This window comes from Saimiri boliviensis, chromosome 1, assembly GCF_048565385.1.
Source record: "Saimiri boliviensis isolate mSaiBol1 chromosome 1, mSaiBol1.pri, whole genome shotgun sequence".
NCBI classification, from domain to species: Eukaryota; Metazoa; Chordata; class Mammalia; order Primates; family Cebidae; genus Saimiri; species Saimiri boliviensis.
The window spans coordinates 102,367,358-102,485,445 of NC_133449.1; the positions used below are offsets into that span (position 1 = coordinate 102,367,358).

At 61.3% G+C, this 118,088-nt stretch overlaps 1 protein-coding gene across 2 annotated transcripts; it reads left to right on the top strand.

Moving 5' to 3' along the window:
- Positions 1 to 9,812: 9,812 nt before the first annotated feature.
- On the top strand, positions 9,813 to 85,833 carry ZFPM1 (zinc finger protein, FOG family member 1). Of its 2 annotated transcripts, none has more exons than XM_039463374.2 (10): positions 9,813 to 10,190; positions 41,452 to 41,556; positions 44,486 to 44,611; positions 66,359 to 66,492; positions 77,238 to 77,340; positions 79,144 to 79,350; positions 82,678 to 82,911; positions 83,328 to 83,423; positions 83,512 to 83,658; positions 83,855 to 85,833. In XM_039463374.2, exons 1-10 carry the CDS (start codon positions 10,151 to 10,153, stop codon positions 85,651 to 85,653), a joined length of 2,991 nt encoding a protein of 996 aa, XP_039319308.1. In that variant the 5' UTR covers positions 9,813 to 10,150; the 3' UTR covers positions 85,654 to 85,833. The 2 variants fall into 2 exon arrangements, with proteins under 2 accessions (XP_039319308.1, XP_074257361.1); XM_074401260.1 differs by having other exon boundaries at positions 83,512 to 83,607.
- Positions 85,834 to 118,088: the final 32,255 nt, after the last annotated feature.

Consider the following 118,088-nt stretch of genomic DNA (forward strand, 5'->3'; position numbering starts at 1 on the left):
CCCCCAGGCACCCGTCTGGTGTGAATTTCCGGGCTTCACGCACCAAGACGTGGCCCTCCCAGGCTGGGGAGCCAGGCCCCTCACCTGCACAGAGACACGGCCTTGTCCCCTCCTCCCCCACGCTCTGGTCCGTGCAGGCGTCCACGTGCCCCTGCCTCAGCCTGCTCCCTCCTGTGCCCTTCCAAGCTTCTCCTGAGACTGCCTTCTGGCACGGCCTCGTGCCTGCCGCTGACCATCACGGCATCCTCTTGCCCTCTTGGCCGCTGGACTTCCTCAGCTCTCATCCCTTCCCCAGGCGGGCACTGGGCCTCCCCTGCCTTCTGCTTCTTGCTGGTGGAACTCACACCACAGGGGCATCTGCAAAGGGGCTCAGTGTGGGGAGGGCAGTGCCTGATGTCGAAGCCAGTGTCTCAGGGTGGATGTCAGACACCGTCACGCCAGCTGCAGAGCTGGGGGCATGGGGAGCTCCAGACCCCAGTAGGACCCGGGTGGGATCTTACAACCATTCCCAGCAGGGCAGCAACACCTTCTCGCTTGTTAACACGTGAAGATCATGAGACCATCAGCAGTGCTGCCTCAGTCTCCCCCTCTGTTTCCAAAGCTTCTTGGTTCTGGGGTGAGGTCCTCAGGGAGCAGAGCAGCTCCACTGAGGACAACACAGGGAAGGGAAGGGGCAGCAGGAGGGGTGGAACCAGGAGACGCTCTCCACCCAGTCTCAGGCACCAGGGGCCTCCTGTTTCCTAGAGAGCCCCTCAAAGACCTCAGTGTCTGGGGGACAAGTGACCCTCTCCAGTGAGGGTGGGCCAGAGTAGACTCTTGACTGGGCAGATGAGGGAGCTGCTCAGAGGAGGCCCCCAGCCTCCCTGCCTCACCAGCCTCCTGGTCTCACCAACTTCGCTTTCCTCCCCTCTTCCTTGGACAGATGACAAATTCACCTGTGGCCTGTGACTGTGGCCCCTGCAACCCCATAGTCTCCCCACCTGCCAGGCCCCTAAACAGTTCCCTTTGCCGGGAACACTGTTCCCAAGCCCACACACAGCCCCTTCTCTCCTTCCGACCCCTCCCCTCACGCCAGCCATCCTCTGCCCCGTGGCTCTGTGCTGGGACCCTGGTTTTTGGGTCTTCCCGGACCTGATGGTGGCAGATGCCACAAGGCAGCCCTGGCCAGGCCTGCCTTTGGGAGGGGCTGGTGAGGGGGTGTGGCCATCTGCCCACTGCTTTGCTCACATTGCCCGCCCACTGTGCAAGGATCTTGGCCCTGGGAAGCCAGTGGACGCAGCCCCCAGGCAGGGCCTTCCGAACAAGTGGCGATTGGCGTAAGGACTGCGCCTCGTGGGTGAGCAGGGGGCTCCGTCTCTAATGAGGAGGCGTAGATGCGGGCTGGAGGGAAGGGCATGGGAAGGGCCTTGTGCACTGGGCTCTGAGATGGTGTTCGGACCGCGGTGGGTTGCAAGGCAGCCTGTCTGGCTTTGGTGTGTGAAAGGATCCCATGTACTTCATGGGTGGGGACCTCCAGGTCCCACCAGGTCCTTGGTCCAGGACACTCGCTCCCCTCAACACAGTGTGTCTCAGGCAGAGCCCCAGCCGGCAGCATCCAGAGCACCCTACTAAGGTCAGTGGCTCTGGGACAGGCTAGGCACTCACTCCCACCAGCATCAGGTGCTGATGTTGGAGAGCTGCGGCTCCCAGCCATCTAAGGCCCTGCTAGGGGACTGTCAGGAGGGAGCTGTCCCTGTTCACATATCCCTCCTCCCATGAGGCCTGAGACCACCCTGTGGCCAGAGACCCACAACGTGGACGCCCCCTGCCTGGCCACCAGGTGGCAGCATTCGCCCGGCCAGGGGACCCAGCCTCCACCTGGGCAGGGTAGCTGCCCGCAGCCTCCGGAGGCACTGCACGTGCCGGCCCCACACCCACCTGCTGGCCCCACACCCACCCGACCTGCAAGTTACCCGCGTGCACACCGGGGACCTCCACACACTAAAGGGGACAGTCAGGCAGGGAGCCCCGGATGGCACATGTGCACCCAGCACAGCCTCACCTATGCAGGCATTGGGGCACTCAGACTCGTGCCCACATGCACACACGCCTGCTCAGCCCCGGGTGCACTCAGGCCCCTGCCGGTGCACTCACACGGCCACAGGAGGGAGTGCCGTGGGGGTCCCTGCAGGCTTCCCTGAAGGACAGGTGTTTGAGCTGGGAGCGGAGGGACCCTAGGCGCGAGCTGTGCAGGTCTCAAGGGGACCCCTGCAGACAGAGTGGACATTGAGGCCTAGCCCCAGGCACAGTCAGGGTCACCATCCACACCAACCTTCCCAACCCGGGGACAGTCAGGTCACCGTCCACACCAACCCTCCTGACCCAGGGACCCTGTCTCTCCCACCCTGGATTCTGAGACCCAGTTTGTCCCAAGGTTCCAGAGACCCTCTGTGGCCAGCACCCATGATGAGCTGCGTGGAGCAGCAGGGTGGACAGGAGGCCATGGGTGTGCAGAGCTCCCACGGAGACTGCGGCGTTCCCCAGCAGCCACGCTAGATCCCGAGGCCTGCCCCCACAGCTGCTGGGTAAGTGGCATCAGGAGAGAAGGGGGTGCCCTGGACCAAGCCGAGGAGACAGAGTGGGTGGCAGGTGTGGAGGAGACGCAGGCAGGGGAGCACGTGCCAGGTACCCCTGGGTCTCAGCCTGTGGGGGAGGAAGCGGAGGATGGGGGGGTCCCAGTGGTGAGCGGCAGGCCCGGCTCCATCCCCCGCACCCCGCCACACAGAGAGGAGGTGTGCAGGGCAGGGTCGGAGGTGCACCCTCCTCAGGGAACAGACACAGGAACGGTTCACTGGGAAACTCATCATTTAAAGCAGGCTCGCCTACACCTTGGAGCACCTGGTTTCCTGGGAAAATGTATGGATGGGGCAGTGGGAAGATGGGGATGGAGAGGACTGGCCTGAGGACGCAGCTGTGTCCTGGTGACTCAGGGGCAGCTGATGCCAGGATTTCCTGAAGCACCCCATGAGGTGATGGGACTTGGAGGCCCTGGAGCCCATGGGGAGCTCAGTCATGCCGTGTTCTTTGTCCCGTGAGCAGCTCAGTCCTGCCGTGTCCTCTGTCCCGTGGGCAGCTCAGTCCTGCCGTGTCCTCTGTCCCGTGGGCAGCTCAGTCCTGCCATGTCCTCTGTCCTGTGGGCAGCTCAGCCCTGCCGTGTCCTCTGTCCTGTGGGAGCTCAGTCCTGCATGTCCTCTGTCCCGTGGGCAGCTCAGTCCTGCGTGTCCTCTGTCCCATGGGCAGCTCAGTCCTGCGTGTCCTCTGTCCCGTGGGGGCTCAGTCCTGCGTGTCCTTTGTCCCATGGGCAGCTCAGTCCTGCCATGTCCTCTGTCCTGTGGGCAGCTCAGTCCTGCATGTCCTTTGTCCCGTGGGCAGCTCAGTCCTGCCATGTCCTCTGTCCCCTGCCACATATGGGCCACAGGGATGCAGCTGAAGTTGGAGACTCCAGCCTGTGTCTCCCCTTCCCAGTGCATAGGCAGCAAGCAGGTCACCTCAGCTTCCAGCCAGGAAGCAGCGGGCAGCAGTCCCCAGTCCCGGGCGGATCACAGCACTGGGATGGCCACACTGAGGCCCAGGGGTGTCTGTCTTTCCAGTCCTGGGCCCCAAGGCTGCGGCCCCTTTCCCCAGTGCAGTGTCTGTCTCCCTGACGAGTCGGCACGGCCTTGGGTAGAGAAGGCAGAGCTGGCCCTCCCCGAGGCCCTGGGACTCAGCAGGGGGTCAACACACACTGCCTGGGCGCACACTGCCCAAGACAACCCCAGGGCTGCTTCCGAGCCCAAGGAGGGCATGGATGTGTTCTGCCAGCACAAGGAGGTGCCCAGGAGCAGCTGAGCCCTGAGCTGGGGGCCGAGGCCTCAGGCTGGTCATGGGCCTCCGCAGTTCAGTTCTTCCAGCCGTTAAACGGGCGACGTGGCCACCGAGAGCCTTTCCAGCCCCAGCTCCCAGCAGCTCCCTGTCAGGGCTCCACCCCAGGCGAGGAGCTGCGGTTCCCTGCACTGGCTGGATTGCACACCACGGCCTCAGTTTCCCCTGTCTGCAAAATGGGCTCCCTAAGACTTTCCGGGACTGTGGAGAGAAGGAGTGAGACGGCATTTGTGAACTGCTGGCCTCCAGGTGCGCATGGGCGCTGTCACTGTGAGGAGAAGCACACGCCACAGCTGGCGCCTTTCACACTGACCTGGACCCCTGCGGCGAGGCTGGCAGAGTGAAAGTCTCACACAGTGCTTCCTCCCCGCCAGGGCTGGCGCGGCTGGGGCCCTGTCCCTCTCTGACTCCTTCTCCCACCCTTCTGTCTTGGTCATCTCTGGCTTCATGAAAAGCCACCCCAGCACTCAGTGGCTCAGAACAGCCATCCTGTCTTTTGCCCACAAATCTACAATTCGGGTGGGGCTGGGCATCCCTGGGAGCCGGCGTCTCCGAGAGAGCTTCCACCCAACGTGGTGACTGAGTCCCCACATCGAGGGTCCTGAGAGACAAGACACAGACACTGCCGGCCTCAAGAGGGCTGGGCTGGGAGCTGCCGTGGCGTGGCTTCCTGCACAGCCTGCAGGTCGAGCAGTGTCGGAGCCAGAATCCAGGAAGGGGCCTGGGTATCCTACCTGCACGGAGGTGTGTCCCAGATCCTGGGGCCACGTTTTAAAACCATCACAGTTGCTCTCTGGCCGCAGATTATATTCTGCCCAGACGCAGCGCACTCACCCCGCCAGAAGCCCCCTCGAAAGTCTCACTGCATTTCAGCGTCCGCCTCAGGCCCAGGGCCCTGCCATTTAGATTGGGCCAGGCGTGGCTGAGGCCCTGGAGGAATTCCTCCAGTGAAGCATGCCCATACCTCAGGGGGCAGGGCATGTGGCAAAGGACAAACGCCACCGATGCCCCTGTTGAGAACCAGGAAGAGGGTGGCGCGTCAGTCCCCAGCTGACGATGGGACTGCCTGATCCCCATCTCCAAAGCCAGAGCCAGCTCCAGTGACCACAGGGCCACAGCAGCAGCCCCCACTCGGGGTGGCCCAGGCAGCATCCCAGAGCGGGAGGGACTGTCCCCCACCGAGGGCAGCCTCCCAATTCCTGACTCAATTTATTTTGACATCTTTGCTGCTGTCTGACCTCCTTATGGAATCACGTGGTATTTAAAACTCATTATCCCCCCGTTGAAACAGGAAGTTAATTAAACCCTTCACACAGCCAGCCTTGACAAACATAGAATGGGCCCCTGGCATGGCTGCCCGGCAGCACCAAGGCCTGGCGATGATTGGCAGTTGGGGGAGTGAGGCCAGGTCCTGGGCGCCCCCTTCCCCTACATCGGCCACCCCAGTGCATTTTAGAGCATGCATGTCTCCGAGAGACTACTGCCCTGCGCTTCCCTGCTGTGTGGCTTCTGGCAAGTGACTTCCCCTCTCTGAACCTGGCAAATGGGAATTCTGACAGCTCCTTCTGCAGAGAGCTGCTGTCAGCAGAGTGTGCTGAGATATGCAGATACGCAGCTTGGCTGGGAAGGGCCTTGGGCAGCGTCTCCTGCGGCTGCTGCTGGAGGAGGGCAGCACTGGGCCTGCCCTGCACGCTGGGGGGGCGGAGAGGCCTAAGCTTGCCTGGGACAGTCAGGGGACTCCCTCAGGAGGGGTGGGCAGCCAGGCCAGGCAACGGACGGAAGGGTGCATCTGGCAGCCCAACAGCCTGTGCCTAGGGGGATCCCTGGAGCCACGTACAGGGAAGGCTTCAGGATGAAGGAAGGGCAGAGCCTGAGGTTATCACATGTGGCCCTCAGGAGGCCTCACTGGCTTCAGCCTTCGGTCGGAGACCCGGCAGGGTAAGGGAAGAGAGGGCGAGACAGGTCTGAAGCAGGGTGGGGGTGCCTCTCAGAGCCATAAGGAAGTGAAGTCACAGATGCTGGTGACAGGCCGGCCATGGGGGATGCTGGGAGCAGTCCAAGGAGTTGGGTGCAGCTGTTCCGGGGCCCCACACAGCCTGACCTCCAGGTGCAGCCCTCAGCCGCAGCGGTCCACCCCCAGGTCCACCCTCCCTGGCCTCCGGCTTCTGCCCCTGCACCCTCTCCACCAAGAATGATGATGGGGGCATCATTCTTTTTTGAGCATCCTTTTTGCCCTCATCCTTCAAGGTCCAGCTTAAGTTTCTAGAACATTCTATGGCTCCTTGAGTCACAGCCCAGCACCCAATGAGGGCCTGGCACATGGGTGGAGCTATGATTAGCCCCTCGCCCACCCACAGCTGCCAACCAGCCCCCCGGCAGCCCTCCTGGGCCAGAATAGCTCGACACAGGCCTGCCACAGGAGCCAGGCCAATGTCACCAGCCCACAGATCACACTGGGACTCAAGCCCAGGACCACAGGGCCCTCATCTCACCCTTCTCACAGAAGAGAAAACACAGGAATGGCCTGGGGCTGTCCCCAAAATGGCAGAGCCAGGACTCCAACCCAGATTTCCCAGCATCAGGGTGAAGAACACAGGCTCTGGAGTGAGACATCCCAGCTCCCTCCCGGCTCCAGCACTTCCAAGCCACAGGACCCCTGAAAAGCAACTGGCCCACTCTGAGCCTTGGTTTCTGCATCTATAATTTGGGGATAGCCTGAGCCCCCACCCCAGCTAGTTGTGCAAATGTGGCATGGCCCTGGCACACTTCAGCTTGGAGGCGTGAAGTCAGTAGTGTGATGCTGACGCTGACAGGCCCCGGAAAGGGGAGCAGAGGCTGGGGAGCTGGGGAGGCCTTACGCCATCTCAGAGCGCCTCCTCCCTTAACCCCAAATGTACAGGGCTCACCAACTCACAGGAGGACCTCCCCTAAAACAGACCCAGCATCGGGGCAGGGCTGAGGCACAGGGAGGCATTTGCCCCTCACACCCCCCCACCGCCAGTAGAAGACTGGACTACGGTGTGCACTGACCCAGCACCCCCTGCATACCCCCACTGCTCGAACCCCAGAAATGTCTTCTTCTGGCTGAGGTCGTTTTCAGAAGAAGGCAGTCCCTGAGCCACTGCCAGACAGCACTTCCTATGTGCCCCAGGGCCTGCTCTCCCTGGAAGCCAGCAGGGGAGAACCTGATTCGGGCTGAGTGCAATTCCAGTTTCCCCGCCAGGGACTTTGGTTGGGAATCTCCGCACATCTCGAGAACATGCAGGGGCAGGTGGAAGTGGGGTCACAATGGACAGCAGGTGGGTAATGCAGGTACCAGGTGGGTTCCGCCCAGACACGCTGCTCCTCTCCCACCTGATCAGGGAGTCCTGCAAAGCCCCACTTGGTTGTCACCTCCTAATTTCCCCAGGCAGAGGCAGCCACTCCTGCTCCACAGTCCCCCCCAGGCCATCCTCTAGACAGCATGCTTTGTTTCTCTGCCTCGTGTGTGGTTATCATCGTGACCTTCCTGAGGGTTTAGCGGTGAGTGCAAGGTCCTGTGGCTTTACCACTCGGCATCAGCAGACCTCTCCCGGCTGTGGTTTTCTCATCTGTAATAATGCCACCCCCTGGGGCACGTAGTGGGGCACAGTGTAGAAGGAATCTGCTCCAAAAACAGCCCTGGCTGGGGCCAGCGGAAGGGTTAGGGGACCTGTGAACCGTGCAGGGGCACAGGGCCTGAGCTGGGAAGGGCACCACGCTGGGCTCAACATTCTGCCCTTGATGTCCTGGCGTTTTTGGGTTTTGATCGAGGGGGCTCCACATTTTCATATTTTAATTTTGCACGGGGCCCCGCAAGGGACAGAGCCGGGGCAGCAGGCTGTGGTCTGCACCCACTGCCCGCCTCGGTCGCTGGCTGCCCCGGGCATGTCCCTCCTTCTCTCAAGTACTCCATGTTTTCTTCTACATATGGGATCACAGAAATAAATCAGATTGGACAAAAAAGCAGCCAAAATGTTCCCCCTTGTCTCCTCCTGCAGCCTAGAGAGACATCAGCCAGAGATGATCATGGCTGTCTCCTCTGACCCTCAGAAACCACCTCAACACAGATCTCCAGCCGTTCCAGCAGTGCCAGCCTGCGTGCCACTTGCTGTGTGTGGAGCCTCAGACCCAGCCCAGTGCCAGCCCATGGCCAGTAACTCCTCTAACTCCCAGGACCCCATCCCCTAAAGTGGCCTCCTTTAGGGAAGAAGGCAAGGCCCAGTAGGAAAGCTAGACAGGTGGGGCCTCTATCCAGTTGACAAACACTGGGGTTGGGGGGGTTCCTGGATTGAATGAACCAATCAGACATGGGCCCCACCCCCTCCAGAGGGCAGCTGTGGGAAGGCCGCACCCACTGGACACCAGGCAGAGAGCAGGGAAAGCTGGAGGTGTGACCCTGGACAGCTCTCTCGGCCTTCTGGCCTCAGTGTTCCTGTCTGTCCATGGCAGCAGGCACGGCGGGAGGGCATGTATCCATGTGATGTACGCTTGCCTCTCCTTGCCCACCTGCCACTCTCCTATGCTAGGGAGAGAGCCCGGGCTCTGGGGATAAGCCCCCACTTCTCTTTGTTGGAGCCGGGGCATAGGTCACAGAAGTTGGCATGAGATGGGGTCAGGAGCTCCCAGCAGGCCAGTGGGTGTTTCACCAGTCTCACTATGCTATGACATCGTCGTCAGGTGAGAGGGATCCTTCCTGAAAGCCCCTGGACCCACTCTTTCCCCTTTTCTTATGCATATGGGGGATGGGGAGCAGGTAGCAAGTGCAGGCTGAGAACATTAAAAGGAAATGATACAACTCATTAGGGAGTGGGCACAACCCCTCAACAAGTGACCTTGAGCAAGTCCCTGAGGCGTTTCCTCACTGGAAAGTGGAGGTGGGGCTCTCGGATGCCATGAACACACCCCAAAGAGCAACAGCCTCAGTACTCCACTCCCAGGCCTGAGTTGACAGCATCCCGCCCAGAAACCTCGCTGACCTCTGCTCCAAGAGGGTGCTGTGGCCCGGGCGCTATGGCACTCCTCCTTCGTGGGTCTCCTGTGGGTCACCCTGTAGAGGTTCGGTGAGGAAAGAGGCCCCAAGGTGCAAAGCCCAGGGCTGCCAGCTCCCGCGCCCCCTCCCCGATTTCCAGCCTGGTCTGAGCTCACAGGGGAAGACCCGAGGTCCCGCTCTCCTTGCGGTCCTGAAGGCGGGGACCGACACCATCTGGGGTGGCAAACCCCGAGTGCTTTCACCGCAGTCTGGGACGGAAGCCCCCTCCTTGGCCCGAATCCGCTCCACACTCCAAGTCTGTCCCAAGACAAACGTGGGCGTTAAGACCTCGGGCATCCCGACCCGGTCGTCACTGCGCCCACCGCGCACGTGGAGCGGGCTGCGGAGCCCAGGGGTCCGGGGCGGGACCAAGGGCTGGGGGCGGAGTTACAGGGCGGGGGCGGAGCCTCGGCGTCCCAGGACCCAACCAGGTCGGGTCAGGTTTGGGGACGGAGCTGGCACCAAGAGGTGGGCCAGAGGGGCCTGGAGCCCGGGTGGATGAAGCGCCGCGGGGCAGCAGAACCGAATAGGCCTCAGAGTCCCCAGCCAGGCCTGGGGACATGGCCTCCGGGCAAAGCAGGAGTGGGGGAGGCTGGAGGTCTCCCGGGGCGGGGACGGGGAGGAACCAGGAAGGGGCGGGTCCTCCGGGTGGGGCGGGGCCAGTGCTTCGAAGGCCCAGCCGGACAGGAGCGGGGCCGCGGCGCTGGAGGCGGAGCCAGCGCCGGGAAGAGCCAGGCGGGCGGGGGCGTGGCCGCGACGCTGGGGGCGGAGCCGGAGTGGGGCCGGGGCGGGGCGGGAGGTGCGGCGGCCGACGTCGCTCAGGCCCCGCCCCGCCCCGCCCGCGCCTCCCGCCCGCCCGGAGCGCCCGAGCGGTGGCCGCCTGCTCCGCCGCTCGCCGCCCGCGGATTCCATTGAGAAAAGCCGAGCGGCGGCGGCAGCGAGTGCGCGGGAGCAGAGGAGCCGGCACCCGCCCCCGGGGCAGTCCGCGCGCCCGCAGCGCAGGGCCGTAGCCTCGGGCCTCCGCGGCGGCGCCAGCGGTTCCCGGGCCGGGCGCGCGGGCAGGGGGCGCGGGCCGGGGCGGCCGCGGAGACCGGGGGCCGGGGGCATGAGCGGCCCCGCGGTCCCGCCGCGCCCCCGCCGCCCGCCGCCGCCCGCCCGGGGCTAGAGGCGGCCGCCGGGAGGGCGCGCGGCGCCGGAGACATGTCCAGGAGGAAACAGAGCAACCCCCGGCAGATCAAGCGTGAGTCAAACTTTGCCCGCCGTCCCCGCCGCGCGCCCGACCCCCGCCGGGGCCCCGCCGCCACCACCTCGCCTCCCCCGCGCCCCCCCGTCGCCGCTCTGCCCCGGGCGCCGGCGACCTTCACCCCGCGCCGCGCCCCCCGCGCTGTGCCAAGCGCGCCGTAATCTAATCTCTGCCGGCGGCCTGGGCCCCCGCGTCTCGGCTTGGGCACCGGGGGTCCAGCCCAGGAGGGGGCCGCCCAGAGGCTGGGAGGAGGGTGGTTGGGGGCGCGGCCCGGGCGGTGCCCGGCCCCTCGCGGCCTGCCCCTCCCCCGCATCTGTGAGATGGTGCGGTGATAGGGCGGCCCCGATCTGGGCTCAGATAAAGTTTAAAATATTCCATTCTGCAAGTCCCGTCCTGATAAGATCGTTCTGTCGGGACGGGCTGAAATTGTGATCTTATCTGGCGCAGTTGACTCTCCCAGGCTTTCTATGTAGAAGCAGAGAGACCTGGGAGGGAGAGGGGACACCCGGGGCCGCGTGGAGATACCTGGTCAAGTGGCAGGGACCCGCCCGCGCCCACCCCCACCGGTGCCGCTGCACAGCCGCAGGACAGGGGAGGGGGCAGCGCGCAGCTGCGGCAGCCTAGGCACTTGGCTCCAGCCCCCCAGCTTCCCCCTCCCCCGCCCCCGTGCCCTAGCGCTAGGGTCCTCAAGCCAAGCCCTGCTTGCCTGGCGACACCTCCTGGACCCTGCGAGTGTCCCAGCCAAGGCGACATCGGCCACAAATGGTGCCCTCGGCATCCCAGGGGGCTGCTCCGATTCAGAGAAGCGCCTCCCAGGACGCAGCCCCGGGCCGGGGTCGCCCCTGCAGGCGACCAAGTTTCTCGCTGGTCCGACTCCCTGCGGGGTCAGAGGCTGCTGCCCCGCCGCCACACTGCCGGTGCCCCAGCGATGAGAACTGCGCTCTCGGGACCACTGTCTGGCCTGGGCCTCTGGGTTGTACCAGGAGAGAGCGAGCGCACAGGAAGCGCCCCTCCCCACCCTACGCCAATAATAACTTTGCGCCTCCACGATAGGGCCCAGGCGCAGGTCTTCCTCCCCGTGGCGCCTCCTCGGAGCCTGACCTGCAGGTTGTTTGAGCCCTGCCGGGAGGCCACGACGCAAACCCGCCCACTGCCCAGCCGCAGGCGCCCGGACACTGCCTCCTTTGTCCACATGCCCGCTGCCACCAGGACCCCTTCTGCGGAACGGGGATCACAGGCATGAACCGGGTTCCCGTAACCCAACTCCCCCGAGCAAACGGGACCTGTTTTCCGAAAGTCGCCTTCTATCATGTCAACTCAAGTATTAAAAACCACCCACAGGTCCCGATCTGCGCTCGTTCTCTGGTTTCTTTTTCCTTCCTCCCCTGAGCGCCTCTGTTGGGTTCTGGGGCGCGCGCGCGCGCGCCTGTGTGTGTGTGTGTGTGTGTGTGTGTGTGTGTGTGTGTGTGTGTTTGTTTCTCTGTGATGAGAAATGCAGATAGCTCGGGCAGGGAGATCGCAGGTTGGGAACCGATCACCAGAGCTGATAAGGCCGCCAGCGCCAGCGAGAGCACGGAACTCAGCCCATCAGGGCGGGCAAAGCGCGCGCACTTTGGGAACTGGGACCGCGGCGGATGCACCGTGCGCCCTCGCGGCGCATCCTGGTTGCGGCCCGGGACCGGGCAGGGGAAGGGCCCGAACGAGGGAGGCGAGGCCGCTCGCGGCCCGGGGCGCCTCCTCCCCCTGGCAGATATCAGCATGTTAAGATGCGGAGGCTGACTGTCACCAAGCGGCGGCCCCCGCCCGCCCTCCAACAGCGCCCGTGCGTGCCCCCTGCCCTGGGCTCACCTGCGGCCCGGCCGCCAGTGCGGAGGGGCGGGGGCCGAGCGCCTCGGGCCGCCCACCCCCACCCGCGCCCCCATCAAAGCCCTGGCGCAGCTGCCCGCGCCTCTGTGCGCCTTTTGTTCCGTGCGGAGATAGATGTGCCGCGCTGATAAGGCGCACAACCGATGGTGGCTGCGATAGGCGCTTCCATTTATTAACTTCAAACGTGGGAGCGGGGGCAGGGTGAGGCGGGAGCGCGGCCTTGGCCGGCCAGATGGCGGAGGCGATAGGCCGGGCCGCCACGGGGAGCGCGGGGCCGGGGCAGCTCGGGACCCCCAGCGCCCCCAGCCCGCCGAGCTTTCCTCCCTCCCGAGTCGATGTGAGCTCCGATAAGCGCTGGGCCGGTCTGCTCGATGGCGATCGCCAAGAGCGATAAGAGGCCTTATCTTTGGCCACCAGGCCCGGCCGGGTTGGAGAACAGCGCGGGGGCGTCGAGGCTGGGGCGAGTGGGAGCTTGGAACTGCCCGGGTGGGGGCCGGGGGGCCGGCGTCCCTGCGCTGGTCTGTCTGGGGGAGTTTTCTCCCCAAACACACTTAATTACCAAGAAGTTGATCCTCCCCTGTGGCCGGTGGTACAGTCCATCAAAATGAAAGAAAACTGACTTTGCCGAGGCCGGGAAGGGGAGCGGGGCGGACACCCCGCCCCGATTCCTCTTAGATGGTGCGAGACCGCTGGAGGTGGGTTTGTCACCTCCAGAGAGAGGAGATGGTGTTTTCCCCTTGAATCATGCTGGTGTTGTTGGCAGTTGCTGGCAAGAACAAGTGTATGCTGCTTGGAGTTTTCTTGGAAAAAAAAAAAAAAAAAATCAAGGTGGTTTCCATGGCCTGGGCTGCTCTGGCGGAGGCCAGTGCGCACTGTTGAGGAGGCACTTGCAGACCTGCCTGGGCTGAGCACTGTTTGCTGAGCACTGCTGCATGCAGGCTCTGGGTCCCGGTAGCAAATGAGAGGGGCTGAGGGCATCAGAGGGGCAGCGAAGGGGAGCAGGGGACACATCTGGTGGTCAGGGACACTTTTTGGAAGGAAGTGATCTTTGGCACTGCAGGGCTGGCCTCAGTTTCTCCACTGCTGTCAGGGGAGTAGGGCCCAAGAGGCACCTGCAGGGGGACAGTTCGTGCCAGCAGGCACGGGTGAGGTCAGGGGAGTGGTGGAGGCCAGGCAGGTCCTCAGTCTCCCACTCTGAATAATGGAGTCAAGACTAGGACCTGGGACTGGGTGTCCCCCAGGTCAGGCTGGAGATATTGAGGGTCCTCAGAGGCCCTTTGCAGTGGAGGGTTCCATGGATCCCCCATGCCAGATGGGTAGGGCCTTCTGGAAGGAGCCCGGGGACGGGGGTGGGGGGGGTCCCTGAGCCCCTCCGGTCCCAGCCCAGGCAGCTGCTGCAGCTCAGAGGAAGGCGTTTTTCACACACTCTCAGAGTTTGATTAAACAAATCATTGGTAGCCACAGGATGACTAATTCACTCCAAACTTCAAAGTCACCCACCTGCTCTCCCCAGCAGCCCAGCACCCACCCGTGGGGCTGGCGGTGCCATCTGGCAAGGGCCAGTTCCAGTTCCAGAGAGGGCTCAGGGGCCCAGAGGGAGATGGGTGGTTTCTGTGCTGTGTTATGACCATGAGCGGGATGTCTGCACACAGCCATCCACACTGGGCTCCTGTGCAAGGTAGGCACTTGGGTGTCCAGGCTCTCAGGGGCCACCTTACCACACCCACGACCCCGGGGGTTGGCAGAGCATCCAGGAAAGAGGAGACTTTGGGGGCCTGGCTGACCCTGGTGCCCAACCACTGGGGACAAGTTACTGTGCCTTCCAGGGCTCCGTTTCCCCCTGTCCGAAAAACAAGTATGACTGTCTGCCATCCAGGGGCTCAGGTCCTGCCCTCAGCTTACCTGGTCCTTGGCCCAGTCGCCCCGTCCCTGGTTACCACCCCAAGGGGAGCAATGCCTGCACCTGCCTGGCTCTTAGGCTGCAAAGCCATCGCTGTCACCTCAGTCCTGGTCCCAGACACGTTTTTCTCTTTCTCTCTTTTTTTTGAAATTAAATTTTTAAAAAACAGACATGGGGTCTCACTATGTTGCCTAGGCTGGTCTCAAACTCCTGGGCTCACGCTCTCCTCCCAGCTCAGCCTCCTAAACACTGGGGTTCCAGACATGAGCCACTGCACCTCCCATTAAGCCATGTTTAGCAGAGAGAATTAGAGATCAGGAGGGCCGCTCCAGGCTCCTCCACCCCTAAGCCTGGACTCCAGCAGGGTCAGGCGGACCCCGGAGCCCACACTGTCACCCAGCTCCGGGCCGGTTGTGATTTGCCCACTTTCCTGGGCCTCAGGGAAGGGAGGCGGCCCTTCTGTTCATGTGATGGGAAGAATAATACTCATATCATCTAATGCTTACAAGCCATCTCTGTACCAGGCTGTGTATTAACTTAAGGCAGTCCTCTTCTGATCACTCTGACATCTGGGGAAATGGAAGCCTAGAGACGTTTCTTGCCCAAGCAAGTGATGGAAGCAGCAACGGGACCCAGGTGGCCAGGCCTGCGCTGTTTAAGGGTCTGTCCGTGGACACCAAGCTGCCTTCTCACCATCCTCTAGCTTCTGCCTGCTGAAGGGCTCTTAGAAGCCTAGAAGGCTTCTGCCTGCCTTCTAGGCCACCCTGGGCCTCGCTCAGCCTCAGTCTGCACATCTGTGAAATGGGCCTTTGAGACTAGAGGCCCTCTGAGGTCTTTCCCCAGCCCCTCCCTGGCTGACCCCCAGATGGCCTCCTTCCGAAGACATTACTGTGTCTGAGGGTCCCCTGGGAGGCTTCGCCAGGCCCTCCCTGGACCCGGGACTCCCGTCAGCATAGCCAGTCCCTCCCCGGAGGTCACCAGGAACCCAGCGTGGCATCCAGCACCACTGGGGATTTAAATGGGTCAGTTGGGGAAGAAAGGAGGAGGGAATGTGATGCCATTAATTGTGCCCCTTATCTCCTGTTTCTATGCCAACCAGACGTTCCTGGGCTTGACGGGCTTGTGAATAATACTCCCGCTGGCCTATCTGCCATCAACAGCCTCCTCCTGGAGGCAGCTGCTGCCTGGCTGATTGGTATCGCCAACCCCATGGACCCGGCCCGGCCATGCTTGGGCCTCTGCCGGTGCTCCTGCCCACCCAGCCACCATACTCCTGGGCATTCCTGGAGGTGCCCAGTACTCCTGACCCCATTTCACAGAGGGGGAGACTGAGGCTGCAGCGCAGTTCTGCTCTCCAGACCTCATCTGCTACTCTGCACTCAAGCAGGAGTGGCCCAGACTGAAGGGAAGGGGTCCAGAACCTGCAGAGGGCGTCACCTGCCCCTCGTCTGGCTGCACAGCCTTGGTGAGTCCCGCCACTCTGGCCGCAGATGACCCCATGGTGAGGGCACAGCCACCTGCACACCGCAGGCAGGGCGTGCAGCCTCATGAGCCCGGGGGGGCCAGCAGCCAGCAAGGCTGAACTCGTTAGGGCCTGTGAGAGTTGAGACTCGGGGGTCAGTCCCGGCCCCACAGAGAGGGCCTGCCGGAACTCACTGTCAAGTGAAGGCTCAAAACGGACATGGCCTTCTCACACCCCAGCTTTGCCCTTACACATGGACCGCGGGGCAAGGCCTGCCCAGGTGAGCCTGTTCTCCCATCTGCAAAGTGAGCTTAATGATAGTACCTGCCCCCAGCACTGCTGTGAGAATGGAAGGAAAATGTGTTATCCCGGACAGCTGCCGCAACCCACGCCCCCTTCTTCCCCTCCTCCTCTTCCTTCCCCTCCCCCTCTTCCTCCTTCCCCTCCCCCCTTCCTCCTTCCCCTCCCCCTCTTCCTCCTTCCCCTCCCCCTTCCTCCTTCCCCTCCCCCCTTCCTCCTGCCCCTCCCCCTCTTCCTCCTGCCCCTCCCCCTCTTCCTCCTTCCCCTCCCCCTCTTCCTCCTTCCCCTGCCCCTCTTCCTCCTTCCCCTCCCCCTTCCTCCTTCCCCTCCCCCTCTTCCTCCTTCCCCTCCCCCTCTTCCTCCTTCCCCTCCCCCTCTTCCTCCTTCCCCTCCCCCTCTTCCTCCCTCTTCCCCCTCTTTTCCTTCTCCTCTCCCTCCTCTCCATCCTCCCCTTTCTCCTCCTCTTCCTCCCCTTCTTGTCCCTCCTTCCCTTCCTCCTTCCCCTCCTCCCCCTCTTCTCCTTCTTTCTCCCCTTCCTCCTTCCTCTCTTCACCCTCCTTTTCCTCCCCTTCCTCCTCCTCCCCCCTCCTCCCCTCCTCCCCTTCCTCCTCTCCCTCCTCTCTTTCCTCCTTCCCCTCCTCTCCTTCTTCTTCCTCCTCCTCCTCCCCTTCATGATCAATCACTTGGGTTAGATCTGCGGTTTTCAGCTTATCTGAAATGAAGAAATCTCTCTTTCCAAGCCATCTCCCAGGACAGCCCAGCATATGAAACATACAGGGACCCTGCCTTGGAAGGGCCCCTCAACCCCGCAGCTCACAGAACTCACTGCGCCGGCCCCAGGTCGGGCAGCCCCCAACGCCCGCCCTCTAACTGACTGGCCCTCCCTCCAGCGCGGCCCGACTCCGAAGGCTGTGTGGCCTTGGCATGTTCTTGCCCTCTCTGGGCTGGGGCTTTCCTTTGGCAAGGGCAGCAGTGAGGAGCTCGGATGATGCTACTGCACATGCCTCTCCACCTCCCCACCCAGCTCTGGGAGAGTCTGGACCAAGCCAAGCCAGAAGCGCTATGGGGTCAGGCACAAGCGAGAGGCCCCGGGCTTAGCGAGGACAGTCCCCAGTCCTCTGTGAGCAGAGCCAGGAGAGGAGGGGGCTGCTCTCAGCCTGGGAAACTGGGTCCTCGCAGGAAGGCACACTGTCAATTCCTGGGGAGCTGCCGCCTTCCCGGGCCAGGCCATGTCGTGGTGGCACCCCTCCCTGCCTCGGTTGATTCAATGGGCACACCCATTTTTCAGTTGAGGATGGGAAGGTCCTAAGAGGCCAGAGCTCCAGTTGTGCCAGGTGAGGAGGAGGAAGTACTGGAGGGGGAGGTCTGGACTCCAGTTCTGTCTGGGTGAGGAGGAAGTAGGGTAGGTGGAGGCCGGGGCTCCAGTCCTGTCTGGGTGAGGAGGAGGAAGCAGGGGAGGTGGAGGCCGGGACTCCAGTCCTGTCTGGTGAGGAGGAGGAAGCAGGGGAGGTGGAGGCCGGGACTCCAGTTGTGCCAGGTGAGGAGGAAGTAGGGGTGGTGGCCTGGTCCTACCCTCTGCCTGACGCCAGCTTTCATGTTTAGCACTTAAGCACCCCAGAGTGAGGGTGGTGGGTGTGGCTCTCAGCGGGGTGGCCTCAGCCAGTGTCCTCCATATGCCTGCCTTGGGGAGCTCCTCTTTAGAGTGGAAATAACAGGGTCCCTCCTAACAGAGCTGTTGAGTATTCTAACAGGGCGGGTATGCAGTAGGTGCTTAAATAGCATCTGTTTGGAGCAGACCCAGAGTCCCGGGTCAAGAAGGGACCTGAGCTGCTCATGCCAGGTGACATGGTGTTCCACCCCCGTGGGCCTCGGCCTCGCAGCTGTCCATGGGGCCGGTAAGGACAGAGATGGTGGGTGGCCTGGTGAGGACCAGGATGCTTTCTGGGGGGCCCGGGTTCCCCCCCCAACCCCGGGTCTTTGCCCTGCCACCCGCGATACACCGTCCAGGACTGCAGGCCGATGCTGGCCTTCAACTCTGGAGAGGGAGGTGAGGAGGGTGAGGACTGCTTGGGACAACAGCTGGACCTCACGTCCTGGCCTGGCCTTGCTGTGAGCCTGCGGACTGTCCCTCTGTTTCTGCTCTTGAAGGAGGAGCCTGATGAGAACAGCTCCCTCCCGGCCACTGTCGGGGGTGCAGGCTGGGAAGGGCTGTCTAGGGGCATGGCCTCAGGGCACTCTGTGGCCTCTGAGCTGCTGGTTGCATTATTGATATTTTGCCAAAAGCCCAGAGGTCTGGAAGTTCAGCAGAGTCCCGCTGGCCCTCCCCGTCAGCCAGGTGTCAGGTTTGGAAGAGAGGAGGGCCTCTCCCGAGAGCTCCACGCCCTGGGCTGGGCGGGCCTCACACCCAAGCCCCAGCCGTCGGCTTCCTTCCGGAGATCTGCCTTGGCACTGGCCAACCCATTTTACAGGCAAGAAACGGAGGCCCTGGAGGCGGTGACGTGCTCGAGGTTATGTGATGTGGGAGCTGGGTCCGTGGACCCCGGGGGTGGGCCGAGGTTTCTCTGGGCAGTGCCCACGAAGCCTCCCAGGCTGGCAGCGCCACCGCATCAGGGGCCCGAGAGGCCCCGGTTCCTCCCGTCTCTTCCTCCCTTCCCAGCTGCCCCGAGTTTGGGGGAAGGCAGTGGCCTGCTGGGGCAGGAATGCAGAGGCTGACCTTGGTCCCCGGCCGGGTGTGCCGATAAGCAGGCCCCTCCCCTGGGCCGCCCGGGCCTCTGTCTGCTTCCCCAGGTCCCCTGGGCGGCTGGCAGCGGCCTTGGGAGCCTCGGCTTCCCCCGCTGTGGAATGGGCGTTGGGGGCTGGAGCGCAGGCCCTGGTCTCCTGGTTCCCCTCAGTTCCCCACCCCGGCTGGCGTGCCACCGGCTTGAGGAGGGCTCCTGTCTGTTCAGCGCCCCACGGGCACCCGCCTCCTGCCCTTCTCCAGGCCGCTTAGCTTTGGGTTCTCTGCCCATTTCTCACAGGAGAAAACGGAGGGTGAGAGAGGGTGGCAGCTGCACTGGGGTCTCGCGTTGCGTGGAGCTCCGGCTGTGGAAGCGGCAGGGGACAGGGTGGCCTGCGTGAACCCGGGCCCTCCAGGACTGTCGGGGGTGCGGCTTCCTGAGAAGGAGGGGCAGCCACCGCGGGCGTCCGGGTTCCTCTGGGAGCTTCCCTGCGGGCAGCCACGGCCGGAGACCGGCTGGAGTCGGGAGTGGAGGGTTCTAGGCGCTCTGTCGCTGTAGGGAGGTTACTTTGCTTCTCCAAGCCTGTCTCCATGTCTGCAAAATGAGGATATCGCGGGGCACCAGGCTGGACTCCGGGGGTGCCCAGTCCTGGTGCAAGTCACTCAGCCGCCCCGAGTCTCAGCTTCCCCGCCATAAAACGGAGCAGTGATGCTGACCGCACGGGGCTGCGAGGATGGGCGCCACCCGGCACAGGAGATGCAGCCTGGGCCAGGGCCCCGTGGGGTCTGTGCTGTGTAACGGAACCACACACACAGGCAGGCTCCCCCTCCCCTCCCCAGGTCGCTGACCTGCCCAGGTGCCTCTGCCACGGCCGGCTTCACGTGGACCCGCTCCTTGCCAGTTCTTCCTGGCCACCTGCACCTGCCGCCGCCTCCTGCCCCAACTAACCTTTCTTCCATCAAGCCCCCACTCCCAAAGTCAGCCCCCGGGAGCAGGATTGGAGGATGCCCCAGGGTCACGGCTCCTTCCTGCAGTGGCGCGCACGGGGAAGGACCTGCTGGGGAGTCCTCCGGGAACTGTACAGGGCCTCATGATTGATGGTGTGTCCACCCTGGACATTCTCAGCCCCCAGTAAGGGACCAGGTGCCTGCGGCTGCCCCCTCAGCCTCTCCTGGAGTTCCTCTGGCATGAGTGGCCACAGGGCCTCCCCCCGATGCAACCCCAGGCCTGAGCCCCTCTCCATGCTGGGCCTCCAGGCTCACCAGTGCCAGCAAGCATTCCTGGGCATTCACTAGGCCCTGCCTCACGCTCGGCCACCATGCCCAGGATTTGATAGGTGTGACCTCATGTCCACCCGGCAGCCTTTGAGGGAGGCCCAGTGTGCAGATGGGAAACTGAGGCTTAGAGAGTTTCCAGGTCCACCCCAGCCCTGGGATTGAGCTCCTACACCTGGGCAGGGGAACCACCAGCAGATACTTTGTGGAGGGAGTGGGAGGAGGACAGCAGTGGTGGTTTTTACAGGAGACCTTTCCCTGGTCCCACTGGGCCAGAGGATGCTCGTCTTCAGGCTGAGGAAATGGAGGCCTTCCCCTCTCTCCAGGCAGATCCTCCTCTGGGCTCAACACTGTGCCCTCCGGTGGTGTGACCCTGATCAAGTCCCTTCCCTGCTGTGGCCAAAGTGGCCACTGCAGGGCCTTAGAGATGTAGAAAAGAGATGAGAGCCACGGCCAGACCTGGCACACAGGGCACGGCCAGCCCCGGGCACACTCAGGGCACGACCAGACCTGGCACACATGGCACGGCCAGACCTGGCACACAGCGCATGGCCAGACCTGGCACACAGGGCACAGCCAGCCCCAGGCACACTCAGGGCATGACCAGACCTGGCACACAGGGCACGGCCAGTCCCAGGCACTTCTCAGAAGCCCCAGATGGTGGGTCCGGGCTTCAGCCAGCTAGGAGTCCTTGAGAGACCATTGTTCCGCAGCCTGTGGTCCATCTGTCAATCCTTGGGGATGGAAGGAGTGGACTGGAGGCTCCTTCTTCCCGTTGGACAGAGGCGCTCTGTTTCGGGCCTGGGTGCCCCTTCTTGAGGAAGGTCCTGAGGACAGGTGAGCAGCCCCCCAACATTTGGGGGTGCCCTGAGCACACCTGAGCCCGAGGGGCTGAGGCATGTGAGCCTTGCCTCCGGTCGGGACCCCCAGGTGCCCCCGAGCTGCCTACTTATGACCGATGGTTCCCGACCCCAGGCCTGGGGCCTGGATGTGCTCCAGGGGTCGGGGACAGGATGCCCTGTGAGTCCCAAGGTGGGGGGATGGGGTGTTTGCACCTCAGTCCTGCTGCTGTCCCCAACACCGTCTACCCTCTTTCCACTTCATGGCACAGCTCAGGAAGGCTTGGGAGTGCCCCAGCCTACCGGGGACCCTGAGGCGGTCAGCTTCCGTTTTACCCATTGCTCAGAGGCCCACACCCACCGCCACCAAAACCAAATGCTTTCCCAGAGAGCAGAGAGGCCCCCTACGCCCCCCGTGGTGGTGGCTGGTGGGCACCCAGGCCATCCCCATATCCTCCCAGCTCTGCAGGCTGCAGCCTGGCCGCCCTGTACTGTCTCCCCGGTCGGGCCTCTGGCGGGCACGGGTTTCAGCTCCTGTGATAACTGGGAAAGTTGAACTGGCCCCATTACTGCACCGAGATGGTGGGGGAGATACAGCCTGATAATGGAGGAGATAGCAGCTTCTCGGTGGCCAATAGCCCAGCCTCTCCACCCATTAACATTCCCCACCAGCGATCCGCCTATCTCCTCCATTTCCACTCCTCCCGAAGATAAGAATGGAAATTCTGACTTCATAGCTCACTGATTAAAGTGTCTGGATTTCTTGATAATACACAGATAAATTATGTTTTTCAAAAAGAAAGTAGGGAGGAGGGTGAGGAGGATGGGGGCCTGGGGTGAGTGGGAGCCCTTGGCCATCTCTCCCAGCCTCTTTTGGCCCCTGGGCCAGGCCGTGAACCCTCAACCTGCCCCACCTCGGCCTCTACAGTCCCCGTGTCCGGAGGCACAGAGTGAGCTCACGGCAGGGCCCAGGCTGGGGAGGCACAGGCAGGGCACAGCGTCCGCTCAGAAGAGAAACAGCAAGCACGTGGTAATGCTGGAGACTGAGGCACAGGCCTGTGGGGAAGCCCTCTGTCGGGGAAGTGCCCCTCCCAGCACCTCCCAGCAGCCTGGTGGTGGGCAAAGGGTGGAGGAACAAGCCAGAAGTGGGAGCCTGGCTGGCTACTCGTGCCTTGGGACATGACTCCATACCTCGGTTTACCCACCTGTGAGATCAGTGGGAGCACAGGCCCCTCCTCATAGCCTTGCCAGCCATGCAGTGCCCCAGGGCAGTCTTTTAACCTGTTCGGGTCCCTGCTGTTCCCCCTGGTGTCTATAACAGTGTCCTGTTATACAGTAGGTGCTTAATAAATGCGGAGGGCCCGGGCAGAGGCCCATTGGCCAGCTGGGGAGGGGGAGGGGTTTGCCTGCCTGGAGAAGCCCTGTGTGCTCCCTGCTGCTGCGCCTGACAGCTGCACCCAGATGGGACTCAGGTGCCATCGCGGCGTCTGTCTGGATAAAGCCGCCTCCTTCAGCTGATCCGAGATCCCGTGCTGATGGAGCGATTAGCAGCGATTAGGGCCCGGCGTGCGGCTAATCCTCCTGCTGAGGGACAGGTGAGGCAGCCATAGAGGCGGAGGGGGAAACCGAGGCCTGGCAGCTGCGATGTCTCCTAGAGGCAGTGGCCCGGCCACTCCGTCGCTGATGGAAAGCCTTGGTGGAGCCGCCCGGGCTCCCGGTAGGTGCAGGGCAGCTTGCCATGTCCCCGTTCCTGGATTTTATTTTTTACGTGACTCTTGAGAAATGAGATCCTCTGGGATCCCAAAGGCAGGATCGCTGGGGCCGTGCGGACGGTGATGTTTCTGGTGGTTCTGGGGCCCCACAGTTGTAATGATCCTGATGGTGGCCCGTGGTCAGGCCACAGCTCTGTGCGGAGCCCCGGCAGTGCTGGCGTGGAGTGCTCCATAGCCCAGAGAGGGGCGCCTATGACCTCATTCTCCTCGGAGAACTGAAGGTTCATCCAAGTTGAGTAACTCACCCACGGTCACACAGCATGGAGAGAACAGAAGGGACTCTGGCCTCTGGTTTAGGCTTCATCCTGGCTGCAGGTGCTGGGGTGTTTGCAGTTGGGGGGCAGCTGATGAGCCTCCCAAGGGGCTCACCCCTCCCATTCAGGGAAAAGGCCAAGCACAGAGAAGGCAGGGGGCAGGTGAGGACCACGCAGCCCGTCCTGGCAGTGCAAGGGGACGGTCTGCCTCTATTCTTGTTTCTTGGGTTCATTTCACCTGCCCCCAGAAAATAGGCTCCTTTGGTGAGAAAGTTGGTTTCTTGCTATCTTTTGAGTTTGGTTTTGTTTCAGTATTCTAAAAGGAAGTCAGCTATTTCCAGTACACTGGGGTGTGTATGTGGGGGAGGGGGAAAGTGTCAGCCTCAGTGACCAGTGTGTAAATCCCGACCCCTGGCCAGCAGCCCAGGCAAATGACTTCACACCCCTTGGTCTCAGTTTCCTCACCTGAATCATGGGCATGGTCCCAGTTCCAGCCTCCTTGGCCTTTGACGAATGAGACAGGACAGAAGTGGGCAGAGCATCTAGGGCCCTTGTGAGGCCGGGTCTCAGTCAACCCGGGAACAGAGGTGTTATTAATGGGGGGGGGGGGACACGTGCGGGGTGAGGGTCCCTGCAGTGGGGCCACCTCTCCAAAGCCCTCTCTGCCCTCAGCCCACCCTCCCTGAATCCTGCCGGCATTCTTCCTGCACTGTTTCAGCAAACAGCTCCAGTGTGCTCGTGACCTGTGAAGTTACCCAGGGCCCCGTCCCATCACACAGCAGACAGAGTCGCTCTAGAACATTTGTCCCTGTAATCCCAGAGTCCGCTCCTTGTGAACCCCGATAGTTGCCACAGTCACCCAGACCCGGGGCCACAGCAGACAAGCAGGGGGTACAGCCTCTGCCCCCATGGCCCTGGTTCTTCAACATCCCAGAGGCTTAGTCCTCAGTGTCCCCATCTGTCAAATAGGGCCGTGCAGCCCATGGCCAACCCCCCAGGGTCTCCCCACCCCTCCCAGCTTTGCCTGTCCAGGGCTTCTCAAGGAAGGAGCTCAGCCCCTGCCCAGTGACCTGCTGAGAGGCCCTGGTTCAGGTCCCAGCTACCCCTCCTTTGCTGTGTGACCTCAAGCAAGCAACTTCAGTTCTCTGGGCCTTGCTGCCGCTATCTATAAAATGGGGGGCCAGCCCCCCTCTCGTAGTCCTTTCAAGGAGCTGATGGTGTAGATGGCAGGACCTGCCCTACAGGACATGTGTGTGGCGGCTGCTGTTGTCCTGTGACCTCTAGACCCCAGTCCTCACAGCCGCCTCAGATCCCTCCCTCCAGTCACAGGCTCTAGCTGGCTGCTGGGTGTGCTGGGCACAGCGGGCCCTAAGCTGACCTGTGTTTTTCCAGGCTGGGGCCTGAGAGAGGGAGGCCCCCACCTCCTAGTTCTGTGGCTTTGGGAGGTGGGGTGGGGGTGTTTTCTACCCTACCACCCCCCAACAAAAAAGAAAAGAAAAGGGAACTTGATAAAAAGGGTGATGCGTGCTGTGCTGTGGAGGAGGTGCTAGCTATCACCGGTATCTATCTGCCTGCTCGAGCTGAGCGGCCCCCCTTCCCCTTATCTCACCCCACCCAAATGCCAGGAACAAAAGCAAGAACAGAGTCTCACCCAAACGCCCACCAGCCCATGGCCCCTGACACACCTGCAAGCCCACTGTCCCGATGCACCATGAGCCACTGCCCCGGACGCACCCAGGAGCCAACTGTCCCCAGTGCACTTTTGAGCTCACTGTCCCCGACACACCCTCGAGCCCTCTGCCCCCAACGCATGGAGCCACCAGATCTGGAGTATTGTCTGCATTATTTGGTTTCCCATTTTCACAAAACTCCTGAGTGCTCGGAGTTCTCTGAAAGTCATCATCATCATCACCATCATCATTTTGCAAAGAAGGCCCCAAAATAGCCCTCCCTGAGACAAGGCAGCCAAAAATAAGAAGCCGCCCTAAGCAGCACCCCTCCCAACCCTAGGAGGGATGAGGCCGGCCTTGGAGAGGGGCCGGGACTTGGGGCCAGGTCCTAGCTGTGCTGGCCTCTTGGCTATGCGACCTTGGGCCAGTACCGTTCCCCCTGTGAGTCATCCCTTAATGGATGTCAGGGAACCCTGCACTGTAAATAAATTTCCCCACCACCCCCAGGCAGCTCTTTTCTGCTCCTAGACTGGGGGCCCGGACTGACACCCAGAATCTGATACCCCTGGCCCCGCCCCCATGGCCGGGGCACAGCCGTCCTAGCCAGGCTGCTGGTAGCCAATGGAAATGGGGTATGCAAATGAGCAGGGGTGAGGATCAGGGATTGGCTGAGCTGCTGTGTTGGGGTGGGGCCTCCTCCAGGGGCTGCCCTTGACCTGGGGAAATAGTTCCCACCCTGAACGGGGACACCTCCCTCGGCCTGGGCACCACCTGCTATGGAAGGGCCCGCCTTTTAGGGCCCTCGATGCCTGAGCACAGGCGGATGGACAGGCTGGCCTCTGGATGACCTGCCAACCCTCAGAGCCCAGACCCACATGGCCTGAGTTGGGGACCAGGACCCAGGAGTTATGGAGAGGAGGCAGCCACTCCCAGGTGGGAACAATGAGTTCACAAATGGGCAGGGACGGCCAGCCTCGCTCCCACCCCGTGTCTGGGCCCACTCCAGACCCTCCTGCAGGCTGCCTCCATCACTCCACCCTCTCCCCGTGCTGACTTCCACCCGGGACCTCATTCTGCCAGGCTTCTGAAGTGCTGGCCGGGCCAGGGATGTACCACCATCTTAATGAATGACAGTCCCAACCCCTTTGCCCACCCTCAGTTTCACCATCTGTAAAACGGGAAGGGGGTCTAGTAGGTCTGGCTGCTAGGATGATTTCTGGGCTCTTCGGCAAGTCCTTTGCAGGCCTGGACCTCAGTTTCCCCTTCCACACCATGAGGCTGAGGTGGCAGGTGTTCTGGGGGTCTTCCCTCTGTCTGGGGCTGTGGCATAGTCTGGAAACCTGAGGTCTTCCAGATTTCCCATTGTCAAAAATTCCTGTGCCAGGAGACCATGTCTGTGGGAGGCTTAGGACACTGTGGGAAGGTATGCCTGTGTTCTGCATCCACAGTGCATTGCACAGTGGGTCTTGCTGACAAACCAGAGTGAGGTCAGCCCCGCCGCCCAAGACCTGGCTGGAGGCCCTGTCAGTTCCCACGGCACCTGCAAATCAGCCACAGGTGTGGGTGTTTGTCAAAAATGTGTAAGTGGAAAATAGTGACGGGGTGAGGAGGGAGTCTGGGCTGAGATCTGAGGAGAGGAAGTAGGGAGGGGCTATCGGACCAGAGCCAGACATCACCTTGGCCGGGGCCCCACCCTCGATGTGGGGTGCTGTGTATCTTGAGTGGTGAGGGCCAGAAGTGCATGCCTGGCGGGGGGGAGGGGCTCCCCACGAAGCCCTCCCAGTCTGCAGAGGGGCCTGCATGCATGCAGGCAGCTCTGTCTCCCCCAGGACAGCTCAGGGCATTTAGCAGGTGTTCACTAAATACCCCAGCTGATTTCTGGATCTGCTCCCTATACCTGGCCTGTCCCCGAAGGCAAAGCAAGAAAAAGAAAAAAGAAACTGAGGCCTGGCACAGTGGCTCACGCCTGTAATCCCAGCACTTTGGGAGGCCGAAGTGGGCAGGTCATGAGGTCAAGAGATCAAGACCATCCTGGCCAACAGGGTGAAACCTTGTCTCTACGAAAAATACAAAAATTAGCTGAGCGTGGTGGTGCGTGCCTGTAATCCCAACAACTCGGGAAGCTGAGGCAGGAGAATCGCTTGAACCGGGAAGGCAGAGGTTGTAGTGAGTCAAGATCATGCCACTGTACTCCACCCTGGCAACAGAGTGAGACTGTCTCAGAAAACAAAGAAAAAGGAAACTGAGAAAAAGCCAGGGCCTCCAGAGCCAGCGTTTTCGTGGCCAAAGGCCACTCCAGTGTGGGGGCAGTGGAAGCGTCACCTGCGGAGAGCCAGGGTCCTTGTCCCTGCGGCCAGGCTGTGACTCACTCCTCACTGAGTGCCTGTTGTGTGCTGGGCATGGGCCAGGGAGCCCAGGTGACCTCAGGGAGCCCCAGCCTGATGGGGGAGAGTGAACAGAGGGAGGACCCTGATCCTGGGGTCTGACCTACTCTGTGGCAGAACCGCTGGGGAGGCTGTTGCTGGGAGACTGTTTGTGTGGCGGGCTGGGTGGTGACACTGAGAGACAGGTGAGGACGCAGCATGGGAAAACACGTCCTCGCCCAGCACACAGTGGGAGCTCTGAGCAGGGAATGAGGTCGTCCAGGCTGGGGTGGGTGAGGCAGCATGACACACTGATCCAGGGCCCAGTTCCGATGCCCGCACCTCACCCGGCGTGGTCCAGCCTCCAGGAAAGGCATTCCCTTCCTCTTGTGCCCTTGCCAGCCACATAGTGGGCTGCCCAGAGACCACCTTCTGCAGGAGCGAGGGGGCCCAGGAGAAGGAAAGCCCAGCTCCCCTGCAAACACCATGGGCCATGCTTTTCCTCTCCCCTTACCCTGCACTGGCCACGATGGGCACTCTGAATCCAGATGAGAACAGGGCTTCCTGAGCTCCCAACCTGACCCTGCAGGACTGGAGCCGGGTGTGACCTCCACCCTCGCAGAGGCCAGCACCCAGTGGGTCCAGTCCGGGCTGTAGCATCTAGGCTCTGAGATGACCGTGGCTGCAGTGGCTCCCGCACACAGTGTGGGGTCAGGGCCCTGAGGTGATCATGGCCATGGCAAGTCCGTGCACAGTGTGGGTGGGGGTCAGGCACCGAGATGTGGGGTCCACGGCGGCTCCCGCGCGCAGTGTAGGGGTCAGGGCTGCCGGCTCTGAAGCCATGTGGCCTGGGCGTGAGTCCCTGCCCGCCACTTACAGGGTCCCCTTGGATCTACCACAGACACTTGAGGCTGTGGCTGAGACTTAGGCTCGGTCTCCATCTCTATAAAATGGGGGCTGGGAGGGCCCTCAGGCCCTGGAGATGGCACTTCCCAGGGTTCTGGGGCTCAGCCTGGGTCTGCACCACGTTTACAGCGGGTTATTCCTGAGGGGATGTGCAGATCCACAAGAGCTTTGGGTGGGCTGGGACAGGAGCCACGTGGGCTGCAGGGAGTGGAGCCAGAAGCCTGGGCCTCCCTGGTGAGATCCCGGCAGGGACCACTCTCAAGACAGGTCACCTCATCTGGGCTCCTGCCACACATGGCCACCGGCAACCCCACCCCATCTGTGGACCCACAGTTCAGGTAGGGAGGTGCAGGGCTGGACCCCAGTGAGACCCGACCTCAGTGTCCACACCCAGCAAGTGGCCCGAGATGCAGTGTCGGGCAGGGCAGGTGCCCTCGGGGCACAGACCGGGGTGTGCTGGGTCTGTGCCTTGGTCCCGGGAGGAAGGGAAGAGGCACACAAGAGCGCCTGCTGTGCACCCTACAGCGCGGAGAGAGTGGCTCTTCCTGCTTTTTTATTTGATTGTTTTATTTTGTTCTGTTTTTTTGAGACAGGAGTCTCACTCCCTCACCCAGGCTGGAGTGCAGTGGCACAATCTTGGCTCACTACAGCCTCTGCCTCCTGGTTCAAGCGATTCTCCTGCCTCAACCTCCCAAGTAGCTGAGACTACAGGCGTGCACCACCACGCTCACCTTATTTTTGTGTTTTTGGTAGAGACGGGGTTTCACCATGTTGGCCAGGCTGGTCTCGAACTCCTGACCTCGTGATCTGCCTGGCTTGGCCTCACAAAGTGCTGGGATTACAGACGTGAGCCACCACACTCAGGCTGACTTTTCTGTTCTTTTATTGTGGTAAAATGTACATCATATTTCCCATATCAACCCTTTCCAGCATACAGCTCCGAGATACAAGTGCCTTCGGTGCTGGGAACCCGGCAGCTGTGGGTCCCAGAACTCCATGCGCCCCCAGCACGCGCTCTGCCTGATCGTGGCTCCCGCCCTTGCCCCAGCCCCACTCGGCGTCCGAGGCTCTGGCTCTGCGGGTTGGAGGTTCATGTGTTAACTCCTGGTTTCAGGTGGGGAAGCAGGGCCAGGGCAGGTCTGCAACACGGAGCTCAGAGCTCTAGTGCCCCGCAAGCTTCCAGGACGCCGCAGCCCTGGGCCCCACCGGAACCGGGGGCCACCTGGGCAGGAGGTCTGGGCATAGGCCGTGCAGCGCTGTCCTCCCCGTGGGACCCGGAAGCCCTGGTCTCTGCAGCTGTGTCAGGGGAGTGGTCAGTTTGCTGCCTGGGACCCTGTTAGGAGAAAAGGCTGAACGGAGCCAGAGCACGTGACTTCCTCCTTTCTGAACAGCATCCGAGGGTCTGGACACCAGGGTCCCCTGGGTCTGGGGTGAATCCCTGGGACGGCCCACCTGGAAGAGGTGGCAGGAACCACCTACCCTCGGGCTGTGGTTGGATTCTGTGAATGAAAGCCTGGAATCTCCTAGGCTCGTGGGCTCACCCGCCGCCCCTCTGGCCTCAGCCCAGCTGTACAGAGGTTGATAAGGGCCCCTCTCACGGCGGCCTGGAGGACAGGGTGCAAGCGCACCCACAGGCCTGGCCTCGAGGGCCCCAGGTCAGGAGGAGGGTCGGCCGCTAGGGAGGGCCATGATGTCTCACCGTCCTGGGGTCCAGGCGCCGCCCCACCTCTCTCCTGGCAGGGCCCATTCTGCTGAAACCGGGCCCCCTTCCAGGGAGCCAGCAGCCTCCACCCATCTGACTCAGGCTGTCCTGCGACGGCTCTGGGAGCCGTGGCCCCCACCCCATCTATCAGCCCTTATCATCCATCTGGGGAGGGGGTTGCCCCCAGCCGCAATGCTCAGGCCCTGCTGCGACCTCTCCTCCTCCTGGGACTCTGGCAGGCCTGCAGCCCCATGCATGGCCTCAGCCAGCCTGCCACACATATGGCCTGACCCCATGCTCACCCTCACCCTGTGGTTTTGCCCCCATGGCCCCACGTGGCCTCAGCTCCACTACCCACGTCCCATCCCTGGGCTCTTCCCCAAGAGGTTTAGTAATCGGTTCTCCAGAGTGAAACAATCTCATGTAATCTATCAGTGGTTATCAGCCCCATCGGAGGGCCGGGAGTGGCCAGGCCCAGAGATGGCGCCAACCCTCAACGTCGATAAAGTTTCCGAGTTCAGCAGTGATGAATGTTGAGTAAGCGTAGGCCGAGCCGATAGGATGTGGACTTGGCAGGCTGAGGCTCCGGCTGAAACCAATCTCTCCCCTATCAGCTGGGCAGGGCTTTCTCAGGGCCCGGCTCTTTCTTCCCTCCTCCTCTGCCCCCCTTTCTCTCTGCCTTGCCCCGCCCGGGCCCCTGCCCCTGGGGACACAGGTGGGGGACCAGCCCATTGGCCCTAGCCCCAGAGAAGAGGCAGGCTCAGGGCAGGGGGAGCATCCCAGGGAGCCCAGAAAGGTGGCCAGAAACCAGGTGGCCTGCCTGGAGGGGGTGGCAGATACAGCAGCTGCCACGCTGCGGTTCCCCCAACATCCCAGTGACCCTAACACAACCTGACAGATTTGGGCATTCTGCTCAGTGTCTGATGGTGGCTTCCCACGATGTCCCAAATAAAACCCCAGCTTCCTCCGAGGCCTCCAGGACCTGCCTCCCCACTATCCGCCTCCTCTCGTTCCTGGGCCATGTGGGGCCCCTTCGCACTTCGAGGTGGGGGGGCTCTGCCTTCATCGCCCTCTGCCCTGGGCTCTTCTCAGTCACAGTAAAGGTCATCCTCTCAGAAGCACTGGTGACCAGCCCGTGTGAAGCCAGGCCCCCACACCAGCCCGCTGTTCTCCGTCCTGAACACCGTCCGAGCCTCCGTGGCCCCCACGCCAGCCGCTCTTCTCCGTCCTGAACACCGTCCGAGCCTCCGTGGCCCCCATGCCAGCCGCTCTTCTCCGTCCTGAACACCGTCCGAGCCTCCGTGGCCCCCGTGCCAGCCGCTCTTCTCCGTCCTGAACACCGTCCGAGCCTCCGTGGCCCCCGTGCCAGCCGCTCTTCTCCGTCCTGAACACCGTCCGAGCCTCCGTGGCCCCCGTGCCAGCCGCTCTTCTCCGTCCTGAACACCGTCCGAGCCTCCGTGGCACCCTCCATCCTCCCACACCGGGACGTTCATTCGCCCCGGGTCTGGGCCCACTTGCCCGCTCGTACCAGCCTGCTGCAGAACCCCCAGAGCTGTTGGGAACTGGCATCTGGGTCCCCTGTGCCTCCTGCAGAGCCTCCCATCCGCGGTTCACAGCAGCTCTGCAAGAGGGATGGGTCCATACCCATTGGCTAGATGGGTAAACCAGAACCTGGGCAGGCCACTACACCCAGAGCCAGGCACCGCCTAGATTCCACTTGGCCCTGAATGGCAGCTGGCCTGAGGCCCCTGCTGGGACCAGGCAGGGACTGGTCTGGCTGCTTTCTGCCTCCGTTTCCCTACAGGCCTGTGCTTAATCCTGGCAGAGCTTCATAAACTGTGAAGGGCTATGCACTCGTGTCAATGGGGATCTGTCAGAGGGAGCCACAGCTCCGGGAGGAGACTTCCAGGTGCCAGCCCCGCACCACAGCAGGCGAGGCAGGTGGACGCTCCCCTGGGGTGTTGAGGGTGCTCTGGCTTCAGCCATGCACGGGACACCCAGCAGTGCCCAGGCCTTGGGGAGCCGTCAGAGGGCAGGATAGGCAGCCGCACAGGGACCACGGCGAGAGCAGGAGGGCACGCACTAGGAGGGAAGACATGGGACCGGGGAGGGCCTCACCAAGCCATGATCCGCCTATGACACGGAGCCAGGAGGGGGAACTGAGGCCAGCAAGGGGAGAGACCAGACCTCGGGCCTGGGAGCCACACAGACCTGGATTCCATTCCCACCCAACGAACCCTGCACATGGGCAGGGGCCTGGTGGGGGCGCAGCCAAGAGAAAGGTGGATGGAGGAGGAGGGGATGAGAGCTGGACTCTGAGAAAGCCCAAGGCCCCTCTCCTGGCTGTGAACAGGGACAGAGAGTCGGGGTTGTGAGGACCCCATGGACCCGCCGGGTACAGGGAGGGCTCGGGATAAGGGCGCAGGCAGGCCACTGGGTCAGCATTCCTGGGTCTGTGCTATCTGTGTGACCACCTGAGGCTTGCTGGCCGCTGCCCACCACTGTTACCTCCTCTGCCCAGCGAGGTGCGGAGCTCACAGGGGCCCAGCGCTGCCTGCAGGCAACACTGCCTGAGACAGACACATGCCAGAGTGCCTGGACCCACCCTCAGCCCCCTAGGCAGCTGCTCAGCCTGGACACGGTGCAGCCAGAGGCCCGGCATGGGTGAGGGCCCGGGGCACTTAAGCCCACCAGGTCCACCCCTTGGTTACTGGGTTGGCCACAGAAGAAAGTGGTGGGACTGAGGGTGTGTGGGTGCAGGACTCCCTCCCAGTGCTGGTGCCCCCTGTCCCTGAGTCTCATCCCTCTCCTCATGGCGCCCCCACAGCCACCCAGGCCTCAGACCCCACAGGAGCAGGTAGCCGGGCACCTTCGGCCAGCCAGGTGGGACTCGGCTCACCACCCTAGGGTGAGCAGGCTGAGACCCGAAGGCCCCTCCCTGGAACCAACCGAGGCCCCATCTCTGCACAGCCTCCCTGCTGGGGAGCCCAGGTTGACCTAGCCACACCCTCTCCAAGCCAGGCACACCCCACTGGCCTGTTTCCAGCCCCTGACCCTTCCTGTGCCCATTGGCACTGGCTGAGTACCTACTGTGTGCCAGGCACCATTCTAGATGCTGGGGTGCGGCCATGAACAGAGGTGAAGGGAGGGAGGGAGGGCCACCAAGTGGCAGGGGGCCAGCGTGGGAGCCAGGGAGGGAGGGAGGGGAGAGGGCAGCCAGGGCAGGGCCGTTTTCAGAATCCAGGCAGGAGCTGCGTAGGGGGTTGGCTTTTGCTCTGAGAACCCTGGTGAGCCATGGGAGGTGTTTGAGCAGAGGAGGTGAGGAGTCGGGGGCTGCTTAGTGAACATGACCGCAAGGCCAAGCGTGGCTAGGGAGACTGCTGCTCACACAGCAGGTGCCTCGTGGAATTCAGGCTGCAGGCACCAAGGGAGGGAGCTGGACTCTACTCGAACATACGGTGGGGACCAACCTGGGCCAGGGGCTTTTCTCAGAGGGGCAGGGTAAGGTAGGGCGCTCGAGGGCCCGAGATGGTCAAGCTAAGCCGGTGGCCTGCAGGGCTCCCCACTCCTGGCATGGGACTGATTTTAGCTGCAAGATCCCAGCCCCCGGAGGGCAGCGCTTTCGATAAACACACAGGATGATAGGGATGGAGAGAAGTGTTGGACATGAGCACACCCATGCTCTGGGGCCCTCCCCATACCATCTGCTGAAGGGAGACCTTCCCCACAGCCCTGAACAGGTGCTCCGGGCTCCCCCTGCCCGGCTTCCCTGCCTTCCGTGCCTTCTGTGAGGGAGTCAGAAAATGGACATAGAGGGAACCACATGAGAGGAGAGGAGGAGGGAGGGCAGAGGAGGCATATGCGCCGGGCGTGGGGTCAGCAGAGAAGGACACGGGAAGGAGGTTGATGTGAGAATAAGATTTTCAATGACTCCTTTAATACTCTCGAAACAAGCATGGATTTGGGTCACCGCAGTGTGTGTCTGTGCGAGAGACTGGACCACGTGGGGCCGGGGATTTTATTTGGGTTGCATGTTACCACCCTATCCATTTTCCAGCAAATTTTTCTGCCTTTAAAAGCCAAACAGGGCTGGGTGCCGTGGCTCACGCCTGTACTCCCAACACTTTGGGAGGCTGAGGCAGAAGGATTGCTTCAGCCCGGGAAAAAGAAAGATGAGCACAGCATGGTGGCTGCACCTGTGGTCCCAGCTACTCGGGAGGCTGAGACAGGAGAATCGCTCACATGTAGGCAGTTGAGGGTGCCACTCACCGTGATTGCACAGCTGCACTCCAGCCAGGGCAACAAAGCAAGACCCCACCTCAAAACAGAAAAGGAAAAAGAGTATGCTTCCGAGGATGCAGTTGATTGTATGTGAATTCCATCTCAGTTGAATATTTGTAAGGCTCTTGCTGGGAGACTGTGAGTCAGGGTTCAGGGCCCCTGCTCAGGGCTGCTGTGAGTGTCTGAGGCTCTTGCTTAAGTTACTGTCACAGTGGCCGGGTCACTGTGGTGGCGGCAGCCACCTCCTTAAGCTTGGCCTACTGGGGACACTGGCATTCAGCAGCACCTCCTGACGAATGGCCGGGAGGATATGTTGGGCTCTGAGGCCACTTCAATGGCCTCGGCCCTCTGGGAGCTCACGACCTGAGGCTGCCCTTGGTGGGGAGAGCAGGGACAACAGGCCTGGGGGGCCGATAGGTCTGGGACTCATAAGAGGAGCGAGCTCCCCATCGCAGGGGGAATGCCAGCTGTGTCCATCTGCTTCTTGGTGGAGCCACTCAAGCCCCATGTCTCCCCTGCCCTGGGCCCGCTGGCACAGTTGAGAGGCAGGACCCATGCAGGAGGGTATCCAGGCCCAGAAGGCACAGCCCAGATGAGGGGCTCAGGCCACGTCCTCAGCCTGCCACGACCCTCTGGGACCCTGGAGGTTCAGCCGTGCTCCTGCTGCTGGCCAGGGCGCTGCTCTGGTAAGCCGCACTCTCACGGACACTGGTTATTGCGGTTGCCCTGGCTAACAGCGAGTGCTGACCCGAACCGATGGAGCTGCTGGCAGGCCGGGCGGGGTCTCTCTGCAGCCACCGAGCGCCTCTGCATCCGCGTCTGCGTCTACACAGCTGTCCCTGTGTTCTTTCTTTAGCACCTCGCACGGGCATCTATATAAGGGGCGCTGTCGGGGTTGCCGGTCCTGGCTTCCGCGGGGCTCCCTGAGCTGTGGGGCTGGGCACACGGGGCCCCTCCCAGTCCAGCCGGAGAATCAGTGTGACCTGCAGATAAACGCAAAGCTCTGGCTGAGCTCAGGCCCTGGAGGGGAGGCCTGGACCGTGGGAGATGGACCTAGACCCAGGGGAATACCTCCATCAGAGGGATGAGGAGGCCTCAGCTGCACGGAGGGTGAGGGTTCACACGCAGGGGGCAGGGAGTACTGAGGCCTCAAGGCAGGCGCAGCAGGGGAAGGAATTGGGGGCCACCCTGAGGACCTGTGAATTTAAGCAAGTAAATGCTGCCTGCAGAAAACAAGTGGGGACTTGCTGAGGGGCCTGGACCCCATGTGGCAGTGGCAGCTCTGGGCCACATCGGGGTGATGGGTGGACGTGAAGAGGCATCCAGGAGAGCCCAGGCTCCAGGGACGTGGTACTGAGCCTGGGCTCCCGGTGGGTGGGGAGACATGGAAGGCACCGTCCGCTCCGGGCTCTCCCAGGCTCCGCCCCCCACTCCCCCGGCTGCCCTGTGCCTGGAAGTCAGCCTGGCTGCTCAGTAGATGGTGTGTGGAGTACCACGCTTGGTCCTGAGGGTGTGGGTGGTGAGTCCTGAGTCCAGCTGCATGGCCAGGGTCCCCATGCAGGTGGTGCTGGGCTGGCGTCGCCAGCAGACCCCGCTTGGTCGGCGGGGCTGGGCTGTTGCTACTGCTGCTCTCTGCACCTCAGTTTCCCTGCTCGGCCAGATTCACGGAATGAGAGGCACTCCTAACTGGGCCAGGGGGCTTGGGGAGCATCGGCTGTTCACCAGGGACCGGAGGAGGGGCCACTTGGCCAAGAGGTTGAGCCGTAGACCCAACTCGCGTCAGCTTGGGGTCCCAGGCCCTCTGCGACGGCTCACCACAGCCCAGACCCGGCTGGGCCCCAGTCACCCTGTGCTCCCGCAGTGTGGCCTCCACAGCGTGGCCTTCACAGGGCAAGCAGGGTTGTCCCCGTCCCCCCTCTGTCCCCACTGTGGCCGAGCTGCTCGATGCCCAGCAGTGGGAAAGTCTGAATCTGTTGCTATTTTCTCTGTTGCCGGGGCCTTATCTGGCCGCTGTGTGCCACCCGGAGGCCAGGGTCTCTCTCCTGGCAATACTGTGACCCCCTCCACCGGCTGCCCAGGGCCAGCTAGACCAGGAGGCCAGCCCGGGGGTCTTTCTTTTCTACCTCTCCAGCCCCAGCACTCTCCCATCTCCCTGTCCCATCCTCCGCTCTGACCTGTGCCCACACTGCCCTCCCCACCCCTCCTCCAGCACGCTGCCCCTCCCCCAGCCCCGTCCTTCACCCACTCACACCCCCGGAAGGGGGAGGATAGGGAACCTCTGTGCAGAGTGGAAACAGTGGCAGCAGCTATGGTGACAACCTCACATCTTTGTCCAGTGCCTGCTGCCAACATCTGGCTGAGTCCCAACACCAGCCTTTGGCAATTCACTGTTTCATCCTCTGAAACTGGGCTCAGGGAGCAGCTGCCTGCCCTGTCCCAACCTCCCTCCTGCTGTCCCTTCCTCCTTGAGCACTTTTCCCTGGACCCGGTGCTGGGAGCCTCCTCCTCTCCCCATCCGGATCACCACTCACTTGCTACTTCCTCCAGGAAGCCTCCCTGGATGGCACCTCTGACTCTTTCCTGTGGTGGCCACACTGGTGCCTTCTACTTTTTTGGGGGGTGGGGCTGGTCACTGCAGGGTCTCCGGCACCTCAAGAGGGTAGGGGTGGCCAAGGGCTCAGGAAGGGGAGAGGAGCCAGCAAAAGCCAAGGAGAGTGAGGGAGTGGATGAATGAGCAAAGGAAAGAGCCGTGGCACTGTAGGGGAGGGGCAGTGTGGCCACTAGTGGCCGCCTGCCCCACCAGCTGCTCACATGGGGCCTGGGCAGGCACCTGCACCTCCACTCCCTCCCCTCTAGACTGAGAATGAGAGGACCCCCCCAGAGAGGCCGGCAAAGGCAACTGTATCCCCTGCAGGCACCCAGTGGGGACTCAGGCTGGTCTCAAACCCTGAGCCAGGGTAGGGTTCTTCCCAGGCTGGGGCCCTGGGTTGTCAGGAGTCTTGCCCAAGGCACAGAGCTGGGGTCCGCTCCTCGCCCACAGCTCCCATCTGCGCCCCACCTGGCAGGGCCACCCTGGCCCTGGGGCCCACAGTCTGGGGGATTCCGCCCCCTCCTCAGTGACTAGCTCTGGCTTTTCTGCAAGGCAGTTATTCAAAGGAGCCCCCCAGCATGTCGCCATCCAAGCCGGGAGGTGCCACCATAATCGTCAGTGCGAGGACTTGGAAGGGAGCTGGGATCATCCCGCTGCACAGAGCCAGCGCCGTAATTCAGTTTTAAAGCATGAAAAAAGGGCGTTGATGAAATTCCGCTATCAGCACCGAGCCAATATGCAAAATATCTCGCCCCCAATCAAATAGCTATTATGTTTTCATTTCCATTTCGGCGTCCGGCTTAATGAGCAGGAGACGGATGGGCGCGCGGGTGTCTGCTGGCTGTGATAACCGAGGGGCTCCGGGCACCGCAGGGTCCGAGCTCAGTGCTGTCCTGGCCACCAGTGACCACCACCGTGGCCCGTGAACAAGGCCAGGCAGGTGTGGTCTTGGCCACTGACCTCTGCCGGGCCAGGCAGCAGGGCTGGCATCACCCTCCCTTCAGGCAGTCCTGGGGCGAGGGAGGCATGGAGGCCGTGTCTGGCTCGGGGAAGGGCCACGTGCTGGGTGCAGGTCTGAGGTTCCTGTCCCGCCGCCCCCACCACTGCCTCCTCCCCAGGGCCACGGTCAGCGCAGCTAATGAGTCCGCCATGCTGGGCCTCGGTTCACTCACCCATGAAGTGGGCGGGACTCGGCTTCCCGCTGTGGTGTTGGGATATGGTGTTGGCGAGTGGAATTCCCGTGATGGCTGTGCCCAGGGTCCCCCTTACCCCCTCCACTCCACCCTGCCACAGTCACCACCACATCCCCGCACTGTCCTCTTCCCCCTCCTCCGAGCGCCCTGTCCCCATGCACTTTCCTGACCGCCCCTACCTGCTGAGGTCTGAGCGGGCCCCACATTCCCCATCCTAAATGAAACTGGAAGATGGCCTCACCGGGCTACGTGGGTGCAGGCGGTCCAGGGAGGGAGTTTGTGAGACACTGGACACGGCCCATCCAGTCTCAACCATGCACACCCTCCCCCATTTCCCAGGACGTGTGCTGGCGACAGCTCGTGTTCACTGAGCAGCTGGCCTGTGTGGGGCCCCGAGGACGCTGGCAGCCGCACATTTCATCTCCTGAGGCGGGAGCTGCTGTGGCTTCCATCTGTAGTCCAGGACACTAAACACAGAGAAGTTCAGTGGCTTGCTCGAAGTCACACAGCAAGGACACAGCAGCTGTCAGCCTGCCTGGCCGTGGCCTGGCCTGCTCCAGCTGTTGGCATCACTGGGCAGAGGGAGAGTCCCCAGAGATTCTTGGGGGGTCTTTGCCAGCCCTGGGCATGGGGGAAAGCAGCAGAGAGCAGCCATGGCCCACAGATGCCCTCAGCCAGCAGGGGTCCCAGTGCTCTGTTGCCCACCTGGACACGCCCCAGAGACCCCAGGTGGGCACAGAAGGGACTGGTACTGACTCAGGGGCTCGGCAAGGACCGGGCAGCTCTCTCAGGCGCCCAGGCGGGCCTGGGGCAGCATCTGCCTCGACGCGTCGTATCTGTGGGCTGAGAGCTATCTGCTGCGTGACGGTTGTCCTGCGTTATCAGTGCCGTTTTAATTGTGCTGGAACTGAAATTAGCCTGGCAGCCTTCTTCTCCACGCTCATCATCACGCCTTTGTGTGGAGCAGGCGCCTTTGTTCTCCTGTAAATGGGAGAACCCGTCACCAGCCCACGGCCTCCCTGGGTGTCTGAGACCCACCTGAGTGGGGCATGCTGGGGCTGCGTCCCTGTTCCAGTGCTCTGGTCCCCAAAGTCCCTGAAAGCAGGTGGCCTCAAGCCCATTTGCCAGACCTGGTGACTGAGGCCCTGAGGCCCTGAGGCCCTACCGCTGCTCAGCAGGAGGGACCACAGCTCCTGGGCAGCCCCTCCCAGCTCCACGCCCACCACAGGCCTCTCAAAAGGGGTGGAGCCGGGCTGCATAAGCTCAGTGTCCTGCAGGGCCGAGCTCCTCCTGACCTTGTGGATGGCACTGCCCGCTCATGGCCGAGCCCAGAGGCAGAGGGGAAGGCCACTGCAGCCACTTCTCTGCCCTGGTGTATGCTGAGGGAGAGCACTTGGGTCGGGCCTTTTGCCCCAGGGGCATGAGGTGGGCTGGTCGGGGGTGTGCCCAAACCCTGGAGCCTGTGCATGTGGGTGCTTTGATGGGAGGCTGCCAGCCCTTCCCTGGGGCTGGCTCCTGTGTGGTCTGAGCCCAGCCCCCTCCCGTAATTACAGCTCTGAGATGCTCTGAGGAGACCGGGACTCGTGGGTCCCAGCTGGAACCCCGGAGGCTGCACCCTGGGAAGGTGCAGGTGTGCCTCCTGTCAGAAGACCCTGTAGCTCCCCAGCCGCCCCAGCATGAGGGCCCACTCCTCCCCGTGACCTCTGAGGTCAGCAAGGCCCGGCCCCTGCCTGCCCTCAGCCTTGACCACCAGCACTCCCTGGCCCCCAACCTCCTCTTCCTCCGACACCTCCGTCCCCACCCGGATCTTTGAACACGCAGCCCCCTCTGCCATAGCTGTGTTCTCGGGGGCTGGTCTGGCACCAGCCACGCTGTCCCTCCAATCTGCTGACGCCAGCCCCTCCGCGTGTCTGTCCTTGTCCCTCACTGCACTTCTATCACTCGCTGCTGTTTTTGGCCGGGGCCCATGGATTGTTGTCTGACTGTCCCCACAGCAGCCTGGATGTCCCAGGCAGTGTTCAGCCATCTGGCGCGCCCCTGCACCCTGGAACCAAACCTGGCCCTCGGATGTCCGCAGAAGGCAGAAATAGGCGTCTGCCCCTCCAGGAGCAGTTTGGTGTGATGGCATCAGCCAGCCACAGCCTGCTCATGATCAGAGACGGGGCTGGAGTTCAGACACAGAAAATGCACCTTCCCGCCTCCCTCCTGCGTTGACTGGCTGGGGCAGTCTCGGACATCAGCCTGAAACTCAGTCACAGTAGTTCTCATTCGGTCGCATCTTCGGGGGTCTCTGACATGAGGCAGCTTCTGCACCCGGCCTTGGATGCTGGCGGGTGGCATTTTTGTTACTGGCGGGGCAGGTGTTTTGGGCGTCAGTGGGCTCCGCCTCTGGCCTGCCCATCTCCCTGCCATCTTCTGCCTTTCCCTGGAGAAACCTAGCAAAGCAGAGAGCGTGAACGGACTTGGAAGAGTGCAGGGGGGATCCACTGGAACCCCTTGACGCTGGCGCATGTGCGTGCCTCTGTGTGTTTTTCTGTGGAGGAGGCACTGGGCTTCCTCAGATTCCCAGAGGGGCCACGAGTCAGGAAAAGCCAGGGACCTCCAGGTCAGAGGCGCAGTCGCCGGCCAGTTCCCCGTCTGTGGCTGGCTTGCCTCCAGGAAGGGGAGCTCAGGCCTCCCCTCCGCCAAGAAGCCCTCTCTGCCCCGACAGCTCCTCTGACACGTGAACTTGCAGACACTCAGCGGTTCCCAGACTTTTCTTGTTCGTGTCCTGCTGTGACATCGGGGCTCAGCGGCTGTGGGACCTGCAGTCGGGGCTCAGGAGGGCCATGGCCCCTCCCACTCCTGAGTGGGTCTGGAGGCTCGGCCCCACCACGCCTCACACTGGACTGTACGGTGCTGGGCAGGTCAGGCCATGTGGAGGACGGATATGGAGGGGGCAGTCCCAGCATGCAGGCTGAGGCAGGGCCAGGAGCTGGGGAGCAGTCAGGCCGGCTGCGCAGGGGCATGTCTGTCCTCTGTTCACACGGTGGACACCGCCACCCGTCGCAGCCCCGCAGCGGACGTCAGCACGCGCTCCACAGCTACTGTGGCGCCCGGGGCAGCCACCCCTGCGCTTGGGCCTCGTGGCCTTGTCTGCCTTGTCACCTGTAGGTGGGCTCCTGGAGCCCCCACCCCGATGCCTGAGTCTCTGAGGGTCCCCACCCCTGAGGGAGGGCACTTCCGCCTCTGACGCTGCAGACACCTGTGCGCTGCTCGGTGAACTGTTCGCTCCACAAGTCTACAGGCAACTCCTTTGTTCGGGGCCTGTGCTGGGAGAAGGCATCACCCCCAGGGAGCTCCCAGACCATGGGAATGACTATAAGGGGACCGGGCCCCCGGGCAGGGCATTGGCAGTGATGCCAGGCAGAGGCCTTGGCGATGGTGACCCTCATGCTGGGCCTGCGGGACAGGGAGGGACCCATCGCTGCTCCAAGGCCTCCAGAGCAGGTGGGGGCCTGTCTCCGGGTGCTGGGGGGAGCAGGTGGGAGAGACAGGGGTGTGACTCTTCTCTGTCAAGAGTGGAATACGTGGGCACAGTGGAGGGCGGGGTCAGGGCAGGGAAGGGAGGGTGGGGCGGCCCTGCAGCTTTGGAATTGTTGGAGGGGATGGGGGTTCATCTAGGTTCGTCAGGTCTTTTGTTTTGAGACACAGGTGTCACTCTGTCACCCAGGCTGGAGTGCAGTGGTGCAATCGCAGCCTCCAACTCCAGGCCATGGGGACCCTCCAGGCTCAAGTGATCCTCCCACCTCAGCCCTCCTTGTGGCTGGGACTACAGGCATGTGCCACCACATCCAGCTAATTTTTGTATTTTTTATAGAGACAGGGTCTTGCCATGTTGCCCAGGCTGCTCTCAAATTCCTGGACTCAAGCAGTCCTCCTACCTCAGCCTCTCAAAGTGCTGGGATCACAGGTGTGAGCCACTGCGCCCGAATATCAAGTCTTGAGTACCTAAAGGGACCCCCCCAGCTAGCGGCGCCTGGCCTCTGAGCTCAGAGGGGTGCATACCCTCACCCCTGCCCAGCTGCCAACTCCACCTGGGCACCTGGGCTGTGGCTATGCCAGGAGGGGTCAGGAGGCAGGGATTCTCTCCCCAGAGCACCTCCCAACCCCTCTGCCTGTGTCCACAGGTTCCCTTGGAGACATGGAGGCCAGAGAGGAGGTGCTGTTGGCAGGTGCCAGCCACGTGGAGCAGAAGGCCACAGCACCTGAAGCCCCGAGCCCTCCCAGTACAGGTGAGTCCCACTGGCCTCTCGCCACACCTCCATCTCCACCAGCTGGGGCCTCCGTTGCTTAACTGTACCATGCACTTAGAGTTCAGTGGTGTCAGAGTGGCGTGGACCAGCTACACCCAGGAGTCCAGGACAGGTGTCCTCCAGCCAGGGGCCTGTGGCCTGGGGGGCTGGGTGGGGCTGGGGGTTCCCAGAGAAGGGAGAGACATGCACACCTACCACAGGTACGACCTGAAATCCAGCCCTCGTACAGATGAACAGACAGAGACCCAAGGTTGGATGTGAATCCATGCCCTTCCAGCCTCAGTAGGCCCTCCATGAAATGGGAACCATGAGGCCCCTTCTTGGGGGTCACGGGCCTTGTTGAGCTGCAGCCCCCACTGGTGTCCCACTTGGGCTGGGTGCTCAGTGGGTGCTGGGTGCACGGTGGGTACTGGGTGCACGGTGGTTGCTGGGTGCACGGTGGGTACTGGGTGCACGGTGGTTGCTGCGTGCAAGTGGGTGCTAGGTGAGCAGCGGTTGCTGGGTGCAAGTGGGTGCTAGGTGCACAGTGGTTGCTGGGTACAAGTGGGTGCTGGGTGTGCAGTGGTTGCTGGGTGCAAGTGGGTGCTGGGTGCACAGTGGTTGCTGGGTACAAGTGGGTGCTGGGTGCACAGTGGTTGCTGGGTACAAGTGGGTGCTGGGTACACAGTAGGTGCTGGGTGCGCAGTGGTGTCTCCGGCTAAGGCACCACACCCCATTCATAGACCAGAGAAGTTTCGTGACTTTCCAGTGTCACTCAGCTCTAGGGTGTCCTAGTAGGGGTCCCACCCAGGTCTGGGTTTAGCCTGATTTCCTCCACCCTCTCTGGGCACCTCCACACTCCCTGGGCCCTCCTGGTGGCCATTTCCTTGGGGCAGGTCATTTGCTAAGCCAGGAAGAGGGCCTGCCTTCCAGGGAGAGAGTTACCCTGACATACGGAGGCCTTCAGGAGCCTCCAGACACACCAGAGACCCTGGGAGGAGGGGCCTCACTGGGATAGAGGTGCCGGGAGAGGTCAGCATGTTCGCCCCCATTTTCCAAGGTCTCAGAGAGACAGCAGCAGGTCGTGGGGTGGGCTCTGCCCCCCTCCCCCTACTCCACTTGGAGCCCCAGGTACCGATCTCACACCCACCCCGTGCATGAAACCCTCTGCACACAGACTGTGAATTACCCCCACTCCAGCATGGAGGAGATATGACCATACCCAGGCCGTTTGGGAGGGTGCTGGGGGGTGACAGGACCTGGAGTGGAGGGAAGACCTGAGGGGAGGTGACACTGAGCAGGGACCCCAAGGATGTGTGGCACTGCCCCTGATGGCTGGAGGGATGCCAGGGGTCAGTGACAGCAGGTGCAAAGGCCCTGAAGCCATCGGGGCAGGGGAGGGTTACACAAGGGTCTGTGGCCAAGGGGCTGGGTGGGGATCCCAGGCCAACCATGGTCTCTGGCTTGGGAGGGGGGCTTCTCAATGAGGACCCCCAACCCAGCACTCCCATTCTAAATGTCAGAGTCCCACAGGTCTAGGAGCCCAGCAGGCCTCATCCCCCAATCTGCACACAGCCAGCCTGCTGGGCCTGGGCCCCTTTTTCTGGCAGCAAGCCCCTGGGGTCACCAGAGCCAGTGGGACTCAAACCCAGGGCTGGGGCTGCCGTCTCTCCCGGCTCACCCAGGGACATTCCTGCCCCAGGACAACCAGGCCGCCTGCAGGGGTCCAGCCCAGCCTCTGGTGAGGCCTGGGACCCACTGGCTGCCACCCTCCCTGTCCTTGCCACCATCGCGGTCAGCACACGTGGCTGGTGGTGCAGCCAGAACCCTCCCTGGCCTGTCCCAGCCGGGGCACTTAACCCTCCCGTAGCCTCAGCTTCTGCATGTGCAGGCAGGGCGCCAGCCCCTCAGTGGCCGTGGGAAGAGAACCCGTGTGGTACACGTGGACTGTGAAGACCTGGGCTGTCACCGCCGCCAGCCTCAGTGGTGCATGCAGCTGCTGCCAGCCGGCCGGCTGCAAGAAGCCCAGGTGGAGGGGCCACAGCGAGGGGCAGGCAGCGCAGGGCTGGTGGACTTTGACCAAGGCCAGCTTCCGGGGGAGCCAGGCGCCTTATCTGATCTAGGAGCCAGGGCTGCATGGGGGCGAGGGCGGGGCCGGGGAAGGAGCTGGAAAAAACAGCCCGGGCTGCACCTGGCACAGGCCGTGGTGATGGCGTGGCGATAGGCGAGATAAGACGGGGCACAGGAGCGGTGTCTGCCGCTTGGCGGGTCCAGCGAGGCTCCCTCGCAGTGGCTGGAGCTCAGATGCCAGCCACTTTGATTTATAGCCAAAAATAATAGGACTTTTATACCGTGTGATTGACTTACTTGATGTTAATCACAGCCCTTATCGAGGGTATTAATAATCTGTGGCCACGTGACGTCACCGGGGGTGGGGGGGCTTTATGGGATCACATCGATCGGGGCTGAGGTGGTTATCAGGCCAGCTGGGAAGGCAAACATGCCCTTTGGGCTGGAATTGGTGCGGGGCTGGGTGGAGGGGCCCCCAGCTGCCGGCAGAGGGGACCGGGAAATTGGTGTGGGGCCAGGTGGAGGGGCCCCCAGCTGCCAGCAGAGGGGACCGGGGAGCTGGCAGCCACATATGTGCCTGCTGGGTGGGGCAGGCTGGTGGGCTATTGTGAGCCCTAATTATCAACAGCAGCTGGAATAACAATTATCATTGCTACAATTAATGAGGGATGGGGGGTTTTAAAAGACCAAGAGGAAAACTGGGATGTCTCTCCCACCCCAGTTAGAGTGAGCCAGGAGGGTGGGCGGCTTTGGGCCCCAGCTTCCCCACCTGGCACCTCAGCGTCCCTCCCAGCCACAGGGAGGGGCAGCTCAGTGCCCGGCGCTCAGTAGGGATGTGGCGGTCTTTTCCCCTCTGCAGATGTTAACTCACCCCTGCCACCGCCGTCCCCCACGTCCCCAGGAGGCCCCGAGGAGCTGGAGGGACAGGAACCAGATCCCAGGCCCAGGGAGGAAGAAGAGCCACGCAGCCCCTGGACCGGGCCAGGTAACCAGCCCCTGGCAACGGGGCCACATGGGGGCTGGGGAGGTGTGTAGGTTGCTGGAGACCCACTGGGCGAGGCCTGTGCCTGGTTCAAAGCTCAGCCAACCTGTGCAGCTGGTGTATCGCTGGAGCTGGGCACCCACGCACCAATCCCAGCCTCACGTGGAGCACAAGGAATCACTGGGGGATTCCTTGGTCAGAGCCTGGTCTTGGCTGCAGAATGAAAGCTAGTGTGCTGACCGGGCAGGAGTCCCAGGAGATGGGGAAGGCAGGGAGGTGGGAACAGGAGGCTGCTTCTGAGCTGCCTGGCCCTTGGCCTTCCCAGCCACACGGGGATTCGGAGTTGTGCTGAGGTGGCCAGGCAGGCACTCAGGCCTGAAGGGCAGGACCCCACCCCATTCCACTCCAGGGTGGCTGCAGGCCGTGGGGATGGAGTCCGAGCCACACAGCCCCATGGGGCCTGGGCCCCAGGTGCATCCCCGAGGGTGGATTGGTGGTGCTAGCTCGTCACTCCGCTCTGTGATTTGTAGCTGGAGTTCTGACCCCGGAAGTCCCATGAGCATGTTCTCCCTGCGGCCCCTTCGGCAGCTGTGAATCCCATTGATTTGTGAACGCAGGAAACACCGGCAGTCAGGTTGTTTCCATCGTCCCTGATAAATGCCGAGGCCCGAGGAACCAGAGTAGCGGCTGGGGTGGCTTCCCAGGGCTGCCCAACCAAAGCCATTGTGGAAGCTGGTGGACGAGGGAGGAAAGGGGCCCAACAGAAGCAGGATGGGGTGGCAAGGGCCTCTGTGGAGGAGGACAGCGTGGGGAGGGCCGGGCACACAGCAGGGAGCAGGTGGTCATCAGAGAGCGCTCCAGAGATCTCAGTGACACCAGCAAGGCCTGTCTGTGGAGCGAAAGCGTGTGGTGAGGGCTCGCCGTGCTGGGGAGCAGGGAAGGCTTCGCTGAGGCTGAGGGACACTATTCTTTCCTGGGGGCCAAGATGGAGCGGGGTCAGCGAGGTCCCAGCAGCGAGCGGGGTGTGTGTGATGGGCGTGTGTGCCTGCCGCAGGGCAAGTAGGCAGCGGCACGTTCGGGGTGAGGCGTGCTCCTGTAATGCAGCCTCTTTCCACACAGGGCAGCCGGGGCCAGGGAGGGAGGGGCGGGCCTGGCAGCCACAGCCAAGAGGCTGGCCTGGCCCCACGGGGAAGCTGAGTCACGCCTGCGTAGGCTGTGGGGCTGCCCAGGGCTCTCTGGGGCCTCATGGCCACAGGTCCTCACAGGCTCCCTCTGCCGTCCCCAGGAGGGGGACCAGGCGTCCAGCACAGCAGATGATGTGTATTACCCAACTGGGACCCAGAGACAGCAGAAATTTGCCGGCTGCACGTCTTCTCCTCAGTGACAGCAGGTCGGGGGCAGGCCCAGGGCACACCTGTCGGGGGTCTCGGTTGGGCGCTGGCGCCTCATGCCCTCGCTGCTGAGTCAGTGTGACAGGTAGGCCTTTGCAAACACAGGGCAGTGCTGTGGGGTTGGGGAGGGCTGCCCTGATGGCCTCAGTGTCCCCAGCTGTAGAATAGGGTAGCAGTGGAGACGACCCCCACAGTGGCAGGGACCCTTGTGTACCTGTGGGACCCGGCTGACCACTGGGCATACAGGGTGTTGTGCTGTCCTCACGCCAGTCTCAAGAGGGGTTGAGATGGTGACCCCAGTCCCCACAGGAGGGAACCCCGCCTGTCCGAGGTCACGTGGCTGGGAGGCGGTAGAGCTGAATTTGGGCCTGGAGCTCACAGACACTGGGCTGCTCATCACTTCCCAGGTCCCTGCGGTGTTGAGAGGGGTTAGATCAGCCTCTCGCTCTGCAGATGGAGGAAGCCCTGGGGGCCGGAGCCTGGCGCTGGGAAGGGCTGGGCCCCTGAGGCTGCTGCGGTGGTTTGGGGCTGGGGTGCACCCCCCAGCTTCCTGTGGGGCATCCCCGGGCCCGGGCGGCACCCTATCGGCTCCCGCAGATCCGAATTTCTGTGCAGTGGGTGGCGATGGGCTGATACGCGGCCGCCGGCCAACCGCTGCTGTGGCCACGGCTATCAGGCCCGCACAGGCCGGCTGTCACCCACAGAGCAGCCGGGGAGCCTCCGTGGGCTCTTATCTCTTGGGGCCGCCCGTGCGTCGATGGCCAGCAGGGCTTCGCAGGGGCTGGCGGGGCAGTGGCTGCGAAGGTGGTGCCTGGCCAGGTGGCAGGTCCAGTGGCCGGGTGCCGTGGGGGATCGGCCGGCTTTGCGCGGCTTGTCCTGGCATCTCTGCTTCCTGTCTCCAGACCTGTCTCTGGTGCTCTGTGTTGTGTGAGCGCCTCTCCCTCCACCCTCCCTCCCTCCCTCCCCGCCTCCTCCCTCTCCCTTCCTCTCTCTCTCTCTCTCTCGTTCTCCTTCTGTCTCCCTCCCTCACTGACCCTCTTTCTCTCTGTGTCTCTCTCCCTCGCCTCTGTCTCTGCCCCTGTCTGTCTCTGCCCTGTCTCTCCCAGCTTCTCTAGGTCTGTTTCGTGGTCTCTGGCCCACAGCTGCACCCTACCCCACCCATCCCCGACTGTAGGAAACAGCACAGGCCCCAGCCCCTCTGAACCTGCCCGGGACCCTGTTCTCGAGGCAGCCTGGGAGGTACCATCCACCCTTCCTATATGGGGTGGAAGGAGTGCCAGCTTTCACCGAGGAACACTCTGTACCCCATGGCTTTGGGGAGGTAACTGGGCCCTGAGCCTGCTTCCCACCTGTCCTGCTTGTGGATGGGACCCGGACTCACAGGTGTCCTGGGAACCCTCCGACCCCAACCCCAGTTCGGCCCATTTCCCAGGGAAAGTGCCTGGGCGCCCAGGAGGCGGACAGTGTGAGCCCAGCAGAGAGGCCCAGCCCTGGCACCTCCCCCAACAGCTCCACCGTGCTTGCAGCCAGGCTGCCCTGTCCCTGGTGGTCAAGGCCCCAGGCAGGTGGGCATGAAGACTCCTTGGAGGCACCCATGTGATACCAGGCAGGAGGGCCTCACAGCCCCTCTCTTCCTCCCTGGGGACACCCAAGAGGCCCCCAACACCCACTGCAAACATAAGTGAGGTCCTGGACACACGAAGACTTTGTGAGCAGCAGAGAGCTGTCCAGGCGTGAAAGCGGCTGTTGTCTTGACTTCCCCTGGTATCCGGAGCCTGTGACTGCCCCTGCGTCCCTGCCTGGCCCCCTCCTGGCCCTCCTTGATACCTGGTGGTCCCAGAGCCCTAAAAGGAGGCCAGGGAGTCATTCAGTGGGTGCTGGGTTTTGTTTTCAAAAGCTCTGATCTCTGAACTTCAAGTGCCTTTGCTCTTGAGCACCAAGGCTGCAAATGGGGCGCCTTGAGCTGCTCTGAGCAGGAGCGCAGGCCCCGCAGCCCCAGCCCCATGGAGTGACCACAAGCAGGCCTGCTGGCTTCTCCAGGACTCAGTTTCCTCCTCTGTAAGATGGATGGAAGGAGAGCCACGGCTGCAGGAAGCCTCCGTGAGAGACTGCGCAGTTTGTGGCACAGAGTGGCTGGGACTGGCTTCCCAGACCTTGGCTGCGGGCCATTGGCTTGTCGTCCGCCCTGGGCAGCCTGGGTTATGCAGATTGCAGGGGGGTGCAGGCAAGTTCTGTGGGAAGAAGCCGCCATCTGCAATGCGGAACCCCCTTTCCACGGCTGAGAGGCAGCCGAACAGGGGCAGGGAGCAGCCATCATGTGCCCCCGTCTCACCGCGGCCTCATGGCAGCTCACCCCCAGAGCCTGTTACCTGCCCGGCACCAGAGAGGTGTCCAGGTGGGAGCCAGGGACCCATGAGTAAAGCAGGATGCCCCGCCGAGGTGAGAGCCCCGGGCAGAGCCTCATCACAGGGAGCGGTCACAACACTCCAAACCCTGCCGTCAACACCGAAACCAAACCCAGCAAGCAAGGGGGAAGCAGGGAGAGGGGCTGATTCCAGGAGGGAGCATCTGGGGCCTCCAGGGTGAGCAGGCCCTGCGATAGACAGCGGAGGGTTCATCGGAGGTCACAGCCCTGCATGGGCGGGAGGACGCAGGGCCTGAGTTGGGGCTGAGGAGGGCGGGGGGGGCGCGGGAGTGTAGCCTGGTCCGTGGGGCCTGTGGCGTTGGACTCCAGTGAGGCAGCAGGAGGGGCCGGCAGAGGAGATAAGGGCCGGGGTCTGACCCCGGGGGTGCCTTGGGGAAGGGACCTTGGGTGGGGGCAGAGCTGGTCACCTGTTCCCTCTTCCTCCCTGGAGCCTCCGGCCCAGATGCAAAGGGAGGGGTGCGGCAGTGGCGGCGGAGAGCTCCTGTTTTATCTTTGAAATGTCCTTGCGTGCTGGAGGGGCGCTGCTTAGGATTCTGCTATGCAGAGGGCTCAGCCATAGTCTGTAATCCCAGCACGTGCCCGGGAGCCGCTCGGCCTTGGCGCTTACCACACGCCATCCCATCGTGGGTGTGGGGCCGAGTCCTGGTCCTCCTGGGCATCCCACTCTTGCCCTGGAAAATGGAGGCACTGGAACGTGCCAGCCCACTGGGACTTGGAGGGGTGGAGCTGGGGTCCCATTTGGCTCCCTGGGGTGCTGGGCTGGCCCAGTTCATGGCCCCTGTGTGGTCATCTGCCAGGAGAGTAATGGTGCAGGCCAGGCCACAAGGAAGCAGGTGCAGGAAGAGGCTGAAGAGCTTGGGAGCTGGACCCTGGCATGTGGAGTCCCCTCTCCCTGGCAGCCCTCCAGGCCAGCCTGGAGGTGGGAGGGCCACAGGCAGAACTCAGGCCACAGGCAGAACTGCCCATGAGGTTGGGCAGAACTCAGGGGAACTGGCTCAGAGGACAGCTCCTCTCCCTGGACCGCCTGGGGCACTCAGGAGGCCTCACTTGTCTGTCCTTCTAGCCCCGAACCTGCCCATCTATGCCAGTGCAGAGGAGGCACCTGGTCTGCTGGGTGGGCAGAGTGAGTCTCCCCCCGGCTCTGTGTGTGTCTGTCTGGGAGGCGGTGTGGGGCAGGAATGCAGGGTGGGGAGGACGGCCTCAGACCCAGCACTAAGGGCAGGCCCGTGCCCAGGGCACCATGCTGGCTGGGGAGGGCCCACAGAGGTCTCCCACCACTCTGTGTGTGTGAGGTGACAGGAGGGCACCCTGGCTCTGTAGGCCCAGGACGGAAGGTGGGCAGCAGGAGCCTACTTGGCAGCCAGCATGGTGGGGTCCTCAGGCATGGGGTCCCTTTCACCAGGAAGCGTCTCGGGGCCTAGAGCTGTTTCCTGGAAACCAAATGTATAAAACAAAACACAACTGGGCCGTGGGGACGGGGGGTGCTAAGGCAAGAAGAGCCCGGGCAGGGTCGGCCATGACATGGGAGCTGCAGTGGTCTGGGGCAGAGCGTGTCTGCACCACACACGGGCTCCGGGGCAGGCTCTTAGCAGCGACACCCAAGGCTCCCGGCTGAGCCTGGGCTCCGTGCGGCCCCTCGGCCATCCCGGGCAGGGCAGGGCACTACATCCCGAAGTCCTCTGGAGCCGAGGGAGGAAGCTTCCGCAGGGCAGCCAGCGATGGCGTCCGCTGCCCTTGGGGATCAGCGAGAACTTTCCTGGCAGGCTCAGCCCATGTCCCCTGCCTGGCCTTCTAGAAGGGTCTTCCATGAGGAGGGACCAGCCTTGGCAGAGGTGACAGGCCCAGGATGTGATGGTGGTAGGCTGGCTTTATCCTGAGAGCACAGGGCGGGGGGTCCCAGGCGGGAGCCCGGCCTGGGACACGGGCTGGCTAGGCACTTGGGGACCTGACCCAGGCGCATCACCCAGGCTCAGCCCTGGCCTGTGCAGTTCCTGGGCCAGCAATCCCCATGAAGCTCAGACCCCAACCCACCCTACTGACTCCAGGGGAAGCCGGACATTTGCTGGGAGAGGGGCCTGGGGTTCACCAGGCCCGAGACCTAACAGGGGGCTCCCCTGACCCCTGAAGCCCCTGGTCACATACACGGGGCTGGAGGGGATGGCCCCTTGCTGGGCATTTCCTGTGTGGAGGCATTCTCGACTCCGGGCACACACACTCTCACGTCCAGCAGCCAGTCCTGCAGGGAGGGCCGAGCTGGCGCGCACTCGCCAGTTAGGGAAACGGAGGCTCGGCGAGGTGAGGCAACCTGGCTACGGTGGCCCAGCCTGGGTGGACGTGTGGCTGGGACGGAGCGGCAGTACTGTGGGTCGGGGCGGTCGGGCCTGCTCTGGACTCACTCCGCCTCAGGGCCTGGAGCTCTTTCCCGGGACCACCATGGACAAAGCGAATCCAACTGTCAACACAGCAAGCCATGCCTTTCCCTGCTCCATCTCAGGCCCTGGTGGCAGACACGGGAAGGCTGGCCACGTCCCAAAGGCACTGCCAGCAAGCGGGGGCACTCCCAAGTGTCAGGCTGGGTGTGAGAGGTGGGGGGGGGGCGGCAGGTGGGCGGCCCCGGCCTCGCGCCAAGGCGAGAGGAACACAGGGGAGCCGGGTCAGGTGTGCACACGGGGGTGGCTCAGGACCCCGGCAGGGATGGGATTCAGAGGAGTCAGGGCAGGGTCTCAGTGCCGGGGACCACGAGGAGCCGCCTCGGTTTTCTTGGCTGTAAAATGGGTATCCTGAAGTGTTTTGGGGGATGTTCGTCTGGGTGCAATGCTGTGAGTGGTCTGGGCCGGCACCGGGCACTGGAGCGGGCGGCTGCTGTGAGGTCGGGCACACTGTATCTGCAGCTTCCTGCCTGGGGCCCACGCAGCGTTCCCCGCCCCAGGGTCCCGGCGGGGCCGGCCCAAGGCTGGGAATCCTCACCTGAGTGTGCGAGGGCGTCCGGCTGGTTATCTGGGCCGAGCTCCCTCTGACTAATCTCCTGGCCTAGCGTCTATGCAGACCTCAAGGCGAGGCCGCGGTGGGGCGGCCTGATGGACAGCGGGAAGATGGGCCGATAGGCGCCGCTCGCTCCCGCCTCCCCCTCCCCGGCAGGCGTGGGTGGGAAACCATTCCAGCCGTTCCGCCTTATCAGCCGCCGGCGCTGCCCCCGATAGTGCTATTAGTCTTAGATTAACAGCGGGGGACGGGGCCCTGGCGGATGGCAGGGGTCAGCCTGGGGTCAGCTCCAGAGACCAGGCCCTGTGCTGGCTCAGGAGCTACCTCCTCTGGCTGTCCCAGGGATGAAGGGTCCACCCGGAGGGTCCCCACTGGGAGCCTCAGACCCCTCCTGGAGGGCCACATGCCTCTGAGACCCCTGGGGGCCCCGCGCCTGGCTGGACCGCCCACTTCACAGCTGGGCAGATAGGGCCTTGAGAGCTGGAGCCGGATGCCGAGGAGGGAACGTGTGTCTCACGGCCATGCCACTCCCCCTGCTGTGTGCTGAGCACTGCGGGGCCAGGCTCCCATCAGGTGCTGGGCGAAGACAGGGATGGTTCTGCTGGGGACGTGTGCAGTAGAGGGACACGTGTCCCGGAACCAGAAGGAACACGGTGTCCCACCAGGGAGTGGTCAAGAGAAGGGGGTGGCACATTCGGTGTGAGGCACACGCTCAGGCCAGCACAGCCCAGGCCTTCCGGGAGCTGGACCACCCCAAATCATGGCAAGGCAGGAACGCCATGTGTCCGAGGGGCAGGCAGAGCCAGCCTCACTGAGCCGACGCTTGAGTTCCGAATGAGTGAGGGGCGTCTGGAAACGCTGTCCCAGGCTGAGGCTGCAGCACAGAGAAGTCCCTGAGAGGGGACTTCTCTGTGCTGATCTGGGGGGGCGCAGGGGTGAGGCGGCAGCGAGCTCAGAGCCCAAGGCCCCATCATGTCGGGCCTGCGGCCGCAGAGGACACTTATCTTAGAAACAGTTCAGAGGGTGCAGGCTCTCGCCGGCATGGCCCTGGGTGGTTGGCGTGGACACCGGCTGCCCCCAGCCCTGAGCGTTCCCATGACACACTTCCCTCCCCTCTCCCAAGCACTGGCCCTGGGCCTGGCTGCACCTCCAGACCCCAGGACTCCAAATCCTCTCCTCCAAGCAAAGCCCTGTGGGTGGAGCCCCTGGACAGGGTTGAGGTTGGGGCCAAAGCCATCCACAGTCCCCGAGGCCAGCTCCCCTTTGTCCCTGGCTCCCCCACAGCCCCTGTAGTGCCCCCGTGGCCAGGCTGCGAGCACCCTGGGGTCTAGCTGACCTCTTGCACCCACCCTGGCCCTGGCCACATGGAAAACGGCTCCTGGGCCTGGCTCTGACTTCAGCCTCCACACCAGGAGAGTCTCCTGGGCCTCAGGTGCTGCAGCCACAGGCAGAGCAGGCAGTCAGAGGGCGGCTCTTGCGTCAGACGGCCATCCCATCAAACCTTCCCTCCGCGGAGCCCACCGCACTCACTCCCTCCCTCACACTTCCATTTATTGAGTGCCAGCTGTGTGCCAGCCCTGTGTTAGACAGGGAATGCACGGTGAGCAAAGCAGACCCCAGTGCGGCCTCCAGAGCAGCCGCCATGGAGGAGAGAGCGGCCTCCGGGCCGTGCAGCAGGCGGAGATGCAGGCCGGTGCCCGGGAAGCCAGGTGCTGAGGCCCGGGGTGGGGCCTGCCCAGCTGACTTGGGAGGAGCAAAGGGGCCAAGGGGCGGGCAGGCAGGACCGGGCACGTGGATGCAGTGGAGACTGGTGCCAAGCAGGCTGGGCACGGGGCAGGTCCATGCACAGTGGGGGGGGGTCCCACCTGGGTGGCATCTGGACCCCACTGGCTGGGTGGAGGGCAGCTTGGGGGCAGACGTAGGGAGATCTGGGGAAGGGCTTGGCTGAAGTGGGCGCTGTCTGGCAGCCTGGCAGCAGGCACCATGTCCCTGTTCACAGACAGAAAACTGAGTCCAGGAGACTTCAGGTAGCCTCCCCACCCCCATGCTGGGGAGAGGCCGAGCAGGCATGGAGCCCACAAGCCTGCCTGCCCCCCAGGAGAGAGCCCACACCCACCCAACCAGCTTCTCCGGGCCCAGCCCCCAGGGTCCCGTGGGCTCCTGGACCCCTCCATGGCCCCATGCCAGCAGAGGGTGTGCAGACAGTGGACACCCCATGAGAGGCACAGCCAGGGTCCTGGCTCTCCAGCCGTCCTAGCAGTCGGGGGGAGCCTGGCTGCCTGCCGTGCTGCCCGCTGGCCTCACTCACCTTCCGGGAGCAGCTATCTGTGGCCAGGGCAGCCTATCTTGGCCACAAGCGCTAATCAAGCTGGCTTCCTCCTCCACCCTCCCACCCAGCTTCCTGCCCCCGCCATCCCCCACCACCAGCCCCCACCCAGGCCCCGCCGTTGCCCTCCCGGCCCCTCCCAGACACATCTCGAGGGCAAGCCCACCAGCATCACTGGGCGAGCCCCTGGAGCTCCAGCCGCTGCCCAGAAGCTTCTCTCCTGGGCCTGACCCATGGCTGGGGCGCAGCCAGCTCCCCTCTGCGCTGTGGCCTCTCAGGAAGGCCACAAGGACTCTGGGGACGGTGGGCAGGCGCTGGGCAGGCCACGAGCATGTTGCCGGCAGCTGCTGCCTCGGCTGCCCTGGTTCCCACCACCACAGCCCATGTCACCACCAGCGTGGGCACCATGACTGTCACCAGCACAGGGACAGCGCTGTTACACAGTGCTGCTGGTCCGGCCACAGCCACCTCGCTGGTGCTGTCACTGGCACCTCTGGGTCATGCCATCACCTTGCTGGGACTGTCATTGTTACTGGCACTGGCTCTCCTGCTGGCACAACGGCAGACACAGCCTCCAGGTGCCACCTCTCAGTGCAGACCTGGGGCCCGTTGTGCCCTCTTGTGGGCTCAGGGTCCTCGTCTGTGCGATGCGGACGGGACAGGTCAGGCTGCCTGGGGCTTTCTTTCCCAACTCATCTTCATGGTCAGCTGAGATCCTGTCCACCCTGGGCTAAGCTGGGTCCTGGCACAGTGCTGGGCCCGAAGGTGGCCTTGGTGTCCTCATGTACCCGACAGGCACAGCGGCCCTCCCTGTGGGGGTGCTGCCTTGGCTGGGGATGTGTCAGGGTCTCTAAGGCCAGCCCCTCCCCACACTGGCCTGGCTTCTCCACCTCCACCTGCCCCAGGAGGGAAACTGAGGCACCGCTGCTGCTAATGGAGATAGCCGTCCTGGGTGCTGGGTCTTCCCCCCAGTGCTGGTGGTGATGAAGATAGCAGTCCTGGGTGCTGGGTCCTCCCTCCAGTGCTGGTGGTAATGGAGACAGCGGTCGTGGGTGCTGGGTCCTCCCTCTACTGCTGGTGGTGATGGAGACAACGGTCGTGGGTGCTGGATCCTCCCCCAGTGCTGGTGGTGTTGGAGATAGCAGTCCTGGGTGCTGGGTCCTCCCTCCAGTGCTGGTGGTGATGGAGATAGTGGTCCTGGGTGCTGGGTCCTTCCTCCAGTGTTGGTAGTGATGGAGACAGCGGTTGTGGGTGCTGGGTCCTCCCTCCAGTGTTGGTAGTGATGGAGACAGTGGTTGTGGGTGCTGGGTCCTGCCCCCAGTGCTGGTGGTGATGGAGACAGTGGTCCTGGGTGCTGGGTCCTCCCCGCAGTGCTGGTGGTAATGGAGACAGCGATCCTTGGTCCTGGGTCCTCCCCCCAGTGCTGGTGGTGATGGAGATAGTGGTCCTGGGTGCTGGGTCCTCCCCACAGTGCTGGTGGTGATGGAGACAGTGGTCCTGGGTGCTGAGTCCTCCCCACAGTGCTGGTGGTGATGGAGATAGCGGTCCTGAGTGCTGGGTCCTCCCCCCAGTGCTGGTGGTGATGGAGATAGCGGTCCTGGGTGCTGGGTCCTCCCCCCAGTGCTGGTGGTGATGGAGATACTGGTCCTGGGTGCTGGGTCCTCCCCCCAGTGCTGGTGGTGATGGAAACAGTGGTCCTGGGTGCTGGGTCTTCCCCCCAGTGCTGGTGGTGATGGAGATACTGGTCCTGGGTGCTGGGTCCTCCCCCCAGTGCTGGTGGTGATGGAGATAGCGGTCCTGAGTGCTGGGTCCTCCCCCCAGTGCTGGTGGTGATGGAGATAGCGGTCCTGGGTGCTGGGTCCTCCCTCCAGTGTTGGTAGTGATGGAGACAGCGGTTGTGGGTGCTGGGTCCTCCCCCCAGTGCTGGTGGCGATGGAGATAGCGGTCCTGGGTGCTGGGTCCTCCCTCCAGTGTTGGTAGTGATGGAGACAGCGGTTGTGGGTGCTGGGTCCTTCCCCCAGTGCTGGTGGTGATGGAGACAGTGGTCCTGGGTGCTGGGTCCTCCCCCCAGTGTTGGTAGTGATGGAGACAACGGTCGTGGGTGCTGGGTCTTCCCCCTAGTGCTGGTGGTGATGGAGATACTGGTCCTGGGTGCTGGGTCCTCCCTCCAGTGCTGGTGGTGATGGAGATAGTGGTCCTGGGTGCTGGGCCCTGCCCCCAGTGCTGGTGGTGATGGAGATATCGGTCCTGGGTGCTGGGTCCTCCCTCCAGTGTTGGTAGTGATGGAGACAGTGGTTGTGGGTGCTGGGTCCTGCCCCCAGTGCTGGTGGTGATGGAGACAGTGGTCCTGGGTGCTGGGTCCTCCCCGCAGTGCTGGTGGTAATGGAGACAGCGATCCTTGGTCCTGGGTCCTCCCCCCAGTGCTGGTGGTGATGGAGATAGTGGTCCTGGGTGCTGGGTCCTCCTGCCTTTGCTGTTTGTCATGGAGTCACCCCCAGCCCAGGAGTGGGATCCTGCATGGATGAGCAAACTGAGGCTCAGTTAGTTAGTTCACAGAGCTCACCCGAGGTGGGGACCAGGCCAGTGAGCCCTGACCTCCTGACCCCAGCGTGGCAGGCGCCCCCCACCTGTGGTTTAACACTCCTAGCTGCACGTTGTTTATTTATTTATTTATTTCTCTCTCTCCTCCGTCCCTGCACATAACTTCTTATTTCCTCACTGCGCTTTTCCATTACGGCGGCAGTGTACGCAGCCGATAAGATCAGTCCCCGGAGATGGGACAAAGGGGCCGCCGTCGGCTGGAGGGCTGGTCATATCCTGCCCGAAAGGGCCGTGCAGGGCCTGGGATGCCACAGATGCTATCTTGGGGTTTATTGTGTCTCGTGAGGGCACCTCCCACTCCGGCCCCCCACCCTCTCCCTCCTTGCCCAGGGGCCCAGGCGCCGGGCACTCAGGACCCGCCTCTGCCCCACAGGCCTGACACCTCCGCGAGTGTCCCTCCAGGCCCCCCAACGCTGTCCCTGTGCCCTGTGGGTGGCTGGGCCGTGGGCATGGGCTTTGGCCCCAGTTCCTATCTGGATCCACTCGGGAGCCACTTCGAGTCTGGAGCTTGTCCCAAGCCTCCCAGAGCCTCACTGTCCCTCCCTGCTCCCCCTAGTGCTGCTGGAGACGGTGGCCTTGGTGACCCTGTCCCTGCCGAGGGTCCCCACCTCGAAGGTCGGAGCCCCTGTTCCTGGCTGCCCCAGTGCCACCCGCTGCTGCCTCCTTGACTCGGCAGTTAACTCCTGGGAATTTACCCCAGAAGGATCGCCCCGGCATGCAGGGGCTCGGGCAGCATGTTGAAGATGGCAAGACATTTTCTTTCTTTCTGCTGTCCTGCCACATTTCTTCCAGAGAAGGAAGATGGTTCTAAGGGCAGCGGAGGCCATGTGGGGGTGCCCATTTGTGGGTCGTCCTGGCACACACGGTGGCCGGACGGTAGCAGATCCAGGGCAGCCCTCAGGGAGGCCCCACCCCCACCCGCCGCCTTTAGCTGTCTTTCCACCAGCCCCAGCAGCCCTGAAGGCCCAGGGCCCCAACAAAGGGAGGCCATGTTCCGTCCCTTCGGCAGGTGGGAGGCGGGGGCTGTTTAGTGGGGCCAGTGTCACACAGTGCTTGATTCGGGGACCGGTGGGGATCCTGAGCGGAGGTGCCGGGGAGGGTGCTGTGTCTGGGGGACACCAGCCTGTGCTCCCTGCAGCGCCGCTCCTGAGCCCCTGCCTGGCCTGTGTCTGACTCACAGCCACCTGCCTCTCTGTGGGGCCAGGTCCTCTCTGACCCCGGTCTTCTCATCTGCGTTGGGGAGATCGGTGCCATGACAGCACTCTGTGGCTTCCCATAAAACCACACGCGGCTTGTGGAAGAGAAGACACGATCACAGTTCACGGAAGCACCTCCTGCCTCCGGGGCTCACGTGGGGCTGGGCTCACCCAGGCACAGGCCCCGTACCCCAGGTAGAGCCCCGGGTGCCAGGCAGACCTCAGGCTCCCGAGGCCTGTCTCCCCCTGGTTAGCCCTCCACCCATGGAGGTGACAAGCCGGACGGGCCAGTGAGGTTCGGGGGCAGCAGCCTTTTCTGAAAGGGACTTTTCCATCCTTAGGGGGTGGCAGTGTCCTGACAGCGGGCGCCAACATCCTTGCCAGCAGCTGCCTGGGTGTCTACGGCTGCCCCCAGTGGGGTGGGTGCTGCCAGCCTGGGTAGGATGGTCTCACCCAAGGCTGAGACAGTACCTGCGCCCGCACTGGCCTTCTCTCGTTTATGGAGCATGGATGGAGCCCCCAGAGGGGAGATGAACAGTGGGAAGGAAGAGCCCTCCAGGGCATCCAGACCCTGGAAAAACAGGGCCGAGGCCGGGGCGCCCAGGCCGATAGGACACAGATAAGGTAAAGAAAATACGTCCTGTGCCAACAGCTTTATCTGACGTCCTGCTTCCAGTCACCGATAGGACGAGGCAGGGCTAGGGAGAGCCGGGGACCTCGACCCCAGTTCTTGGGCCTCAGGGTCCCCAGAGACCAGACTACTAGGGCCTAGGGGCAAATTGGCTCCCTCTCCCTATTTCACAGGTAGAAAGACCAAGGCCTGGGACCCAGGGCGTTTAGCCTTCCAGAGCCCCAGGAGCCCTGGAGTCTCCAAGCTTTGAGGCCACGTGAGGCTGTCGTTCTCAGGCTCAGCCCTGGGGAGGGACTGCAGAGGGGCAGAGATGCCACCCAGGGTTGGGGTAGGAAAGAGCCCCTCGCCGGGCCCTGCCCACAGACCCCTTGGGGCGAATGGAGGGACATGGGCCCCCCATGCACCGTGAGGCTCTGCCTGCTGGTCCAGCTGCCCCAGAGGGGCCAGAGGTGGTGGTGTCTGAGACCACAGCCCCCCCTCCCCCAAGAACCCCATGGAACGGGTTCAGACAGGTGAGACCTGGCTCTGAGCTGCCTTTGAGGCCTCTGAAAGGCCATTTCTGGGCCCGAGCACCGCCCGGCTGCCCCCACGGGGCCAGGGCCTTGCCCCTTCCCTTAGAGACACCCCCCTCTCCTGGATGGGCCACTGGGCCTGCAGGTGCAAGGGGCCCCCAGGTCTCTGCAGGGGAGCTGGGCCCCACCCTGCCTTCCTTGCTATTCCCGGGCGGTCCCAGCTCTGCCATTAGCTGGGGCCAGGGTTCAGCCTGATAAAGATGGGCTGTTGTTCTATGTCAAAAAATCAATAATCCCAGCGATGTTCCCGGCGATAGCCTGAGGAGTTCACAGGCACCAGCTGGCAGGTGGGCGGGGCAGACCGGGGCTGCGGCACCTGGGGCCAGCCCTTCCGCTGCTCCCTTGCCCAGCGGCTGACGCAGCTGCTCCACAGTGGACGCCAGGCCCAGACTTGGCCAAGCCCAGTCCAGGCCCCTGCACCTGCTGCTCCTTCCTGCCCGTCTGTGAATGGGCCGCTGGGCTGGCCGGGGCCTCCCCAGGGTCCTCTGGCTGGGCCATCTCCCAGGCCCTGCTGCCCTCCTCCTCCATACACAGGCACTCAGGTCCACAGTGTCCCAGGGCCTGGGGGACACAGTCGTCAACAGCACAGCCCTGAGGGGCTGACAGTCTGTTGGGAAGACAGGGTTCATGAAATCAAGACCTCTGCCCCTTGGCGCCCCCAGGAGGTAGTGAGCACTCTGGGGACCTTGGAGGCACAGAGGAGTGGGAGGACCTGGCATCATCCTCCACACTGATGGGTCCTGGCACACTGCCATGTGGACTGGTCCTGGGGCAGCACTACGCCTGGCACCTGCCTTTCGCTGGAACCAGCACGCCCTACCGTCAGCTCCCGCTGCCTGCTGACCCCGCCCAGGCCCCCTGCGACGTGAGCTCTGAGCACAGCTTGGCAAGAATACTGGACTGGGTGTGCGGGTGCTCAGAGGGTGGGTTCACAGGGTGCCAGGCCCCCCTCTGACAGAGAGAGCTGGACAGGTGCAGCTGCTCACAGGACCCCCATGGAGCTTCCAGCATGTGCCCCACCCTGAGGGAAGGCAGCCCCGAAGGCCCAGCCCCCCGCAGCCATCCACTGTTAGTTCGGTGTCCAGGAAACATCTCAGGAAGGCAGCTTCTGGGGTTCAAAGCCCTTCCCTAACCTCTGGCCTAGGGTGAGAAGAAAATCCTTGTCCAGAAGACCTGGGGCTCTGGGCCACTCCTGGGCTCTCCACTGGCCTCCAGGGTGCTCGGAGGGCTTCAGGCCGGCAGAAGCCAGCCACCATGGCCAGGAGGCGAGCAGGGGCCAAGCCAGGCAGGCAGACGGCAGAGGAGACCAGGGCAGGGGGCTGAGGGGAGACCAGGGCAGGGGTGAGGCAAGACCAGGGCAGAGGGGTGAGGGGAGACCAGGGCAGGGGTGAGGCAAGACCAGGGCAGGGGTGTGAGGGGAGACCAGGGCAGGGGGGCAAGGGGAGACCAGGGCAGGGGGCTGAGGGGAGACCAGGGCAGGGGTGAGGCAAGACCAGGGCAGAGGGGTGAGGGGAGACCAGGGCAGGGGGGTGAGGGGAGACCAGGGCAGGGGGGTGAGGGGAGACCAGGGCAGGGGGGTGAGGGGAGACCAGGGCAGGGGGGTGAGGGGAGACCAGGGCAGGGGGGTGAGGGGAGACCAGGGCAGGGGGGTGAGGGGAGACCAGGGCAGGGGTGAGGGGAGACCAGGGCAGGGGGCTGAGGGGAGACCAGGGCAGGGGGCTGAGGGGAGACCAGGGCAGGGGGGTGAGGGGAGACCAGGGCAGGGGGCTGAGGGGAGACCAGGGCAGGGGGGTGAGGGGAGACCAGGGCAGGGGGGTGAGGGGAGACCAGGGCAGGGGGCTGAGGGGAGACCAGGGCAGGGGTGAGGGGAGACCAGGGCAGAGGGGTGAGGGGAGACCAGGGCAGGGCGGTTAGGGGAGACCAGGGCAGAGGGTAGGAAGGCCGGAGCAGGGAGTGGGAGACACCAGGAGGGGGTTGGGGGAGACCGAGACAAGGGGCGGGAAGACCAGGGCAGGGGTCAGGGGCACCAAGGCAGGGGGACCAGGGTGGAGGAGCTGGAAGCCTCCCGGGAGGCAGTGAGCCGAGGTGGGCCTTGGGCTGGCCCCTCCTGTTTCCCCTAAGTGAAATGGACTTGGGTCTTATGCTAGGGCTTGGCTCCAATGCTGGGCTCACAATAACACAGAATAATCCAGAAACAACTGAAAAGGGGCTTGGCAAGAGGCTGCCCCAGAGTAGGTGGGCAGGGCAGGCTGTGCCCTGAGTGTGCATCCGCAGGGCAGTGGCCGTCACCAGGTGTGCGTGGGGCACAGCTATGAGGAGCAGAGCCATTTCCGCAGCGTGGCTGGAGGGCCCGGACGTATGTGACATCGGTTTCTTCAGCAGCAAAACTGGTCCATTTTTCTCCCCATCCCGAGCATGCAGCTTGCAGGCTCCTCCGCCGCCTCTCCCAGACCCAGCCCTCCTGCAAGGACCCGCCCGGGGGACCCAGGGGGAGGCAGGGTAGGAAGCCTCAGCAGGCCTCCGAGAGGCAGGCTCATCCGCAGAGCCCTCAGGTAGCTTGGCCGCCAAGCTCTGGTGCGTCTGTGGCTCCCGTCGCTGGCATCTCACCTGCCGGCAGCTCCGTCTCCTCCCTAGCTAGCGTGAGACTTTTTCTTCCGTCCTGGCTGTCCAGAGTACCACAGCCAAGGCCACCGCTGTGAGTGAGGGCTGGGGTGCTGCTGGCCTTTCCATGTGGCCTTCTGCCCACTCCGCCTGGCAGCTCCCATCCATGAATGGGGAGGGGCTTCATGGAGGGCCTACTGCCTTATGGGTGGCGTTCACTGCAAGCGGGGTGTCCAGTCTGGGCTGCAGTCCTGGGTTTGCGATCAGAAGGACCTGGGCGTGACTCTCCCATGCCACTTTACCGGCTGTGTAACCTCGGACCTGGCCCCCCAACTTCTGTCACCTCTCTGTCCTGGGGCCTCAGCTGCCACCCAGATCACGGGCTTTGCCAGCCAGGAGGGTCTGACTTTGAAGTTGGTGACCTTGGGCAGGTGACCTCACACCCCGTGAAATGGCTCCAGGCCCTGGGGGGCCCCCGAGGGCTTTGTGGGAACCAAACTGAGGTGATCAGCCAGGGAATCTGCACGTGGCATCATGGTGGAGCACGAGGGCCAGGCCCAAACTGTGCTCAGGAGGTCAGAGGGCCTGGCTTGCTCCGCCCTGCCCATGCAGCTGACCTCGGCCACCCTGGTCTGCCTGCCATGTGACCCTGGGGATTCGCTCGCCCCTCTGGCCTCGGTGTCTGTGTCTGTGTAGGACATGTTGGAAGCCCATGTGCTCAGGGCCCGCACGGTCGTGCGCCAGCCTCACCGCCAGCCTGCTAACCCACAGAGACTTCCAGAACCCACCAGTCTGGCTTTTCCTTCCCTCCCCTCACTCCTTTTTCTTCCTTTTTTGTGACTTTTATCAAAGGCAAACAGCATGATCCCTGAGACAGGGCCGCTCCCAACAAAGCCTAGCCTAGCTGGCCTGTGGGAGTCACAGGGCGGGGCCGGGCGGAGTGATGGCTCCAATTAGATAAGTGGGTGCTGGGGTGACCCCACGGTGGGCACTGACTACAGAGGCTACCATCTGGGGTGGCTGGACCTGGCGCTGCAGAGGCTGACGGCACAAACAGAGGCTGGCCCTGGCAGGCCGGAAACCCAGCTGTGTGCAGGAGGGGCCAGGTTCCCGGTCACCTGCACACTCGCTGGGTGACGCCTTCACCTGTCTCGTCAAGTCACATGAGCCAGACTGCCGGGGCCGTGGGTCAGGTGGGGAAACTGAGGGCTGGGGAGGCCGGGGCGGCTAAGCAGAGTAGCTTCGGAAGGCAGATGACCTGGGTGGAGCCCTGGCTCCTCTATCCGAAAGCAGTCTGGTCTCGGGAGCAACGGCCCTCCCTGCCGTGTAATCCAGAACTGGTTGCTGGAGTCTCTGAGCCTGCAGGATAGAAGATTCTCCCCACAGGATGGCACCCACACGCACGTCAGGAGCGGGCCACAGGCACCTGTGCTGGGCACTGTCACCCGAGTTGCTGAAGGAGGCCACGCCTCTAAGGCCTCGGGCAGAGCCAGAGCCCAGGGGTAGGGGCCAAGTCCAGGGGCAGCCTTGGGCTGCCCACCTGGTGCAGCTTCTTAGCCCATCTGGGCAGCTGGGAGAGACAGCAGCACGTGCAGCAGACGCACCCCTAACCTCACAGCATGAGCCCATCAAGGGGATATAATGCTGGCACCCCCTTCTCCACATGGGTAAACTGAGGCTCAGAGCACACACAACTGCTGGCGAGCTGGGCAGAGGCAGGACTTGGCGCCAGGTCTGTGGATTGCAGACCCCAGCTCTCCCTCCCCAGGCACCCCCAAAAGGCCCTGAACTCTGGTCAGACCCACCTGGGCTCCCCTCAGCCAGGCTCACCGCTCTGTGGAGCGGGCCCTGAGCCTGGCCCCAGGCGCAGCGCTGAGCTCTGCTTGGTCCTCAGCCCCCACTGCTTCCCTCCCCACCGGGTGCCGTCAGAGGGTTTTCAATCCTATAAATAGGCAATGGCTGGAACGGCTCATTTGGTTCCTAGCAGAGGCTTGGGGGTGAAATGAAATCCCAGCACGGCGTGTTTGTTCTAGAAACGGCATGTGCAGGCTTGTTTGCCTGAATAAATCAGTCCTTGTCCCAGTGCTGTGCCTGTAGTGTCGGCCCTGTACCCCCGGCGGGGCTTACGCATGCAGCCTGGGGTCCACCCCCTCCTCAGGAGACCCGTCTAGAGATGGGGAAACTGAGGCCAGAGCGGGAGGAGTCAGCCATGGGGCCAGCAGTAACCCCCTCCCACCTCAGCATCCCCCGACCCCAGGCCCCTGGGCCCCTCGGCCCCTCACCCGCTCTCACGGACACCTTCCCCCGTTCCCAGGCTTGAGTCAAGTCCTCAGGAGGCACCCCACCTGCCAGGAGTAGGCCTCACCCGCCCCGCTCTCCAGTGCAGTGACGCTTCTGGCTGGGGGAGGGTGTCTGCAGGAACAGGGGGCTAGAAACAGGTGGTGTTGGGGGTGGGTTGAGACCACACGCCTCTGTGTTCACTTGCACAGGTCGTGTGCTGCACAAGGGCACGGGGCCGAGCCGGGGCTGAGGTCAGCCATGCTACCCTCACCTATCCAAGTACCTTCTTGGCTCCGTATCCACCCCCGAGAGGTACCTTCCTTGTGCACAGCCTCTTGGAGACAACAGCCTGAACCCTGGTCCAGGGAGATGGGTTGTCATGGTTACCACTGCCCTGGTCCCCAGCCCCACACCCCTCTGATCCCTGGAGGCCCCTCGCCTAGACCCCGGCCATCCCTGAGTGGTGGGTTCTGCCCCTGGGCAAGGGGAATGGCCACCTTTATCAGAGCCAGCCCTCTCTGGCGGTGCATGATACTCAGAAGGGGCAGCCGCCACGGGAAATGCCAGCCACGCTCTTATCTGGGAGACTGGGCCAGCTGGCCCTGGAACTCTGATTAGGGAGCAGGACCGTTTGCCTGTGGGTATGGCATGGGCCGGGCAGGGTGGGCACCAGCTCTGCCCTCCCCCTTCCCCATGAGGGCAGGAGGCAAGCGAGAGCCCAGAGCGGCCAGGACAGGGACCTCGGCATCCCCGAGTGTGTCACAGGGCAGGTGTGGACGCTGCAGGCCACGCTCCTCCTACCCCTCCAAAGGTAGGCACCAGCCCTGGGTGCACAGCAGGGGCTCCCAGCGGGGCTCCCTGCCCAGCAGGCCTAGGGGCTCTGCTCCCAAATGTTCTGGAACCTGAGGGGAAGGCATGTGACTCCCTTCCCTCTCTGAAAGGAAGTCACAGCCACTTGTGGGTCTAGATGTGCCCTCAGGAGCCTCTCAGGTCCCTTTGCCCCCAGACTCCCTGCCCGCCAGGGCTCAGCAGGAGAACAGAGGTTCCCGTGCAGGGCTTCCCCACGCAGCTCCCAGAGTTTCTGGCGGTTCCAATGGGATTCCAGACACTTCCCTGTGACCCACGCCTGACTGTGGGGTGACACACAGGCTCACTTGATGGTGGCACTCAGGACCCGCCAGAGGCCAGACAGAGACAGGGACAGATGGGTACACACGGGAGCTCCCCTTCAGGGAGTCTCTTCTCTCCCTTGCACACCCCCAAGGGCCAGCAGGGTGGGGGTCAGAGATGCAGGGGAGGCCAGGACAGGAGGGGCTGGGCCCCCACCACCATCACATGTGGGGGTGCCTTTGGAGCCAGGCCTCTGGGTTTGGACCCCACGTGCCCCACTGCTAGCCACGTCACCTCCAGGAGCCTCGATGTCCTCATCTGTGCAGGGGGATGACTGTTCTCAGTCCCCCATAGGGGGACTGGCTGACCTGTGTGATGCTGGCACGGCTCACAGCGGTCACCCTATGGTGCCAAGCCTGCAGTGGGAGGGCAGGAGGGCAGCCCGGTGGTCAGAGCCCTGAGCCTGGACCCAGGCATTCTGGGTGGGCTGGCAGTTGTGAGGCTGAGACGGCAGAGCTGCTCCTGCCACCCCCAGCCTGCTCTTCCCCTCCTGGGGGCTGATAAAGGGGCTCGGGCCTCCTTGGCCTCTCAGTCCTGGTTCGCTGCCATCTTATCTGCCCTGGGGAAGACAAAGACCCAGTTAAAACGTTTTAGCAGGGCCTCCCGGCGTATTTACATGTTATCTCTGCCATTAGGCAAGCAGCTATCTGATCATCAGGCCCATTAAGGCCACAGCCTGCCCAATCGGGGCTCCAGGAAGTGGGGCCGCCACAGCACTGCGGCCAGGGGACCAGGCCAGGCCGTGTGAGGCCTCCGTGAGCCCTGGCAGCCCTGGCCACAGCAGAGTAGAGGTGGCCCGGCCTTCGCGGGCAGGTGGTGGGTGGCCTGGGAGGAACCACTCCCTGTTGTCCACTGAGCAGGCTTAGGCTCCAGGAGGCAGGTAGGGGCCAGGCGTGTGCATGTCCTCAGCAGCGTGACCTGGGGCTTCACGCAGCGAGTGTGTGTCCTCCGCCAGCCTCGGGGCTCCAGGTCCCACGGCCAAGTGTCGGCAGCGCCAGGCGCCTTCCAGAGGTTCCCTCCTGCCACTGTCGGCTTCTGGGGGCTCCAGGCGACCCTCCCAGCTGCACCCTGTCTCACCTCCATCTTCTCACGGCCCTCTCTGTCTCTGCTTTTCTGTGTCTCTTAGAAGATACTTGTCACTGGATTTAGGGACCACCTGATAATCCCACTGATCTCATCTCAAGAGCCTTAATCTAATTACATTTGCAAAGACCCTTTTACAGAATAAGGGCGCGTTCATAGATTGCAGGCCGATGTATCTGTTGGGGGCCACCTGTCTGCCGCGACACAAACTCACACCAACCTTGCGTCAGGCAGCCGGGCCCTGTGGGGCTGTCCACCTGCAGCCCTTGCCCCGGGAGAACGACCAGGGCGGGGCTCACAGCTCACAGACACCCAGCAGCGACATCCTTCCTGCTCCGGGGCTGCACAGGCCCCCAGGACCCAGCACCTGCCGGCCCCTGCCACTCAGCGCCAGGCCCTAAGGACCCTCCACCCTTGGGCCGACCTTGGTGGGAGGTGGGCTGGACAGGCCCCAGACCGGGCACGCCTCATGCCTGCCATGTCTCTCTGCAGACGAGCTGGAACCGGTGGTGCAGCATGGGCAGAGGCATGTGCGGGCCCGACTCAGCCTCGCCACGGGCCTGTCCTGGGGCCCATTCCACGGGAGCGTCCAGACCAGAGCCTCGTCCCCCGGGCAGGCAGAGCCGGTAAGGAGCCTCCACCCCCACCCCTGCCCACCCGCCACATTCGCACCCCCAGCCAGGCCCAGCTTAGACGCCAGCCCAGGAGCTCTGGCCAGTTGATGTGGAGCCTGTGGGGAGGTGTGGGCCTGAGACATTGGAACCTGAAGCGCAGGGAGGGATTCACTGCCTGGGAGCCCAGGGAGGCCTTCCTGTGGGAGGTGATATGGGGCCTCTGGTACCTCCGGGAAGACTTCCTGGAAGAGGGGTTCTTTAAGCAGGACCTTGACGGATGGACGAGTGAGCACTGGGGCAGAGGAGAAAGGCATTCGGGGGAGGGAGGAACAAAGCAATGGCCAGGCCTTGGGGTGCTGGGATGGCGACTTCCCACTGCAGCAGAGGGCAAAAGGGCGGTCCTGTGTCCAACCCCGTGGACACTTCTGACTCAGGCGCAGCCTCGGGCCGTGGTCTCCGTGGCCTCGACACATGTGTCATGTCCTTGGTGACGGCCCCCGCCTAGCAGAGGCTTCCAAGGCAGCTGCTAGACCCGAGTGCCTGTGTCATTTGTCTTGGATCTGCTTCTGACGCCACCTCCTACTTATGACAAGTCAGTACAGTTTCCTCCTGAGAGGGTATAATGGTTTCTTTTAAAATACGTCTCGGCCGGGCGCGGTGGCTCAAGCCTGTAATCCCAGCACTTTGGGAGGCCGAGGCGGGTGGATCACAAGGTCGAGAGATCGAGACCATCCTGGTCAACATGGTGAAACCCCGTCTCTACTAAAAATACAAAAAAATTAGCTGGGCATGGTGGCACGTGCCTGTAATCCCAGCTACTCAGGAGGCTGAGGCAGGAGAATTGCCTGAGCCCAGGAGGCGGAGGTTGCGATGAGCCGAGATCGCGCCATTGCACTCCAGCCTGGGTAACAAGAGCGAAACTCCGTCTCAAAAAAAAAAAAAAAAAAAAAAAAAAAAAAAAAAAAAATACGTCTCGGCCGGGCGCGGTGGCTCAAGCCTGTAATCCCAGCACTTTGGGAGGCCGAGGCGAGTGGATCACGAGGTCAAGAGATCGAGACCATCCTGGTCAACATGGTGAAACCCTGTCTCTACTAAAAATACAAAAAATTAGCTGGGCATGGTGGCGTGTGCCTGTAATCCCAGCTACTTAGGAGGCTGAGGCAGGAGAATTGCCTGAACCCAGGAGGCGGAGGTTGCGGTGAGCCGAGATTGCGCCATTGCACTCCAGCCTGGGTAATAAGAGCGAAACTCCGTCTCAAAAAAAAAAAAAAAAAAAAAAAAAAGTCTCAACTAAGAAAGGGCGCTGGTGTAGAGAAACCTGTACGTCGGCATGCGGCCGAGGCACGGGTGGCGTGGGGTCTGGGGCCGGGCCTCTGGACCTCAGAAAGGCCTGCCAGGGCTCCAGCCTGCCACCCAGTGGAGTCCTCCTGGGCCGTCCACACAGCCTTCTGCAGCAGAGCAGGCAGACGCATGTCCCAGGCCGCTCAGGGAGTCGGGAAGCTGGCCCAGGACAGAGGGTGTCCCCCTTCACCAGGCCCCCAAGTCTCCCACCTTGATGCTGTTTCCTTGCTGTGTGTCCCCAGGCAGGCCCCTGCCCACTCTGAGCCTCCTCTTCCTCAGCATTTGGGACCCACGGGGGCACCTGAGGCTTGGTGTCTGAGCCTGCAGACCCTGAGCGGGGAGCGTGGGCAGGACAATGGGCTTGTCTGTGAAGGAGGGAAGCCCATGGCACCACTGCCTGCCAGGGCAGCTGGGAGGTCACATGAGGTGGTCAGGGTGGTGCCTGCCACAGGGCATGGCTCAGTGGGCACTGCGGCCAGCCCTTTGCAGGGGTGGAAGAAGAGCTGTGGAAGCTGAGTGGTGGGGGACTTGGGCTCCGTGGAAGGAGCCACACTTCAGTTGCCCCGAAGAAAGGAAGCTGCGGTGTGGAGGGCTGGCTCTGCGCGCACGCAAGGGCAGCTGACCCTGCTGGGGTGCTGGGATAGGAGGGTGTTGGCAGGTGCATTTAGTGGTTGCCAGGAGGAATGAGTGGATAGAATGGGAGCTCATGGCTCCCATCCCAGCGTGTCACGAAAACTCATCGGTAGTGACCAGGAGCAAAGGCCGTAGGGGCTCAGACTGCAGGCTCTGTGAGTTCCAGACACACCACACGCCCATCCTGACTTCCTTGTCCCCCACTCTATGACGTGGATACTGCCATTCCATTTTATAGATGAGAAAACTGAGGCTCCCAGAGGCTAAGTCAATTCATTCCCCAAGTACCCAGGACCAAACAGCAGAAGGAGAATTGGAACCCACAGCTGCCTATCCCCAGAGACCCTCTAAGGCTCCCTAATGACAGGGCTGTGGGGCTGATGCAGGCCCGGGAGTCATCCCCACAGCCTGCAGTCACCACCCCATGCTCCAGTCCACCTGCCTCCACATTTTGTCCTGCTCCGGCCTGGGGCTCAGGCCATCCTGGGGCTACGGGCACAAGGTTAGAAACCCTCCCAAGTGGGGAGATAACGTGTGGGGCAGGCGGGGAGCTGGAGGGAAGGCCGGAGGAGCCTCTGAGGCTCTGTGGGGAGCCCCGCCTTCCTGGGGAGGAAGGAGCCCCCCCTAGCTCTTCCCTCCTCTGCTTTATCTCCTGCAGAATTAAATCCTTGATTAACCCTTATCTCCCCGGCAAGGCGCTATCTCCGCCTTGGCGCCAAGCGTCCAGACACACCGTCCAAGATGATTGATTTCTTCAAGATGTGCACGCCTTTCTGATACTTCATTTATTGTCTAAATATTTTTGCATTTTAGTAGGCCCCTGTCGCTCTTGGCTGAGAGGTCCTGGTCCTCTCCCCCACCCCTCACCTCCTGCCCCAGAGTGTCCCAGCAGCTGCCATTTTTTCTTTCTCTTTGTAGAAGGAGAAGGGCAAGGGGCACAGATGAAATGCTGTGACCCTCCCCGCTGCCTCCACAGGCCTGGGCTTCTCACAGACGGGAGTGTATGGGGACAGGTGGCTTCCCTCTCAGTCCCCCACCTCTGGACATGGGAGGCAGGCACCCAGGGAGGAAACTGAGGGCACATGTCCCCTGCCGAGTCAGGGGTGTGGACTCTGGCACCGACCTGCTGTGAGACCTGGGGCAGGTCACTTCCCTGATGCAGCATGCCAGGGGCCTGAGGGGCCCAGCCAGCTTCAGAAATTATAGTCAGTGCAGAAGAGACACTCATGGTAGAGGGGCGAGTGGATGGGCGAGTGGGTGATTGGGTAAAAGGGGTAGATAGATGGATAAACAGATGAATAGATGTGGATAGATGAATGGATGGATGGAGAACAGATGGATAGATGTATGATATGAGTGGATGGATGAGCAGGTGGGTGGATAGATGGATGAATGAATGGGTGGGTGGGTGGATGGGTGGGTGGTAGATGCATGGGTGGGTGGGTAGATGGATAGGTGGGTGGATGGATGGATATGTGGATGGGTGGATGGGTGGTGGATGGATGGATGGATGGGTGGGTGGATGGGTGGGTGGATGGGTGGGTGGATGGACAGATGGATCAGTGGATGGATCGGTGAATGGGTGGATGGATGGGTGGATGGATGGGTGGATGGATGGATGGATGGATGGGTAGGTGGATGGATGGGTGGGTGGATGGGTGGGGGAGTTGGTGGATGGATGGGTGGGTGAATGGGTGGATGGATGGGTGGGTGGATGAATGGATGGATGGGTGGATGGATAGGTGGGTGGATGGGTGGATGGGTGGATGGACAGGTGGGTGGATGGGTGGATGAATGGGTGGATGGATGGGTGGATGGATAGGTGGGTGGATGGGTGGGTGGTTGGGTGGATGGATAGGTGGGTGGATGCGTGGGTGGATGAATGCATAGATGGATGGGTAGATGAATGGATGGATGGGTGGGTGGATGGATGGATGGGTGGATGGATGGATGGATGGGTGGATGGATGGGTGGATGGATAAATGGATGGGTGGATGGGTGGATGGGTGGTGGATGGATGGGTGAATGGATCGACGGATGGGTGGATGGATGGATGGATGGGTGGGTGGATGGATGGATGGATGGATGGGTGGATGGGTGGATGGGTGGATGGGTGGATGGGCATATGGCCTGAGGCTAACCTTAGTGAAAACTGAAGGGAGAGTACCTGGCTCAGCTCCCCAAGCCTGGCTTTCCCCTGCTATGAGGACAGGTTCTGCCATGTCGATGACCCCTGATGCCAGGCTCTGGAACTCCCTGCATAGTTTGAGAGGACTGCCCAGCCCCATCCCCAGATAAGAGAGCCTCAGGCCATCATGGGTCAGGGACCCCCTGCTAAAGTCTCCTGAGCACAAACCGTTTCTTACATGGAATTGTGTTCTCTCTGAGTTATATTTTATTCTGGAGACAAGAAGTCAGAAATGAAGGCATGGGAAAGGGCCCCAGTGACCCTTGGCTTGGAGACGCCTCACCCCATTCTGCCTGTCTTCACAGGGCTTTCTCTGCCTTCTCCTCTCTTTTGAAGATGTGAGCCATTGCAGTTAGGGCCCACCCTAATCCAGGATGGCCTCTCGGAATTTATAACTTATCCCACCTGCAAGGACCCTTCTTCCAAATAAGGTCATGTTCACAGGCTCTAGGTGGACATCTCTGGGGACCAACGTTCAGCCCACAGCTGGACTAACAAGGGGAAGAGCTGGGGCTCAGCCAGACAGCGCCTGTGCCTCTGTAAGCAGCCCCTGAGGGGCCAGGCAGTCCAGCCCTGGCTGTAGAAGGCCACAGAGGAAGCAGACGAGGTGCCCTGCAGCCTGTGGGCACTCTGGTGGTGGAAAACAGGACATCATCCAAGCCAGGCCTGCCACTGCCTTCGCTGGGTCTCTGTGCACCCTTCCTCTCCATGTCTTTTGCTGGTCAGTGTCCATGCCTCAGTTTCCCTGCCAGCAGTGGTAGGAGCTGGGCAAGTGTCGCAGGGTCTGGGAGGCACCAAAAATGTGAAGAGGCCCTGGAACCCCTTCCATCGCCTTAGAAAGACTGAGCTATGGGCTGGGAGCAGCCTGTCCTTCCCCGGCCCCGACTACCCCACCCCTGGAGCAGGGAATGGAACTTGCCAGGGTCCCTGCATCTAACAGCTTTGGGGGCCAGCATAGCACCTGGCAGTTCCCAACATCCAGAACCCAGGCACATTGCCCTGACCTGGCATTGCAGTTCCCTGCTCCTGTCTGTTCCCTCCCCTGTGCTGTTCCCTCCTCCTGTCTGTTCCCTCCCCTGTCTGTTCCCTCCTCCTGTCTGTTCCCTCCCCTGTCTGTTCCCTCCTCCTGTCTGTTCCCTCCCCTGTGCTGTTCCCTCCCCTGTGCTGTTCCCTCCCCTGTGCTGTTCCCTCCCCTGTGCTGTTCCCTCCTCCTGTCTGTTCCCTCCCCTGTGCTGTTCCCTCCCCTGTGCTGTTCCCTCCCCTGTCTGTTCCCTCCCCTGTGCTGTTCCCTCCTCCTGTCTGTTCCCTCCCCTGTGCTGTTCCCTCCCCTGTGCTGTTCCCTCCCCTGTCTGTTCCCTCCCCTGTGCTGTTCCCTCCTCCTGTCTGTTCCCTCCCCTGTGCTGTTCCCTCCCCTGTCTGTTCCCTCCCCTGTCTGTTCCCTCCTCCTGTGCTGTTCCCTCCCCTGTGCTGTTCCCTCCCCTGTGCTGTTCCCTCCCCTGTGCTGTTCCCTCCTCCTGTGCTGTTCCCTCCCCTGTCTGTTCCCTCCCCTGTCTGTTCCCTCCCCTGTGCTGTTCCCTCCCCTGTGCTGTTCCCTCCCCTGTGCTGTTCCCTCCTCCTGTGCTGTTCCCTCCCCTGTCTGTTCCCTCCCCTGTCTGTTCCCTCCTCCTGTCTGTTCCCTCCCCTGTCTGTTCCCTCCCCTGTCTGTTCCCTCCCCTGTCTGTTCCCTCCCCTGTCTGTTCCCTCCTCCCGTCTGTTCCCTCCTCCCGTCTGTTCCCTCCTCCTGTCTGTTCCCTCCTCCTGTCTGTTCCCTCCTCCTGTCTGCCTGTTCCCTCCGTGCTGTTCCCTCCTCCTCTCTGTTCCCTCCCAATGCTGTTCCTTGGTCCCCCTCACCTCCACACCCTCCCTTCCTCACCCTCCAGGCCTCAGCTGACATCCTGCTCCACTCCCCATCTCAGCCCGTCCCTGTGTCACTGTCACTGCCCCCGCCAGGCGTCTGCCTCCTGTTTCTGGCTGGCTCCACATGGCAGCCTCCACATGCAGTTCTAGTCACCGTGTTTCCCACACCGGGTAACAGCTGGTGGGCAAGGCCTGCCTGCTGGATGAGGGACGGAAGGAGGGAGTGGGTGACCGAGTGACCGAGTGACTGAAGTGACAGCGGCAGTGCGGTGGGCCGGGGTAAGGGGGAGGGACTGAGGGAGTGACCGCAGTGACACAGTGGGAGTCTCGCTGCCTGCCATATAAGGGAGGGAGGAAGGGAAGGAGGGAGGGAGGGGGGAGTGAGGGAGTGAGTGAATGAATGAATAAATGAGTGAGTGACTGAGTGGATGACGTGACAGCAGCGATGCAGCAGGGGTCTCACGGCCTGCCTGGTGGATGAGGGACTGAATGAATGAATGAATGCATGAGTGGATGACGTGACAGCAGCGAGGCAGTGGGCAGGGGTCTCACAGACAGGGCTTGTCATCCTGCAGGCCTCAGGCCCCTCACCAGGGAAATGTGCACCTTTCATGGTAGGGGGAGACAGAGGTTCTGAGGACCAGCCTCTGGTAAGGCGAGGGAGATGTGGGGACTTGTTGGGATGGGCTGGAGGACAAACAGGCTGGGACCTCAGCAGCCTCAGCCTCAGCCTCAGCTCCTGCCCTCCCTTGAATCTCCTGCTGGCCCGCAGTGGCCTGGGGGTGGCCAGGCAGCCCCGAGGGGCTTCTGCAGGGCCGGCCCTGGGCTAGGCCACCCAACCTTAGAATGCCCCCCGAGAGCTGCTTCAGAGCTGCCCAGCGAGGTCTGGTAACAGCCTCAGATGAGGTTGTCACAGCGGATGCAGCGGGGATAGGGTTTCCGATGGCTGTCGGTGCCATCACAGCATCAAGACACTGACCTCTTTGTTGGGGGAGACAAGCATTCTCAGGGCCGTCCAGGGAATTTAAAGTGGCCACCGTTGTCCTGGGGCAGGTGGGGCCGGCTGGGGCCTGGAGGCGGGACAGGGCGACCCCGAGGGGTGGCAAGCAGGGCGGGCTCTAGGGCCCTCTGTGGACCCTGGACACACCCGATGAGGCTGGGCACTGAGCCTGGGGCACCCTAGGAAGGGAGACAGCCACAGCGCCCATGTCTCTGACAGTCTTGGCAGAAGGGCCAGGCTGGGGAGTTAAAAACAGGCCCCTCCCCGCCTCCCCCCAACCCCCGGCCCACAGGCAGAGCAGGGTCAGGAAGGGCCTGAAGAACCAGAGAAAGAGCTACTGTTCTAGGCCTGGTCAGAGGTGGGGAAAAAAGAAGAGACAGAGAAAAATAAATGGGCAGACCCGTGCCCAGCCAGACCTCCACAAGGGAAGCCGAGGCTGAAACTGGCTTCCTGCCCCAGCGTCTTCTGGCCCCGGCACCAGCGGTTCCCCAGGGTGGGCTGGTGGCCCAGGCCAACCTCAGGGGTCCAGCCACCTGGCACCAGGCAAGATGCTGGCTCAGGGCTGGTCGTGCCCACATGACCTCCAGGCTGGGGACACTGGCGAGGCTGCACTCCCCTCTCCCCTGGGGGATGTGGGGGTAGCCACCACATCCCCAGGAGCCAGGGCACACTGGCAGGGAGGCCCGAGCTGGCTAGTCTTGCACCCCAAGGTCTCCCACCTGTTCCCTCCCAGGTGGGGGGCGAGTGCCAGATGGGAGCCTCGACCTCCTTCCCATGCCCCTCCCCACCTGCACACCCAGCAGGCACCCCGTCATGCCACAAACTCGGGGTGCACTCAGTGGGGCTTGGTGGGAACATGGTGCCATCCCTCCACTCAGGACTGCCACAGAAAAATCCGGGGGTTGTGCAGCGTCAGCAAAGTTGCGGTGCGTGTGTTTTTATCATGCTGCGAACACGCTGCTCCTGGGAGTGATAAGCATTAAACCGACCGGGAGGCTGTCAGTCTCAGTTTGAGGGTTTAGAAATATTGGGACGAATAATTAGATTTCATATCGTTACTGCAGCACCCATCGGAGGATCAAGCAGATTAATTTTTTTCACCCTCCTCTGCTCATTAATATTCATTAGAGGCTCAGGAAGGCCAGGGTGGGGAGGGCCAGGCCCCGGCAGCCTCACCGAGTGCTGCCCGTCCAGCTCGGGCACAGCCAGGACACAGTAGCCTTGGTCACCCACCTTTGTGCCAGGAACATGCCTGCCCATTGCCCCGGGGGTTTGTTCCCCCACCTGCCCCAGCAGAAGCCCCTGTCCAAGCCGGCAGGGACCCACAGCTGTCATTGGCTCCTCAGCCCTGCCCTGCAGCACTGGAAATCACTGGGGTGTCCTTTAAAAGGGGATCACCCACCAATGCCAGCCTGCACAAAGCAGCTTCTTCAGGGAAGCCGCTTACCCCCAGTGGACACTCAGCATGTGCTGCCCCAGAGATGCCCCATGGACAGCACCCCCTGCCCACCTTGTCCTGCCAGGCCAACCCAAAAGCAGCAGCCAGGGCAAGCGCTAACACACATCCTGAGCTGAGGACGCACCAGGCAGGTGGTGCTCAAAGGCTTCACACAGATCGCGGCCCCCAACGTCCTGGGAGGAAACTGAGTCAAGAGAGATGGGAGTGACCCCGAGGCTGCCCCAAAAGCTAGTGGTGGGCAGGGGGTGAGTCCAGAGTGAGCAGGGGTGAGGCCTCCCCTCCGTCCTCCCAACAACCACGTGTGGAGAGGGCAGAGCCCCGTCTGCAGATGAGAAGTGGAGCCAGGGTTTGGGGCGCCTGCTGGGGATGGCTTTGCACTGGGACTGCAGGGTCGAGCCCACCCCGGGCCAGGGCCAGCCCAGTGACCAGCTTAGCTCTGCTCACCCATTCTGTGATCGAGCCATGTGGCAGCAGACAGGTGGTGTGGAAGCCACCTGCTCTGCTGGCCAGCCTGCCGTAACCTTGCCCTGGTCACTCAGCATCCCCAACCCAAAGGCCGTATCTTGCTAGATTCCTGCATGCTTGTGGATGGACTGAGGGGCAGGCATGGCTCGGAGGGGTCCCTGCATACGGGTCTGGCCATGCCCTGCCCAAGGTCGCAGCAGGGAGGCGGAGCCTGGCTGGAACCCCGCTACCCAGCTCTGTGGCACACAGGGTCCCACGCGCAGTCAGGAAAGCTCATGGGATGGCATCTGGTGGGGAGGCCCCCAGACCCAAGGGGAACACCCTGCACCGTCGCCAGCCTGGCCCCTTCTACCATGCGGAGTTGGGCCGACAGCCGTCCTCACCACAGGGTGGCACAAACCTGTCCCGTGGCAGCGGCAGCATTCATGGGTGACACTGGCTTTTCCGTCAAAGGTCATGATGCAGGAAGTTTCTGATTAAAACGCATTTGTTTGTACAGAACAGAAAGTGAGCATGTTTACAGGAAGCACTGGATGCGCGTGTGCAGCAACTCTGAATGGGCACCCAGGTGGCTGAGCTTGGGGACCCACTGGTGCAGGGAGTAGCACGGGACTGAGGGCCAGGGCGCTGAGGCTGAGTCAGCCTTGCAGGAGGAGCCCAGACCTGAGGGGGCAGCGGCGGTCACCCCTTCCTCCACCACTGCCTTCTACCCTTGATTGTGACCAGCGCTGGGTAGCAGAGAGCAAGGCCACCAACTGCCCACCCCCACCCCCGCCCTGTCCCAGCCCCAGACTGCACTGAATGGGGTCCCTCACATTTCCTCCACCATTCGGCCAGCGTGCAAGGCACACAGGAAATGAGGCAGCTGTCTGGAGGGCTGAGCCCAGAGTGTGTTCCTTCCAGACTCAGCCCAAGCCACCGCTGACAGCATGGCCCAAGGCACGGGCATGAGTTCTGTCCCTCCCCAACCAGGCCTCAGTTTCCTCACCCATGAGATGAGAGGACGACGCTGCCTGCTTTCCAGGGTGATGGTGAGGCCGAGTGGGCCAGGGCTGACCCCACCCAGTGTTGGTGTCTCAGGCCCCCCAGGCAGGGGCCAACCAGCCTCAGGGTGGGGACAAAGCCGCTAAGCATGGCCGGTGCTCCCCCACCTCCACCATGTGCTGGCCCTGGGAGCTGGCAGGAACACAGGTGGCCCTGCTGCACCCTGTGGCACGGAGGAGAGCCATGCTGTTGGGGGACACTGAGGCCCAGGGGTTGCTAGGGAGGTGCCGTCCCGCCTGGGCTAATCTCAGCCCCGCCCACAGAGGTCATTCTGGAGGCATCCAGGGCCTGTGTGGGAGGAGCCTGTGCCAGGTCCAGCCGTGTGGGGCCAGGGTTTCACACCCAGCACGCCCCAGGCCAGGGGGGCGGGCAGTGAGGAGAACACAGACACAGAGATACGGGTGTGCATTCAGGTGCTGCTGCTCCCCAGCTTTGTGGCCCGGGGCATGCTGCTGGATCTCTCTGGGCCTCAGTCTCCGTAAGAACGCTGCGCCCAGCCCTGGAAGGTACCTCTCCCCGCTGTGCCCCCCAGCCCCAGCATGGTGTTAGCCCCGCCAGCCAGCAATGGCACAGGTGGCCCATGCCACGGCTCTGCCAGCTGTAGGGCCTGTGACCGTCCACAGCCTGGCCGAGCAGCCAAGCCAGGAGGCAGAATCCATGTCACGTACCCACAGGAAACCCCAGGCAGGCTGCGGACTGACCCCTCCCCCATGTGTTCCTGCCCCCCCCAGAGCCCAGCCCTGACCCTGCTGCTGGTGGATGAGTCTTGCTGGCTGAGGACGCTGCCCCAGGCCCTGACCGAGGCCGAGGCCAACGCAGAGATCCACAGGAAGGGTCAGTATGGTGCAGTGCCTCCGTCCCGAGCATTCCGGAAGGTGGGGGTCACTTGGCTCTCCCAGAGCTGAGCCCTGGAAGGGAAAGCAGCCTGCTAGAGCAGGGGCGAGGGTTGGGGACAAGGAGCCACTGCCCCGGGCATTGCAGTGAGACAGACACTCTTGAGACCAGTTAGTCCAGCCCGAGTTCCTGTGTGAGGATCCCGCGTGGCAGGCTAAACCAGGACAGGTGTCCACTGCGGCAGGGGTGGGGGCTTCTGCCCCTCTGGGGGATACCATGATCCCCCTATCTCTTCCCTGGCTTGGCTGTACCTCTGGGAGCCCAGCAAGGGCAGTGGCAGGGACCCCGAGGCCGGGCCGGCTGGCAGGTACCACTGGACCTGGGCCCCACGCCATCAGTGTGGTTCCAGGAACAGTCAGAATGGTGTTCAAACCCAACTGCCTCCTTTACTGGCTGCGGGACCCGGGGCAAGGCCCTGCCTTCTGGGACCTCTGTTTCTCTGTCTGGAAGATGGGTGTAAGCCTGAGGAAAGAGCTCGGTGGGGCACCCAGGGCTGGAGGCCTGAGAGCTGCCTCCCTGCAGCCTCCTGGACCTGTTGGAAGGTGGCAGTGGCCCGGGAGGAAGAGGGGCAGGAAATGGGCCTCTTGCAGCGCAGCTGTACAGCCAGGGCAGGCGGCACTTCCTGGCTCTCGGGAGACCCCGCCCACCCCTTGCTCTTCTGTATTAGCGCCCCCGTCCCCCTGGGAAGGTCAACCCTGAGGGAATGGAGGTGCCACATGTGACACTCTCAGCATCAGGGCCGTGGGGACCCCCTCCTTACAGACATGGAGGCCCAGGTCCTAGGAGAGGACAGGGGCACACACAGTGATTTCCACAGCCAGGCAGGCCATCCACCACCGCGCGGTCACCAAGACAGCTGTGCGCTCAGCGCTGGATGCAGTCTCATGCCCCTTTCTGTGTCTCTTGCCACTGCGCTTACCAAGCAACGGCAATCCTGGCGGACGCAGAGCTATCTCAGGGACATCCCTGTAAACGGCCCCACTGCAGCCCCTCCCTATGGGGCCTCCAGGGAGTGATCAGTGCAGAGTGGCCTCCCCCGTGCCCTGCCACCCGCTCCTGGGACCTGAGCCAGTGCCTCCCCGACGTGCCTCCATTTCCCCATCTGTAAGGCAGAGGGAACCCCAGTGCCTCCTCCCCACCAAAGGGGTCCCTGAGGACCCAGCAAGAGCTGCACTCCCAAAACGTGGGGGCCCGGTGTTGGCGCAGGGTGGGGACAGGCTGTGGTGCTTGTGGGCGGGGCTGGCTCAGGACTGAAGCCAGCACCGCAGGGGACACACAGCCCCGGAGCCCAAAATGGACAAGCCGCCCATGCCGTGCCGCCTGGGCATTGTGGGCCGAGGCTGCCCCCTGCAGGCGGATGCAGGAACAGCCACCCTTGGACGATTTCCCGAAGAGCAGGGTCCATTCTGGGGCCCCTCTAAGGCCCCAACCTTTGGCCACCTTTCCTGAATGGCCGCCCAGGGCCTTCCATAGTTGCTCTACCACCTGCTCTCCACGTCATCCCTTTCCTGGGAGACGTCCCCAGGGCTCTCCCACTAGGATGGGTGTAGGGCAGGGAGACCAGGAGGCTGAGCATCCGCGGGGACCACCCGCCTCACCCCTGAGGCAGAATGCAGCCAGCCAGCCACACCTGTGAACCTGGGGTGGCAGCTCTCCTGACCCCATCCTCCACCCCTCGCTTAAGACAGGACAGGGCAGTGGGGCACACAAGGTCCTAGGTCATGGACACTCATCTCCCTCCAGATGACGCGCTCTGGTGCAGGGTCACCAAGCCGGTGCCCGCCGGGGGACTCCTGAGCGTGCTCCTCACAGCTGAGCCCCGCAGCACCCCCGGCCACCCTGTGAAGAAGGAGTCAGCAGAGCCCGCATGCCCGGTCCCCGCACATGACCTCCAGCTCCTGCCGCAGCAGGCCGGGATGGCCTCCATCCTTGCTACTGCAGTGATCAACAGTGAGTGCTGGGCCCTCCAGGCCTGGGCAGCCGCTGTACCGAGGAGGGGCAGGCAGGGCAGGAGACGGGTGGGAGCCGAGGGTGGGAAGCCCAGGGGCGACAGAGTAAGAGAGAAGGCAGGGAAGGAGGTGATATGGGCAGTCCCAAGTGCAGAATACAAGGACGGGAGGGTCCCCAGGCCCCCAGGACCATGACAGGGAAAGGACCTGCCAGCAGGCAAGCAGGCTTAGGCACAGACCCGACTGCCTCACACACCACACTAGAAGCCTAAGCTTTCCCTGGGGGCAGCCCTAACTGTGGAGCAGAGCAGGACCCTCCCCTCAGCCCTCCTGGCGTTTGGGGCCGATCACTGCACGGTGGAGGCTTCCCTGGGCACCATGGGCAGTGAGCTGCAGCCCTCACCCCAGCCCACTAGATGGTGCCACCACATCCACCTCCCAGTTTTGACAACCAAGACATTGTTGGTTGGGTTTTTTTGGCTTTGGGACAAGGTCTCAGTGTTACCCAGATGGTCATGAAGTTCTAGTCTCAAGCGATCCTCCTGCCTCAGCCTCCTGAGTAGCTGGGATTTCAGGCACATCCCACCAGAATATCTCTACACATGGCCACATGTCCCTGGGGACAGAGCCACCCAGCTGGGCACACCTGAAGGGGACAGACGTCATTCCTGCAGTGGCTCTCCTGGAACCTCTGAGGATGGCTGTGGGAATCAGGAGTCACTCATCCCCGGCTGGGTGCAGGGGCCACACCTGCGACTGCAGCCCTGTATGAGGCCGAGACAGGACCACTGGAGCCCAGGAGTTCAAGACCAAACTGGGCAACACAGCAAGATCCCCATCTCTGCTAAAATTTTAAAAATTTGCCAAGAGTGATGGGGCACCCCGTGCACCTGTGTGGCCAAGGCCAGCACGTGGCCGCCGTGGACAGCCACAAGGCACACAGGGGACTCACAGCAAGTGCGGCATCAGGCGAGCGGCTGGGGCTTCCCAGGGGAAAAGGGACTGTGCCTGAGGGTGCTGGACGGGGAGGGTGAGACCCAAGTTTAGCTTTGGTGACCAGAGTCACATAACTAGAAGAAAAGCAACCTTTATGAGCAAGTCAAATGTGAAGATGGCTTGAAGGAGGTGGAGGCAAGCCGTAAAGGTGCCTGCCAGGCAGGGCCATGTGTGCAGCCAGGGGCTCTGGTGTGGCCACCAGCGGACGTCGGGCTGTAAAGGAGTCTGGGGAGCAGACCCCCAACTCTTTGAGTGTCCTAACCTTAAGACACCTACTAGATGCAAAAGAGAAGCCAGAGTCTGTCGAGAGACATGGGACAGGGCTCAGGGAACCACGGGGCCTATGGACCCAAGTCGGGAGAGGGGCCCTCTCCCACAGGATAGCAAGTGAGCTGAGACAGGTTAGAGGGGCCGTGGAGGGTGGCAGATGGTGTGACACATCCAGGCTGTGGCAAGACCAACGGCAGAGAAGCGACTGCTGGTCCAGACCATGTAGAGCCCGCTGTGGCCCCGACTGAGGCTGCTCCAGTGAGGGTCAGAGGAGGCCTGCGCAGGGGCCAGCTGGCCAGAGGGGGCTGGGCTTGTGTGCCTGGTGCCCAGGATATCATGGCCCATGTCGTGTGCTGCTGGGAATGGCCAGTGACACTGGAGAGAAAGGGCCCGACAGCCAGGTCCACACCCAAGCCCAGATTCGGGGATGGGCAAGGCAGGGCAAGCCACTGCTCCAGGGAGCCAGGAGGGGAGACGGGAACACGGGCCATGGGGAACTGAAAGGAGCAAGGAGCAAACAGGCTCCCCATCTGCCTTCGTGTCTTCCCTGGAAGGAGAGGGCGCAGAGGGGATGGAAGGCCAGGGCGGCCACTCTGCCAGGATGGGAAGTGGGTGCCCCACGGTGTCTTCGGGTGCCTGGGAGACCCGAACGACAGTGGGGACAGTGGGCTGGCGAGGATCCCATCCTCCAGCAGGGTCCTTGCCCGCACAGCCTGTGGAGACCACCTCCCCATCTCCGATAGGCAGCTGCGCGTGCGCCAGGCTCAGCACTACTGCCTCGGATTCCCCCCTCAGGTCTGAGGTTTCCGTATCAGTGCCTCACCCCTGGGACAGCACTCTGGACCTGTCTCACGTGTTAAGCAGGAGGCGGTGCTCCTGCCTGGAGGCCCCGTCGCAGGCCACCGAAGTCGGGCTGTGGTCGGCAGCAGGCAGGCAGCCTTCCTCACTAAACTGCACAGCCACGGCCTCTGTCCCCACATCTCTGCCAGCAGCACAGTCCCCCACAATGACCTTGGAGACACAGAAACAAACCCACCCAGTGGCCTCCCGGATCTGGGACCCAGCTCAAGGCCTCAGCTGCCTGCAGCCTCCAAGGAAAAGGGAACTTGGAAAACAGCAGCACAGGAGGGAGGAGATGGGAGCCAGTGAAGTCCCAAAAAACTAGGTGCCAGAGAAAGAGCCACCTCCCAGACAGGCACTGAAATTCCTCCCAAGAGGCGAGAGGTGGCAGGCAGGCTGCAGAGGGGCAGGGGCAGGGGCAGGGGTGGGGGTGAGGGCCGCCCTGAGTGAGAACTGCGGCCTTGGGATAAACATCGGACAAGCCGGTGAGAAATGAGCACTAGCCTGCAGAGGCAGAAACCCGGTATCACACCGGTCTCCAAATGGAACAGGCTTCAAAGCCAGATAAGGAAGCCCAGGGCCCCCGGGTTCCACACAGAGGCCAAGGCCAAGCTGAACAGGGCCCTCCCTTCCCTGTCTTCAGCCAAGGGGCTGCGCGCAGACAGGGCAGGGCTCTGGGGCAGAGAACATTCCTTAAACTGCTCTAAAGACAAACTGAGAACACCCTAGAGAAATCCTCCCCAGCTGGCAGAACCGCCCTGAGCAGTCCCAGCCCCCAGAACTCTGACCAGTTCCCAGCAGCCCACTCGGGGTCAGTGTGGTGGATTCAGCAAATGTGACCAGCCAGGCCGTAACTGACACAGAGCCACCCAGGTGTGGGGGCGCATGGGGCCTCCTGACCTCTGTGCTCCTAGTCTCATGCCCACATCCCCAGAACTAGTCAGCAGCCATCGTGTGCCTGAGTGCTCGGGGACTGTGCGTTTGGGTGTCCTTATGGGGCTCACTACTGGAAAGGGACCCACAGGGGTCCACTCAGACCCAAATTCCCACAGGTCCCGGACTGGGGCTGTCACAGGACAACCCAGGAGGCTTACAGTTACAGGGAAGGGTTAAAGCCTCAGTTCCTGGGGTGGGGAGGACGGTGGGATCTGTCGGGGCCAGGCCCTTGCCCTGGCTGGCAAGCTGGCCCTCAGCCCATGCCCGCCTGCCTCCCGCCCCATAGAAGACGTCTTCCCCTGCAAGGACTGTGGCATCTGGTACCGCAGCGAGCGCAACCTGCAGGCACACTTGCTGTACTACTGCGCCAGCCGCCAGGGCGCCGGCTCCCCGGCCACCGCCGCCTCGGAAGAGAAGCCCAAGGAAGCCTACCCCAACGAGCGCGTCTGTCCCTTCCCCCAGTGCCACAAGAGCTGCCCCAGCGCCAGCTCCCTGGAGATCCACATGCGCAGCCACAGCGGTGAGCCCCCACCCCAAATGCAGGTCCTCGGGGTGTCAGCTTGCAAGCCCCCACCCCAAACACGGGTCCTCGGGATGCCAGCTGCTTCCCCGCCCAGTCCCACAGGCAACGGGGGACACCCACATGCAGGCACACGTGGCGCACACGGTGAAAATGACATGCCTGTGCGGTCTCCGCATGCCCAGACCCCCGCAGGCGCCCAGAGCAGGCGGCCCGCCTGTAGCTATCTGGGTAGTCAGTGGAGGACCTGGCCCAGCGCAGTCCTGAGAGAAAAAGGGTTGACGCTGAGGGGTTTAAAGGGCCCTCAGCACAGGGTCCCAGCACAGATCATAGCCCTAGGCAAAGCCACCTTCCCCATCCCTGGACTCCAAGGCCAAGCTGGCCCGGGCACCACCCTTACAGGCCCTGTGTTCCAGGAGAGCGGCCGTTCGTCTGCCTGATCTGCCTGTCGGCCTTCACCACCAAGGCCAACTGCGAGCGCCACCTCAAGGTGCACACGGACACACTGAGCGGTAGGCATGGCAGGGTAGGGGGCGAGGGAAAGGGGCTGTGGGGCCCACCCTCCGCCCTGGGCCCTGACTACCTTGCCATGGCCCACAGGGGTCTGCCACAGCTGTGGCTTCATCTCCACCACAAGGGACATCCTCTACAGCCACCTGGTCACTAACCACATGGTCTGTCAGCCGGGCTCCAAAGGTGAGATCTACTCTCCAGGGGCCGGACAGGCAGCAACGAAGCTGGCCCCAGGTGAGCAGCCCTGTCCCTTGGGCCCCCTGAGGTGTGTAAAGGGAGCAGGCCTATCGACCAAAACAGGTCGGGGATCCCTTTCGGCCTTGGCTCTAACCACTTACACCCACTCCTCCCCGCCCGGAGTTCGCCCTCCAGCTCTGACCCGCCAGGTCCTGCCCCAGGCCTGAGGTGCCCCTCTGCGGTCTCTCTACAGACAGTCTTGGCAGCCTCCAACAGCACTCGGCCCTGCACGGCCCACTGGCCTCCACGGACCTGGGCCTGGCGCCCACCCCATCACCAGGACTGGACAGGAAGGCCCCGGCCGAGGCCACCAACGGAGAGGCCAGGGCGGCCCCCCATAATGGAGGCAGCAGCGAGCCCCCGGCGGCCCCCAGGAGCATCAAGGTGGAGGCGGCGGAGGAGCCGGAGGCGGCCCGCGCCCCGGGCCCCGGAGAGTCTGGACCCCACGCCCCGTCGCGGACGCCGTCACCGCACAGCCCCGCCCCCCACAAGGCGAAGGCTGCTGAGCTGTCCAGCCCCACGCCGGGCTCCAGCCCGGTGCCCAGCGAGCTGGGCCTGGCGGGGACCCTGTTCCTGCCGCCGTACGTGTTCGGATCTGACTCGGCACCCCCGGCCCCCGCGGCGCCCCCCGCCTCGGAGATCCTGGCCAAGATGTCTGAGCTGGTGCACAGCCGGCTGCAACAGGGCGCGGGAGCGGGCGGGGCGCAGGCCGGGCTCTTCGCGGGGGCCCCCAAGGGCGCCACGTGCTTCGAGTGCGAGATCACCTTCAGCAACGTCAACAACTACTACGTGCACAAGCGCCTCTACTGCTCGGGCCGCCGCGCGCCCGAGGACGCGCCCGCCGCGCGCAGGCCCAAGGCACCCCTCGGCCCGGCCCGCGCGCCCCCCGGGCCGCCCGCCGAGCCGGACGCGCCGCGCTCGTCGCCGGGCCCCGGAGCGCGCGAAGACGGAGCCGGGGGCGCGGCCACGCCCGAGGACGGCGCCGGCGGCCGGGGCAGCGAGGGCAGCCAGAGCCCGGGCAGCTCCGTGGACGACGCGGAGGACGACCCCAGCCGCACGCTGTGCGAGGCCTGCAACATCCGCTTCAGCCGCCACGAGACCTACACCGTGCACAAACGCTACTACTGCGCCTCGCGCCACGAGCCGGCGCCACGCCGCCCCGCCGCGCCCCCTCCGCCCGCGCCCGTGCGCACGCGCAGGCGTCGCAAACTCTACGAGCTGCACGCGGCGGCCGGCGCCCCGCCCCGCCCGCCGCCCGGCCACGCCCCCGCGCCCGAGTCGCCGCGCCCCGGAAGCGGAAGTGGCTCCGCGCCCGCCCCCACGCGTTCCCCAGGCCCCGCGGCCGACGGCCCCATCGACCTGAGCAAGAAGCCGCGGCGTCAGCCCCCCGGAGCCCCGGCGCCCGCGCTGGCCGACTACCACGAGTGCACGGCCTGCCGCGTGAGCTTCCACAGCCTCGAGGCCTACCTGGCGCACAAGAAGTACTCGTGCCCCGCCGCGCCGCCGCCCGGCGCGCTCGGACTGCCCGCCGCCGCCTGCCCCTACTGCCCCGCCAACGGCCCGGTGCGCGGGGACCTGCTGGAGCATTTCCGCCTGGCGCACGGCCTGCTGCTCGGCGCGCCCCTGGCCGGCCCGGGGGTCGAGGCCCGGACGCCGGCCGACCGCGGCCCCTCTCCCGCGCCCGTTCCCGCCGCCTCCCCGCAGCCCGGGCCCCGCGGCCCCCGGGACGGCCTCGGCCCGGAGCCCCAGGAGCCGCCGCCCGGCCCGCCCCCGTCCCCGGCCGCCGCGCCCGAAGCCGTGCCGCCCCCGCCGGCGCCCCCCTCCTACTCGGACAAGGGCGTGCAGACTCCCAGCAAGGGCGCGCCGGCGCCCCTGCCCAACGGCAACCACCGGTACTGCCGCCTCTGCAACATCAAGTTCAGCAGCCTGTCCACCTTCATCGCCCATAAGAAGTATTACTGCTCCTCGCACGCTGCCGAGCACGTGAAGTGAGCGCCCACACTACAGCCGCAGACGCTTTGCACGCCCCCGGGGAGGCAGGGGGACCGCCCCCAGGCCGCAGGGGACTCTCGCTCCCGGGAACCCCACCAAGCACTGGCCTCAGCAGAGGGGCCGCAGGGGGCAGTGCCCGCCTGGACCCTTGGCACTTAATAAACAAGTCGAGTTTGTTGAGCACGGTGGTAGGCCAGCCTAGTTCTCTGAGCCAGCAGGCACATGCCACCGCTGGGGTGCACACAGGCCCCTGCCGGAGTCACACCGCTGGTGGTGGAAGGAGCTGCACAGAGCCTCAGGTCGGAGGCCACATCACACACTGAGCCCCTGCAGGCCCAGCCGCTCTGGGCCCACCCCACCCCTGCCCCCCTACAGAGAACAGGCTCCACACTGCTGACCCTTTCCGCTGCCGACTTGGCCACCAGACACCGAAGGGAAAGGCAGTGTCCTGGCTGGCCAGCCCCCCAACTCTGCATGGCCCTGGGGGGGTCCCGTGTTCCCCATCCAGTCACAGACCACCTGGGTTGGCCGGGGTGGGAGTGCCCTGGGAAGGAGGAAGCCCTGTGGTCGCTAAGGCTGTGGGGAGAACGGACAAGTAGGACAGGAGAGGGAGACCAACGCCGAAGCGTCCCTGCACACGAGGGGGTCCTGATGCTCGCTGGGGGGGGCCTCCCCTCAGAGCCAGGGCTGGGCACAGCTGTGTGGTTGAGTCACGTGGTGGCTGAGCCAGTGCAAGGGCCAGGGCGCCCCACCCTGGCTTCCCTGCCCTGCTGGGAACGCTAGGGGGATTGCTTGGCCCAGCTTTGCTGAACACGGTCGGCCACCTGCTGTTTGCGGCTCTGGGCGCCCTCCAGCCTGCTCTCTCACACTGGATAACAAAGACATGCCTCCATTCCCAGCAGCACTTTGTTGATTTCTGGAGGTGAGCTCACTCTGTGTCCCAGGCTGGAGTGCGATGGTGCACTCACGGTTCACCGCAGCCTCGACCTCGTGGGCTCAAGTGATCCTCCCACCTCAGCCTCCTGAGCAGCTGGGACTACAGGTGTACGCCTCCATGCCCAGCTAATTTTTGTATTTTTTTGTAGAAATGGGGTCTCCATATGTTGCCCATGCTGGGCAATCGTATTTTTTTTTAGAGATAAGGTCTTGTTCTGTTTCCCCGGCTGGAGTAGCGTGGCAGTCATAAGTCACTGAAGCCTGAAACTCCTGGGCTGAAACCATCTTCCTGCCTCCGCCTCCCGAGTAGCTGGGACCACAGGCTTGAGCCACCACACCTAGCCAATGTTTTAAATTTTTTATGTAGAGCTAAGGTCTTGCCGTGTTGTCCAAGATGGTCTCAAATGGCTGACCTCCAGTGCTCCTCCAGCCTCAGCCTCTCAAAGCGTGCGGATGATGGGCGCAAACCTCTGTTCCCGCCCCTTTTCCAACTCCACTGAACTTACTGCCCTTTCCTCAGCCTTGCCCAACAGCCCTGGTGAGTGCAGGTCACAGTGGCAGCGGCCTCTTGCCTGAAAAGTCCGAGGCACCTCCCAGCTGCTGCAGGGCTCGGTCTCCTGCCCGAGGCTCGTGGGCCTGGGTGTGCAAACGCTTCAGTCGCTGATGTCTTTGTCCACTCGCCCTGCCCATCTGACATGTCCACCTGCCCACTAGGGTCTGGCCAGATGGGGCCTGTGGCCAAGGCCACTGAACAGACAGGGCTCCCACCCCCTTCCAGGGCCCCTCCAGGGAAGGCCAGCAGCCTCTTCCTCACAGACACCCCTTTTGTTGAAGGCCAGGCGACAGGGGGACGGGAGGCCAGACTCTCAGCCTGTTGGCATTTGCACTGCTCTGCAGGAAGCTACCTGGAGGGTTCCAGAGGCTCTGCCCCCCAGTGCAGGCAGAGCAAGTGAGATGTTCTAAGAAACAAAGCTGGGTGGGGGTTGTCCCTGTGTGGACATTTAAAAGTAAATGTTTTAAGGCGCCTAGAAACACTGAGAATACCGTCCCTGGTGGGCAACAAGGGCTCAAAGGAGAAAAACAACTCCCATGTCTTCACCCTACCCCAGGCCCAACCAGCGAGGCCCGGGAATGGAAGCCGCAGAGGAGAGGCTGGAAGGCAGGGACCAGCAGTGCCCCACACACCCACCGTGTGCCCACACGCCCTGCACCCACACACCCACCGTGTACCCACACGCCCTCCATGTGCCCACACGCCCTGCACCCACACACCCACCGTGCACCCACACGCCCACCGTGCACCCACACACCATGCGCCCACACATGCCTTAGTGTCCATGCCTGCACCACAGCAATGGGAGGTCCTGGGCCCTGCAGCCCCTCCTGAGCGTTCACTCAGAGGCAGCAAGGACCCTGTGACCAGGACCCAGACCTGAAGTCACCCCAGAGGGCCCACCATGGACTGGAAGCTTTAGGACAGCACTGTGAGCCTCATGAAGGGCCCTGCACCTCGTTCTGGCTTTCATAACCCCCCACCACCCCACCCTGCAGGGCTGGGCGCCGCTGCCCTCACCCGTCCTGGGTCATGTGCGTGCAGCCAGAGCCTGTGCCCACTGCACCCAGGACTCGCCTCTGGTGGGCATCTTCTGTGCGGACCCTGGGCCTCCCACGCCTGGCCAACGCCATCAGTCACCCCCACTCCCCCAAGTCTCACCCTGCCAGACTCCCGCCGGGGCCTCCACCTGCAACTCCCTTGCAGCCACACTCTGGGTGTGGCCTAGGCACTCTCCCACCTCTTCCCAGGAAGCTGCCGGCCCTGCTGGCAAACACTGCCCCTTCCCCGCAGCTGGTTCTCTGCTGAGCCAGGTTCAAGTGTCTGAGTCTACCCATCTCGCCTTGAAGTTCTCCCTCCACACTCCAGGGTGGGCTCATGGTCTGTTCGCTAAATCTCTAGTTTTGCCACACCTCTTCTGAGCCCCAGGCCTGCAACCCTGGAGCCCCAGTCTCCCTCCAGGGCCTTGTTGTACCATGAGTGACCACACCTCACAAACACATCTGTGACTTCTCCCCACACCTGCTCAGGCGTCCCCCAGCCCACCTGTCTCCCCTCACCTGCGCAGGTGGCCCCCCAGCCCACCTGTCTCCCCTCACCTGCGCAGGCGACCCCCTGGCTCAGTGTCTCCTCCCCTCACCTGCGCAGGTGTCCTCTCGCCCTCTGCCCCTCAAGCTAGTGATGACAGCACCAGCCTTGCCCACTCACCCTTCACTCTCAAAGCAATGCTTGATTTAGCCAGAACCCACGGCTTCCCAAACCCATCCACCATCGCAGACTCCCAGGGCTAGGACTTCACCCTTGGGTCTCTTTAAATGGCCACTTCCAAATCTCAAGGGTCCCGCTCCTCACAAAGCTGCCACTGCCTCTCTCTACCCAACGAACCCTGCTCCAAGCCCCAGCCCTACCCCAGCTGCCTGTGCTTAGCTTCTGAAACCCTTTCTGTTACTGGCCCCATCCTTCAGAGGTCAGAAGTCACCCTCCCCTGCCTCAGCACAGAGAGGGGCCCCTCCCAACAGCTTCCCCCAGCCCTGCTAAGCCCACCAACCCCTAGACCCCAAGCTCCAGCTGGCCACTCCAGGCACTGCCTCCTGACGGCCTCTCCTCCTCCAAGCTTATCCGGCTCTCAGCTTAGGTGCCCCTCAGACCTGTCCTCGGCTCACTCCCACATAGGGACAGTCACTGCATCTGTCCCCAGCTCACGTCCCTCATAGAAACGGTCACTCTGAACCTCTGTCCTCTTGCCCGTCACCTACTGGCCTGCCTCCCGTGACAAAGCAGCCAGGCCCTCGCCACACCCAGCAGTCAGTCCCCAAATCACAGGCTCCAAGGCCAGCCCTGATCTGGCCGCCCCCCGCTGTCCCTCTCACCACCCTCGTCTCCCACCTGCTTTCCTGCTGTGCTCTGGCCCCACGCCATACAGCCAGCTCTGTCTCCCTGAGTCAGTGCTGACAGGTGATGGCATCATGGCACCTGGTGCACGGCCACCGTCACAGCCCACTCTCCAGCCACGCTGTCCTCTCACAGCACATGGTACCTGCTGCACGGCCACCATCACAGCCCACTCTCCAACCTCACTGTCCACTCATGATACATGCACGCAGCCACCATCACAGCCCACTCTCCAGCCACGCTGTCCACTCACGCTACCTGACACATAGCCACTGTCATGGCCCACCCTCTAGCAACACTGTCCATAGTACATGCGCACAGCCACCGTCACAGCCCACTCTCCAGCCACGCTGTCCACTGAGTCCCGTGTGTGAGCTGAGATTCTCAGACCCCTGCACTCCAAGCTTCTCTCTCCCCACTCCCCCTAGCTTTGCCTGTGAAACTCCATCTCCCTTCAAAACTGGCCTAAAAGGTCCCCCTCAGGGCCACCCAGCTGGGCTGCATCCGTCCCCAAGCCCTGCACAGGATCGGCCTCCCGCCTCCACCCTCCTCCTTCCGGGAGGGCACCTGCTCCCTTTTACCTGAGCTATGTACAGCTCAAAGCCTTGTGCAGGCTGGCAACCCCTCTGCAGGGTCAGCCCAGCCTGCCTGGAGTGCCTCACGCCACGAGGGACACAATGTCCATGAGATGAATACAGGGCAGCCTCGCCCTCCTGAGGCCCCTCCCTCTGCCAGGCGCAGGGTCCGGCCTCTCAGCCACACCATGGGCTGGGTGCCCTGACTGTGCACGAGGCCACCAAAGTTCCTTCAGGACACGCCTCCTGCCTGGTCACCTGGTAGGCACAGCTGGGCCAGGGCATCCCTCTTGCCGGCTTCCAGCACAGGGTTCTTGACCACCAGCCATACTGCTGGGCTCCAGCTCCCAGCCAGGCTGTGGCTTAGAGAAAGCTCCGGCCCAGCAGAAGCCCACCCAGCCTGCCTGAGGAAGGGCAGGTGTGGAGAGGGCCCGATTGCGGCCTGTCACCCACATCAGGACCTCAACATGCAGAGCCGGACATTCTCTGTGGCCAGGGGGGCTGCATGAGCTGGCAACCATGGGATGGGTCTGCTCTGCAAACCCACCCCCATCTGCTGCTCCCCGGCCCAGCCTTCGGGAGAGCCTGGCTTCGGAGTCTCAGGCAGAGACGCAGGACGCCAGGGGGCAGCAGCGCCACCGTGCTCCGGCCTGCCCCGGAGAGGGGCAGGGAGGAAGGGAGGGAGGAAGGGCAGGAGGAGGCACTCCCACCCCCTCAACACCCAACACCCTCCTCCTTGGAGGCACCTGGGAGAGGTGGAGGAAGAGCAAACTCGGTGGCTGTGGACAGAACTGCCTCGGAACTCAGACTGGGAGAGTCTCTGAGGTGAGGCCGGGGGCGGGGGGGGGGGGGGCCGCGGTTGGGGTTAGGGCGGGATGGTGGAGGAGGGCGGCCCAGAGCTCGAGGTCTCACAGCTATTCGGAAACGCATCATTTCCACCACGGGGGAAGGAGCAGGGGAGGTGACCGACCACCCGGGAGGAGCTCAGCCACCAGCCGGCCAGGTGGCACCTGGGGAGAGGGTCGAACCCAGGCCAAATCCCAACCACACAGGGCCGTCCCCGGCTGCTGCCAGCACGAGCCTGGAGGCACCTCCTCTGATGCTGTCCCTGTGCAGGGAGCAGTGGACTCACATGCAAGGTGCCTTGCCCAGGGTCACGGGAGTGACTGCCCACGTGCCAGGGGAAACACACAACCCATACCCTGCCTGGCATACGCAGCCCTCACGGCCGCCCCGTCTGGTACTGGGGTCCCCTTAGAGCCCCAGGTCTCCCCAGTGCTGCCCAAAGACCTGCAGCCACTTCCATCTGGCCACTTCCCTCCCTGCCCAGGCAAAACCAGGACCCCACTTCGTTCCAGGGCCTGGGAATCTGCATTTAACCAACTCCAAGCAGATTACACTCTGGCAAATGTGAGAACTGCACACACGGCAGGTGCCATCCTCAGTAGCTCACCAGCAGGAGCAGACACAGCCCTTTTCACCAGGCCTTCGTCAGCTGGAGCAAAGGCAGGTAGGGAGAGACCCGGGCCCAGATCTCTGCCCAGGGGCTGTGTGCCACCCTGTGTGGAATACAGGCTTGTCCCCGCTCCGTCTCTGACGCTCCTGGTGAACAGGGTGGTGAGGGCAGTGGCCCCACCCTCTAACACAGGGGACAGACTGAGGCAGAAAGAATGCCTAGAATGTGGCACGTGCAGGTAGGGGCGGCAAGAGGCAGGGAAGGGTGAAGAGGGCCTGGCTAGCCCTAGTCCTCCATGTTGAACTCAAGCCCCAAGCAGCCAGGAGAAGCTGGAGCAGGCCTGGCACACACCCTGACTCCAGTCTGAAATTCTGGGCCCCTCCTGCATAGCCCAGATCCCCCTAGGAGGCCACTGATGATGCAAAGGAGGTCTCATATGCTCTCCCGGGCACATGCCACCAGCCTGAGCCAGAGACCCGAGTACCACCTGCCCGGTTATTGCCGGCAGCTGGCAGCGCCTGGCCTTGATTTTCTTCTGATGCAGGACAGGTGAGCCACAGAATTGAGGCTCGGCCCAGAAAAGGATTCGAGGGCAGTCTGAGGGTGTTGGATGGCAATCTTTTACTGCAGTTTTACTCCGGCAGAGCAAGGCTAACCCTGGCAGTGCACCCAGAGCCCACAGCGCTCCTGGCAACTGTGTTTATAACCACTTAAACCCACTGCCAGTCACATGCAAACCAAAGGTGGGTGAACACAAAGTGATGAGCAGTTGACTTAGGACTTTCCTTTTTTTTTTTTTTTTTTTTTTTTTTGAGATGAAGTCTTGTGCTCCTGTCCCCCGCGCTGGAGTGCAGTGGCACAATCTCAGCTCACTGCAACCTCCGCCTCCCAGGATCAAGCAATTCTCCTGCCTCAGCCTCCTAAGTAGCTGGGATTATAGGCACCTGTCACCACACCCAGCTAATTTTTGTATTTTTAGTAGAGAAGGGGTTTCACCACGTTGGCCAGGCTGGTCTGGAGCTCCTGACCGCAGGTGATCCACCCTCCTCGGCCTCCCACAGTGCTGGGATTACAGGCATGAGCCACTGCACCTAGCCCTTTTTTTGAGACAGAGTCTCACTCTGTCACCCAGGCTGGAGGCTCGCTGCAACCTCTGCCTCCCAGGTTCAAGTGATTCTCCTGCCTTGGCTTCCCAAGTAGCTGGGATTACAGGTGCCTGCCACCACGCTCGGCTAATTTTTATGTTTAAGCAGAGATGAGGTTTCACCATGTTGGCCAGGCTGGTCTGGAACTCCTGACCTTAGCTGATTTGCCCGCCTCGAACTCCCAAAGTGCTGGGATTACAGGTGTGAGCCACCCCACCCGGCCTTTACTTAGGACTTTCTAGGAAGGGGGCAGCTTCCCTGTCTTCACCATGTAAAGCAGTGGTAACTGCCAGGCCATTGCCATGGTATTTGTAAACATGGCGCTGGTGGGACTGCGTTATGCCGAAGAACATGGAGGCAGCTGGGGTCGCCTTCCTCAACATCTGCTGCCTCCTGCTCGTTTCCTTACTTTCTCCTTTCTGGACCACATCACATTTTGGTCACCAGGGTTGTGATCAGAAAAGGCCTGCTGGTTTCCTACCTCAGAACAGCAGCTTGGGGGCTGCATGCAGGTGGCCCACCCTTGGCCCTAACAGGGTCTTAGCCATGGAAAGCAGGCATGGGCCTCTCAAGAGGCTGGGGGCCTTCCCATGGGCTTTGCTGTCCTGCCCACTGCCGTGCGTGTCCCCCACCAGCCTGCCTGGCCTGGGCACATTGGCTGTTGGGCAGCCGTCACTGTGGCTGCTGCCACCTCCCCCCAGCTTCTCCCCATTAACCAGCTGGCTGCACTACTCATTAGACTCTGCCAACAGGGAGCTCTGAAAGGGCATGGAGCCAGCAAGCGTGTCCCTCCTGCCATCTGGTGGGAAAGGCCAGAGAGCTGGCCTCTCCTTCCTTCCAGAAGCAAATGTGGAGGTGGCAAAGAAGTCTGCAGAGCCTGGGCATGGGATCAGTGTCTGCACATCCCACAGGAAGGCTGGAGACGGGGAGGAGCTTGGGGGGAAGGCGTCATCAGGGAGGGCGACATAAATGAAGAGATGAACCCAGTAGATGGGCAGGGCAGAAATGGTAGGCACCAGGTGCCAGCAGCAGGTGGATGGGCAGCTCCAGTGCACCTGGCAGGCAGGTGCAGCCCCCTCAAATGCCGCCCAGCCATGGAGGGTGGAGATGGCTGGGTCACAGGCCATCCCACCAAACTTCCTGGTATCTCCGTCTCCCTTCCTCATAACATCCTGCAGCTGTTCCATTAATGAGGGTCTGCCTCTGCAAAACGGTACTGCTGTTTATCTGAAAAGTTCGTGTTGTGCCATAGTTCCTGGATGAGAAGCTTGCCGGGCACGGCATCCAGATCGACAGTTCACTTTCCTCCTTCTTTGAAGATGTGCTTCCACTTTTCCCAGACTCTCTTTGCTGGTGCAGAGTAGTCAGCTGTATTTCCCTATTTAATCACCTCTTTTAGGACCTCTTCATCATTAACACCCGGCAATTTTAGTACAATCAACTGAGTGTGTATCCTCCTCGGCTTTCCTGCATCTGAGAATTCATACCTTTCGACAGTTTTGAAAAGTCCCCAGCCATTTCATGTTTGAATGTTGCCCCTGCGCTCCCCTCTGGAACTCTGAGTTGATGGTAGATTCTCCCTCCTCTGCCTCTCAGCTTCTCTTTCATATTTTCTGTCACCTTATCTCTGCACTCCTGGTGGGTCATTCTTCTGATCTAACTTTCTAGTTAGCAAATTGCCTCTTCACTTGGCGTGTTATCTGTGGTTTCATCTGTCAGTGAATATTTTTGATGGGATTTTTCATTTCTAAAGATGAAAGGTACATTCTGATGATGGTGATGACAGTGTGTGATGATGGTAATGATGAAGGTGATGGTGAAAATAATCATTAAATGGCCAAAGATGGATCACTGTGGGCTGCGCCTGTGGTTTCATCCAAGTGGCCTTGGTGAGTCTGTTCATGCCCCATGCTCATGGAAGCTGCGATTTCCAAACTTCTCAGCACAGGGCTGAGTCCCTGTGAGTCAAAAGCCACCTCTCACATCACCAAGAGCTGTGGTGTTTATGTTGGCTCTCCGTGTAAGACTTTAGTTGTTGTTGTTTTAAAGTTCTACTGTGTGCATTTTTAAGGAATCAGTGAAATGTGAAAATGGCCAAAGAAAAGGAAAAACTGGTTCCCACAGTCACAGACACTGCACCATGAAACACACCAAGGCAATTTTTTTTATCATAAAAATTTTATTAATAAGAGATAGAGTAGGCTGGGCATGGTGGCTCACGCCTGTGATCTCAGCACTTTGGGAGGCTGAGGCGGGTGGATCACCTGAGGTCAGGAGTTCAAAACCAGCCTGGCCAACATGGTGAAACCCCGGCTGTACTAAAAATACAAAAATTAGCCAGGCGTGGTGGCGCATACCTGTAATCCCAGCTACTTGAAGGCTGAGGCAGGAGAATCACTTTAACCCTGGAGGTAGAGGTTGCAGTGAGCCGAGACTTCACCACTGCACTGCAGCCTGGGTAACAAGAGCAAAACTCCATTTGAAAAAATAAAAATAAAAAAAGATTGAGGGAAAGGGAGAATCAGGACAGACCCCACGTGATCCTGAGTTCTGCTAAAAGGGAGGCAGAGAGAGATTTGGCCTAGATGGCAGAGGAGAAGCCGTGGGACCACAGCGGTAGAGCAGGAGCACCGGAGCCTCGAGGCTCACATGGCTGGGGGCCGGGAAGTGGGAGGGTCAGCTGGAGCCTCCCCTGCGGGCTGCAGCCCTGCCCACGCCTCCATTTCCACCTTGTGACTGTCAGACACCTGCCCTACGGAACTGTGAGGGGATACTTTTTGTTGTCATTATTGTTGTTAAGGTAGGCTCTCCCTCTCTTGCCCAGGTTGGAGTGCAATGGCACAACCACAGCCTCCACCTCCTGGGGTGAAACAAGCCTCCTGCCTCAGCCTCCAGAGTAGCTGGGATTATAGGAGTGCACCACCACACCTGGCTGAATTTTTATTTATTTATTTATTTATTTTGAGATAGGGGTCTCAGTTTTGGGATAAAGTTGAAATTTTTTATTTTTAAAAAAAAGAGAGAGAGAGAGAGATGGGATCTCGCTATGCTGCCCAGCCAGGACTTGAACTCCTGGCCTCATGCAGTCATCCCACTTCGGCCTCCCAAGTGCTGGGATTGCAGGTGTGGCCACTGTGCCCGGCCGGCTTCTGCTGCTCTAAGGCACTCATTGGTGGTCACTTGTTCCAGCAGACCCAGGACAAGCCACTCAGCTGAATGAGTTTAGTCTGATTTTACTGTCTCTGGGCCAGAAATGCCCTGCGGCGGCAGGCGGCCCTAGCTGAGCCTTCTGGGCCTCAGGGTCCCGCTCCAGGACGTGCTTCGTGGCCAAGCCAGGGTGAGGGGAGGCAGTAGGATCTTCTCTTCACCTGCTTTGGGAAGACAAGGCGCCTTGATTGACTACATTGCGGGGGCTCTTGATTGGCATGGAGACAGCGCTGCAATCTTGCAGACAGGAGAAGCCTCCAGAACATGCTGGGGTCTGGGCGAGCTTTCAGTGAGGGCCGCCACTCTCCCAGAGTATCAGGATAAGGGGGGCCCAGGACAGCAGTCACTAAGTGATCTTGGGCAAGTGCCCTTAACTCTTAGAGCCTCAGTTTTCCTGGCTATGCAATGAGGGCTTTGCTTTTCCTCAGTGGTCCTTGGCCTGGGGGCAGGGACCCTTGGGGACCCAGATTCAGATTTGTCTGTCACCTGCATGGCTGCCGTGAGCTGCCCGCTTCTGTGCCTCTGTTCTCCACCCGACTGCACAGGCAGGTGAGCCGCACACAGCAGGCACACACTAACTGTCCCAGACACACAGCAGCTTTGTCATTACACAGCTTCTCATTCAGCAGACACTCCAGGCCAGCAACTGCACAGGAGGCCCTCGCTGTAACTTTTAAACAATTCAAATCTTAGGAAAGTTGGCGAAGTCAAGAAAAACCAGGCCGGGCACAGTGGCTCACACCTGTAATCCCAGAACTTTGGGAAGCCGAGGTGGGTGGATCACCAGAGGTCAGAAGTTTGAGACCAGCCTGGCCAACATGGTGAAGCCCCGTCTCTACTAAAAATACAAAAAAAATTAGCTGGGCGTGGTGATGGGCGCCTGTAATCTCAGCTATTCCGGAGGCTGAGGCAGGAGAATTGCTTGAACCTGGGAGGCGAAGGTTAAAGTGAGCAGAGATCGCGCCCCTGCACTCCGGCCCTCCATCTCAAAAAAAAGAAAAAGAAAAACCAAAGTAGCCATGGAGTAAAGGGAAATGATAAAACATCAGGAGTTAAACACGTGCAGTGAGTCCGCGCCCTCCGGGGCTCCGGTGCTGGAGCTGCTTGTCCTCCTGTGGTCTGCTGGAGTGAGTCCCACGTCCCTCTGCATTCTGGTGCTGCGAGTCCCCAACCCTCACGCTCAGGTGCTGAGTACCGCCCCCCAGCCCCGCGCTCCCATTCTTAGTCCCGCGTTCCCCACGCTCTCCGGTGCTGAGTCCCGCGTCCCCCCCGCGCTCCGGTGCTGAGTCCCGCGTCCTCCCGTGCTCCAGTGCTGAGTCCCGAGTCCCCCCTCCGGTGTTGAGTCCCGAGTGCCCCCCCCCCCGCGCTCCGGTGCTGAGTCCCGCGTCCCTCCGCGCTCCGGTGCTGAGTCCCACGTCCCCCGCGCTCCTGTTCTGAGTCCCGCGTCCCCTCGCGCTCCGGTGCTGAGTCCCGTGTCCCCCAGCGCTCCGGTGCTGAGTCCCGCGTCCCCCAGCGCTCCGGTGCTGAGTCCCGCGTCCCCCACGCTCCCGTTCTGAGTCCCGCGTCCCCCCGCGCTCCGGTGCTGAGTCCCGCGCCCCCCGCGCTCCCGTTCTGAGTCCCGCGTCCCCCCCGCGCTCGGGTGCTGAGTCCCGAAACCCCGCATGCTCCCAGAGTGTGAGTCCCGTGTCCTCCTGCGCTCTGGGGGCAGATGTTGAGTTCGTTGCTGAAACCCTCTGAGCTTCATTCATTACCTCAGTACCCTGCTTCCCAGAGCCTTTGAGAGGAGCGAAGGAGAAAGTTAAGCCAAGGCCCTGGCAAGAGGTGGGCTCTTGACAGACAGCTGGACTTGGCTCCCGTCCTGACGCACTTTCTGAACCACACGGAGGACTGTCGGCCAGCAGCTCAGAATCAGATGGGTCCCCGCATCTGTGTTTTAAAAGTCACTCCAGGCTTCTCTAGGGGACAGCCCTGTGCTTCCAGGAGCCTGCAGGTGGGAGCAGGGAGGAGAGTCGGGGGCTGCCCGGGACACCCACAGGCACCTTGACTCCTCTGGGCCCCCTGCTGTTTCGTTTTCTTTCTTTCTCTCCCCTTCCTGTCTTTTTTTAATTGAGTGAAATTCACATAACATAAACTGAACCATTCTGGACTGGGTGCGGTGGCTCACACCTGTAATCCCAGCATTTTGGGAGGCTGAGGTGGGCGGATGGCTCAAGGCCAGGAGTTCAAGACCAGCCTGGCCAACATGGTCAAACCCTGTGTCTACTAAAAATACAAAAATTAGCCAGACGTGGTGGCGGGCATCTGTAATCCAAGGTACTTGAGAGGTTGAGGCAGGAGAATCACTTGAACCTGGGAGTTGGAGGTTGCAGTGAGCCAAGATAATGCCACTGCACTCCACCCTGGACAGTGAGACTCCATCTCAAAAAATAAGTATGGCCGGGCGCGGTGGCTCAAGCCTCTAAGCTCAAGGCCAGGAGTTCAAGACCAGCCTGGCCAACATGGTCAAACCCTGTCTCTATTAAAAATAAAAAAATAAAATAAAAATAGCTGAGCATGGTGGCACACTCCTATAGTCCCAACTACTCGGGAGGCTGAAGCAATGAGAATTGCTTGAACCCAGGAGGCGGAGGCTACAGTGAGCTGAGATCATGCAACTACACTCCAGCCTGGGCAACAGAGTGAAACCCTGTCTCAAAAATATAATAATAATAATAACCATTCTAAAGCGTACGATTCAGTAGCACTTAGTGCATTCATGTAATGCAAATACCACTTGACCTCGGTCTAAAGCATTCCGTCTCCTGAAGTGAACCCCTGTAGGCATCAGCAATCATCCCCTTCCCAGCCCCAGCCTCAGCAGCCCGCCGACCTTCTGCTGCTGGGGAGCTGCCTGTTCTGCACGTTTCCGGTCAGCAGAATCACACTTGTGTGGCCTCTGCGTGTGACTTCTTTGACTGTCTCCCCACTCCGTCCGTGTTGGAGCACAGATTAGACCCTCGTTCCTTTTCTGAGTGCCGTCCCCGCGTGCGAATGCACCACATGTGTTTCTCCATCGTGTGCTGACGCCCGTTTCTGTCGCCGCCACCTTTCGGCTGGTGTGAACAGTGCTGCTGGGAACACTGGTGCCTCACAGGCTTGAGAACCTGCTTGCAGCTCTTTGGGACATATGCCTAGGAGTGAAATGACTGGGTCACAGGGTGATTCTCTGTTGACCTTCTTGAGGAAGTTCATATTTATTTTGTTTGGAAGGTTCTGAGCATTCCAACAAATGTAACACGAGAATACAGAGACAGAGAACACCCAGGCCCCGCCCCGTGAGAACAGACCCGGTGCCCTCCTGGTGCCGTCCTGGGTGGCCTCCCTCCCTGGGGCAGCTCCTGCTCAGCCGCAAGCGCTCCCCATTCCCGTGCTCTGTGCCAGGCGTTTCTGGAAGGGTAACCCGAGGTCCACTCCCCATGGTGCTCTGGTGCTTCTGCCCAGGCTTCCCGCACCATCCCTGTGCCCACCTCTGACTCGCTGCCACAGAAGCCCACAGCCCCAGCCCTGACACGGTTGGCTCTTTCCTGCCAGAGGAGGTTTGTCAAAGCCTTGGGAGCTCATGGAGGATGAGCGGGGAGAGGCCTGCGCTTCCCAGAGACAGGCCCGTGGTCAGGGCTGGCCAGATCGGATGTCTGCCTCCCAGCCAAGGGCTCTTCCTGCCACCTCGTTCCCTGAATCTTCAGTGCCATCTGCCATGACACACATCCCAGAGGAGGGACGGCCGCAGAGAGCAGAGGCCAGCAAAGCAGGGCCCGGGAGAACTGAGTGGGGGCGAGAGGAGCCCAGAAGAGGCTTCCTGTTTCTGGTTAAGTGGTCAAAGGAAACAAGCACTCGTCCTCTGGGACTGTGTGGCCCAGGGTGAGAGTTCAGTGGGAGGGAGGCAGAAGCCGGTCCTTCTCTGTAACCACACACGAGCGGCAGAGAGGTCACAGCCTTGTGCCAAAGATGGGGCCACGTCAGCTGGTGAAGGCTGGGCGCCCAGTCCATGGTCACGAGGTGGCACTGTCCACTTTGGAAGCCTGTTCCCACAGAGGCTCACCTGCAGCCAGACTGGGGGAGGAACGTGACCAGGGACTGGAAGCACACTGCTTCCACACCGATCAGGATGCTTCCGCCAGAAAGATGCTTTCAACTAGGAGTACAATGAGGGGCCGGGCCTGGTGGCGGCACCTGTGCTCCCAGCCCTTTGGGAGGCTGAGGCAGGAGGACTGACTGAGCCCAGGAGGTCAAGGCTGCAGTGACTGAGCCTTGGTTACATCTGCCCTCCATCCTGGGTGACAGAGTGAGACCCTGTCTTGAGGAAGAAAAAAGACATGGAGGGTCATAGTTTTACCCCCACGTAAGCTGCGGGTCCTCCCAGCTGCTGCTTCCTGTGTCTGACTCCCCACTTCTAGGAGAGGGGACAGTATTACCCAAAAGGATTCAGACTTGAACCACAGCCACCTGAGCCCAGGAGACCTCAGGCCCTAAGTCATGGGAAGAAAGCCACAGGGGACCTGGAAGGGGAGAGACACTGGTAAGGGGTTGTCCACCCCTCCCCTGGCCCTGGCCACCACTAGGGGACACAGCCATCAGCGTCCTGGCGACCTGTGGAGAGTGGGGCGGGAGGAGGCTGGATGAGCACATGCCACAGGAGGATGCAAGAGAATTCACACAGCCACGGCCACTGTCACTGAGGTCACCAGGCGCTGACAATCAGAGGGGCTGACAGTCAGATCTGTGCTGATGCATAAGGCTGCGGGGGATTTCCGTACTGGGTGGAAACCGTTGCTGCCCTGAGCCCCCGTGTGCCCTGCCTACCCACCAAGGCCCCAGACTTCTCAATAAGAACCAACACAATGCCTGGAGCCACGGCCTTGGCACCCTGACTCAGCCCCAAAGCCAGAGTGGGCTCCAGTGGGCCTGGGATGGACGTAGCAGCTGTCCATCACTTTGGTGACCTCCACTGTGTGCAGGGAGCTCAGAGCAGTGACAAATCCCATGGCTCAGCTGGGCTCATGACTGACCTGAGCTGCCCCTTCCAGCCACAGTCACGTCTCTCGGGTGGGACCTCCCTGCCCACCCCCATTCTGTTCTTTCATCCCAGAAGCGACTCTCCAGACCCAGAAAGACAATTCTGTCATGAAGGCAGGGTGGGGGCAAGGGTGGGAGCCCCGCCCTGCGCAGGATCCCGGCTGAGGACCCATGAGCCCTCAGCCCTCCGGCTGCCAAGGACAGTCTGATGCAGTGGGGCTCATTTGTGTCCTTCTCGGGGGTGAGGGTGTCAGGAAAGGGACCGGGAAGGGGTGCACATCCCAGCCAGTGCAGAGGGGCGGCTGCCAGCTGCATCCACACAGAGCTCCCTGGGGTCCTGCAGTTGAGGGAGCGGCTTCTGAGGCTCCTGTCCCTGGTGCAGAGTGAGAGCCTGGGGGACGGGGTGGGCAGGTGGGGGCTGCGTGCTGATTCCTCACCGTGGACCCTGCGCCACCCACTCAGCCTCCCTGCGCCTCCCTTCACAGCTGCAGCATCGGGTAAGGTGGCGGGCCGGGCTGTGACGGCCTCACTGTCTTCCCCCGGAGGTTTGACTGAGTGTTCGTAGCCTTGTGTCTGGAACCACGATCTCCCCTCCCCCAAGTATGAACAGCAGCACACACTTCTCTCTCACGCTCCTGGCGCTCCGTGGCCAGGCCCCGCCCCTCTGCAGCTCTTCATCCCGCTCCCTCTGTCTCTGTTGGTCTCTGTTTCTCTCTGTCTCCCCCTGTCCCTCTCTGTCTCTCTCTATCTCTGTCCCTCTCCATCTCTGTCTCTGTCCCTCTCCGTCTCTGTCTCTGTCCCTCTCTGTCTCTGTGTCTGTCCCTCTCTGTCTCTGTCTCCCCCATCCCTGTCTCCCCCGTTCCTCTCCATCTGTGTCTCTGTCCCTCTCTGTCTCTGTCTCCCCCGTCCCTCTGTCTCTGTCCCTCTCTGTCTCTGTCCCTCTCCATCTCTGTGTCCCTCTCTGTCTCTCTCTCCCCCGTCCCTCTCTGTCTCTGTCTCTGTCCCTCTTTGTCTCTGTCTCTGTCCCTCTCCATCTCTGTCTCCCCCGTCCCTCTCTGTTTCTGTCCCTCTCTGTCTCTGTCTCTATCTCTGTCTCTGTCTCTGTCCCTCTCTGTCTCTGTCCCTCTCTGTCTCCCCCGTCCCTCTCTGTCTCTGTCTTTGTCCCTCTCCATCTCTGTCTCCCTCTGTCCCTCTCTATCTCTGTCTCTGTCCCTCTCCATCTCTGTCTCTGTCCCTCTCTGTCTCTGTCTCTGTCCCTCTCTGTCTCTCTCTCCCCGTTCCTCTCCATCTGTGTCTCTGTCCCTCTGTATCTCTGTCTCTGTCCCTCTCCATCTCTGTCTCTGTCCCTCTCTGTCTCTGTCTCCCCTTGTCCCTCTCTGTCTCCCCCTGTCCCTGTCCATCTCTGTCTCTGTCTCTCTCCATCTCTGTCTCTGTCTCTGTCTCTGTCTCCCCTTGTCCGTCTCTGTCTCTGTCCCTCTCCGTCTCTGTCTCCCCCTGTCCCTCCCCATCTCTATCTCTGTCCCTCTCTACCTCTGTCTCTGTCCCTCTCCATCTCTGTCTCTGTCCCTCTCCATCTCTCTGTCCCTCTCTGTCTCTGTCTCCCCCTGTCCCTCTCTGTCTCTGTCCCTCTCCGTCTCTGTCTCCCCCATCCCTCTCCATCTCTGTCTCTGTCCCTCTCCATCTGTCTCTGTCCCTCTCCATCTCTGTCTCCCCCTGTCTCTTGCTGTCTCTGTCCCTCTCTGTCTCCCCCGTCCCTCTCCATCTGTGTGTCTGTCCCTCTCTATCTCTGTCTCTGTCCCTCTCCATCTCTGTCTCTGTCCCTCTCTGTCTCTGTCTCCCCTTGTCCCTCTCTGTCTCCCCCGTCCCTGTCCATCTCTGTCTCTGTCTCTCTCCATCTCTGTCCCTCTCTGTCTCTGTCTCCCCTTGTCCCTCTCTGTCTCTGTCTCCCCCTGTCCCTCTCTGTCTCTGTCCCTCTCTCTGTCTCCCCCTGTCCCTCTCCATCTCTGTCTCTGTCCCTCTCTATCTCTGTCTCTGTCCCTCTCTATCTCTGTCTCTGTCCCTCTCCATCTCTGTCTCTGTCCCTCTCCATCTCTGTCTCTGTCCCTCTCCATCTCTGTCTCCCCGTCCCTGTCCATCTCTGTCTCTGTCCTTCTCCATCTCTGTCTCTGTCCCTCTCCATCTCTCTGTCCCTCTCTGTCTCTGTCTCCCCCGTCCCTCTCTGTCTCTGTCCCTCTCTGTCTCTGTCTCCCCCGTCCCTCTCTGTCTCTGTCCCTCTCCATCTCTGTCTCTGTCCCTATCTCTATCCCGCTCCATCTCTGTCTCCCTCTGTCCCTCTCTGTCTCTGTTCCTCTCTGTCTCCCCGTCTCTCGCTGTCTCTGTCTCCCCCTGTCTCTCGCTGTCTCTGTCTCTCTCTGTCTCTGTCTCCCCGTCCCTCTCGGTCTCTGTCCCCATCCCTACTCTGTTGCTCCTGGGTACAGTGCGTGGTGCAGACGAGACCCGGCTGAGCTGGGAGGGAGATGGCACTGTCGCCAGCCCCCGATCGGCTCTCCACACTGACATCCAAAGCCTGGGCTCCGGCCCCGTTCTCAGCCCTGGACAAGGTGACTGCCTGGGGCAAGCCTGCCCGAGGCCACCCAGCCTGGAACAAGTGGTGCCGTGGGTTTGAATCCCACAGGCTTTGGAGACCACCCACTTGACCGCGGGGCTCTCTGACTCTCAGGTATCCTCAGTGTGCAGAGACCAAGTGAATCAAATCCAAACACGCTTTCCAAGTGGGGAAACAAAGCCCCAGGGAAACAAGGGGGTTTTTCTTGACCTTCCCGAGCAAGTTAGAAGCAGGGTTGAGATGGGCATCCCCTTCCCAACCATACCCTATGCCAGGTCCTCCCAGGGCCAAGTCATCTCCACTCTCGGTAACAGGATAAAAACTTCCTGCCCAACCAAGCCTCAGTTTACCAGGAATTCCTGCCCGGAAGTCCTGGCTCCATTGCTTTGCAGGGAAGGAGACAACATGCAGGAGGAGGAAACAGGATCCCCCCGCCAGGAGCGCTCACCCCTCCATGGTGAATGCCAGGAGGGAGCACCCACTGCTCCACAGTGAACTCCAGGAGTGCCCACCTCTCCACAGTGAACCCCAGGAGTGCCCACCTCTCCACAGTGAACTCCAGGAAGGAGCACCCACTTCTCCACAGTGACCCCCAGGAGTGCCCACCTCTCCACAGTGAACTCCAGGAAGGAGCACCCAATTCTTCACAGTGAACACCAGGAGCACTGACCTCTCCATGGTAAACTCCAGGAGGGAGCACCCACCTCTCCACCGAAAACACCAGGAGAGAGCACCCACCTCTCCATGGAGAACTCCAGGAGGGAGCAGGAGACACCGACAACAGGTACTGGAAGCAGATGATGGCCAAGCAGCCGGCATCCCCAAGACCCACCACCCAGCCAAGCTGTCAGAGACCTGGGCAGTCCTGTGGCTACCGCCCAGCCAGCACCAGGCTGAGCAGTGACAGCTGGTGAGCACATGCGCATGCCACATGGTCAGCACCCCCAGGACCACCATGGCATTGAAGTAACTTGATCTGATTTGTGGTTTCCAGAAAAGCTCCCAGGAAATTGTCCGACCAGCAGCTTGCAGGAGGGCGAGGGTGGAGGTAGAGTGGCCAGGAGGCTGCACAGGTGAGAGGGGTCGGGCGGCCGTGGCAGGGACAGACCTGAGACCCTCTTGCGGTGGTGCCAAGGGGAATCCAGGGAGGGGCCTGGAGAAACAGTGGATGCCAGAGCAGGAGCAGAGGCCAAGCACAGCTCGCCACGGAGCTGGATGAGAGCAGGGACTGGGACGCAGTCAGTCAGATCTGCCACCCGTGCAGGGCAGGCAGATGGGCAGGTGCCTGGGAGTGGAGCCCCAGGCAGTTGGGGCTGGGGTAGACATGCAGGAGCATTGGCAGGGGGAGAAGTGGGACACTCATCTCAGAAGGGTCAGGAGCAGGTGGAGGGGCCAGGACAGCCACAGGAGCAGAGTCCCGGGATGGAGGCTATGCCAGGTGTGGAGGCTGTGCCGGGTGTGGAGGCTGCGCCGGGTGTGGAGGCTGCGCTGGGTATGGAGGCTGCACCGGGTGGGGAGGCTGCGCCGGGTGGGGAAGCTGCATCCCCGAGGCCGACTGAGGCAGCACTGGGAGGCAGGTGCTGAGCAGGGAGGCCGTCACCCTGTGATGCCGGAGCCTGGTGAGGCGAAGGCCAGCGGAGAACAATAGCCACCCCACCTCCCCTCCCAGGTTGGAGCAGGGCGGCTCGCAGGCATTTGCCAGGTGGGATGGACCTCTGTGCAGCATTCGGAAGGCCCCAAGAGGCAGCAGAGCTGGCAGTGGGCTGACAGAGGAGGAGGCAGAGACCCAGAGTGGGGAGGGTGGGAGCCAAGGTCGCCAGCCAGAGCCCTGTGCAGTGGGCCTGTTATCCGTCGGAGGCCGGGCTGGGATTAACTGTGAGGCAGTGTGTAGGCGTGTGGGATCTGACAGTGATTCTAGTGTCCACCTGCTCCTGAGGGGCCCCTCACAGCGACGCAGGACCCAACAAGACAAAGGGAGGCCACCCTCGCTGAGCACCTCTGAAAGTCCAGCCAGCCACTGCCTGGGGCGGGACTCCCAGGAGCCCCACTTCTCAGAAGAGGAGACCCAGGCTCAGAGAGAGAGTGGACGCCTCCAGGAAGGAGCTGGGACGGGAGCCCAGGTGGGGGCTGGCAGGAATGAGGCTGCCCCGGACCTTCCTGCTGAGGCTGGAACCCAGCAGGGGTTGTCACCCTCAGAACCAGCCAGGGGCCTGGCTACCATGCAGATTCCTGGGCCACACCCCACACCCACCAGATCTGAGTCAGTAGGAGTTAGGCCCGTTTTTTTGTTATTTTGTTTGTTTGAGACAGGGTCTCACTCTGTCGCCCAGGCTGGAGGGCAGTGGCACCATCTCAGCTCACTGCAGCCTCCGCCTTTCAGGCTGAAGCAATTCTTGTGCCTCACCCTTCGGAGGAGCTGGGACCGCAGGCACGCACCACCACGCCTGGCTAATGTTTTTGTAATTTTAGTAGCGATGGGGTTGCATCATGTTGGCCAGACTGGTCTGGAACTCTTGACCTCAGCAATCAGGCCTCAGCCTCCCAAAGTACTGGGATTACAGGCGTGAGCCTCAAACCTGGTCTGGTTCTTCTGCTTTTTGGGTGGTCGTTATCTTTGCTTCTTCTTCTTTCTTTCTTTCCCTTCTTCTCTGCCTCTTCTCTCCTTCCTCCCCTCCTCCTCTTTCTCCTTCTTCCTCCTCCTCTCCCCTCCTTCCTCCTCCTCCTCTTCCTCCTTCTTCCTCCTCCTCCTTCCTCCTCCTTTTCCTTCCTCCTCCTCCTTCCTTCTTCTTCCTCCTCCTCCTTCCTCCTCCTCCTCCTCCTCCTTCCTCCTCCTCCTCCTTCCCCCTCCTCCTTCTCCTCTCCTCCTCCTCCTCCTTCCTCCTCCTCCATCCTCCTCCTCCTTCCTCCTTCCCTCCTCCTCCTCCTCCTCCCTCCTCCTCCTTCTTCCTCCTCCTCCCCTCCTCCTCCTTCTCCTTCCTCCTCCTTCCTCCTCCTCCCTCCTCCTCCTCCTTCCTCCTCCTCCTCTTCCTTCCTCCTCCTTCCTCCTCCTCCTCCTCTTCCTTCCTCCTCCTCCTTCCTCCTCCTTCCTCCTCCTCCTCATTCCTCCTCCTCCTTCTTCCTCCTCCTCCTTCCTCCTCCTCCTTCCTCCTCCTCCCTCCTCCTCCTTCCTCCTCTCCTTCCTCCTTCCTCCTCCTCCTCCTCCTCCTCATTCCTCCTCCTCCTTCTTCCTCCTCCTCCTTCCTCCTCCTCCTTCCTCCTCCTCCTCCCTCCCTCCTCCCCCTCCTCCTCTCTCCTCCTCCTCCCTCCTCCTCCTCTTCCTTCCTCCTCCTCCTTCCTCCTCCTTCCTCCTCCTCCTTCCTCCTCCTTCCTCCTCCTCCTCCTTCCTCCTCCTCCTCCTTCCTCCTCCTCCTCCTTCCTCCTCCTCCTTCCTCCTCCTCCTTCCTCCTCCTTCCTCCTCCTCCTTCTTCCTCCTCCTCCCTCCTCCTCCTCCTCCTTCCTCCTCCTCCTTATTCTTCCTCCTCCTTCCTCCTTCTTCCTCCTCTTCCTCCTTCTTCCTCCTCCTCCCTCCTCCTCCTCCTTCTTCCTCCTCTTCCTCCTTCTTCCTCCTCCTCCCTCCTCCTCCTCCTTCCTCCTCCTTCTTCCTCCTCCTCCTCCTTCTTCCTCCTCCTCCTTCTTCCTCCTCCTCCTTCCTCCTCCTTCTTCCTCCTCCTCCCTCCTCCTCCTTCTTCCTCCTCCTCCTCCTTCCTCCTCCTCCTTCTTCCTCCTCCTCCTCTCTCCTCCTCCTTCCTCCTCCTCCTCCTTCCTCCTCCTCCTCCTTCCTCCTCCTCCTTCCTCCTCCTCCTTCCTCCTCCTCCTCCCTCCTCCTCCTCCCTCCTCTTCCTCCCTCCTCTTCCTCCTCCTTCCTCCTCCTCCTTCCTCCTCCTCCTCCCTCCTCCTCCTCCCTCCTCTTCCTCCCTCCTCCTCCCTCCTCTTCCTCCCTCCTCCTCCCTCCTCCTCCTCCCTCCTCCTCCTCCTCCTCCCCCTTCCTCCTCCCCCCTCCTCCTCCTTCTCCCTCCTCCTTCCTCCTCCTTCCTCCTCCTCCTTCTTCTTCCTCCTCCTCCTCTTCCTTCTTCCTCCTCCTCCTCCTCTGCTGCCCGGGCTAGCATGCAGTGGTGCAATCACAGCTCGCTACAGCCTGAGCCTCTGAAGCTCCAGCACTCCTCCCACCTCAGCCTCCCAAATGGCTAGAACCACAGATGAGCTCTCATTTAGTAGAGATGTGCTACCATGCCCACCTAATTTTTAAACTTTTTGTAGAGATGAGGTCTTGCTGTGTTGCCCAGGCTGGACTTAAACTCCTGGGCTCAAGCAATCCTCCTGCCTCATCTTCCCAAAGCACTGGGATTACAGATGTGAGCCACCACATCCAGCACTCACATGCAGGGTACTTGCATCCACCGTGCACAACTGGGTCTTCCACACCACAAGAGCTCATGGAGTCAGCCTTCCCCCAGTCCCAGGTGGCCCCAAGTGGAAGCTGGGGTGCGTTGCCATCCCCTGCTGCTTCCCACCCAATCCCACCTCCAGCCCCACCACACCTTCTCCACCAGGTGCCCTCCTGAGAATTCAGCTCCATGGACAGCTCCCAGGCTGCTTTCCTCCCTGTGGTGCTGAAATCACCCCGACAGGGAAGCCAAGGCATGGAGAAGCCAGGGAAGAGAACGGAATGAAATGGCATGGGACAGAGCTACAAAGCTGTCTGTCCTGAGCCTGCAACCACATGAGAGTAGAGATGGAAGTCCAGAGAGGGAGGTCATTTGCCCAAAGTCATGAAGTGTTCAGCAGTCATAAATGGAATTTTTGATGACGACCAGGATTTACAGAACACGGTCTGCGTGCAGGGTACCATGCTGAGTGTTTGCGTGTGGACCACTGCAGCCAATCCATTCGGCAAACTCAAGAAAAGGGCCCTGTGATTTTATCTGCTCAACAGAGAGAAGCCTCGTCTGTGAGCAGCAGAGCCAGGCCTGGGAACTCTGCCTTCAGCCCCACCTGGGCCTTTCCTCCCCTTGCCCTTGGTCTCCATGGGTCCATCATTTCTCTAGAACAAGAAAAGGACAGTCACAGCAGCCTGGACATCACTCCCGGTATATTAGTGTTCTCTAGAGGGACACAACTAATGGATCAATGCATATGTGGAGGGCAGTTTATTGGGAGTATTGGCTCACATGTTCACAAGGTGAAGTCCCACAATAGGCCCTGTTGCAAGCTGAGGAGCCAGGAAGCCAGTCCGAGCCCCAAAACCTCAACAGTAGGGACGCTGACAGCGCAGCCTTCAGTCTGTGTCCAAAGGCCCGAGACCCCCTGGCAAACCACTGGTGTTGGCCCAAGAGTCCCAAAGCTGAAGAACTTGGTGTCTGATGTTTGAGGGCAGGAAGCCCCCAGCACGGGAGAAAGCCAGAACACTCAGCCAGTCCCGTCCTTCCACACTCCTCTGCCTGCTTTATTGTAGCTGGATGGGATGGGACGTCGTCCTGGAAGCACAGGTGATGGTTTCATAAAAGAAGATGGGGGCGGGGCTGAAGCTGTCAGTGTGGACGTGCAGGGCCAGGCTGGTTTGTGCAGAGCTGTATTCAGGTGGTGACTCGTTAGCAGAGGTGGTGTCGGGGTATAAGTGGGGAGCCCTGGGGGCAAAGGCAGCACCATTTGCTGTGGTTCTGCTGCCATATAACCAGCTCCCTCGAAGTGCAGTGGCTCAAAACAGCTGCATCTCTGTCTTCTCTCGTGTTTCTGGCTGGGCTCGGCTGGGTGGTTCTTCTCCATGGGATGAGGCTCGGATGCCTGGGCCTCTTGCTGTATGCAGTCTTGGGACCTTGGGGCCTCGGCCTCTCCAGCACCGCGGCCAGACTTTCACGTCGCAGAGGGAGCCTCCCAGGAGCAGAAGCAACATGCAGAAGCCTCGTTAAGGCACAGCCCCTCACCCTGCTTTCTGTTGGCTTGAGCACTCACGGGGCCAGCCCCCACTGAAAGGGCGTGTATCCTGCCAGCTGGTTCACTGGGGCCAGTGCATGGACCGGCTGCCACCATCTCCTCATTTCACAGGAGGGGCTTCACTAGGGGCCTGGCAGGAGAGGCTGCTGGCTGAACCACAGTGTGACACACTGGCCCATGTGGGCTCTGCGGGTGACCAGGCAGAGCCTCAGGGTGCAGAAAGCACTTAAACTGTGACCATGGGGTGGCCGGGCATGCTGGCTCACACCTGTGACCCAAGCACTTTGGGAGCCCGAGGTGGGCAGGTCACTTGAGGTCAGGCGTTCAAAGCCAGCCTGGTCAACATGGTGAAACCCTGTCTGTACTAAAAATACGAAAATTACCTGGGTGGGTGTGGTGATGCACACCTGTAATCTCAGCTACTCAGGAGGCTGAGGCATGAGGGTCACTTGAACCTGGGAAGTAGAAGTTGCAGCGAGCCAAGACTGTGCCATTGCACTCCAGCCTGGGTGTCAGAGCAAGACTCCATCTCAAATAAAAAAATGTCATGACCATGGGGCTGGGCATGGTAGTTCATGCTTGTAATCCAAGCACTTTGGGAGGCCACAGACTTTGTCTCTACAAAAAATTAAAACAAAATTAGCCAGGTATGGTGGTGTACACCTTTTAGTTCAGTTACTCAGGAAGCTAAGGCAGGAAGATCACTTGAGCTTGGGAGTGGGAGGCCACGGTGAGCAGAGGCTGCACCTCTACATCCAGCCTACGCAGTATAGCGTGACCCTGTCTCAAAATATACATATAGGCCTGGCATGGTGACTCACGCCTGTAATCCCAGCACTTTGGAAGGCCAAGGCGGGTGGATCACAAGATCAAGAGTTCAAGAGCAGCCTGACCAACATGGTGAAACCCTGTCTCTGATAAAAACGCAAAAAAAATTAGTTGTCTGTGGTGGCATGCACCTAAAATTCCAGCTACTCAGGAGGCTGAGGCAAGGGAATTACTAGAACCAGGGAAGTGGAGGTTGCAGTGAGCTGAGATCACACCAGTGCACTCTAGCCTGGGTGACAAAGTGAGACTCTGTTTCGAAAAATACACACACACACACACACACACACACACACACACACGGCCATGGGAAGAAACGCCAAGCCCCTAGCAAATTCCAGGCAGTCGGGCTGGGCGCGGTGGCTCAAGCCTGTAATCCCAGCACTTTGGGAGGCCGAGGCGGGTGGATCACGAGGTCAAGAGATCGAGACCATCCTGGTCAACATGGTGAAACCCCATCTCTACTAAAAATACAAAAAATTAGCTGGGCATGGTGGCGCGTGCCTGTAATCCCAGCTACTCAGGAGGCTGAGGCAGGAGAATTGCCTGAACCCAGGAGGCGGAGGTTGCGGTGAGCCAAGATCGCACCATTGCACTCCAGCCTGGGTAACAAGAGTGAAACTCCGTCTCAAAAAAAAAAAAAAAAAAAAATTCCAGGCAGTGAGTTGGGAGCTGAAATGACATTCATTCATTCATTCATCATTCATTCATCCCAACCAGCCTACAGAGGTCAGGTGTGCCAGACCCTGGAGCTGCAGAAACAACAGAAAAGCCCCCAGCCTCAGCGGCCCCAGGAATCCTTTCCTCCACCTCCCTGGGGTGTCTGAGACCTGGAGAGTTGGGGGCCCATGGACATCTGGAGTGAAAGGGGGCCAGGTGGGGTCAGAGCTGGCACCCCTCCAGAGGCTGGGACAGGGACTGGAGCGGACTCGCCGTGCCTGTGGTGGGGGCCACAGTGGAAGTGGGAGTCCCACAGAGAACACTCAGGGTTTCCTGCAGGCTTCACCTGCCCCAGGCAGTTCAGGGCCCCGGACCCCAGGAACAGTGGCCAGGCTGAGTGGGAGTGCCCTCTGGTGGTCCTTTGAGGAAATAGCAAGGGCTGTGCTTTGTAAAATGCTTTCAGACAGAACCACTGGTATTGCCCTCGCCGTCCCACTGGAGACACGGATACGGGCTGGACACACACGCATCGCTGTATGATACACGCATGTAACAGGACCTGTGGGGAGCAGCCAGTGCTGGCAGGGCCTGGGGCTGTGACCCTCGAGCGAATGTCAACAAGAAAGTGAGCCCACGTTCGCCCTGGCTTTCCTCATGGGGCATCTTCCCACATTGGCATGGGGATCTGAAAGCAGAGCGCACAGCCTGGCTAAGCTGAGAAACAGCCAATAGAGGTTGAGGCTGCAAACCCGCTGGGGCCTGAGGGGAAACCCTGGAGAGGAGGGAACTCAGAGGAAGAGCCCAGAGCCCTGAGTGCAAGTCCCCTGCAGGCCGTGGCCACCCCCTACGCTGAAGGTGCCCCAGAAAACGCAGAAACCCAGCAGAAAAGGCTCCTGGGAGGATGGAGAGCTGGGCAGTGGTGTCAGCAGCTGCCACAGGCAGCTCTGTGGAGGGTGGGGGTGGCCAGTGAGCACCACAGGCTTTCCCTTGGGAGCACAGAAGTTCCACTCCCTGGGACCAAAGACTGTAATCCCAAAGCACGTGTGGACAGGGCCAGCCTGGGCACAATGGCTCACGCCTGTAATCCCAGCACTGTGGGAAGCCGAGGCAGGCAGATCACTTGAGGCTGGGAGTTTGAGACCAGCCTGGCCAACATGGCGAAACCCCATCTCCACTAAAAATACAAAATTAGCTGAGCATGGTGGCGCATGCCTGTGGTCCCAGCTACTTGGAGGCTAAGGCAGGAGAATCACTTGATCCAGGAGGAGGAGGTTGCAGTGAGCCAAGATCACGCCACTGCACTCCAGCCTGGGTGACAGAACAACACTCCGTCTCAAAAAAAAAAAAAAAAGTTACAAGGTGTCTTTGTTTTCTGTTGCTATCACTAAGACTAGGGGATTTATAGAGAAGAGAGGTTTGTTTCTTGCAGTTCTGGAGGCTGGAAGTCCAAGAGCATGGCACTGTGTCTGGAGAGCTCCTCCTCACACCAGAACACAGCAGAGGGCGTCACATGGCGACAGGGCACTCTTTCTTCTTCTTTTTTTTTTTTCCTTTTTTTTTTTTTTTTTTTTTGAGACAGTGTCTCAGTCTGTTGCCCAGGCAGGAGTTCAGTGGTGCGATTTCAGCTCACTACAACCTCTGCCTCCTGGGTTCAAGCAATTCTCCTGCCTCAGCCTCCCAAGTAGCTGGGATTACAGGTGCCTGCCACTGTGACCAGCTAATTTTTGAATTTTTAGTACAGACAGGGTTATGTCATGTCGGTCAGACTGGTCTAGAACTCCTGACCTCGTGATCTGCCCACCTCAGCCTTCCAAAGTGCTAGGATTGCAGGCGTGAGCTGCCATGCCCGGCCTGTTCCTCTTCTTATTAAGCCACTAGTCCCTTCATGCCCCCCTCATGAGCTCATCCAAACCTAATTACCTCCAAAAGGTCCCACCTCCAAATGTCATGACCATATGATTGTGGAGATTAAATTCCCAACACATAAAGTCTGGAAGACACATTCAAACCGCAGCACAAGGCATGTTCTTAAAAGGGACCAGAAGTAGTAGTCCTGTCGTAGTCCCAGCTACGAGGGAGATTGAGTTGGGAGGCTCACTTGAGGTCAGGGGGTTGAGGCTGCAGTGAGCCTGTTCATGCCACTGCACTCCAGCTTGGGCAACAGAGTGATACCCTGTCTCAAAAAGGAATAAAACAAAAATAAATAGAAGGGACCAGATCACCAGCCACGGTGGCTCGTGCCCATAATCCCAGCCCTTCAGGAGGCCAAGGTGGGAAGATCATTTGAGCCCAGGAATTTGAGACCAGCTTGGGTAACACAGTAGGAACCCGCCTCTACAAAAAGTGAAAACATTAGCTGGACGTGGGGATGCATAACTGTACTCCCAAGAGGCTGTGGAGGCTGAGGCGGGAGGAAAACTTGATCCCAGGTGTCTGAGGCTGCAGAGAACCACGATCGCACCACTGCACTCCCACCAGGGCAACACAGGCAAAACCCCATCCCAAAGACATAGGAGGGGCCAGGCATAGTGGCTCATGCCTGCAATCCCAACACTTTGGGAGGCCAGGGTAGGCCGATCACCTGAGGTCGGGTGTTCAAGACTAGCCGGGTAACAAGGTGAAACCCAATCTCTACTGAAAATACAAAAATTGGGCTAGGTGTAAAGGCTCACTCCTGGAATCCTAGCACTTTGGGAGGCCAAGGCGAGCGGATCACCTTAGGTCAGGAGTTCGAGACTAGCCAGGCCAACATAGTGAAACCCGGCCTCTACTAAAAATAAAAAATTAGCTGGGCACGGAGGTGGGCACCTATAATCTCAGCTACTTGGGAGGCTGAGGCAGGAGAATCACTTGAACCTGGGAGGCGAAGGTTTCTGTGAGCCAAAATCACACCACTTCACTCCAGTCTGGGTGACAGAGCAAGACTCCGAAAAAAAAAAATAAAAGACACACCCACCAGTGTGCTGTGTCGGTTTACCATCGCCATGGCAACACTCTGGAGTTACCCCCCTTCCCATGGCAATAACTCAATGACCCAGAAGTGACTACCCGTTCCCTAGAAATTTCTGCATAAACTGCCCTTAATCTGCATGCAATTAAAGGTGGGCATGAACAGGACTGCAGAAGCGCCCAGCTCTGCAGGTGCTGCCATGGAGCTGCCGCTTCAGTCAAGCTGTTCTCCTCTACCTCCAGCATGCCCTCGAATCCTGCCTTGAGCAAAGCTGGGAACTCTCGCAGGCTAAGCTCCACTTTGGGGCTCACCTGCCCTGCATCACAACCGACTGGACTGCGCCGGGCATTACCATTTCCTCAAGTCCACAGTGTACACTACGGTTCACTCTTGGCATTGTACATTACGCGGGTTTGCACAGATATGTCATGTGCCATGGCTGCCATCATGGAACCTTACATATTTGTACTTCCTTATGCAGAAGTTTTACCACCCCGGAAAGTAGGCTTAAGTAATTTATGCGCTTCCTACTCTGGAAGAAGACCAGTAGCTCTCCCATCGCCCTGCCACGCCACATTCCGCCCAGCTTCGCTTCTCCAAATGAAGTGGTTTTAGGCAAAAAAAAAAAAAAAAAGTTTACTAAATATTTTTAAGCACTAATAACAATAATGGCCTGATGCAGTGGCTCACACCTGTTAATCCCAGCACTTTGGAAGGCCAAGGTGGGAGGATCACTTGAGGCCCGGAGTTTGAGACCAGCCTGGGCAACACAGTGAGACGCCCCCCACCACCACCACAGTGAAATAAATAAATAAACAGATATAATGTACTCCAGCTTAAAAACAAAACATCCCAGCCAGGTCCAGCTACTGACTTCAGCCACCACTGCAGGCTCCCGGGCACTGCCTCGCGGTCACTGCTCCTGGGGCCCCCATCACTGCAGATCCAGCTGCCTGTCACAGAGTCGTACGAACGCCAGCTGATGCATTTGCGTCCGGTCCTTTTGCGCAGCATCCTTGCGAGATCCACGTCGTATGCAGGTGCAGCGTGTCCCTTTTGTTTCCGTACGATATTGCATTGCGTGGGGGTTACACCACAGCTTGTTTAGCCTTCTGTCACTGAAGCACCGTGGCGTTCCTTCTAGCCTGGAGTGTAATGAGTCACACTGCTGTCAGCGATCTTGGATGTGCCTTTTGCTGGACGTTGGAGCTCATCTCTTCCAGGAAGTCACAGAGGAGCAACATGGCTCAGTTCCGACTGAACACAGGCTGCGGTTTTGTGAACACGGTCACAGACTTCTGGAGCGGGGCCACAGAGCGAGACTCTCAAAAAAAAAGTTACAAGGTGTCTTAGCCTGTTTTCTGTTGCTGTAACTAAGGCTGGGTAATGTATAGAGAAGAGAGGTTTGTTTCTTGCAGTTCTGGAGGCTGGGTCCAGGACATGGTGCTGGCGTCTGAAGAGCTGCTTCTCGCACCATAACACGGCAGAGGACATCACATGGTGACAGGGCAACAGCATGCCAGCCCAAGTCTCTCTTCCTCTTTTTTCTTTTTTTTTTTTTCCAAGACAGTCTCACTCTTGTTGCCCAGGCTGGAGTGCAGTGGCATGGTCTCAGCTCACTGCAACCTCTGCCTCCCAGCTTCAAGCAATGCTTCTGCCTCAGCCTCCTGAGTAGCTGGGATTATAGGCACACGCTCTGGGTGCCCTCCATCCTCACCAAAAATGCTCATGATTTCAATTTTATAGAAGTGTGACCACCCTATCTGCTTCTGTCACACCTTTTTCCTTCAACATTATCGATGGTCTTTACCCATCGATAATGAGAATTAGAAAAGTTCCTTTTTAAAGTTTCCTTTGGCTGGGCGTGGTGGCTCACGCCTGTAATCCAAGCACTTTGGAGGCCAAGGCAGGCGAATCACCCGAGGCCAGGAGTTCAAGACCAGCCTGACCAACATGGTGAAACCCTGTCTTTATTTAAAAAAAAAAAAAAAAAAAAATATATATATATATATATATATACACACACACACACACACACACACACACACACACACACAAAGAAAGAAAAATAAAGTTTCCTTTCTTGTTAAAGAGTAAGTATGCTAATAACTTTGTTAAGCCCTATCCTATGTAGCTGTCAGACATGCCGTGCTTACAGGCACATAGTATATTCTGTGTCCTTGTACTTTAACCAAGATATCTGTGCTGGGTGTGCTCACAGGCATGTCCCAGCTCTCCACTGCTTTTACCTGTTTAGAAAAGTTTTAAGTTGTTAGCCAATCAGGTTTTAGTTTAGATTGTGAGTTCTAACTCCAGCCAACAGAGATCAGACACAGCAGTAAGGACGACCCCAAATGCGTAAGGGATAAATTTGTCTGTTTTCCTTTGTTCTTTGTACTCTCGCTAGTGAGAGTCCCCTTCCTGCAGTCCAAGAAGTAAAACTTGTGTTGCTGAAAGATCCTTTGTCTCAGTGCTGACTTTTCTTTGCAGCATTGAGCATCTATTTTCAACAACTCATTTATTCATATATATGTATACATTCTAGAGATTCATGTATTTGCATTTTTAACTACAATGTTGCAAACATTGTACCATATTACTACTACAATATTACAATCATCTGTTGATCAGCATCTCGGTCATTTGTTTTTCAGTTTTTCCCTTTGTTCTTTCAGTTATGACTCACAGACCTGCTATGTCCTTGTTCGTGTCTCTGGTGCCCATGGGCAGATGACACCCCTGTCCAGTGGTCCACCTGTGCCACTGGGTATCAAAATCCCCTGAGAGCTGTTCATGGACCACAGGGCGCCACTCCCAGAGTTGGGGGCACAGCCATTCTGCAGCAGGGCCCAGGAAGATGCATTCATAACAACTCCACCATGATACTGAGGCTGCTCGCCCAGGGTCCCGCTTTGAGAACCTGTTGTGGGTGGCACTACTGGCCACAGGGCACTTCTTCTTTTAAAGTCACATTGTTTTCCAAAGAGGCTGTGACCAGCAGAGTTGACTGTTCATGAAATTCAGATTCAGCCAGGCACGTGTCTGTCACAGCCAGCGCTGGCCGCTCCTTTACATGGATGGTGATGACCATGCAGATTTATGTGCAACTGACCAAGGGGCCCTTGCTGGGTGGGACCCTGCCTTGTCGATACACAGAGTGAGCAGAAGGCGCCAAATGGTGTGTCAGGGCTGCTCCTGACGTGGCCCAAGGTCCCCAGGGTTGAATTCTCATTCTTCTTCCATAACCCTAACAACCAGCGTCCTGCCATCTGGGCACAGCTTGTTCGGTATGGGGTTTTGAGATCCAAGTGTCTGGGGTGAAAGCCCAGCCCTGTGACTGTCCAGCTTCTGTTCCCAGCTCTAGGCTGGAGATCATGGTGGCAGCGCCTCTCAGGAGTTGTTTGGGAACAGTTGCCTGGACCAGGGGCCTGCCATGAGCAGAGGGGCTTCGTAAATCCTAGAAAAGTCTTTGTGTTGGCCCCTGCTTGTCTCCATTCCCTTCTGGAGGGAGGCAGGAGGTGTGAACAGCTCCACTTGGCAGAGCAGCAAAACAGGTTTAAGGGAACACTGGTTGCATCTTCACACCTGGGACCCCTTGCTCAAATTTTAGTTTAGTAAATTAAAGTAATTTTAAGTTTAGATTCAGAAAGTCTGGGTCCTAATCCCATCTCAGCCATTTTCTCCATCCCTCCACCCCCATATTTTGCAAATGTTGGACTGGCCTGCTCCTAGGATCTTGAAGCTGACAGGTAGGACACCCCTTGATGGGGTAAGTGCTGTGGGTACACAGAAGGGCATCGTGCCCAGCTGGGGCCACTGTGTGCTTGGGCGCCAGAGCAAGACTCCATTTCAAAAACAAAAAAAGAAAAAAAGGAATGTATTGGTTAACTTGGGCTGTCTTAACAAAATACCATAGACTTTGTGGCTTAAACAAGACACATTTCCTCCTAGCTCTGCAGGATGGAAATCTGGTGATCCTGGGCACACGTGGTCGGGTTCTGGTGAGACACTCTTCCTGCAGACAGCTGCCTTCTCACTGTGTCCTCATGTGGTGGGCAGAGAGGAGGAGAGCACAGGGGCAACAGAGAGCTCTGCCGTGTCTCTTAGCCC

Bases quoted from the DNA above. Each gene is read 5' to 3' on its own strand.
- ZFPM1 (XM_039463374.2), top strand. From the start codon at position 10,151: ATGTCCAGGAGGAAACAGAGCAACCCCCGGCAGATCAAGC. The intron at 77,341-79,143 runs GTCAGTATGGTG...ATCTCCCTCCAG, and splicing joins CGCAGAGATCCACAGGAAGG to ATGACGCGCTCTGGTGCAGG. The intron at 79,351-82,677 runs GTGAGTGCTGGG...CCCGCCCCATAG, and splicing joins TGCTACTGCAGTGATCAACA to AAGACGTCTTCCCCTGCAAG.